The sequence below is a fragment of the Lacerta agilis genome, chromosome 5 (assembly GCF_009819535.1).
Source record: "Lacerta agilis isolate rLacAgi1 chromosome 5, rLacAgi1.pri, whole genome shotgun sequence".
In the NCBI taxonomy this organism is placed as follows: Eukaryota; Metazoa; Chordata; class Lepidosauria; order Squamata; family Lacertidae; genus Lacerta; species Lacerta agilis.
The window spans coordinates 45,323,003-45,440,099 of record NC_046316.1 but is presented as its reverse complement, the minus strand read 5'-3'; the positions used below and the strand labels follow the sequence as shown (position 1 = coordinate 45,440,099).

General features: G+C 40.5%; 2 protein-coding genes across 3 annotated transcripts; one reads left to right on the top strand and one right to left on the bottom strand.

The window, feature by feature from the left end:
* Positions 1–11,792: 11,792 nt before the first annotated feature.
* On the top strand, positions 11,793–35,253 carry SLC18A2 (solute carrier family 18 member A2). 2 transcript variants are annotated; one of them, XM_033149552.1, is made up of 16 exons: positions 11,793–11,911; positions 14,556–14,706; positions 18,705–19,062; positions 22,695–22,753; positions 23,377–23,460; positions 24,015–24,107; positions 25,417–25,506; positions 25,617–25,660; positions 25,741–25,801; positions 27,206–27,301; positions 29,109–29,187; positions 29,421–29,472; positions 31,220–31,283; positions 32,900–33,019; positions 34,026–34,159; positions 34,741–35,253. In XM_033149552.1, the coding sequence occupies exons 2-16, from the start codon at positions 14,586–14,588 to the stop codon at positions 34,849–34,851; spliced, it is 1,566 nt and encodes a 521-aa protein (XP_033005443.1). In that variant the 5' UTR covers positions 11,793–11,911; positions 14,556–14,585; the 3' UTR covers positions 34,852–35,253. The 2 variants fall into 2 exon arrangements, with proteins under 2 accessions (XP_033005443.1, XP_033005442.1); XM_033149551.1 differs by lacking the exon at positions 11,793–11,911 and adding an exon at positions 11,975–12,060.
* A 4,860-nt stretch (positions 35,254–40,113) lies between these two features.
* Positions 40,114–79,385, bottom strand: PDZD8 (PDZ domain containing 8). The gene is made up of 5 exons (XM_033149548.1): positions 78,398–79,385; positions 61,333–61,455; positions 59,727–59,829; positions 46,043–46,205; positions 40,114–42,916 (listed from the first exon to the last, which is right to left on the bottom strand). The coding sequence occupies exons 1-5, from the start codon at positions 79,261–79,263 to the stop codon at positions 40,632–40,634; spliced, it is 3,540 nt and encodes a 1,179-aa protein (XP_033005439.1). The 5' UTR covers positions 79,264–79,385; the 3' UTR covers positions 40,114–40,631.
* Between the last annotated feature and the right edge of the window lie 37,712 nt (positions 79,386–117,097).

Here is a 117,097-nt window from a genome sequence, read left to right as displayed (position 1 = left end):
GCATTTGTAACATTCTGAAAGTCAGATTACATGGTCATAAAAAGCTACCTGGTGGACATGCTATAAACATCTGGGTGAGAATTAAGCTATACAATGTCCTAAATTCCATCTAAATTCCAGGAAATTTGGAAGCCTCCATCTGAGGTTTATATCTGTGGTTCCCCCCAAAAATAAAATAATGGCTTGACTGGTTATAGCTGTGCCACCCTATGCATGTTTACTTGGAAATAAATCCCAGTGGGTTCAATGGGTTTTACTTCTCCGTAAATGTGCATACAATTGCACCCTGAATCCTATTGATGTGATTGCACAGTTTTTAGCTTCTACGAAGCTTTGGCTCAGTCTTGTTTAGAAGCCATATCTTCTGACCCAGAAGCCCAGGCTCCTGATCCCAGATGTGTGGGAAGTACGGTATTTCTCTCTGTGATGAAAGCAACACATTCTGCACTAGTTCAGAGGCACTTTCTTCTTTGTTGCATTTTGCAGGCTGAAGACAAGTTCTCTAGCTAAGCCCTGATCCAAATTACATCCCAGTTCTTTTCTTCTTTCTATTCCTCTCTTGGTTCACATTGGATGGCAAGTAGCCAGAAGCAAAATAGCCTTTGCAGAGAGAGAGAGAGAGAGAGAGAGATAAGAGTTTGAAAGCGGAAGCTACAGTTGATTCAGCACTAGCATTGTGGTCCAGTTTGCTAAAGATCTTGATTTATCTATCAAGCCTAAACATGCCATCCGCTTCCCTCAACTCATCTTTATTTTCAATCTCTGCTGCAGGAAGAGGCTTTAAAGGCAGATCTATGAAACTGTTCTAATGGTGTTTCAAATAAATGGTGTTTTGGATGTTTTCCATCTGAGTGGAGTGGTAGTGGTGGTGGTGGTGGTTATTACCTGCCCTTCACCCTAAAGTCCCAGGTGGGTTACAACTATTTAAAATACAACATTAAAAGCAGTCTTAAAATAAAATATTTTAAGAATACAATAACAAAGAACAAGGTGGGTCCTGCAAATATACAGGTCAGGTACATTCCACAGCAATGGACATATACCAGGAAATGTAATGAACATTTGTAATTAACACAAGGACAGTGACCCAATGAAAGGGTGTTTAGTTCACAGATCTGTCATTTTAATAAATGAACTGTGTAATCAGTTACAATTAAATGAATTTGTATATTACCAAATACTGATTATTTGTACCTTTTGGAGATACTAAAGGGAGCATAAGCGGATATACAATTTGTTGAACAAAAACTGCCATTCATTGTTAGTAGAAAGGCCGCTGTTATATGTTCTTTACTCCTTTTTACAGCAGAAACAAAATTGCCTCACCATCCCACAAAAAAAGAAGTTGAAAGTGCTTAAACTCACAGCTCCAGCAATTAAAACATTCCCGGGTTGAAAATTGCCCCGACCCAATAATTTATTCAATGTAGGTAATGGAGACTGCCATTCCTATGAACACTTAACAAAAAGTAAATGCTGTGGGACACTTCTGAATTTTGGATCTTGCTGCATTCCACTGCTAAAACATATTAATTGTTGCAGCCCTAATTACTGTATGACTTTCAGCTTCAGAACCCACTGGTATATTTTCACTTTATATTTCTGGCAATAAAAAGCCACCATGTCTTTATATCCTCCAAGATAGGATAGTTCACTGACTGTTCCTTCTCTTTGCAGTAAATGTATAAGGAACAGGAGTATTAAACCCCTGTCCTAAACAGATACTGCTAGACTACGTATCCTAAAGAGCAGCTGTTTGCCTTTGAAAAAGCTGCCTATCCACTCCCAGGCAACTTGCTTAGGATTTTCTAATAGCAATGTGTACACCATCTGAAAATGTCTGGAAGGGGGAAATTACTTGTACGTGCTGGGGACAATGTTCCATTAGCAGCAATTTATTATCCTTAAGAGCCTCACAGGAGCATTTATTAACACAACAGAACACAGACATTCACAATCTGTTGTAGTATCACATTGCATTTGCACATTCATGAATCAACACTATATTGCTCGTTTTATTCCTAGACCAATTTTTCTATTTCTTAAAATCTGTCCTAAATCCATAGGTCCAATTGAGGGAAGGGAGGGCAGTGCGATTAATCCTGCAACAAAATAAATTGCCATAATAGAGAAAATACACAAAGCAGGCACATGACATTACCCTTGGTGTTAGTGCTTATAAAATGCATGCATTTTCCAGCGATATTTTAATTACATTCGACTAAGCTAAGGAACAGCTCTCAATTCTATGTAAAAAGCTTTGAGAACTTGTTTAAAAAGGAATATAGCTATTCTGTATGACATGAGTTCAATAGAGTCTCCACTGCAGGTTTCAGGCAGGACTTGCTGCGAGATTATTTGCACCTCCAAACACCAACCACTGTCCTTTGGATAAAACAAAATAAAATAAAAAATTCCTTCCAGTAGCACCTTAGAGACCAACTAAGTTTGTTCTTGGTATGAGCTTTCGTGAAGAATTTTGCATGCACATGAAAGCTCATACCAAGAACAAACTTAGTTAGTCTCTAAGGTGCTACTGGAAGGAATTTTTTATTTTACGGTATTTTGTTTTGACTATGGCAGACCAACACGGCTACCGTACCTACCTGTAACTGTCCTTTGGATGAAAGAGTATCTGTGTGGGAACGCAAGCAATGTGTACATCCAAACATATTGGCTTGGAGCCTAAGAAAAGTTAACATAAGGTGTCAGGAAGGGCTGCTGAAGTACAGAAGGAATGGGAAATGTTCTTTCTGCAACTCCATCTGCAAGGGGGGGGGGTAGCAAACAGGAAAGTTTCATTCCGTAAGCTTTCTTAAGTTAACCCTGTCCCCCCCCCTAACATGGCCCTCAGACACTTTCCCTTTGTACTGTCTCCTGTCCCTCCTAATTTTTTATTTTAAAATTTATGGGCTTTGCTTTTTCTTTATTTGAAGGGGCTGCCTTTGCATGGGGCTGGTGTGCCTCCTTTTTTGTCTGGGCTTTATTTGTTTTGGGTGGTTATGTTTTCCCTCTTTTTGGTGGGTTCTGAGCATCACCAGTTGTTATTTTTTGAGATAGGTATTTTGTGGTTCCCTTAACAGTTCCTTAGATTTCCAATTCCAAACAAGTCTCCAAGCCTCTGAAGACTGCTGGGTTAACTTACCTTAGGATTCAGGTCATTGTCATTATACCAGTTTAACTGATATAACTGTCCTGGCTTATCTATGGTATCCTGGGAATTTTAGTCTGATGAAGGCATTGACAATTTCCTCTTAGAGATCCTCTCTCCACCCTCTTAAAGGATTCATTGGAGAGATAATAATGGTTAAACCACTTGCCATCAAGCCAGGTGTCTGTGGGAAGAGCTGTGTGAAAGAACCAGCCCTGACCTACACATTGATACCTGCTCAACTTCTGGGTCAGGTCTGGGATGCTTTGGGGGAAGGGTTGTTCTTGAGTCTTGAACATCTACATGTGGAAGCCCACATTATCTGACACTCTGCACTTTAGTCGATGTCTTGATGAAGCATGTTTGCAACCCTCTGTGGACCTACTGAAGCCAGCTAGAGAACTTTTACATTAAAAAACAGTATATAAACTTCAAAGGAATAAACAAACCAGTCACTATGAGAGCCCAGATAGATCTTAAATGGGAGATCTGATATTATATCTTTTCACATAGTTTTCTTTTCCTAAAAGCAAACCTTGGGCTGGATTTGCATCAGAACCACGGCACAGAAGAGGTGGTTTGAACCCTTCCCACCACCCACCAGAGCCTCCCTATCCAACTCCTTATGTAAGAAAAGAACATGTAGGGAGATCCAATAGCAGATCTCCCATGTTATGTCAGGTTTGGTCCTTAAGTCTATAAATTTGAATGAATTTGGAAAACTCATCAGTTTTAAAAGCGGAAATTTGGTATCTGATTCAAGAGAGCCCCAGTTTCCCCCATGGATCTCATTTGAGATACTCATGTATATACAAAACACAAAACGTTAAGGTGTGAGACATAATTATAATCCAGCAAATTAATTCACATTTAGCATCGTAGCTGCCACGATGGTGGTGTTTTGGCATTCCTATATATATATTTGCTTTAACCTTGTTGCCCCTTGGCTTATTTATCACTGATCCTAAATCTCTGTGTGTATGTGTTTGGACACACACACACACGTGTCTGTACATGCACTGATCTCTCAGTCTACTTTGTGCATCCAGTTAAGTAGTCTCTTCCCCATGAAAGCTCATGCCACAGCAAATCAATTCATCTCTAAGTTGCCACTGCACTTCCTGCCTCTTTCGATGCTCATGGAAAGTTTGCTTTGTACCTTTCTTTCTACCTCTGTGCTCCTGACGAAAACTGTTTATGGGCTGAAGGCAAGATGTGACATTTTCTTTTCAAAGTTCAGGGCCCAGAGGAGCACAGATGACTGTTTCCCTTTCTTAGCTTGCCCAATGCACAGTTAAGCTACATGTGCTTGTCAAATGAACACAGAGGGGTGCACCCTGATGTAGCCAATATTTAACTCTGAGGAAGCATATTGCTATTTTATTTTTATTTTTATTTTTTTTAAATGTAGACCATTGCACACGGGTCATCATGCAAACATAATCACATTTGAAACATAGATCTATAGTTACATCCATTTGTACTTCCACCATGCCTAGAAGGTGGTATTTACTGCTCGGTGCTTAGAAAACTAAATGCCAAAAGGTTTCAAGAGCAGTGTAAACAGTCAATATAAACACAATTTGCATGTAATGACTGGATTCCTCTAACCTCAAGGGATGGGAAGATTATTTGTCAGATGCCTTTTTGTGAGAGACAAATTTCCAGAAACAAATAATTAGGTTTGTAACACTGCGGTCAGTGTGACTTCTTATTGATTATGAAGCTAAAGCAAAGTTGCCCTCAAGGCTGTGTCAAGTGTTAACGGAATACTAGGTTTGAAAAGACAGATAAAACAATGTGAGATTTAGCCTGGTTGTTAGCCAGGCTTTTATTTTGCTTGACAGAGCCTCTCTTCTTGTTAGAGTAACGAGACATGGCAATAGAGGCCTTCCTTTCAGGGCACAGAATGGGAAGCAGTGTGTGTCTGTGAGTGTATAATGATATAGGCAGCTGCTCCTGAAACCATTGGCCATTAATATTTCCCCATTGAATGGATTGCCTGACAAAGTTTAAATGTTGTGTTTTATAATTCCATTGAGGTTGTATTGTTAGTGCTTGATACGATTCCTCAGAAGAAAACTTTTTTATGGTGTCAAAAGGATGCAATGAAAATAACAAGAATGGGGTTATACTTGGCCGAAGCAGAATTTAACAGGCTAAAAGACTGACACAGGAATCCAGACAAGGAGTAGAGAACAGGGGAAATGATTTGGAAAAGCACTGCACAGGTCAAGAGTCCATGGAATTAAGACAGTATTTTAGGAATTAAATATAACATAAGAGAAATCAGTTCTCTGAGTGCTGGTCCTTAGCTAGCCACAATGGCAATCACAAGAGGGGAAGTTTTGATAGGGTTGGAGCATCTCCATGGTTTGTAGACCTTTGAAATTATAGTATCTTATATTTGGCACTTTATTTTATTATATTATTGGACTGGTTAAAGGTGTGTTAATCTTGACATGAACTTGTATGATTGCTCTGTATAGTGTGGTGTTATATTCTTTTAAAAAATATTCTTATTACAAACCTGAAATAAAAACATTTCCCCCCACCAAGGGGAAAACTATATCTATCTAAAAACAGCCCAGGGGGCATGTGATACTGACTTTTTCTAAGGGAAAACAGATAGGTGCAAGGAAGAGATAATGGAACTTAAACATTCCATGCCACAAACATTCTGTTGCAGATCCCACTAATTCAATATAATACTGTATCTTTAGCAAAACAGTTGGGATGAGGAGTGGGATAACAGGAGACTGAAGTGGTAGAATTGTGGGTGGTAGTATGTCAGGCTGCAGGTGGACCATGTATTTTAAACCCTTCCCTGTGTAAAAAGCTTGCTGGATGCAGTGAACAGTGGCACCTAAGCTATTTTGCTCTATAGAAGGAGAAACTAGTTTTCTAGGTTTTGAAAGGTGGGAGCATTAAAAATGCAAACCTCCCCCAAACCTAATGGTGACATCTTTATGCCATTTTTATGGAACCATGGAATGAATTGCACATCCACAATAAAGTGTGTGGTATTTGAGAACATTTGTAGAGTTATTAAGGGAAAACAAGTTTATCCCTACTGTGTTTTTAATTTTTCAAAGGATTTATCAGACACATAAAACCAAAACATTTCACAAATCAACAAACATTTTCATAATAATTGCTTTGCATTAGCCTTTCCTCAAAAAAGCCTTACAGTCATAGTTCCAGTAGATTAAAACTAAGTTCTAATGTAGATAGAAGCAAATCTGCATTTGTAAATTAATATTAAATGTTCACAAAATGTTCACCCAAATAAGGTGAGGCTTAAATCAACTACTTTGAAAAGGAGTAATTCAGTGCTTGAATTGTTATGATTAACTTTGACTTAATTTCGGGGGATGCTAGAAAGTGTGATATGTTAAGGATGAATGGAACACGCAGGAATAACTCTGTTGGATCCAAGCAAAATAATCTGATGATTATTCTAAGTTTACTTGTGTCCATCATAACCTGTTCTGCAAGGGCCCAAGACATTATTCAAGGGAAATTTAGCAGTTAGGGTCACATGTAGTCACAGTTGGTACAGTCACAGTGCTTCCAAGTTTGAGTAACCAGATCAGCACCTGAGAGAGCTCCCAGTGAGCCAAACCTGGCAGACTTTTCTTCCCTCATTGGATAACATGGGGAGTTGTTGTCCTCCTTGGATTTTAATGGTATTTTCAGGCTATAACATCATTACTCCTCAATTCTAATTGTTCATAAATCCTACAACAAGGAGTTGGTGATATATGAGGGCTTATGATCGCAGGCAAATCCTGTGCTGCTGTAAGATAGTTTCCCCAAAGGCTACTTTCTGCTCGTGCAAAGACTCCCTAAAGGCCACTTGCCTGGTTTTGTATTCTTAAGCTTTTGTGAAGCTGAGAAGAGGGGTTGTGTGGTTGGTAGCTCATCCTCTGACACTGTGGTTATGTATTTTGGCTGGGACAGTGCAAAAGAGGGTCCCACTTTGAGACAACACCCCAAACCTTCTGTTCGTCTGCAATGTCCTCCATGCATTATAAGAACCCAGAGCCAGGGGTCATGACACACATAAATTACTATAATTTCTCAAAATTCCATTCAGGTTAGACCCTAAATTTTGTTGCACATTCTCAGGGCTGCAGAGTATCATATATACTCTTAAAATTGCTTCACTTTATAATATGTTCCTTTGACTCTGAATGGAGCAGAGGTCACTTGGGAGTAAACATTCAATATTTTAAGTGTATCTTAAGTGCAAAAATGTGGTGTCGTTGGGATGGACAAGATTATAGTAAAAGACTTGAGGCAAATGACTGAAAATATTGCAATAAATATGGCATGCTGGCAGCTCTTATATTGAAAATCCTAAATTACCAAAAACTTCCAGAATGAACATACAGAGTTTCCTTAAAAAACAGTATGGATTTAAGTAAGGCTACATGAATTTCCAGAACAGCATACTGATGCAGCAATAGCATTTGACTATAATTTTACTATTGATAGATTTTGGCTATAGTCATGTTATTTGAAATTTTGTTTACCAATATAATATATATATATTGCATAAAGAGAATAACAAAATGTTACTATATTATTCCACACATACTGACCTCTGGATAATGAAATGATAACTTTGGAATGATTTCTATAGGTCCCTTACAAGAAAAAAGAGAGAGATGTGAGTAGCATTCAGGAGCTGATTAGCACACCTTTGTTTTTCTGTGAGCAGACATCTGCTTTCTTCCATTTAAAGATTCTAGTCATGACTTTGACTAGTAGGAGCATCACTGTGACTCAAAGCCTAATGATGTTGGAGATCTTGGCTGAACTGTGGCCATCAGAGGAGGCTGTTAACAGAAGTACTTTAAAATACTTCATCTATATTTCTTTTGTTTTAGCATCAAATGTTAAATGAACCACATCAAATAAGGACAAAATAGCACTTCTGCCCACTTAATGGGCTAACTGCACTGCAAAGTGCCCAGGGCAGCATACAGTTACACTTCAAATACATCTTCACTCACTGATAAGATCCAGACCAGACTATAATGAAATTAACAGTGTATATCACTGGCCCTAGCACACATACACACTTCCTAAAGCATCAGATTAAAACAAGGGCAGTATCCAACTAAGTTCTACTTAGAGTAGACCAGGCACGTCCAACAGGTAGATCATGATCACTGGACACCTTTGGTAGATCACTGGCTCCCCCAAAGAAGCTCAACAACTTTGGCTCCTCTAAAAAAAAAAGCCCAATTTTTTTGCCCTGCACCCCCCAAAGCAGGGCTTTCCTTCTCCCTAAAAAAAGCTCAACAACAACTTTGTCCTGAATGCCTTAAAAGGGGGCTTTCCTCCTCCCAAAAAAAGCTCAGCAACTTTGACCTGAACCCCCCAAAAGGGGGTAGATCACTGCCAGTTTTTAACTTTGTAAGTAGACCACAGTCTCTTGGGAGTTGGCCACCCCTGGCAGTAGACCATTGAAATTAATGTACCTACATTCGTCAAACCCGTAGATTTCAGTGAACCTTTTCAGAAAATTATTGTCTCTTAAAGTGGTTCATGTCATGTGGGCGGGGGAGGAGGGGAAAGAGCTATTTCCCCTCAGGCTTACAAACGAAATGAATGCACACTGTGGAAGGAGAGTGGAGGGGAAAGGTAGAGGAGAGAGATCAATGTGAAAAGATCAGAATTTCAGCAGAAAGTTAAAGTATATGCCCTGACTGGAAATGAAGTTGTATGACTGCCCCCAAAACCTTTGCAGGCACAAATAATATTGAAAGGGGGATTGTGCATGACTGTCCTGATAGTATGCCTTGTGAGCACAGATAACCATGAATGCACAATAAAAAGGACACATGGAAGGGCCCTTAATTCACATGGATACTTGTGAATAAACAGTTTGTCCAAATGTCCATACATGTTCTGCTGTGGCAATAGAAACCTGTCCAAATTGACCTTTGGATGCTACCACAATGCAAGTATTAATAATATATCTGTGCACAAATAAGTACTCTCAGAAACAATTTCAACCATTTGTACCTAAGGTACTGACAAGATCCCTTTTAATATATATTGGCTTTTTGTATCTGGCGGTGAGAATGTCAGCTCCTTGGAGGCAAGGAGGGCTTGAGAGACTAAGAAAGCCGACGATTTAAACTTAAGCAATACTAAATAGCCATTGTCAACATGGACTGCAGTGAGATGGGGCAGAGGAAAGAATAACAGTCTACAGATCAGAAGGCTTTCATGTCATGATGTTCGCAGTACAGTATATTCTGTCACAAGCAAATTTATTCCTCTCCATTCTATCTACAAAACATGTGGAAATACAACTGAAGGCTAATTCTGCTTTGATGTTCTATGAAAGCCCAATTCCTTTTTCTTCTGATGCAATATTTCTATTGATGTTTCATTAAAATGCATTAAAAATGTGATTCCCTATCACCAAAGCATTATCTACACAACTATTCATTTTTTTGATGGACTAGGACTTCAAACACAAATGTAGTTACACATACCTGTATGTTTAGAGCTAAACCTTCAACTTCAAATGCATGTCTGTTCCCCTCACTCTGGTCAGTTTTTGTACATAAGGAGGTTTCAGAAGGCATTGACATATCATGAGGAAAATTATTTTCTATCCCAATAAAATATATTAATACATACTTTGATATGACTTCTTATGTATTTTAAAAATGCCTTCTTTATGCCTAATGCTTTACAGACTTAAGCCTCATGAGTCTGACCCAAACATGCCACGATAGTTAAGCAATGCCTTTCAGTTTCTTTCATTCTCTCAAGAGCCAATGTGGGATTTGGGTTAGAGTGGTGGGCAAGGATCTGGACCTTGGGGCATTCATCACATCTCAGCCTAATCTACTTCACAGGATTGTTGTGAGAATAAAACAAGAAGATAAAACAATCATGCATGTTACCTTGAGCTTCTGGGAAGAATAAATTAAAAAGAAGTGACCAAAATGGTTAGACAGGAACATATAGAACACTAAAATAAGGACACTACATTTGTGTCCACTACATTCTGATGACTAGAAAAGTCTGCTCAAGCACTCTTTTCTTGAATCTCATTGTGTGAAGTCTGCCTTCTAATGGACATCTCTCCATCACAGAGCAAACCAAGGCGGTGTTGGGACAAAAATGTTTTCACAATGGAAAATCTGACTTCATGAATTTAAAGCATTTTCAGATTCTGGATGAGAGGTTTTTAGTAGCAGCCAATAACGTAACTCTGCTTACAAAATGAAAGTTGTATATTTACTAGTATGGTCATAGAAGCACATTGGGTGGGATCCAGGCTAAGTTAGGTGAAGTTCCTACTGAAATCAGTATGACCCCATGGCTAACTTGCCTGGATTCCAATGGAACCTAAATTCAGCCAACTTACTGACATCAATGGGACTTACTCTCAGAAAAGTGGGTCTAGGCCTTAGTCTGGTTCCACCCCAGTAATCATAATCCGTGCTATTTTTCTGTAAAAAGAGGTGCCAGAACTCACCATGAACACTTCCCTTGTTCCCTTATCATCATGGCAATGGTGCCCACCTGAGAGGTGCTGAAACTGAGTTCTGGCAAGTTCCAGCTGAATAAAAGCACTGATCATAATTATTATCATAGGTATACCAATTAGAATTCAATTATTTATTTGGAGGGGGAAGCATAACCATGAGATTCTCCTTTCCCCACTGCCACCTGAAAACTGTTCCTAAATATATTTTGTTGGGAGTAAAATCAGTATTTTTTTCATTATTATTTTACTTCCAAGGAATTATATAATTATATGTAGGATTCGGCTGCCACCAGTACCCTGCAAGAGTCCTTGGGTAAGTGTATGTATATATATATATATATATATATATATATGCTGCAGAAATAAACTGGCTAGCATATGGGTAGGCAAACTAAGGCTAGGGGACCAGATCCGGCCCAATCGCCCTCTAAATCCGGCCTGTGGGTGGTCCAGGAATCAGTTCTATGATTTAATGACTCCATATATATTCATTATAATTCTGGTCGATCCCTTATAAAGGTATAATAATATTTATTTATTTATTTATACATACATACATACATACATACATACCCTGCCCATCTGGCTGGGTTTCCCCAGCCACAATGGATGCCAACAGGGGAAACATAGGAGTTTAATTTGTTGTTGCTGTTGCTGTTGTTTAAAAACTTATGCTATTTTAAAAGTCCCTATGGTTTAACAAAGCTGCCAATGTACCCATGCAGTTACCAAATATTTACACATTTGTCTATAACAAAGGAAGGTGATTCTGCTATTAGCAGCAGCGTGGAGGAGGCGAAGAGTGTCAGTATCCTGTTCAAAATGAGTCCCAGCTGGAGACGCCAGAGAAACCCAGCTGGCTGAGTGAGTTCTTTACACATCGCGCCCCTAGTATTTATCCCTCGCCGAGCAGCTGCAACAGGGAGCAAAGTGCAGGGCAGCAAGCGATGGTTTTGCTGTTTTTTTCCCGGACCTCCAAGCCAGGCGGTTGCCAAAGTCTGGCAGAGCCGCCTGAGCAGAGCATCCTCCGGAGCTCCTTGCAAGCGGGGCGCATTTGCCTCGCGCTTGGTCCGAGGAAGCGGCGAGGTGACGCGGGGAGTAAAAGAAGGTGCTGGGTGGAGGTGGGGCTGGGAGAGACGCTTGGGTCGAGTTGGGTGCCTGCTTGGAACAAGCAGCGCCCCAGACGAGTCTGTTGGGAGCGATAAGGATCTGGCGTGACGTCAGAGAGGAGTCTGGTAAGTGGAGCTGCCCAGAGGCGCTAGGAGCTCTTTCGAGTTCTGCCAGAGACAACGAGGCAGCGTTTCGCTGAGGCGGAGGGCATCAGCAGGCAAGCAGCGACGAGCTCTGGGGACCGCGGCTGGGGAAGCCTCGCCCGCCCAGGAGGGTAAGCGAAGCCCCTGGTGCGCGGGGAGGGAATTTATTTAGGCGGGAAAAGGGAGCAGGCAAGAGAAAGGGCGGGAAAAAAGTGCGGGCGAGTGGCGCGCCCAGAGGGAGAGGCGTGGGGAGGGTCTGGGAGTGGGGCGCGCTCACGTGGAGAAGTGATGGGGGCGGGCAGGAAAAAGGGGTCACGAATGTGAGGCATACTTGGTTCGGGGGTGGGAGGGAAATGTCTAGATTTAGGCCTTGCAAAGAAGTGGTGGGGGGAAGGTGTGTCCGTTGCTGGACTGGAAGAACACCCATCTCCCTCGACATTTATTTATTCATTGCGCTTATATCCCACCTTTTTCTCTGAGGAGCTCAAGGTGGTGCACGTGGTTCTCTTCCTCCCCCAATCCCCACAACAACCCTGTGAGGCAATGACTGACCCAGGATCACTCTGTAACCATTACGCCACACATGCTGGATGGGGTGGCTGATGGGTTTTAGAGCCCAATAGCATCTGTAGGGCTGCAGCTTCCCCACCCCTACTGTGTAGGATACTGAGCTGGAGCAGGGAAAGTATCAGGTTGGTCAGTGAAGGTGACAAAATACTCAGAATAAGTATTGAATAAAGGGCAATAGAAATGGTCCAGAAGCATTAATCCCAGTAACCTTGGTTGCTGTGGCTTTCTCAAAAATTGATGCTGGCAACTGTGGGTTATTAGTTTTGTAAATTGTCTGCTGTTTCTTGAAGTCCCTAAAGTAAGGGGTGAATAATGTGTTTTCCGCACTAAGGTCAGACCTGAAATTGGGCGAGAGTGCTTCTGAGCACGCACAAAGAACATTTGGCTCACTGCTGGACTTTCAACACATCTAGATTTAGGAAGCTGCTTGTAAGTTAGAGAGAATGGCTTCCAAGCTGGTTTAATTGTGGGCAGTTTTATTTCAGCACTTTGTAGGAGAGGACAGTGGAGGAAACCAGGGAGCACAAAGGTAGTACTCTGAAAGTGCACACTGAGTTCACTTTGTGTGTCTTGTGTAACACAAGCTGTTTTTTGGACAGTGCCAAAGATACATTCAGATTCCATTCCGATGAATGGAGATTTCAGTCATCTACTGTGCACCCACTATATGGCTGGTCCAAAACTAAGGCTTTAGCCTTTATTAGTTAGCAGGACACACAGTCAATCCATGTAATGGACCTCTACCCAAATGCAATTGCAGAAAAAGAGCAACCAGTCTCTGGTGCAAAAACTGCTTTGTCAGAAGGGAGTGTAAATGTTGGTCAGCGAGAGTGTATAGTGGGGTTTCCATGCGTTTGGTAGTTTGCACAATAATACCCCTTTGTGTTAATAGCATTCTTACTTTGTGTCCTTTGTGTGATGGACACTGCTCCAACCTGTTGAATCAGACATGGTTGTTGAAATACAATTTCCTCTGTTTGTAGATTAGAAACAGGAGAGACTTGTTGAGGGATTGATCAAGGTGGTGCAGGAATCTCGCTTTGAGGCAAATTTGCCCCTTCCCCATTGTGCTGAGTATCTTGTCCTCACAGCCCAAGTTGTGGCAGTAATGTAGGGATCCCTGGTCTGGAGTTTTGGCTATACTTTTGAGAAGTCAGATGTTAGTAATCCATTATTCCTGTCTGATACCCTGTATGTTTATGCAAACTGGCCAAACTAGATTAAGCAGTGAAGAATTAGAATGTGAGCATTTCTAATATGGGAATTGGAACAAAGCATAATTCCGGGAGATGTGTTCAGTCCTCTTTAAATGTAGATTTTCTTTTAAAAATGTATACTGTATATTTGTAGCATTTGGAGTTCAAGATGTTTATGATTTGAAAACTAAGCGGAAGATACATAATCATTGGATACTGTTGACCATTCATAGTGCTTTGAGAATATTCTAAATGAAGCTCAAGTGCTTGATGTTCTTTGCCTTGGGAAATACGTGTAGAGGGATTAATTAATACAGAAGTGGAAATGAAACCAGCTGGCTAGTTATATCTTCCATTTATACCAGTTCAGTTAATGCTCATACTGTATTTGAATGCATCTTTATTGCCCTTATTTTAGTATGTTTGGGTACTGGTGGACTTCATTGCTAGTTCTATTTCCACCCTCCCCCACAACCCCTTTAAATCCTACATAATTGGCAGAGTTTATTTTTTGGTAGTCAGTTTTATGAAAAGGGCAAGTGTCTTTTGTATAGTAAATTAGAATGGTAATGCTGAAACCAATGATGAGAGCTTGTCTGGAATTATCATTTGATTTCATAGTGATCACAGGAAAACATTGATTTACTTGGCTATTATAAGTAGGTCCCAAATGCAGAAGCGGCCTTATTGACCCCTCCCTATTATGCCCAGGAATGGAAGAGAAGCGAACATCTCTTACATTTCTGGTGGCAGATTGGAAATCACGTTCTTCCTTAAAACATGATTTTTAAGGAAAACAAAAGGGGATGATGCATTTTAATTTTGGATTTGTATTAAAGTATTATTTTTTATGTTTGTAGTATAAGCCATTACTCAAGGGAAACTAAACCATGGCTTGGAGTGAATTTGGTGTCCTCAGCTGGCTCAGAGAGAGTCGGCAATCCCGGAAACTAATCTTGTTGATTGTCTTCATTGCTCTGCTCTTGGACAACATGTTGCTTACTGTAGTTGGTACGTAGTTGTTTTTTATTCTTTCCTCTTTTTTTTAAACAACTGTTCAAGAAGGCTAAAATGCTACAGTTGCTGTGAAAGTGCAATTGATTTCTTCATAAACAAAGCTAGCCATTTGTTAGGACATATTCCTTAACCATTTAACATTTTCAGTTACTATTATAATAGTGTTGCTTCTGTGGATATCTTCAGGAACCGTCAAATAATGCTTTGAATAAAAAAAAATTAGCAATGTAAAAAAAAGCAATGTAATTTTTTAAAAAAATTCTACAGTACTTTCCTTTGTGGTTTCACAAACCAAAATGACAGTGAAGATAGGACTTGAGATGCATGTTTCCTTTTGATAGGTTCTTTTTCATCTTTGGGCTTATGAGAACAGTTAGCTTTGCAAAGCTACAGCATTTAATCATCATAGATTATGAAAATGGCCACAGATGGAATTAACTTGCACCACTGCTTGTATTTAATAAGAATTGGCCAGAGAAGTAAACACAACACCCATATTAATGCAGGACATTATTTGACTTCAGCAAAGTATGATCCATATCAAAATACTGTTATGTTGGTATTCAACCTAGTTTTACTCAGAGCAGACTTACTAACATTACTAAACCCATAGTGAAATCTTCTTAAACTGTCCTGCTCTTGTTTTTGCTGGTCAACTTGTAGGGCCAAGTTTGAAGCAAGTGGTTACTATCTTGGAATAACACAAGTTTCCTGCTTTGACTCAGCTGTGGAGAGCTCATTGCTCTGGGTTGTTTGTGTATGCTAATATAGCCATTACCAAGACGTTATCTTCTGTAATTAGGTGGCAAAAGGCGGGGAGGAATGCATCCACAGTATGGTAAAGTGAGGAACCAGAGAAAGCAACATAAGAACATGCTGCTTGCTGCAGTACATTGCTACCAAGATAAACCATTGTTTATCTTGCTGTCTGAATGTAGGCAATGAAAAGGCATGAACAATTTCTTTCCATGGCATTGAATAACAAATGCTCTTATGCTCAGTAGTGGACAGCATGGTGGGTGAGTTGCTTCTGCTTGCTAGGAAGGACTAGGTTCCAGGATGCTCCTTGGCAGGATGAAGGCTCTGTTTAAATTTAGACCCACATGTTTTAATTGTTGTTGCAACTAGTTAATAAAATGCTTAATCAGAAATTATGTGATGTAGAAACTTTGAAGATTGCTTTATACTTGTCCTTTAAGTTGGCCTCCTTTCTCGGTGGTTTAAATCCACCATGCTCTATACGCGATTTCTTCAGCATTTCAAAATATTGTGGAAGTCCATTTTACAAATTCCTTATTGCTGTGCAGTCTAAGTTTACCAAAATAAACTGAAATCCATAAATTATAGAGCTGATGCTCTTCTGTCTTGTTGTATCTCCCCCACTATAACACACACAAACACACATGAAACCTTGAGTGTCAACCTGGATTTAATTCTACTACCAAGTCATGTGTGTGATTGATGTTAAGGAGATTTGCTTTAAAAAAATAATAATCTCACATCTGTAGGGTTTTTTTCTTCTTCTAACCATAAACCTAGCTTTGCCTTCATTATTCAGACTGCCACTTCAACATAGTGAAATAATTTGGAATGGGACTGGCTTAAAAAATGGACTTTCCAAATGTTGCTAACCTTTGAAGTTGATTATCATATCTTCCTTTTCCTGTCTCAGTTGTCTAGATTTCCTAGCTGTTCCAGTTTATACTCCTGCCTTACCGGTGCTTGGCATCTTCACCCTCTCCCTGCTTAACTGTTTGGGTAGTTATTTGAATAACGCCCATTTATGGCCTTTTATGCTCTAACAGGAGCAATACAGCGTGTCTGAGTGACACTCTGAAGTGTTTATTTTCCTGTATGTTTGATGTTATATTCTTGCCCAAGTTACTATTTTGTTCTGAAAGTGAAAAACACCCTTTTGCAAATTTCTTGCTGTATCACTTGGCCTTTCACATCTCTACAGAAAGGTTTCCTAAATAAATGTAATTGTTGCCACAGTAAATCGATTCAGACATCTGCAAGTCATGATGCACGTAAATGACTGTTGATTTTGTCACTCATATTTCCTGATAAAACATGCTGCCTCACCTGCTTCTACTATTTTTAGCTCCCGTTTCCTTCCTTTCAATACAGTTAGGAGGTAATTAGGATTTTAAATCACATGCAAAAGTTTAATCTTACCTTTTAGAGTTTAGCTTTATCCTTCCAGCATTATATAAAAGGAACAAGGTATTAGTGGTGGAGAAGCCTATGTTACATGGGATTCTCTAGCTTTTTTATTGTCAGGAGCATGGGATCATGTAGGAGGCAGGGCCATGGTAAGTTGCTTCTCTGCCTCTTTGGTTACACTTTAAGTCTCCATGAAATGAATAAAAAAGAGCTATGCAATCAGTGGGATTTAATTGCAAGTGCTGCATTTTAGTCTGTCTATATCCTTTATTCTTTAATGTTCAAGCTTTGTGTAAAACAGTTTGAAGAAAAGACAAACTTAATAAAATAAAGAACAATGAAAATGAACTCTGGGGAAAGGCCTGCAGAAAAGGAATATAGTGTTCCTGATAAAATATACTGAATGAAACTTGTACTACAAGTACACAGTGCTCTCTAAGATGTTTACTACAACTGGCTGGGGCTGATGGGAATTGTAAATAAAACAATTCTTAGCGTATTAGAACAATTCTTGTGATGTGTTGAAGACAATAGCAATTAGGTGACTTGCAGTATAAACACCTCTTGTTTATATTTTATTCGCCACTCTTGTAATACAGTATTAGTGCTTCTTTTGCCTCAGCAAATGAAATATATATGAGATACAGAAGGACAATCATTTGCACCATGTTATGAAAGGGAGGTGTGTGCATTGCATGCATCACTTTCATTCTTGGCTTTAAATGACTGGAAGTTTATATTGTAATTCAGATCAAAATACCACCAGAGTCTATGGGGTATGCAAGTTAAAACTGTTGATTTGTGTTCAAACTAAAAATCAGTTTAGGCATGGCTTCCACTCACAATTTTCCAGCTGTTTATGCATTCCCAAGCCCTATCCATTTAGAAATGGGTTTGAGCACAATCCCACTTCTCTTTTCATCAAGACTTATCCCAATGTTATTTTGTAATAATGTATCCTCGTGATGCTTATTTATATGCCACTGTTTCAAATTACAGTATACTCAATGCAGTTAATCACAACAGTAAATAAAGAATAAATGTGTTCCACAAAAAAACAGATATATTGAATACATATTTCAAAGTATTTTATACCCACATTATCAAACCAACAAAGAAATTAATCATAATTATTATTAGCTACATATTTGCACTAAGGTGTCTCAGAGCAATTTACACACAAAAAAATGAAATACAAAATTTTCCTATTCATATGAACAACATTCAAATCAGTTTCATCAACTGTATGGGTCTTTCCCTTCTCCCTTGACCTGTCCTCTCATACATTTAGTGCCTAATATCTGGATTATTAGTTGCTGGTGCTCAAGTCTATCCAGAAGACCTCCCCCCACAATATTTGATAAATTGGCACTCTCTATTTGCCAGACAGAGGAAAATTGTTTATAGTTTAGTTTCCTTGCATTTTAGAGAAATGAACTTTGCATTGAAAATAGATGCCATGCAGAACTTTGTTGAGCCTTGTTGCAAGTTCTCCTGACCATATAGAAAAGAGTAGGGAAGAGTGGCTGAATTTCCACCATTTTAGAAGGTAGCAGCACCTATGTTTCCCTCACAGAGGGAGGTAAGATAGGAGGATGTTTTTCAGTTTGCATGAGAACTTCCTGCACATTTATTGTAAGGAGCACAACTTATGATTCAGTGATAACTTATGTACTCTTTCATGATTTCTGGCAATAAGTACTGTATAACCTGAAAGCTTACATAATCTTCTTGTAGTTTGATCCAGCAAACATACATTTATGTATGTTTTGATAGTGGTATTTGTGTATTTCCCTATATAATATTTGTTCTGTTTGCTTTTTCAGTGCCAATCATTCCCAGTTACTTGTACAGCATTACGCACCAAAAAAATGCAACAGAAATCCAAACCATTAGGCCGGAGACATCTACATTAAGCCTGAATAGTTTTCAAAGTATCTTCTCCTATTATGACAACTCCACAATGATTACTGGAAATCATTCTGAAGGGACAAGACCAGGAGATTTTTATCACGCTCGGACAGAACAAATGGTGGTAAATATGACTAAGGCATCGCCATCCTCTGACTGCCCCAAGGAAGACAAAGACCTGCTAAATGAAAATGTCCAAGTTGGTTTGTTGTTTGCTTCCAAAGCAACTGTGCAGCTGCTTACTAACCCTTTTATAGGGCCAATGACAAATAGGTATGCTCTATCTCTTTCGCACTAAAGTGGCATTTAATACTGATCTGCCAGTTTATATATCTGCATTTCAGAGAGAGGTTTGCCTTTCCCCTTTAATTATTTGCATTGTGTGTATGTTTTCATGGACTGCTCGCATTAATGGATTGCTTTTACCAAAATATATATCTGAATACTAAATCTGCTCTAAGCCTGCAATATTTTTTAAATAACAGGGGCTTCTATTAGTTACGTTAAATAATTTTAACATCTCCTTCCTCCTGTACTCCTTGAATAGCACTTGTTTATGAAGGCTTTTGTGGAAAGAGTGAACTTGTGGAAAGAGTAAATACCAGCATGTGTGAAGTAGAAATACATAACAGTGGTTGTTATACTTGTAAAATTTTTGAAGATTGATTTTGTCGTCAGAACTTTTCAGCATTAATTCATACAACTACAAAATATGAAATTATAAGATTGAAGAGCTTCTGAATGCAGTTTTGAAGGTTTTGGATTTTAAAATATCAGATAAATATAAATATATAAATAATGATGTTTGTAACCCTTCCATCTGACTGGGTTGCCCCGGCCACTATGGGCGGCTTCCAGCATACTCCAAAACTCAATAAAACAGTATCTCATACAAACAGGCCACCATCTTGCTTGGTTAATTAAAAACTAGTTGGAAGTCTGGGAGTGAGGGACCAAGACCCCCAATTTCAGCAGGCGCCAATGTCCTCAACCTAAGGGAATTCATATCACAGGACAGGTCATAGACTGGTCAACTCAGGAGCAGAAATTGGTTGCAGGCTGTGCAGCCATCTATTCTGCTAAGGCCAATCGTGTTACCACAGTAAGTGATTTTATGGATTCAGAGGCAATAGGCATGCTTGAGTGAGGAAAGCAGGTTTTATTAAAGCACAAAAAGCATATAACTGGAGAATGCACACTTAATGGATCAGTTTAAACAGACTAAAGACATCTGAATAAGTGTGGATGCACACAAAAGCTCATACCAAGAACAAACTTAGTTTTTTTCTTTTGTGTAAACTAAAGGCATATTACTGATAGCTAAGCACAGCTAAAAATCTATAATGAAATATATCATGCCCCTTCTGCTGGGGAAATCCTTGCATTCAAAGAACATTCCCCTTAGCATTATGTTGGATTCCACCCAGTGTCACAATCCTGTGTTTCCAAACATCAAAGTCAAAAGCACAAAAAATAGGGGTAGAAACAAAAGCTAACAACAATATTGTGATCCACTCCCACAGAGTGCTTAGCAACTGTTCCACCTACTGATTATGGTGGCATTTGCTGGTGATACATCCACATTAGCCATGCATGAGAGACACCAATAAAGAGCAGTGATTGGAATTCCAGGATTCCTACTATCATACACGATGCACAATCATGTTATGAGGAAAAGGCCACAACACTTCTGTCAGAGCTTAAGTTGGCCCATTAATTAGGAGATCTGCATGTAATACATTTATGGAACCATCATCCTCCTTTCCCAAGGAGGATTCAAGTCCTGATGCAATACCAATGATCCCACACAGACAGTATGAAGAACATTGCATACATCACATTTGTATTGGTATCCATGTGAAGTTGTCCTGAAAGAGAGAACTGTAAAGATATGGGATGAAAAGAACTATCAATCTGCCCTACTCCACTTTTCTTTTTGTTTTTTACACACACTACATTTAAAGCGCATTCAAAGTACATTCTTTTCCTCAAAGAATTCTGGGCACTGATGTTTGTTAAAGTTGGTGGAAATGTAACTCTTAGGGGTCAGTTGCAATGCCCAGAATTCTTTGACTGAAAATGTACCGGTACTTTGAATGTGTTTCCCTGCTATAGTGTGTACACAACTTTAGTCTGGCAGCCAGATCCACAGAACATGTGGCGTTTGCTCATCATATGTATGCATGTTCTTCCATGTTGTGAAACTGTCCAGACTGCTGATGATTGCAAATGGAAAAGGGCACATGGCTCTTGCACCATTTAATAGTTGTTTAGAAGATATAATTTCAACAGGTGTTGCTTGAATGGCAAGCTGTGCCTGCCTCTACTCAACTTCCCTCTTCTGCACAACGATTAAAGGTGAAGAAGTCCTGTCCTCTCTTTCACCTGGCCACCCTATGTGCAGATAGAACTCTTGGAACATTGAATCAGTGTTTAATTTTTATAATACTGTTCTACTTCTTAAATGTATCTTTGTAGAAAAGATTTTGAAACATTAAGCTGTTTAGAAGTGCTTTTTAAGTAAATATGCAAGTGAAAGATTGTTAGTGTTTCTGCAAATGGAAAATGTGTGATAGGTGTACAGTAAATGAGAGTTTCGGAACAATGTGATATCTGAGCTGCAAAGCTGGCTTTCACTTATAGACCACTTGGAGGATTGTATCGTGTAACAACTGTGCAGCTAACTGTGCACAAATAATAGCACTGTGCTATTACCATGTGCTAATACCATGTGGTATTATAAAGTAGAATTAGACACTTGTAGCAAGTATATTATTTTTCCACATTATTTCATTGCAACAAAAGAAATCTATAAATGGCTTAATGTTTAAACCATTCTTTTTAATGAACATTCTCATCACCAGCCAGTTCTGTGATACTGGATCCATCTTTTCACACAGTCTTGGCAAATTATACATACATTGCTAGTCACTGCCTGCTTTCTATCAGCCTAACAATGCACATTTTCCCGGAGATCAGTACTTTCTTTTAGCTGGAGACATACCTTTTTAAACATGTTGGATTCTGAGCTGCTCCACTTTTGCCCCTCCTGAACGACAAACTAAGCATTTTATCAGAGCATTATGAAGAGAAATGTGCTGATCCAAAGCCTCCAATCTACCAGAATAATTGGTGGCTTAGGGTGGAAGTAGCCATTACCCAAAGGAGATGCTGCCAAGAAATTAACCAAGCCATTGTGGTGCACTGGTTAATGTGTTGGACTAGGACTTGGGAGATCACTGTTCATATCCCAGCTCAGCCATAAAGCTTACTGGGTGACCTTGGTCCTGTCATAGGGTTGTTGTGAGGATAAAAGGTACATCTTAGAGGAAAGGTGGGATATAAATTTAATATAATAGATAAAATGAGATCTAAACATAATTTTCTGCCTCTTGCTCCACAATATATATTTGACAGTTGCGGTTAGCATGCTGTGGCAGAGATACTTACCTGATCTAGAAGGTAACTTGCTGCTGCTTGCTAGGCAAGGTTGGCACAGTGCAAATGCATCAACAAAGTCAATCTGGTGCTCCTGCTGGTGCATTTGTACTGCAACGCCCTTCTCATTGCCTCATCCCATCCCGCCCCTTCTAGTAAGCAATGGTGACTTGCCTGCTGGGAGATCAGGTAAGTGCCTCTACCCCTTGACACCATCTGCTAGAAATGTGTGCTGTCCTGCCCTGTTGACAACTAGTGGCATTTAGGACCTAGTGAATGGTCCAATAGCACCTGGTGCTTTAGTATTTGTTACAGCTAAATAGTAAGGCCCAGCGGAGAGACCACAGAGGTCCATGTAACTGAATTTTCTAAAGCAGCTTTCTAGTGAAAGAAGTCTTTTAAAGTATTTTAAGATGCAGGAAAGCATAAACAGCAAGCCAAAATATTGTGTTGGTTTTGTTTTCCAGAATAGGCTATCAGATTCCCATGTTTGCTGGCTTCTGCATCATGTTTGTCTCAACAATTAGTAAGTGCTTTTCCTCCCCTATGTCACAAAAAATTATTATATTATATTGGAGATGGAGGGGTGGACCGATAGGAAGTACACAAATGGGGACACTAATTTAAAGCATGCATGAGTGTATTGAGGAACTTCCCTCCTTATATTGTTCTATAACAGTATAGTATGGACATGATCATTCCTTGCTTCAATTTGGGGGGTGTTGCTTGGTGCCTAAAATATTTGCTTTTCTTGTCCAGTCCACAATGTTGGATCAGTAGCACTATTTACAACCTACACAGTATGTGGGAAGAGAAGGTTGCCATTTCCACTTTGCCCGCCTTCCTTTGCTAGTTTACAAGCAGCCACAGAATAATTAAAGAGGAAACTCTATGCTCTTCTGCTCATCCATCTGAATGTTTCCTTGAGCTGTATCCATGTCCTCCATGGAGGCTTGACGTTAGCTTGGCTCTTCCGCTGTGCTATTTTCAGCAAAACACTTCTGCTGGCAAGTGTGAACTGTATCTGGTTTGGGACACTTCCTGTGGTATTTTTCATGGTAAATGCATTGTGAAATGTCTTTACAAGATCCTGGATAAATCTAGTCCAGTTTAATACAGTTGTGTTGGCGTGTTCTGTCTTTTCCACAGTGTTCGCCTTTTCAGAAAGCTATAAGTTACTTTTTATAGCAAGATCTCTTCAAGGAGTTGGATCTTCTTGTTCTTCTGTAGCTGGTAGGTATTCATATGCACTTCATGATATAGATTGGTGGTTGCTAGATCTGTCATTTTGAGCAACCAACATATTCTGGACTCTGTTGTTTTAGCTAAGCATTTCTTTAGTTAAAATATTTTTTTCTTTTCATTTACTTCCTCTATTTAATCAGATAAATTTTCTCCATCTAGCTTTTTGCTGTTTACAGATAAGCTGAAATGGTCTAATGACCCCATTAGTGTTGCTTTTTAAAAGAATTATTGCATCATTTTCTTTTGCTTTAAAAGTTTTAAAATTCAGTTTTATAGGTCAGATGATATTAATATATTCTATGTGAGGTGGGATACATTTTACTGCAAGTGTTTTTGGCTCTTGGGATTCCTTTTCCTTCTCATTTGGGTGTTCTGTTTTCAACAAGCTTGCTAAGTTTAGCTTTTTTGTGAACAAATGAAGCATGTTCTTGTGCTTCATATGCATCTTGCTATTCATATCACTGTGTGATTTCCTGCCTGATTTTCACACTGAGAACAATAATCAGTACTGACTTGTCCTTTTTTGTTTACTGCTTATGCAGGTATGGGTATGCTGGCCAGTGTGTATACTGATGATGAAGAAAGAGGCAATGCAATGGGGATTGCCTTGGGAGGCATGGCTATGGGGGTATTAGGTTAGTATGAGGAAATTCATTGAAAAAGAATGTGTGGTTTCCATAATAATAATAATAATATGTCTATCTCTTTCATACAGTGATGCCTTTATGTACTTAGGTAAAGGTAAAGGGACCCCTAACCATTAGGTCCACTCTGGGGTTGCGGTACTCATCTCGCTTCATTGGCTGAGGGAGCCGGCGTACAACTTCAGGGTCATGTGGCCAGCATGACTAAGCCGCTTCTGGTGAACCAGAGCAGCGCACGGAAACGCCGTTTGACACAGGTGGCACTGAGGGTTAAACCACAGAGCCTAGGGCTTGCCAATCAGAAGGTTGGCGGTTCGAACCCCACGGCAGGGTGAGCTCCCATTGCTCGGTCCCTGCTCCTGCCCACCTAGCAGTTTGAAAGCACGTCAAAGTGCAAGTAGATAAATAGGTACCACTCCGGCGGGAAGGTAAACGGCGGTTGTTTTTTTAAATGTACCTACACTGCAATAAATGCATGCTTTAAAATGTTCTAATCAACAGCAGCTAATGGGTGGTGGTGGTGGTGGAGGAGGTGGCAGTCCCCATCCCAGCAGATGTAGTGCTGCTGCCATCAGGACACCACTGCCTTTGCCTTCTTGTGAGTGACTGCTGTTTCTAATAAATTAGTATGAGTTTCCGTATTGGTACAGATTGGAGAAGATATACCTGTGGCTCTGTGTAATTTTAATTATTTCTGCTGTATATCATTTAATTGAGTTATTTGCCTCAGGATTGTTCCTTTCTCCTAAGTGTCAAATATTTCAGTTATTAATATACAGGTATCTCTTTGCCCTCCCTGTTTCATAAACTCATTTTAGTGACATAGCTAAAATATGCTAGAACAAGATCTGCTTGTTCAGTGCCACTTCCCCTCTCTCCTCTCCTGTGCCCCTAAATCTGCTCCGGAGGAGGGTTGAGTGAACTCCCAAAACAGGTTTGGTGGTGGGATACAGTTGTACCTTGGTTGTCGCACGCCCTGGAAGTCTGACGTTTTGGCTCCTGAACGATCGAAATCCGGAAGTGACTGTTCCAGTTTTCGAATGTTCTTTTGGGAAGCCGACCGCCCCATGGGCCTTCCATGGCTTCTGATTGGCTGCAGGAGCTTCCTGCAGCCAATCAGAAGCCGTGCTTTGGAAGTTGAATGTTTTAGAAGTAGAATGGACTTCTGGAATGGATTCCATTTGACTTCCAAGGTACGACTGTAGTCCTGTTGTATGAGTGGGCCTCATTCATTGTGTGCCCCACTTAGAACTATGTTGAATACCACCCTAAGAAATGTATAAATGACTTTTTTTCATAGTGGGACCGCCTTTTGGAAGTGTGATGTATGAATTTGTTGGGAAGACAGCACCTTTCCTGGTGTTAGCAGCATTGGCTCTTTTAGATGGTGGTAAGTAAAATTCCCATATCTATGTCATGACTAATAGCTTTGAATTGTGACATTGTTACTATATATATATTTTGAAAAATACCCCTACATTATGATTTCTTTTCCTGCAGCAATACAATTGCTAATTCTGCAACCATCCAGGATACAACCAGAAGTAAGTAGTTCAATAAATCTTTTTTTTTTAATGCTTGTATTACACTTTCTCTAAAACTGAGGTTATTTATCTGTTGATAGAGTCAGAAAGGAGCATCGCTGCTGACACTCTTGAGGGATCCATACATCATAATTGCTGCAGGTATTTGCAGTTATTGCCCACTTGCATTTATTTGTTGTGGTCATATCTGATCTGTATTTGGTAGCCTGTGGGAAGGATCACTTAGTCTGACGAAGGAAGGATCACTTGAGCTGCACGCTCTAGCATGCAGCTTCTGTACATTGTAGTTAAAACTATAATGTGAGCAAACATCCAGTGTTGTTTTCAGGTATTCAGTTGTGATAGAACGACAAATCTACTACCTTGTGCTCATATGAGTTTTTCAGATGGAGATTATAGTGGAAAGATTACATTACACATAACATTTTATCTTTGTAAGAACAGTGCTGAACTATTGCTTCTTGCCCTCAGGATCACAGCACTAGTGAGACCACAATATTGTTTTAGGGATTCTTCATACAGAGTCTAATGCAACTTGGCATATATGAACAAAGAATGACAGCAGTGGTCATTTTTTCTTTCTTTCTGAACTGTGTTACAAGAGGAGAGCCTTTTCTTAGGAGAAATAATTTATCCATGATTTAAAACAAATTAGACTTGAATTTTAAAGATAACAAGCTCCTTTAGCTGTAAATGGCTGCATCATGAGTCTGTTGTATTTTTTTATTGTGATCGAAAGGGTATAAACATGTTTTTAAGGTACATTCAGCACTGAATGTGCTGTTTGACAAAGTGGAGTGGCAGTTTGTAGATTCAGGGCTTCTTTACATAAGACAAACATCTTAGATTTCCAGGTAGGAAAAATTGCATGAACATAGTGTGTGCATGATGATTCCACACTGCCTGCTTTGTCACATGTACATATTGTAATCCAGAATGATGGTGCATTAGTATGATATATTGATATGGCAAAATAAACCCATGTGCATTGTTGCACACGGCATAGTACGTCAAGAATATATACAAAGTTGAAATTCAGATATGTATTGACAAATACTGTTTAGCCCATTTCCCTTACATGGAATATCACATTTTCTTTTGAATATATTAAATGCACTCAGTATATTGGGACATTGTCCAGTTAAATATTTTCAGATTAATTATTTTGTTACAACTGGAGTGTGTGAACCGGGTGCAATAGAATTATTAGCAAATCTCCTATTGATAACTGCGTTGCTCCTACTAGAGTTCACTTTCACAGTATCATCACATGCTGAAATATTTTGTCTTTCTACTTTGAAATGCAATGAAAATAGGGAAACCTTTTGGAGTTTTTTTTTTGGGGGGGGATAACTGGACTATATATGAAATTATGGATTAAATGACTTTCCTCCCACACTAGTAATTTAGAAGTAATCAGTGTTGTATTATTTGACAAGCAAGTCTTCAAAAGACGTTTTCTTTCTGTAAGTGTTGCTCTTTCAAGCTGTTGATTAGAATTTAAGTGAAACAATTCCAGCAATTTGTTTTCCATCTCTTTTCAAGGATCAATATGTTTTTCAAATATGGCAATTGCTATGCTGGAACCAGCTTTGCCCATCTGGATGATGGAGACAATGTGTTCGAGAAAATGGCAACTTGGTAAAGTGTTTTCTTTCATTTATTATATTTCTGATCCTGAGAATGTTTGTGATTGCCATCTCAGATCATATGACAAATGGTAACATTTTTTAAAAAAACTAAATAAATCTGTTTCTAGACAATTGAGTGAATACTGTAGATTGCTGGTATGCCATTATATAGTTTATATTGCACATAATCAAGGGACACTTTGGTACCTATTTATTGAGCATATATCCTGATTTCAGTGAGAGGTTATATGATGCTGTCATTGAGCATTCATTTTGGTTTGTTTGTTATGCATTGTTGCATCAAGCAATTGTTATCCTACACAAAATGTTCCATACCCTTTTATATCTGTGTGTCTTTCTCCCTTCCTTTCCCCAAGTAACTCCTGTACATTCCACCTGTTTTTCAGCACACCCCACCTCTGGTTGTGTCAGCTTTCTGTGTGCACTGAGCATGTTCATTCTTCATTGGGCTGGTTTATTTTCCCTCCCTACTTTAGTGTTAGTTCCAAAGTGGTTTTTTTTTGTTTGTTTTTTTACTTCTGTAAATCTTGGGAGTACCCCAAGGCTCTAGATATCCTGTTCTTGTGCATGAGTGGTATGGTTTTGGCTACAGAAAGGTGAACCTCTGAAGTCTTTCGAGTTTGGTGTTGGTATGTATGGTATTTTACATTTATCATAACTCAGGTTCAGTATAGGAAAAGAGAATATACGTGATCAAAGCTATTACATACTGTATATACTTGAGTATAAGCCTAGTTTTTCAGCACATTTTTTGTGCTGAAAAAGCTGCCCTCGGTTTATACTTGAGTGATGCGGGCGGTGGGGGGCAGCGAGAAAGAAGCCATTTCTCTCTGCTCGTGCCGCCACCCGCTCTCCCCAGTTAACCATTCCTTAAGAAGCGTACAAGAATGGCGGTTCTTTACTCTCCCCAGGCAGCTTGTTCCATTCCTGAACTGCTTGCATAAATGCAAACTTGGCAAAGGAGGAAGAGGAAGGAGCAGCCCAAAGGGCTGCTTTCGGGCTGCTCGTTCCTCCTCCTCCTCCACAGCGGCAAAGGTGAACCGGCTTATACTTGAGTCAATAAGCTTTCCCAGGTTTTTGTAGGAAAATTAGGTGCCTCGGTTTATATTTGGGTCGGCTTATACTCGGGTATATGCGGTATGTATCCTGTCTTTTCTCCAAAAGCTAAGGGCAATGTGTTGGGAGCTTTACCCATTTCATCCTTATAAATAAACTACTGTTTTCTGGGGGTGATGAAGGAGAGGGGCTGAGCCTCACTGCCATTACATGATGACATGGGACCTCACTGCTGTCCCACCTCCAGGCTGTCAGCTGTTTGCCTGCCTTCTGCCCCCCCCCCCTTCACTCTGACTGGCATGAGCAGCAGGGCTGCAGATGCAATTTGTTCCCCCTTTTTGAATAAATTCTGCCCCTGTCCAGGTTTGGATTGCAGCCTTGGATTGCAATACTCTTAATATTAATCCATCTACTTTTAACACAGTTTATTATTGTGTTTAATTTGGAAGATACCTTTCTTTTGTTTTATACACATACACACACTACTTCACTTATGCACAGATAGTGGTGTCCGATAGCAAGTATTATTTTTTAAAGTATAATAATGGTTTAAATTTGATGGATAATCTTGCTAGATCAAACAAAAGGCTTGAAACAAACCGGATATTAATTTTTTTTGGTTCAGGCTGAAGACCTTCGTTAGATATGTTCTAATCAAAACTGCTGTGTCTGAACTTATTGCTTTCCCCAATGCTTCACTGAAACCAGTGTTGATAAGATAACCCGTTCATATTTTTCAGGTGTTGCTTTTATTCCTGCCAGTGTCTCTTATCTGATTGGAACTAATATTTTTGGGGTCCTTGCACACAAAATGGGACGGTATGCTGAATTTAAACATTACCTAATTCCTTAACACAGTTGTACAGTATTTTCTATTCCTTCAATGTTCCTTATGAGAAACAAACTGCAGCTTTCATGATAAATAAATTAACCTGCTGCTTTGTTTCAAAGTTATTATTTTAGTAGTAATTGTAGTAGAAATGCTGAAGTAAAACACATGTTTAGTGCTTACTTTTCTTGGTGTCTAAAAGATAATGTTTCTTCTTTCATAGGTGGCTTTGTGCTCTAATCGGGATGGTAATAGTGGGAATAAGCATTTTGTGTGTGAGTAAAAGTTGATACTTTGAGGAGCAAATTCTGTTCATTCTATAATTTATATATTTTACTGATGGTTCTATCCTTTTGGTGTGTGTATTTGTAGATGTAAATTGGGGAAGGGTATTTGGGATTCAGTGATGACACAAACTTTCTTCAATCTTAATTTGAATGTAATCCGCTGAAGGGTACTATAGCATTCACACATTCTTGGTTTCATGCATGAGAATATGGAGAAGAGAGCTGTGGGAAGATTCTGTTATATTTGTTTTTTTTATCTGGGCTGTCTTTGTTGTTGCATACAGTCTCCTCATTTACAGCAGCATCACTATGGCTGATTAGCTTCTTTTAACTTGAACCTAAACTGTTATGGGTTATTAGATGTTTCATGTTTGATGCTAGTAGGGAGCAATCATATGCTGCTTGGGAGGGCAGCTGAAGGGCCCTAATAAACTGTGGACCTCTGTGGGTGGGTGGGTGGAATGAATGGTGTGGCATTTTGTCAGAGGCCTCCCTGGTGTGGCAGGAAAAAGCTGCCAGTGGTGGGGCCAGGAACAGGACACGTTTGGGGAGTGCCAGGTGAGGGTGTGAATTTTCAGGATCCAATTCCCTCTTGTTTCCCCAAAATCCCACTTTTAAAAGTCTCGACTAAACTAGTCCAAAGCTGGAGCAGGCATAGTTAATTCCCTTCCATTGCCCATAATATGAAGAGTGCAGGGAAAGGATACCCTGGCCACTGTACCCTTCTCCATGCACCCTGCCCTGTGATTGCTGTATGTCAGAACCTACTGACTACAGAGCATAATAATAATATTTTATTATTTATGCCCTGTCCTTCTGGCTGGGGTTCCCCAGCCACTCTGGGCGGCTTACAGAATCTATAAAACATAATAAAGCATCTAACATAAAAAAAAACCTTCCTGAATACAGGGCTGCCTTCAGATGTCTTCTAAAAGTTATATAGTTCTTTTATCTCCTTGACACCTGAAGGGAAGGTGTTCCACAGGGAGGGTGCCACTGCCTAGAAGGCCCTCTGCCTGGTTCCCTGTAACTTCACTTCTCGCAGTGAGTGAACCAGCAGAAGACCCTCGGAGGAGGACCTCAGTGTCTGGGCTGAGCGATAGGGGTGGAGATGCTCCTGAACCGAGGCCATTTAGGGCTTTAAAGGTTAGCACCAACACTTTGAATTGTGCTTGGAAACGCAGTGGGAGCCAATGAAGATCCTTTAGGACCGGTGTTATATGGTACTGGTGGCCACTCCCAGTCACCAGTCTAGCTGCCGCATTCTGGATTAGTTGTAGTTTCTGAGTCGCCTTCAAAGGTAGCCCCACATAGAGCACATTGCAGTAGTCCAAGTGGGAGATAACCAGAGCATGCACCCCTCTGGCAAGAGAGTCTGTGGGTAGGTAGGGTCTCAGCTGGTATACGAGGTGGAGCTGGTAGACAGCTGCCCTGGATATAAGATCGTGATTAGGGATCCCCTCAATATTTGAAGACTTAGTGAGCTACTGGTATGTGAAGAGTTCTCATGAGGGAAAGCAAGAGAGATTGTAAATATAATTGTTTAGTGAAAGCAGTACAATAAACATTAACTAAAATTGTATTTTTGTACAACTTGAACCCATTTTCCCCCAGACACAGCAAGCTAATAGATCAGATGAAAGAAACACTCACCAGTAATTAAATGAAGGTCATATGATACAATCTAGTAAGCAGCTTGATGTTTGATTTTGAATGTTTGTTTTTCTTTTTTCAGGTGCCACTTGCTAGAAATATATATGGACTCATAGCACCAAATTTTGGGGTTGGTTTTGCCATTGGTAAGGAAAACACAAAATACTTGTTTCTGTTTCTTGATGTATTCTATTTTTTTGTGAGTCGCTCAGAGCATGTATGTTATTGAGTGGCATATACAAATGCTAAGTAAGTGAATCTGTAGCTGGGAATTTGATTTAGTGGTTTAAAGTATGGCTTCAAAGTTATATACAGGATCACATTAGAATGTTATCCTAATAGGCATGGGCGGGCATAGCCAATGGGGGCAGGGGGAGCAGCTGCCCCCCTAGATCAAGTAAAACAATAGAAATAACTAACCAATCACATCGGTTCTGCCCCCCAACAAAGACCTGCCCCCCCAAAAAAAATCCTGGCTCCACCCATGCTAATAGGGTTAAAAAGAATCTGCACTTTAATATATTTGTTAATAGATAGGACTCAGTTTAGATTTCTCTGGATGGGGTGAATGTCCACCTGTGTGCATAACTGGGGAGGTGTAGTCCTGCCAGGTGTGCATTCATGTTATCGCATTTCAAGTAAGGGTTGGTGCATATGGGAAAAGGGAAGGAAGGGAAAAGTGCTCTGTTAACTTATGGGGATTGCCTCCCATGCTTTGCTGTGTTCTAGATTTTAATGATTATGTTGCAGCATGTCACCCTAAACAGTAAGGCCCATAGGCAAACTTTCATGTGTGGCTTTGCTTACCAAACTCCATATGGATGTATGTGCTTAAAAAAATCAATGGAAGCTCTCTAGACTGTAGATGTGTTGATCCTTTCTGAATTGGGCCTGCTTGTGTGCATTTCCTAAGAGATGGTTGCTTTTGGGGGGATGGTGGCTCTGAATCCAGAACCCTTCCCAGCTTCCACTGCTAATGGGTGATGATCAGCACTGCCAAAGCTGACTTTAACTGCCACTCACACTTACCAGTGGGTGCGGCCCACAGCTACAGGTGAATAATTATGGCTTGGGCTTTAGCTTTGGGGGGGGGGGGGTGTCAGAGAACTTAAAATTCTTTGTAATTTATATGACATAAATTTTCAGATTTTTTTTAAATGTAAATTCCCTACTGTTCCTTTCCTTTCAAAGAGCAATTTATGTATTGCTTGAAATGCAAAAGGTGAACAGATTCAGGTTCAGATTCATTAATTCAACCAGGTATATTAGCAATCTCATCTTATTTCAAGCAAGTGTGTTTAGACTGTGCTGAGAGCAGTAAAGTCATGTAAGTGTCTTTATTATACAGTGCAGGAGTTGACAATTGATGAAATAATTAGATATTTAGAAATTTAGCTTCTTTTGAAGGTCTTAAAAGTTCTCTGAATATCATTTTTTCCAGTTCTGGAGAAAAGGGCCAGAGGGCTGTTCAAGATTATAATTGTATTAGGTCTTGTGAAGAGGGTGGTTTTGCATTTGCTGGAGAAGATCTTGTGTTTAGGACAACAAGACCATCTTAAAATGAAAAAAACCTCATACATTCAAAGATGGCATAAGGAAAATTGAACACAATAAAAATGGCCATAAAAATGAGGAATTATCTCACTATTATCTGTTTTTTCATATATTCATGTTTTAAAATAAGTTTTCTAAACTGTGGAAAGAGGAAAAATGAAAGGTCTTTCTCAAAATAGCATTTGTTTTCTCCCTATCTTATAACCAGGGATGGTGGATTCTTCAATGATGCCTATTATGGGTTACCTTGTTGATCTGCGCCATGTTTCAGTCTATGGAAGTGTCTATGCAATTGCAGATGTTGCATTTTGTATGGGATTTGCTTTAGGTAAGAGTTGAATTTGCTTCTTGAAATGCATCTAACAGTACCAAAAGGATATTACAAAGGCCTTGGAGCAAATGCTGGCAATGCCAGCTGTCTGGTAGGCTGCAGCAATAGTGGGGTTTGCTGCATAGAATATGCAGGTGATGAGGCTGTAGAAGAAGGTAAGAAATATCCCTTTCCCATTGGCACTATTAGCTGTATCACACAGAGGCTGTAGTCATGCTGTTCAGTCTCCACTTATTGGGGTAAATATCTACCCAAGTCTCTGTTAAGACAAGGCAATTGCATTGCCCCATCAGCTAGACTCTCTTCTGAACTGATCAATAAGAGTGTTCTGTTTACATACAGAGCTAACAGCTTCTTAACAGGATGACAAAGTTTTCACAACCTGGTCAGCAAGGAACAGCAAGAAACTAGCTAGGCTGAAGTCAAAACCCCTGACATTCCATTCATCTACATTCTTTCATTTTCTCTCCCACCTTCACACTTAGTTTCTTTTTACTCTCCAAGAGAGATGTGGCCTTAAGATCTTAGCTGGCCCAGGCCTATTGGGCCCAGGCCCTTGCAGACTTCAGACCCATACATTCTGCTTCCACAGATTACAGCTAAAGAGAGGACTCATGAACTGGTATTAATTAGTGGCTGGGGGGGGGGGCGGAGAATAGAGGGAAGGCAGAATGCCTCTCTTTCCCTTCCATTTCTGTAATTAGGGGAACTGTTGCCAAGCCTCTTGCTTGGTAATGAAACAAAAGCACTGAACTAGTGGGTAGTTTTAAAATCCATGTTGAATTTGTACTATCTTCACTGACTTTAAAAGGCATTTTAAAAATCAATAATTTTCCAACACACATGTTTTCAGGCATATATTTGTTAATTCTGCTAACACAGTATTTTATGTTAGGTCTTATTTTTTTTTCTTGCTAGCAAATTCTTTTAGGCTAGTTCTTGTTTTTCTTATGTATATACCCTAAGACTTTTTCTTTTTTTTAAAAAAATGTGTTTCCCAAAGGTCCATCTGCTGGTGGTGCCATTGCAAAGGCAATTGGATTCCCATGGCTCATGACCATTATAGGAATCATCGACATCCTCTTTGCTCCTCTGTGTTTGTTTTTGCGCAGTCCTCCTGCCAAGGAAGAAAAAATTGTAAGCACAAACTTTTTCTTGCTTTGCTGTATTTGAATTCTGTTATATTTTAGTACATAAGCAAATAGAGAAATGAACTATTTTGTAATGTTCTATTTCATTAGCTGAAATCAGTATTTTGTATTGAGTGGGGTAACTTGGTTTGCACAAGACAAAAAAATTACAAGGCTGGCTTATCTTTGGAAACCAGCAGTAAAAAGTTACCATATTTTGGGTGAAGTTTGAATTAACAGTGCATGTTAGACACCTGGTTTTCTTTGATGTGTGAGACTTTGCCACATTGACACTGGAATTCAAGTAACTGTGAAGAGTTCACATTGGAAGGGTATTTGAGACTAACACCTTCTCTGAACCCTCATGCTGACTAACAAATTGTGTCAAAAACCTGAGGTAACTTCAAGAACAGTGGAATGTCTTGAGAACCTTCAGGCATCTGATTTCAGTGTGAGAGCCCTCAGGGTTGCTGCAGTGCATGCACAGAAGCTAGGAGATACTTGGTCCCAATTCTAAGCCATCTGTTGTTGCTGAAAGCAATAAAATGCTTAACAGATATACTAATGCACAGCTCTGTTCTTTTGCAGGCAATACTTATGGACCATAACTGTCACTATAAAACAAAAATGTATACGCAGAACAACATCCAGTCACATCCAATAGGCGATAATGAAGAAGAATCAGAAAGTGATGAGTAATTTCTGAAAGCCATATCAAGTAGTTTAATGTATACAAGTGTTTCCTGTGGAACATCTCATCAAGACGTTTTAGTTGTACTGTACTTTTAATGGTAAAATAGTAAACAAGAAAAAGCCAAAGGTAGATTAATTTGTTGCCCTTGATTATGAAGCAGATTACCCACTGCCTTATAAAAGAAGGGAAGCTTTTTTTGAAGTTTGCTACAGTGTCAAGAATTTGTGCATTTCACATTATGCACTATATTTTTGATTAAATGGGTAGTGTAAATTAAATCCAGATCTATGCCTTTAAAATGTCCATTCATTAACACTTTGCTTATTCCACCATTTTCTCTATTTGACTGATCAGCAGCAAAGAGTGCCTGAAACCAACAATGATAAATTATCTGATTGTACACTATACAGTATAAAGAAATGAAAATGTTGCATTTGTCAAATAGCTTTTCTTGAAACCATGAAATTGAATACATAATTCCCCATATTATCTGCATTTCCCCATTATTCCTAGAGGGGGGAAAATCATTGAACAATAAAATATGGAAATTGTGAAGGATACATTTAATTGAACTCTTCGTTGGTTCATCTCTAACTACTATTTACAAATAGTAGGCACTACACCAAAAATGGCTATATATTATGCTTGCCAACACATTTGTGCAACTTAGGTGTGTGTGGGGGGGAACTATCTGTATAGAAATATTGATTCACAGTACATTATGATTTAAATTTCAGACATGTGTTACTAGGTCCACACCATAAATTAAATCCAAATTGTGTCAGACACTTACAGATACAGAATAGTAGCAGATGGACAATCCCTCCCATATAACACAAGAGAAGACAGTTTAGACAAATATATGACATTAGAAGCAAGACTGGTCAATGTTTGAACAGTTTCACCTAGAGTCGATTTGAAACTTCTCAACAATTCTGATGAAATTGTTTTTCTTTCTTTCTTTCACTCTCTTAAAGCTTTATTTTGATTTTTAATTGACAGAGTTGCAAGACACAAATGTTTCCTGGGGGACCTGTGTGTCTGCCCAAATAATATAAATCTAAGAGCTATCGATTAGTCAAAATTTCACTCTTGGCTGGCCCTTGGGCATGAGGAGACTACAGAACAGCCTCAGAAAGTATTCCTGCTCTGGGCAGAGTAACTTGCAGCAAGGGGGTTTGGAGAGAAGAGAACTGTGTAGATTGCTGTAAAACCCCTGCCTCTTCTAATTGATAGGCAGCTCAGCAGAGCCCTACAACAGTGTTGTCCTTCATTTGGACCTGAGCTCATGAAATGATGTGTGGTGCCCTTAGTTGTGAAAATAGAATTCCAACAAATGATTGATCATGTCTCAATATCAAATATTTAGTGTCCTGTACTTGTCATGCTGTTTGTAAAACATGATCTCTGTGCCTTCTTTCATTTATCAACAGATGGTTTGTGTCTTAAAGCAGACACTTTGTTTACATATTTTTGTAAGTGTATATATTGGTCAAAATTAGAGATGCTGTAGATTAATTATTGTTGTTAATTATGCAGAAAAGTAACAACTTGGAATGTTATCATTTCTTGGAAAACCCCCAAAATAAACGGTGGTCAATTTGATGTTGTTTTTCTACAAGTGATGTACAGATTAGTAGAAAGACTCCAACATTGTCTTCTAGGAAGAAAATAGGCTTATGATTTCATTATTCTGTTGCACTCTTGATGTAACAGCTCTTGATATGATCATACGAGAGCTTAGGGAAAGCTGGTTCAAATCACACTTGTTCCTGCATGCTGTTTCCATATCCTTAACTCATCTGAACAGCACCATTCCTATAGCACAGGGTGGTATAGTGACTGATAACAAGAGAGTACTCTGTTCTGTGTATTTTGCAAAGGGTGCTTCTATAGCTGTAGTTGCAACTTCTGCTGCAAAGTCACATAAGAGTACAGGATTTGGTCATATACAAATTCAGACTGCTAGACTTAACTTCCAGATAAATGTTTGTACTTTAAACAGATTTTCACTTGCGAAAACAGAACGCCTGTCTCTGTTCACCCTGTGGAACAGATCGGGGCACAGGGAGAGATGAAGAAGCCCTATTTATGGCAGGAGCAGAATACTGCTCAGTTTTGGATACAAGCCTAAGTGTTTTATTTTGATGGATGTACAGAGGCAACATTTTTGAAAATAGGCATTTGTTTTATAGTCCAGGGGTGGACAACTCCCAAGAGACTGTGATCTACTCAGAGTTTAAAACGAGCAGTGATCTACCCCATTTTTTGGAGTTCAGGTCGTCGGGGGGGGGGGGAGAGCCAGTGATTGGACATGCCTGTTTTATACAATATCAAAATGCTTCTGAATGGTTCAAATTTTAAATCCAATATCCTGTGATAACTATTCAAACATGTTTTTAAGTTTTTTTTCTAATGGAGACAGTACTAATGAGAATAATACATGCAGTATTAGTAGAACCTTGAATAATAATATTTATACCCACCCATCAGACTGGTTTGCCCCAGCCACTGTGGAAATGAGATCTATGTCATAATGGTTGCATTTGTTTCAAAACTTATCTGAAAATGCTGTAGTCCGCATATTGGTTTTTCTGTCAAACTAAACTTCAGAAACACAATTGAAATAATGTGTCCCTTCAAGTGGCGTCAGTATAACTTGGGTCAGAGGAGATGGTTAACTTTATTATTTTAAGATGAAAATTAAAACTAAACCTGAAGTACCCTGGTACATTATGACTGAAGCTTTAATTTCACGGTAAAATGAATTTCAAAATGTTTTTTATATACCCACAAGCATTAGACAATATGCCATAGCTGTTTCACAAAAAGAGCATCATTGTGGAAATTCTTTTCTGAACATATTGCACTGCAATTTTGTACCTGTAAGGCCACATCCATATGATTTGTCTGTTTTTTGCATGTGAAAAAGACATTGGTCCTTTCACTTTGATACATGTTTCTGGAAGGAGGAGAAAGGCTCTGTAGTGTGCAGCTACAAATGTGCTCTTGGACTCAGGTTAAACCCACACAAGATGAAATATGGGCCTTAAAGCAATTTTCCAAGGTTGCATTGCCAGTTTCAGGATATGTGACACTGAAACACCCCCCCCCCCCAACACACAAATCAAAATACTGTGAGGTTTAGGACTGCAATGCCAAAGTGCATTTAAGGAATTTATACTAATTTGATGTAGATTTTTATCTATGCAGCTTTGCAGGGGAATGGATCCTGACAGGCAGCCTACAATACTTTCAATCCCCTGAACTTGTTGAGGCCCCCCAAAAGGCAGGAGAAATTTAGCATGCTACCTAGAATGTATTACTGAATCCTCTGTGTGGATGTGAAAGATGTTCATTAGCTAACAAGACAATGGAAAGGAACAGTGAAAGCAGTCTATACCACTGGCCCATCAAGCTCAGTATTGTCTACAGTGAGTAGAAGTGACTCTCAAGGGCTTTAGGCAGGTGCCTTTCCACCTCTATCTGGAGACGTCAGGGAGTAAAGATGGGGCCATCTGCAGACAAAGCATGTTCTCTATCACTGATTTGTTTCCCAGGGCATCACTGAAAGGACTCACTTGAAGATAAAAACTTTGGGTGTCAATCCTCTACAACATGGATCAGATAATATTTGCAAAAAAGTACTGAAAATATCCTATAAATATAACAGCTTGCAACAGAGAAACTGAGAACTTATTTTAAAAAATTTATTAAAGCTTGTTTTCATGATAAAATCACGTCTGACAATCATCTCGGGCAGACTTTCTATAAATATGTGCAAGTGTCAAGTAGTTACATACCACTACATCAAGATATTCTTGCTTTCAGTGGCATTTTTTATTTTCAGCTATGTACAGTAAAGCACAGAAGCAAAGAATATAATAGGAATGTATTAATACAGCTTGCCTCTCAAGATCAGTGTTTGTTATAATTATGTATTCCCTTGCTACCATACAATTATTTTGCCACCATTCTCACGCAACATTTAGAATATTGCACTACATTTAATTTATTATACAATCATCATAGAGTATTGATACCAAACTTTTCATGCCCATTTCATTAACTGATAAACTGTAAGGTATTATTTTGAAAAAACCTAATGCCTATATTATTTTTGCAGCTGTTTTTTTCAAATGAGCAAGTGATTCAAGGCAGTACCTGGAAGCAAGCTAAAAACTAATGGAGAATTATTCCAGACCACCTCTGTTGGTAAGCAACCCAGAAAATAAATTGAGAGATAAAATTCGTTAAACACAATGTTGAACTCTTTTGGAGGGATTTATTTTTTGAAAGTATCTAGTATAAGTTATGAAGCAGATTTTTTTTAAACAGCAGAACTTTACCCTTTTTTACTAGTATGGATTGTATTCTAATTTAATATTCGGCTCAGTTATGTTTTTTAAAAAAGCAAAAGGTTATTCTTAAGGCCAAAAAGATGTAAAGAGGTTGTTATCACACCCATACAAACTGAAAAGCAGATTCAACATAGTAGGATGTCTGATTGCCTGTCTGTCAAAATAAGAGGATTTAGGTGTGCTAGCTTTGCCAATTTCTACAGGTGTTTGTATATATAGCACATGTCCTAATATAATGATATGCATATGGAAAACAAAGCCTTATGACACATAAATGTCAACCCCCCCCCCAAAAAAATATTTCTTATCAGAGCAGCTGGGGCTTTTAATTTAAAAAATGTCCCCAATTTCTGTTGGGCCCAGAAACCAGTAAAGAAACTCACATGCTATATTAAAAAGCTGGGTATCTAACTAGCATTTTTCTGTTCACAATGGCATTACAACCAGGGTAAGTAAATTGTTTTAGCATTTCATTTACCCTTTAAACATTAACACACAAAAATCATACATTTTGTGGAAAAATCAATGCTTAGGTAAACAGAAAAAGCTACAACTCAACATAAAAATAGGCCTTTATGCATTATAATATTACAGTGATATGTTCTATAAGGCTTCCACCTATTTTTACATTAACATATCTTTTGCTGGTACATTTCCAAGAAATTGCTATACAATATTGGTACAGCTTATGATCAGGCGAAATTGAATGTTCATGGTCTTTAAGGAAGGAGAGAGAGGGAGATGAGCACCTATTGATAATTATTTGAGCTTTGAACTAGACATGCTTTAGAGTTCTCTCCCAGCTTACAATTCTGCTAAACCCATAAAGGAAAAAGGTATTCAAGTGTCAATTTAAACTTCAAAAATCTGTGACTGAAAAAAAATTATGGAAAGTAAGCATCATGATATGTAGTAACACCTTTACTAAACTGAAAATAAAGCCTGTGTTGGCTATGATGCATGATTGGCAAAAAACAAAACACCCCTGCTCTGAAATAAATCAAAGAGCCAAATAATGAGACACAATCAAAATCTTCAGAACCTGGTCCCCATGGCTGTAAATTTCAGCATGCAGTTAAAAATAAAAACATTAAACTTAATAACGGAAAGGAACAAAAAAATAAAACAACTGTGTTAGCATGAAACTTTAGAAAAAGTTCAAATAAATTAATCTTTCAGTATAAACTTCCAAAATGTTCTTTAAACACAAATTGGACCAGCTATGTCAACAAAAAACAAGAAAGGGGAACAGTACTTGTAAAGAAAACTCTAACCATACTCTTACAGAGATTAAAAAAACCTGTGGAAAAGCAGCTTGTATACATTTTACCAGTGTTTAATTACATTTTAATGTATCTGGTGTGGTTTTGATTAAGTGCAAAGTATTTTCCCAGTTTATCATTCTCAAGGCCAAATGTGCAACATCAATCTACTAAGTCATCAGATCTTTCAAGCTCTCCTTCTTTTAGTAGTTGTTCGAGTACTGGCTCCATTACTAGAGCACTATCAGCTTCATTATCCATTTCTTCGTCTTCATATTTATCCTCTTTTCTGGATTCCAGGTCTAAAGCTTCTATATCTTCAATGCCTGCTCTGTAGTGAATCATAAGGAGTGTTAGGGCTTGCAGTCGTTCACCCGATTTAGCCAATGCAGTAGACAATAGCATTTTTTTCCTTGTATCTGTTGTTTCTTTCTTTTCTCTTATTAAAGAATTGTTATTCTCCAGTTCCTGGTCTATTTCAAACTGTAGTTTTTCCAACATAACCTCTAATTTCAGGATTCTTTCTTCTGTAGGCAAACTTCTATAAAGGTCTCGACCAATTTCTTTAACAGCAATGTAGACGCTATCATCTAATCCGCCTTCCTTTCTTGCTAACTTTATCCCTGTACCTGTTTGCTTGGAAGGGCTACTTGGACCACCAGTTTCTGTGTCGCTACCTTCATTATCGGAACCATGTGGAGTGTGCTTTGGCGAAGGTTCTACTACTATATCAGCCCCTGGCTCATTAACACGAACTTTAGGAACTTGACGAAGATTTAACAACCGGGAGCTAGTGTTGATGATATGTCTCGTTAAACCTGTTGTTCTGGTTGCAGTTTTCAATTCTGTATCGGCACGAGATGCTGGTACGCTTAGAGAATCAGGGCTATCAAATTTAAAAGTGCGAAGGTCTCGTTCAAGCCGTCTTGTGGCTCCTAAACAAAATGGGCTTTCCGTTAGACATTTTTCTTGACATTTTTTGTGGCAAACGTATGCACAAACCACACACTGTGATGCTGCTTTGGTCCAAACTTTTTTTTTGCAGTAATCACACCAAGTTGGATTCTGAAACTGGGTGTCCTGAAAATTATGCTTGTTTTCAGTGTAGATAATCTGTCCCAAATAAGGATCGTCTTTGGGAAGAATGGGAGCAGACTCATCCTCTGAAATATTTTCTTTTTCTTTTTCCAGGAGAAAACTGGAGTCTTCTGGTTCACCCTCCTTTAAATATTTAAAATGTATAGTAATATCACCGTAACAAAAATTTTCATTGAAACCTTTGTGAGAAATCAAATTACGCAATGCAGTTCTAGTTACTGAAGCTTTAGGTGCAGGAGGATTTAATCTAAATTGTCTAATGAATTCCATGGAGGATGTAGCTATACAATCTAAAGCTATTTCTTCAAGTTTTATGCTTTCATATCCTAAACAGAGAAGCCCACCTAATTTGAAAGGATCCCTACACCAAACGGCAACATTTAGGTACTTGTGCTCTTTTTCTACTTCAAATATGTAGGAAGCAGTCTTTGTCCTTGTCCATTTACCTAATCGTTTGCGATAAGGAATTTCTGGTGTTTCCCATGAATTATGGTTTTCTGTAGTTGACCTAGAACTTTGTGAAGATTCTGAAGGTTCTTTTACTGTTTCTAATTTGTTTGTAACTGCTTTGTTTGTAACTGCTTTGGAACTCTGTAATGATTCTGAAGTCTCCTTTATTGATTCTAGTTTGTTTGCAGCTGGTTTGTTTGGAACTGCTTTGACATTCGGTGTGGAATCGGAAGGCTCCTTAACTGCTTCTGGTTTATTTACAACTAATTTGGATCCTGTTGGTTCTTCTTCTATGTCAGTATTTTTTGTTAGCTTTTCTGAATTTTTATCTCCATTACTTGCAGGAAGTGGCTGCTTCTCTGGTTTCTCAGCAGATAAGTCACCAGTTTCTAGTGTATTTTGAACTTCATTAGGAAGTGGTGTGATTTTAAACTGTGGCCTGGGTGGGACAGGAGGTTTACTTGTCTGTTTGTTTGTTTGGTGGGTTGCATCTATATTTTCAGCATTTTTTAGTACCACTTGTTTGGCTGCCTCTCTGAAAAGTGCCTTTCCACTTGCCTGAGGACTTCCAAAATGTGCCTTGCGGCTTGGTAGTGGTGATACAGTTCCAGGTGGTTTCGCTGTAGATGACACTGTGGTATGCTTGGGACTGGTTGAAGAATCATCTCCGGGTTCATATGACTTTAATTCATTTGCCAAATCCTCAAATTGTAAATCCAGTTCTTTGTTTTCTAGATCTGCTGATGTCTCCTCATCTGAGTTTACAAATGGTGCAAGACTATCTTGCGGTACTGAATTCTGTTGGTTATAGCCAACAGGCCTCTCATAATGTACGATGACTTTGTCACCAGCCTGTCTGATGAGCTTTAGCACTTGTATTGTTGATGTAATTTTCACTCCTGTAAAAAAATCAAAAATCAAAATCAAAGAATCAACAATAATAATATAATATAAATTATATATAATACATAGTATATAATATTATATTATAATGTACATTAATATAATATAATATAATATAATATAATATAATATAATATAATATAGTATAGTATAATGTAATATAATAATAATATATAGCTGACTTTATAAAACATTCACGCCCTGTTTCAGTGAGAACCATGGTCATGTTGTTGTTGTTGTTCAGTCGTGTCCGACTCTTCGTGACCCCATGGACCAGAGCACGCCAGGCACCCCTATCCTCCACTGCCTCCCGCAGTTTGGCCAAACTCATGCCAGTCACTTCGAGAACAATGGTCATACCAAACGCCAGATTCTGCTGACTGGGAACTGTGTGCACAGAAAGGGCCCTACTCATGGAGATCTTGGCAGCAGTTTGACCGGAATATCTTGTTTCCATGAGAATGAACAAGACAATCAGATCTGACAGCATACATGTGAAATGGAACCCTGGCCCCTCCTAGTGGTCGGGTGGTAGGCACCTGAATTCAGCTCCTTATTGATCCTAAAGGGGATTGGCACCATCAAACATGGCAGTGTGAAACACTTGGTTCAGTAGCTAACCACGTAAACCATTTCTGATTCAAGGAAGAAGGCACACAAGATATTAACATAAACCGGAGCCATGGAGAGTATTTTCATTATTGTCACTCCAACTGATGATGAAGAAATAAATATAAACTTACAAAGATAGAAGTTGCTAATATACCAGAATACCACATACAGAAAAATGTTTGGGAATCTGTTTTGTGAACTCTGAATTACTGGATATTGTTGCTCCAGAACCCAAAATACTTCCTCAATTTCAGAATGGTTGGTGACTAATCATGTGATATGGGCCAAATTATTTATATATTTTTCAGGTCTCTAGATAATAATTTAACAATAATTATTGTTGCATCAGCCCATAGTGCCTGCAAAAACCATGATCCATGTTTAGGTACAGCTGGAATCTATGCACAGGCAACAGCCAGGGAAGTGAAACTGCAAAGCAACAGTTGCTGGGAAAAACCTCCTTGTAGTTCTGCCAGGTAAGAAGCATTGTGATACCATCTAGAAGATTTTAACAAAATGTGGTTTCAGATGAACCCCATTCACATTTAAAATATCCAAGAGGGTGATATGCTATACCTCTAATGTACCTTCCAACTTTCTAGAATGGTCCGGGGGGGGGGGGCTGCAGTGATAAGGAGGGCTCAGTAAAAGCTGCCTTCCCCGCCCCCCTGCCACATGAGTGAAGTCTAGGTTCAAGGTCACCCTTTGCCAAATGCAAATTTCAATCTGCATTTTCCACACAAACTCTAGCAGCTGCATCACACTGGCACACTACATACCAGGAACAGTGTCAGTACCTTTTGGTTTTGATCTTCAGGCACTAGGGAAGGTAAATTTATCTTTCCAACACAGCAATTCCACAGGTCCATCAAGGAGGGGTGGGGACTGAAATTAGTGGACCCTCAGATTCCAAAGTTCTATTGGGAGTGAAGTGGCAGGGCAGAAGGAAGGAAGGGAGCAGCGTTCCACCTCCCCATCCTCCCCTCTGGTTCCTCCATCTTTTTAATGATCCCTTCCCTACTGTTTTTGAATGGTGGGGGGCAGGCGAGAAATGTCATGTCCAGGACTGGCATAGTTTGTTCTATACTTCAGTTGTGAGCTGGAGAATGGGAGGGCTTCCTCTGGCACATTTCCCCTGCCCCCCTTATGTCTCCACTGACCAGGGGTACCAACTTGAATAAAATATTGGGAGGACTCAGGTAAGCCCCACCCCACATAATCACATGATGCAGTGCACGCACACCATTTGAATGGCAATGTCCATCAACGGGGGAGGGGAAAGCCCCCTCGGCCCCTCTAGGAGCTGGCTCCTATACTACTGACATCTGCAAGGCAAGGGTGCTGTAGTTCCATAATGGTTAGGAGACAGCTCACAAGATCAATCTCCCTCACCAAGAGTGGACCTCTTTTTCTCTACCCTGGAAAGAGATTCTCAATATATCCTAAATATCCTCTAGGATCCCATCTCGGGGATCATAGGATTGAAGTGTAAATAAACTTTTAAAAAAATTGTATTCATGAAAAAGAAAAACACAATTGCACGTAAACAAAGAAATGTCTAATGAGTGGAGGAAACATGTCTGTCTTTGAGTAGGAACAATTTAAATGTGTTTATATTGATTTTCAGGTGCTTTCAGTGCAATTATGGAAGTCAGGTGTTAAGGAAGTTTTAAATGTACAGTAATGCATTACAGCAAGTACTTTCAGAGCAAGCACAACCTAACTGTTAACAGCAAGAGGCACAAAAACATAGTTTTGGTTTAGAACAAACTGTAGGTGTAACCTAGAACCACAGAACTGAAAAAGGGTTTACTGTGTCTGTTTCAGTGAAGCTTCTGACACCAATTGACTAACTTGGTGTGTAGTGTAAAACTGACAGCTTAGGGTTGACAGGGATTGGAACCTCATACACAGGCAGGCTTGGAACTGGGAAGAGGTTTTACGATGTCAAAACAAAACAAAACAAACTAAGAGAAAGAAAGAAAGCCCAGAAGAAGGAGGAGTTTGGATTTGATATCCCACTTTATCACTACCCTAAGGAGTCTCAAAGCGGCTAACAATCTCCTTTTCCCTTCCTCCCCCACAACAAACACTCTGTGAGGTGAGTGAGGCTGAGAGAAGAGTGACTAGCCCAAGGTCACCCAGCAGCTGCATGTGGAGGAGGCAGGGACACAAACCCGGTTCACCAGATTACGAGTCCACTGCTCTTAACCACTACACCACACTGGCTCTAGGAGGGTGAAGCAACAGGACAAAGTATGGATTGAAATGAGCCCAAAGAAAAGGTAGAGAGAGAATAGGGCTTGAGGAAAAGGACAGTCACAACTGGAAAAGAAAGCAGGAAGAGGTTCTAAATAAACCTCGTCACTTAAGTACGGGACAGGAGTGAACAACAACAATATGCTTTGTGTGGAAGAAGGGACTAGTACATTATTAGGGAAGCTGGTCCAGAGAGGGTAGCTAAAGATGGATCTGACGTACAGTTTTATCCAAGTTGTTTTACTACTTACCTCCAATAGCTATAAGCCTATCCCCTCTCTGAAGATCAGCTGCTGCTGCAGCTGAGTTCGGTGTGATAGTTTCAATGACAACATGCCCTGTTTCACCTTCCTTAACTTGTATTTGGCGCAGAGTGAGTCCAACACTTGGTGAATTTCCTTTTATTAGTTCTGCCTGGGAAGAAAGAAATTGTAAAATGAAATGACATTTAATCTGGTATCTAATAAAGATTTAATGCACAAGGTTGCCATGTTTTCTCTAGACAAATCTGTCTTACAAAATGTGGTATGTTTTAAGTTGCACCCTATTATCTGAATAGTGTACAGAATGTCATTTTCTATCCATGTTTGCAAAAAGGAATGTTTTTTATCAAATAAAGTTGAATAGAAACATGTTACGTGAACTATAGCATACTCCAACTCAGCAGAACACTATGTGGTCCATGACTATAATCAAACCAATTAACAGAAAAAGAAAACCAAATTAAGATCAGCTCTACAGATATCATATGCTGTATTCAAAACCTTGTGGCAAACAATTTGCTTCTTCCAGTATAAGTAGTGGTCGGGGTCTCAAGCAGAAGTTAATCTGAAATGGTGCAAGTCAACATATTTTGCATTCAAAAATGTCATTTTACTAAAGATGAAGTGATTTGAAATCATGGAGCATTTATTGCTGTAGGGGATAAACTAGGCTCAAACTATTTCCCATTTCCTTTTTTCAAAAAACCTCATATGAGCATCTGGGAAATACATCTATCTCCCTTCTCAGAGGAACAGTAAGTTTTTTCCAAGTACAGTTTGAAGCAAACAAAAAGCCTGCAAAACCAGGGACAGAAAAACTTATACATTTATGGTGGACCTGGACAGGTGGGAACACCCAAGTTGACTCATTTAAGAGAAATCACTTAGAAGTGTACCTGCACATTTTGCTTCATAACTACTTTTCTAGGGCTACTTTTTTAAAATAAAAGCTCAGTGTCTGGGGATGCCAATGAAGGCATTTGTGGGTATGATGGCACCTGGCAGCCCCCAACAGACATCTAAAACTGATTATTAACAATATGAAACACATACCAATAAAATTGCAACAGCAGCTGCAAAATGAGGCACTCTCAACAGAAGTTATAGAAGTCATAGAGATGGAAGGGACCCAGAGAAATAATCTAGTTCAACCCCCTGCAATGGAGGAATCCTGCCCACAGCTGTCCTTGGGTGGGCTTGAACCACTAACCTCCTGGTTAAAAGCCAGATGCACTGACGCATTCTGCCACCTGACACCACCCCCCTCCCCAAAGGCTTGGGCAAAAAGGTACATCTTGTTTCCTGCTGATGAAACAAAAAACATGCTGGAGTGTGACACACCTCAGAGGGGAGTTCATTCAACAGGTGTGGAGCGCCTACAAGGAAAAGCCATTCATGGGCCCCTACACCATGGACCTCATTAAGTGCAGTTATTACCCAAATTCCTCTAAGCAAGGGTTACAACTCCTTACTGTGGTCGTGTGGCTGCAATGGTGGCTTTTGCAGAGATCTTGGGGGAGTTCTATGAGATCTTGCTGGAAGCTGCCATTGCACGACCCTAGTAAGCAGAGCTTTGGCAGGGGTGGCAGGGTGGGGTACACCTTGGGCAACACAAGGGGACAGGCTGTCCCTGGCATATGCTTTGCATGCAGAGGGGTCAATCCTTGCCATTTAGTAAAGGAAAGCAATTAGTGGAGCTAGAAAAGTTAACTGCCTGAGAAGTTGGAGAGCCACTGACAGTTTGAGTAATACAGGGCTAGATGGACCAATGTCTGACAACTTCATATGTACAAATGCTCATATTTTCCCAACTTAGAAAACATTCTCTATTGTAAGAATATATGATTTATATAAAGGGGGGCTTTTCTGGGCATACTTGTAATAGCTTATGTTTACCTTCGAATTGCAAAGCAGTAATTTTTCAGAACACTCAGAAATAACCAGCTTCTGTGACATGAAAGACGCAATCTCTTTAGCGATTAGCATGAATTGCCCAGGTATTCCAAGCAATGACAATTATGGAAGCAGAGGATACAAACAACTACAACAGGGTAACCAGCATTTAGGAGGACAATGTCTGCACCATGTAAAAAGGAAGCCATTGGTTTTACATGCAATTCTGTTCCTCTTCTAAAGAAAGCAATTTAGAAAAAGATGCTAGTGTAACTCATGTTGAATGGTTATTACTCATTGACTTTTAGTTCTTGCTAAATACAGTTGTGATGTTCTCTGAGTCCTGAAAAAATGGAAAACAATTGATTTTTCATATTTCAGTTCTGACAGCCACTGGTAGAAAATATTCCTCTAATATAGCACTTGAGCATGGATCACTTATTGCAAAATGTTGTACAATCTCACATTAACTAACTCTTAAAGTCAATTTGCATAAATTACAAGAAGAGCTGAGGGGCGGGGAGGAAGAGAAAGAATCGAAGGTTTGGGGGCCAGAAATGAGTCCCAATCTCTCCACGCCATCAGCACTGCCTTTAGAAATCTCAGTTGACTTGGCAGAATAGCTGTGATTAAAATGTCTATTCTTCCAAATTTTTCATATTTTTTTCAGGTTTTGCCCATCCTTATTACCTCTGCTTTACTTTAAAAAAATGGCAACGAAAGCTAATTCTATTTGTTTCATCGGGGGGGGGGAGAAATATAGAATAAATTATAAAACATTATTTAGGCACAGATCTAAGGGAGGTCTCAGAATGATCAATCTAGGACTCTATTATGCAGCATTTCAAATTAAATCTCTGATTCCCTTGATTAGGGGACAATATGACATTCCACTGGTGCAGACCAAGGCCCCTGCCTCTTCACCATCAGTAAGGGCATTTCATTTCCAAAAACTGTCCCAGGCTGAGTGGAGCAAGATTCAAAACTATTTCGCTTTTCAGTGCATAGTCTAGCACAAGGTGCAAGCTAGCCTTTCTGTAAGCAGAATAACATAAAAAGAACATCTTAGGATTGCACCCCTTGTCTATGGTTTCCTAAGTACCAGTAGTCTCTTCTGCTTTTCCATTTCTTTTTCATGAGCTATAAAATGTTTCTACCTCTTTGTGTTTATTTTCCCCAAGGACTATTGTTCAACATTACACTGTGCTGTATTTTTCACTTTTCAACAGCAGCTGACTAAACCAAATTCCAATGCATATCAGGGAAGCAGAATGACCCCCAACAGTGCCATGTGGTGTGTGTCAGGAGTGCTTTCATCTGCTTCCCTGTAACTGCTTTTGTTTGAAAAATAGTCTAGGATTTTTTCACCCCAATATTGTAATTCTTAAGCAGAAACTAAGATAATAACATAGGTAATTGGGGGAGGGGGAATGTTTTACTATCCCAAGTGAAATTCTAATATGCATCTGGGTAGCACAATGTTCCAAAACAAAAGCAACATGTCTTCTATCAGAAGGGCACTTATCTGCTTCCTTGGGTTGATTTTTGTTTAAAAAACTGCATGGTACATTTGTTACTCCAATATACTAACAGTGGCTGAGACAGAAAAAGCACCTCAGTGGCAGAAAGCAATAGATTTCACAGGTTTTTGTTGTTGTTGACAGAAAGAAAACTTAAAGGCTGAAATTTAGGAACACCCTGGGTAGGTGACAACTGTGTAGATGATGATATATCAAAAGGACTACTTAGGTGTAAAGAAAAATATCGGTGGGATAAATTTAATTGAAGGGAAGAAGGTTTTTAAATAAACTAATTGTTTGATTGGTAATTTTATACTATAATTATCATTTTATTTAAATTGTATTGTGAACTGCTTTGAGCACAATGTATTTGTGAAACATAAGATATGACTATTATTTCTCTGCATGCAGTAATCTTTATATATGCAGCTGAAAACTGTCTGTGCTTTTAATACATTTTTAAAAAATGATCTTTTCTGTGAGCCTTTCAAATAGTAGAATGTTCAGGAAATTCTGCAAGGACTGAAGTCCTAGAGACAGAAAGAGTGCTACATTTTGCCCTTTTTGTTCCTATTTGCAAACAAAGGATCTATGTTACCTTATCGTTTTAAGATCACTCAGTTCTGTCAATTACCATAATACATCAATAAGGCAGTTTTATTTCCTACTGAGGAAATTTGTTAGCTTTCAAATGTCAGCAGAAAATCATGAAGAGTAAACCTCTGTTTTCGACACTGAACTCTGGTGGCTCATATCCTTTGACCTATATACTTTAATATCCTCTAAACACGAGTGTGGTAAAATAATTAAAAGTGAAAAGATTCTACGGTATGATGGCATTTAAATGATTTGATCGCTTGGAAAAGCAAAGATGGAATTATGTTTCTATGTCATTAAATCAACCAATATTGTTTTGAGTTTTATTGTACAAAAATAGGTTTAATTTAGGGTTTTGTTTAAATGCCACTTTCCCTTCAAAGATGATGAAATGCTTTAGCACAGAAGTGAAAATAAGGAAACAGCAATGTAAAAAAAACAAACATTTTTTGGACAGTCATCTGCCCTAACACCTACCATGGAATTAACGAAGTTTATTGGGAAATAGTGAAGGCAATTATAAAAATGGATTAAGGTAGAGGACTAAAAGTGAGTGCTGCTTGGTAGGTGGAAGTCTTTATTTCTTTTCTTTTGTCTTGATATACGACTTACAGACAGCAAAAAAGCAAAAGCAAGGAAACAGTGTAAGTAATAATGCAAAGAAATATAGCAATATTGAGTAATGTGGATAATGTATTTACAGAATTAATTCTTAGATCCTTGCACCACAAGCTAATTTATATAGCTATTTTTTTCTTTATGTTTTCTATTTGTTCTTTTTTTCTTGTTTGGAATATGAAATGCTGGAATTTTTTTCTTTTTGTATTTTTTCTTTTTTTGTATTTTTGTGTAACTCTGCAATTTTTAAGATGAAAAAAGTTTATTATTATTTTTAAAAAAACTAAAAAACCCCACACCTACCACTTGACAGGGGCAAAGAACAGACCCCACACTGGCCTGATTTGCACAATAACAGTAAGCAATGGTTTAATAAAGCACAAGCTGTCCCACAGAAGTTCAAACAAACTATGGCTTGTTTCTCCAAAGTTTGATATGTTTCTCTTTTGCCTTGTGCCTTTCTGGTTTGGTAAGCACCTGATATGGGGTGGCTGAACAAACCATGGCTAAGGAGGTGTGGCAGGTTTGCGGTTAACACAAAGTCATAGTTAAACTAAGGTTCATAAGTCAACAATAAGCTTCTGATCATGTTTTTGACATTAAAAAAATCTAACTAGTGTACAGGGTTCACACATAATAAATAATTTCTTAGCATTTGTGAACCAGAGCACATCAGTGTACTTCAAAAACCCTTTGATAGGAAGAAATATGACTGGAAATGTCACTCTCAATGTTATTAGTTTGTAACACAATTGGCCAGGTTCAATTACCGTATTTTTCGCTCCATAAGGCGCACTGGACCATAGGGCGCACCTCGTTTTTAGAGGAGGAAACAAGAAAAAAAATATTTTTCTGGTTTTCCTCCTCTAAAAGCCCTGTTTTTTTGAGGATCAGCTAAAGGTTTTGCAGCTTTTTTTGCAAAGGGAAAAAAGCAAAGAGGAAAAGCCCCATTTTTATGGGGTTCAGACACATTTCTGCAGCTTCTAAAGGAAAGGGAGCCTTTTCTACAGTTTCCAGACAGATAATCTAATCAGCCAGTCACATGTCGCTGGGGAAACAAACAACCTCCCTCTGCAGCACATTCAACAATGCAGGGTGGGGCTGAAAGGGAGCTGGGGGACTCTTATCTCTGTCCCGATCTTGCTGATCAGCTGCTGAGTGGGGTCCTTTCAACACCCCCTTTTCTCTTTGTAAAATAAAAAGCACGATCCTCTTTTGGCCCCTGGGCAATTCAGCTCCAGGGACCACCATTCACTCCATAAGACGCACATATATTTCCCCCTTTTAGGAGGAAAAGGTGTGTCTTATGGAGCGAAAAATACGGTAAATAGCTGTGCTAGCAGAAGCCAACACAAGAAGTCCAGCTGGTACAACAAGGCTTTCCCTTGACTCCTCCCCCTGTGTGCTCCATCAGCTATAGTGGGTCAGGAGAGTCCCCAGAACAGCATGTAGAGGGAGGACAGGAGAGATCATTCTATCATGTAAGTCATGCTAAGGTGATAGCTATGCCAGCACAATAATTCTTGTGCTGGCATAGCTAACTCTCCTTAGCACTACTTTGAATTCCACCCAGGGTATTTTTCTTTAATGCTTTTGGTAGGTTATCTCTTGTGCCTTTCCCCTCTTCCTCCCCATAATTTATATTTGGGCTTAAGGCTTTATTTAAATTTTGAACATTCTCTCCTAAAAGATCATACACTCCCTTTGACAGGTATATGGAAGGTGGCTCTGCTCATTTTAGTTTGTTCATATAGTCATAAAACATGCTTTATGTGTCCAAAGAGACACAACAACAAGTACAACAAGTACAACAATTACTAGTATTGCTAGTGCTGTGACATCACCACTTGGCTTCAGAAGGAATGGATTCTAAGCATGGCTGCAGTAGCTATGAACCAGAACACCAAGAATGACAATTGGCCCTTGAACCATTTCAACTTTGCCTCTCTTTTAGATATGTGCTTGCAGGGCCAAGGACAGATGACTATTTTGCAACCTTTCCATGGACTACCTGAATGGGGTGTGCAGACCATATTTTGAGAAACTCTGGTTTGAACACAAGCCAGGACTCCCAAGTAAATCACACACATACATTGACACAATGTTAACTAGATTACGCTGGAACCTTGTAACCAGGCAGCAACATTTCTGTACAATATATCACATATGCTTTAGAAAGTCATTCAAAACTAAGCACATTACCTGGAAACCACCATGTTTAGTTGGGTCAAGAAAACAAACATTGTTATCACTCTTACAAACAGGCCATATTGTTTACACAAATAATTAGCTTTCATGCTGAGTCCACCTTTATAGCTGAAATCACTTGTCACTGTAAATCAATTTCAAATGAGAAACATGGCTGTCTGCAAGTAATACTGAAAACTCTGCCTTGTGTCCAATATTTATATAAGCAACAAAACAGATTACCATGTGAATACAAAATGGATTGTCAGCACAGTGCATCTGTGAAAAATAAACACTCCTCTTTGTTTCTTTTAGGATTTGCAGCGGCTTAAAGAAAATAAACCAAGTTAAGTTTATACCCTAGGATAACATATTCCTTTACAAAATATGTGTTACAGTGCACTGAACCATCATTAACACATAAGCCATCCAAATAATATTGTATTCCAATAACAATTAATTTAATTAATTAATTTTAATTAATAAACCTGCTGGTTCAAGAACAGAGTTAAGAAAGGGGAAATTGTAACATAAAATAGGACTGGGAACACCTTGACTTTTCCTCATCCAAAGTAGCCAGGTTCAGCTAAAAAAAACCACACCTTGGTGCATTCACAGTATGTACAACATTGTGTGCTTTATTTATTGGAAGGATTTTGGAGCGAAAGGACAGATATCATATGACTGCAGACATCATTATAATAATATGCACATCAAGGCAATGCTTGCAACTATTGCCAGGAAAGGGCAGATAGAGGAAAGCTATTTCAGCATAATATAACAACTTTAAATCAAGGCAGTTACTAAGTAAGCCAAATGGTTAATGCTCAACACGAGAAAGCAGACAGCTTTCCATTTTACATGAAATATGGATTACAGAAAGTTATGCAAGTCTCAAAATTAACTCCCACTGTATTTTCAAATGCTAAGTTTTACAAGACTTGGTATTTTCATAAAAAGTGACATTTTCAAAAATGGAAGGTTTTTTATTTGTTTTTGCCTTAATCTCAGTTCTTTCCTTTGACAGGATTAAAGACTGAAATGGCAGACTTCAGTAAGCTCACTAAAATACTATTACTGAGAGACATTTGACTGAGTCTATTTACACTATTATTTCACAACTACTTCAAGTTTACCAAGTAGTTGAAAAAATGGCATTTTATTAGAGTATGATGCCACATCTACTGCAATTTCTTGCAATGGGGAAAAAACACTAGAGGAGGACCCAAAAGAGTTACATATTTGGATATGTTTATTACATTGGGTGTCATGAAAGTCCAGCTCATGCCAACAACAGAGTTCCTTGTAGTCATCTAACGGTGAAGTAGCAGCATAATGTACCCCCGTTGTCTTCTGTAGCCATTAATGCTAATAACCCTCTAGGAATGCCATCAATTTTGGTACCCTCCACTGTTGGCCATTTACTGGATGACATCAATTAAACTATATGATTAAGTTGGCTTGTTTTATAATAGCTACTTAAATTCAGAATGCCTCATCTGCCAAGCAATAGGTAGAGATATATTAACTCTGTTTTTTTGAACCCAGTTGGCACATAATGCTAAACTATGTTTCAACATTATGAGAGAAAGAAGTATGAGGAGCTTATGCAATCCTTCCTCCTTTTCTAAAGTGACCAACTGAAGATCAGAAGCATCTACTTCTCTTTAAGATTAGCTACAGTTTGGCTTTGTTGAAACCCTAAAACATGACTAATATTAACTATGTTTAGCACAAACAAGTCAGCTGCATAACCCAGGGTTTAAAGATGGCTTGTTTCTACTAAGCATAGTTAAGGCCAGTGCTTTTTTTCAGGGGGGACTCAAGGGTATGCAGTACTGGCACCTCTCTTTTTTGGTTAAAAAGTGTGGCACTTACTCTAACAACTTCATGGTGAGTACTGGCACCTATTTTTAAAGAAAAAAAGCAGTGGTTAATGCTAAGCATGACCAATTGCATTTAGTCTAAAATGGAAACAAAACCATCTCTTCAGAGCAGTGCGAGAAAGGAGAGCAGATAGCAGGCAAACCCAAGGTTTACTATGGTTCATTCTGTTAATGCTAAAACATGGTTTGGTATTCAATGAAAATGCAGTCTTTGTTATTCAGGAGACTCAACAATTTGTTTGTTTGGAAAAAAGACTAACACTAGTTTAATTTTCCAGGTTTCAATTTTAACAAATAGTTTAATGTCACTTAATGGAGAACATCTAAAGTCTAAAGCAGTGTTTTTCAACCACTGTTCCGTGGCACACTAGTGTGCCGCGAGATGTTGCCTGGTGTGCCGTGGGAAAAATTGAAAAATTACTTTATATATAGTCAATATAGGCACAGAGTTAAATTTTTTAACATTTTTTAACATTTTCTAATGGTGGTGTGCCTCGTGATTTTTTTCATGAAACAAGTGTGCCTTTGCCCACAAAAGGTTGAAAAACACTGGTCTAAAGGAAAGTCCTGCCTTACTTCATATCCAACTACTGATTAAAATCAATCTAGTAATGGAAAATGGAAATTTTCCAACCACAACAACTACTGTATATTCCACAGCCAACAACATATGAAAAGGGTTCTAGCTTGGTAATAGGTTATATGCATTGCATGGGAAAGGTCCAAGGCTCAGCTCCTATCGTCTCCAGGTAGGGTTAGGCAAGACTCTGGTCTGAAACCCTGTAGCTGCTGCCCATCAGTGTAAATACCAAGCTAGATAACATGGTGTAAGGCAGCTTCATAGGTTCACCTACCAATATTAATCTCAACTTTGAACTGGATAAATAAATCCAGACACCCCATACTTAGCGACCTCTCATGTGCAATATTTTATCTGAAGTATTTAACTTTTGCAGAGTTACATAATAGTATTGATTCTACATGCAGTTTCACTATTGCCATGCCCACACTATCTTAACAGCATCCCTGTGTGACCACAACTATTTCCCATTAATACGTTTGTACATTTGGTTTCTCCATGTAATGGTTTATTTGCAATGTTAGCATATTAGGGGCAATGTGGAAAACTGCACCCCATGCACCATATAAATTTGCTTGAAACAGATCCATTTTCCATTGTAAGTGACATTTGAAGTAATGTACTAGACAGGTTTAATAACCTAGAATCTTTGTTCAAAATCAATTATACACCAATATGTAAAGGGACGTGATTTGATTAAAGTCTCACTATTTTTAGTTATTGTGCATCAAGCTGTCTAATTTATTCTCATTGCTTACATAACAAAAATATGAAAGCAAGACTTAAGGGGGGTATTTTGCAACTGGAAATAATTATAGAGGACAATTTATAGTAAGAAAAAACTTTTTTGTCAACTGCTCATGAACAAATTTAGCTCTTTCTGTAAACTTGCAAAACAAGAAATTGTTTGAAAATATCCAGACTTACGACATTTTAGGTTCCTACACTGTGATTTAGTTTCTAGGTCACAAAGGACCATTATTCACATGCTAATCCATTACAATTCATTTATTTCAGTGGGATCAATTTCTACATAAGTATTTATAGGTGTACATTTCAAAAAGTAGTAGTGGTATGGGGAAATCAGAATGTTCCTCATTACAATGGAGGTTGTAAAGATTGAACCAAGGATCTTTGATTTACAAAGCATGTGCTCTGCCATGGAGCTGTGCCGCCCATCCTCGCCATTCAAATATTACTTTTGCATGGAAGGGCTGTGGCTTAGTCTGATCCTGTGGATACTCTATGTAAGATATCCTACCTCTCTCTACAGTGTTGTCACTGGCTTTTCCACCACAGAAAAGGCTCCTTCTCGTGTTGCCACCCTTGCAGCACACAAAGAAGGAGCCTCAGATGATGATCACTGGGTCTGGGTCAGTTCATATGGGGAGAGGTGGTCTTTCAGGTATTGTAATCCTGAGCCATTTAAGGCTTTATAGGTGAAAACCAGCACTTTCACCGGGACACAAAACTATTTCTTAGCCAGTGCTGTCGAGCCAGGATCAGTGTAATATGCTCAAACTATCTTGCCCCAGTGAGCAACCTGGCCACCAAACTGTGCACCACCTGAAGTTTCCAAACCATCTTCAGAGGCAGCCCCACCTATGATGCATTCCAGTAATGTAAACTAGAGGTTATCAGAGCACAGACAACAGAAATTAGGCTATATCTGCCCAGATAGGAGCGCAGCTGGGCCACCAGGTGAAGCTGTCAGAAGGCACTCAATGTCACCTGAGCCTCAACTGACAGCAAAGGATCCAGGAGTACCCCCAAACTGCATACCAACTCCTTCAAAGGGAGTGTAACCCTGTCAAGAGCAGGCAATTTTCCATCCATCCAGTCTAGGGAACTGCCCACTAACAATGCCTCTGTCATATCTGGATTGAACTTCAGATTCTTGGCTCTCATCCAGTCCCTTACCAAGGCAAGACAACAGTTTAGTATATCCACTGCCACATCCACAAATGTAAAGGAAAAGTAGAGCTGTGTGTCATCGGCATATTGCTGAAAACATACTTTCCATACACCTTCTGGAAACGACCATCCAAGTAGGAACAGAGCCACTGCAAAGCAGAGTCACCCCTAACTCAGAGAACCGCTCTAGAAGGATACCATGCCCAAATGGTATCAAAAGCCACTGAGAGGTCAAAGAGAAGTAACAAGGACACATTTCCTCTGTCTCTCTCTCGACTGATGTCATCATACATAAAACATTTCCTTAAACAGTACTCATTAACTTGAAGTCTCTCTTCCTTGCAAACTTAATCTTGTCCCCTGCCAACTCATGTTCCAGACTATAGTTCTGCTCGTGAAGGAGAATCTGAGTATTTCCACTAGCAGCTTGAGTCAGTTTTAAACAGGGTGGATAAAAAGCAATGATTTTTTTAAAAAAGAAAAAAATCAGATTTTTTTATTTAATTCATATTTTTTATTTATTTAAATTGGATTTTTAAAATAAAATGCTTTTGGAGGAAAAATCTTTCTAAAGATAGTTGTCTATTTAAGTTACATTATAGTCCAAAGGCTATTCATCGGGAAATAAGGATTTGTTTCAAGTTTTTCATGTGTGCTAAAACTCAAGTCTAAGGTTGTTTTTTTAAAAAAACTGTTTAACCACAAACAAATGTGAACAAACATGGATACATATGCTATAATGTTATTGTTTTAGTTAAATAAATTGTTTAAATTGTTATTAAGGAAATGATTATTTTTCTCCTTCCAATAAAGTGCAGCAGAAAAGTTGTCCAAATATAAACAATAATTTCATAATTATCTGTCTATGTATTTCTCATAGGTATAACAAAATCAGTAATTTTGAGGTAACTGTAAAAAGTACTCTGAACATTTATTATTCCAAAAATGAAACCTTCCTCTGGTTGTAAATATTAAGAGGATGCCACCAGGGTTGAACCTTTCTGTAAAAAATGATTTAAATCAAGCCTTGCTAACTAGTAATTTAAATTGATTTTATTTATATCAAATCCACCCTGGTTTTAAACATTTTTTCAATTTGAGTAATTGGTTTCTGGTATCACCATGATGCCAAGAATAAGCATCTTGTAGATTAAAACACAACACACACACACACATCATCATCATCAGTTTTTAACTTCTTTTAAAACACAGTTCTCTCTTTCCTGCTGGTCTAATTCCTACTCTGCTGTCTAGTTATATGTGTAGTAATACTGCCATCTGGTGTTGAAATGTATGTAACTACCATGTAGGCTAAGGGTAGAAACACGTATTTGCAAAGTACGCAATTGGGTTGTGGGAAGATGGTATTTATTTGCAAAAAAAAAATCCTGAACAAACCTCCAGATGTATTTAGATTGCTTCCCCTTACTGGCTCTCTGTGCAAAAAGTAGCTGATACACAGAATAGTGAGACCAATGTGACTCCCGCACTTTCACTAAGTGTTGCTTATTTCCCTAGGACCTCTGCCCACTACATTGGTACCTTGGGTTACAGACGCTTCAGGTTACAGACTCCACTAACCCAGAAATAGTACCTCAGGTTAAGAACTTTGTATCAGGATGAGAACAGAAATTGCACGGCGGCAGCGGGAGGCCACATTAGCTGAAGTGGTACCTCAGGTTAACAACAGTTTCAGGTTAAGAACGGATCTCCAGAACGAATTACCATAAATTCTTAACCCAAAGTACCACTGTACTAAAGATTGGGATTCAAGTACAGTTGGACGTCGAACAGCTTACGTTCCCGAATGTTTTGGCTCTCGAATGTCGCAAACCCAGAAGTGACTGTTCCGGTTTGTGAACTACTTTTGGAAGCTGAATGTCCGACAGGGCTACCGCTGCTTCCGATTGGCTGCAGGAGCTTTCTGCAGCCAATCAGAAGCCGCGCTTTTGTTTTCAAATGTTTTGGAAGTTGAATGGACTTCCAGAACAGATTCCATGTGACTTCCAAGGTACGACTGTAATTTGAAGCCCAGGGGCCCAGGGAGGAAAAGAACAGCTGTATGTGTACAGGAAGAGCACAAGGGCCAATCCTTATGTCCATTAGCTGGCCCAAGAATTGACAGGGGAGGTTTCCATTGGGATCTACACAAATCTCTCTCACAGAATGTGGAGAGTGTGAGAGAGAAATGGATCCTGCCCTTAATATTTCGATACATTGTATTCATAGTATTATTTCAGTGCTATTTATTTAAACAAAAATTTTGATGTAATTGGGTAAAAGGTTACATAGATACTTCATGAGCATATTCTTAAAGGTGGAGAGGTTTTCCTATTGGTTTTATTTCATGAACTTCTTAGAGACAAGAAGTGAGTACTTTGTATTCAATTGTGCTTGCTTGTCAAGTTATTAAGTGAAATGAGGGGAAATATGAGCCATCACATAAAATAATATAAAATAGCATATATATAATTTACCGTCTTGATAAAAGATCTTTCTTTTTCTTCCCAAACTTTTTCACTTAATTCAAATGTGCAATGAATAGATACTTCTCTCTCATAGGATCCAAAAATAAGTAATCTGCAACACAAGAATATTAGTAGCATTAACACAAGCATATATTTTAAGCCATTGTTCATTATTTATAATTGGTTTAACATTTGCCCATATTAAGGAACCCCTTAAAATATTAAATAACCTGAATGTATAGCTAAGCCCACATGATTCTACTTTACAAAAGTAGCACAAGTAACATCAGAAGTTTTATAAAGCACTTGCACCCTCTAGTGGGAAAGGAGGACACATGCATTTGTTTCTCAATTTCTCAAACACATAATATGCACACTGAAGTAGGCAGAAAGTTGAATCTTGCGCTATTACTACTTATGTAACAGTGATAAAGACTGAAGAAAATTGATCATATTTTAATTGATCAATTTTGTATTAACAGCCTAGTACTCAAGACATGCATGCTTCCATATTCTGGCATGTACACCTAACACCATCACAGAAGAGGTATGATAGGAAGAAAAAATAATGATCATATTTAAAAGTCGCCCAGGATCTACCAGATCCCAAGTAAGTCTAACTACCATATCACAACAGCATCAGGCACAGTCTGCAGCCTACAGCTGGCAAAAGGATCAGGCCCAATAGGCCTTCTCCCTCCCATTGCCATGAGATGCTGGACTGTAGCTCTGCAAGGATTCATCAGCAAGGAGGATGGATTTGTCTTGCCCACTAAAATATTAAAATACCATATATTGTTGTCTGCTATTTTGATATTATACTTTATATTACTCTGTCAAGAAAATTATTTGTATTTCATCTGTTTGACAGTTCCTATCATCAATTCTGTTTTTAGAATCTTTCAACAATTAAAACCTTGCAGATATCAGAGGCAGGAGCTATTAGTATTATAAACTCGATGTTTTAAGTGCAACTGTCAACAAGCACTGTGAATATTTGTTCTGTTATAGAACCCACTAAACAAAGCTGTACTCATAACAAAGAGCTAATCATCCACTGCCTCCAAATCAACCAGCTTTAGATTTCAGTAGACCAGATCAGTAATTGCAATTGTTAAGAGTTTTAAGGGTTGACAATACATTTTAAATTTGAATTGCTCTCTAAAGATCTGCTTGACAGAGTTACTCATTTTTTGCTGCAAGAAGTGCTCAGGCAGTACTTCTATACAAACTTACATGGCAGTAAACCACACTGAACACAGCAAGCACATGATTGCACCATTAATACTTAAACATGAAGCAGTGTTACAGTTACAGTCTATTCCTACTCCATTTAGAACACCAACAAAATTAAAAAAGGTATTCTTCATTTGCAATACATTTTTGAGGATGCAAAACCAGAAAGAAGAAAATGTGCTAATAGCTCCTAAGTCTTTGTAATTAGCAGAGAAGAGCAAACTAATGTAAAGGAACACATATTTAGGAAATAATTTTAAATAGAGTTGGTTAACAAAATCTTTTTATTTTTAAGAGCTACAGTCCCATTCTACAATCCAAGTACTTGAATGGAAGACATTCAGTGAAACCAGACATGCAGAGAGTATCAAGCACATACCTTGAACATTCTATTAAGGAAACTTTCAGTCGTCCTTCAGTTAGTGAAAAATCTTGTATACTGAGATTCAGATCTCTAAATTCTTCAGGTGGCACAACTTGAAATGGAAAAAACGGCTTGAACCTAGTCAAAATATATGTATAAATAGGTTAAAAACTTTCCCCTATAGGTGAAAAAGGCATACAAAATTTACACACTGCAATGAAGAGATGAAAGGTCTGATTGTAAGAACAAAGCAACTGCGTAAATAACACTATACAATATGTCGAATTGAAAATTAACATGATTTAGTCAGATTTGCAGCATTGTTTAAGAAATATAAGAAACAGTTATCAAATGGAAACTTGATTTAAAAGTCTTTTTTCTTGCCAATTTAAATCACTGATTAAAATTAATCTACTCAGTCCCTACCCTCTTCCCAAACTTTCCCCCCATAGATCACTTGAAAATTGCTGAGTGTCTTGTTGGACCATTTGATTTTCTTCTGTCTGTTGTAGCAATTGTAATGTGCTGTGCTAGGTGCTGTATCATTTTAAATTATATTTTTATTACTTTTTATTTCTTATTGTTGTTGTTCAGTCGTTCAGTCGTGTCCGACTCTTCGTGACCCCATGGACCAGAGCACGCCAGGCACGCCTATCCTTCACTGCCTCTCGCAGTTTGCCTCTCGCAGTTTGGCCAAACTTTATTTCTTATATTGTATTTTATTGTATTACAATTTGAATAGAGGTTAAAAGAACTCAAATATTAAGTGTTCTTCACAGATACACTGTGGACCACTGTTTGCCAATCCCTGCAATAAGGTATTTGCCTGACATACAGATCAGAACTGAATGGCCAAGTCCCTATCGCCAGATGTTGAGGCTGGCTTTTGTTGCAACAGCAAAAGCCACTTTTTACCCTACTGAAACTAAAATCAGCCAACCAACCAGCCTATTCATGTTATAAATTAATGATTTGAAAATATCTGCTTCTTCCATCAATACAGTTTGGGATCCCTATAATCTCCTGTTGGGCCTGGAAGTTTCAGAGGCTCAGACAAAGTTTCCAAGTTAACCACAGAAGTTCAATTTTTTCTGAGTCACAAGTTGCATATGGCTTGCCTCCTCAAGACACCTTATCCTTTATACTCTACTAGTGGTTTCAGCCCGTTAAAATAACGGGCGCTAGAACATATGTCCACCACCCCCCGACCTCCCGCTAAAGCAGGCTTTGGCAGGGGGGCGGGGGGCGGGGCGGGCAAGCAGCGGCTTCTCCGCGAAAGCGGAGAAACCGCTTCTTGCCTCTCCACCACCCCCCGACCTCCCGCTAAAGCAGGCTTTGGCAGGGGGCGGGGCGGGCAAGCAGCGGCTTCTCCGCTAAAGCCGAGAAACCGCTTCTTGCCTCTCCACCACCCCCCGACCTCCCGCTAAAGCCCGGCTGATGGTGGAGCCGAGCGCGGGAAGGTGCAGCGGCGAGAGCGACAGCGTGGCCTCCCTTCTCGGCCTCCCCTGGCCTCTGGAGCACCGACGTTCCACTTCAACGGCCCTGCTTCAACTGCCCCCGGCCGATGTCTCTCCATCCAATCCCTGTGTCCCTGGGGCACATGCGCAGTAGCGCAAACCCAGAGACACAGGGACTGGACGCAGAGACACTTGCGTTTTATATATATAGATGGTTTGAAGTTGTCTTGTTTCAGTAATCTATCTTTAAGACCAGGGATCAGCAAACTTTTTCAGCAGGGGGCCGGTCCACTGTCCCTCAGACCTTGTCGGGGGCCGGAGTATATTTTGAAAAAAAGGAAGGAACGAATTCATATGCCCCTCAAATAACCCAGAGATGGATTTTAAATAAAAGGACACATTCTACTCATGTAAAAACACGTTGATTCCCGAGCTGTCCGCGGGCCGCATTTAGAAGGTGATTGGGCTGCATCTGGCCCCCGGGCCTTAGTTTGGGGACCCCTGTTTAAGACTAACCAGAGTTTAGTTAGGTTCAGACCCACTCTAGTCAGGGTTCAGCACTAAATTTGCCCTGGTTGATGACTTATCATGAGAGAGACAGGGAGTGTGCAATCTTGTAGATCCTCATTTGTCTCTCAAAAGCTTTTTGATGCCACTAACCATAGTGTCCTCTTGGAGGCTGAGGATTGGAGGCACTGATATGGTGGGTGTTTTTCCAGCAGGGCTGTCTCCAGACAATAAACATTGGGCAACTTCTTCTAGGTGCCTTGACAGTTAAGCAGAAGAGTCCTGTAGGGTTTTATTTTGTCCCCGCTGCTGTTTAATGAAACCATGGTGAGAGCTATTGAGGAAGTATGGGGCATGGCATCACCAATATACTGATGACATGTGACTCTATTTTTCCATAAGCCGGTCAGGTGGTATAGGTGCTGGTGTGTGTGGCTTCAATGGCTAAGAGTGTCTATCAGCATTTATGGCTAGTTTGTCAGCTATGGTCATTCCTAGACCAAGGTAGCCAAGTAGCCCATGCCCTAGTAACCTTCTAATTAGATTACTCTAACATGTTCTACAAGAGACTGCCCTTGAATACAGTGGACGCTCGGGTTGCGAACGTGATCTGTGTGGGAGGTACGTTCACAACCCGCAGCATCCGTAACCCACAGCGCCGCGTCTGTGCACGTGTGTGACACAATTCGGCACTTCTGCGCATAGCACGATTTAGTGCTTTTGTGCATGCATGAACACTGAAACCCAGAAGTAACCCGTTCCGGTACTTCCAGGTTTGGCGTGTCCGTAACCTGAAAACGCGCAACCCACAGCGATCGCAACCCGAGGTATGACTGTACTTGAAAGCTGCAGCTAGTGTAAAATAGAGCTGCAAGGATTCTAAGTGGTGGTGCACTTGTTGCCAAATGTTATTGGGATCAATTCAGGGTGTTTATGTTAGCTTATAAGCAGGCTTGTGCAGAAGTGGAAGCAGCCGGGTACACTTGCCCTGGGCCTCAGAGGGCTAAGCCAGCTGGGGGCCCACTAGGGACTGGCTGCTTTTTTGAGTTTATGAATTTGTTCTAACAAAATTCATGCCCTGCGCCTCAGATAAGTCTGCTTTTAAGTCTTAAAGAACTTGGAACCCAAATACTTGAATGAGTGCTTCTGCCTATATCAGCCTGCCTGGGCCAATGGATCGCATTGACAGCTTAGCTCAGCAATGACTCTAGAGAAGGCTTTCTCTGTAGTGCAAACATTTATTGAACTGCCCCCTCTGAAAGGTGCATAATGTACCTTGACTACTGTAATTCTGGTGCCATCCAGACAGCGTTTTGCCCAGGCATTCAGAGAATACTGAACAAAACAGAATCTCTGGGTGAGAGCAGCCACAAGAAAAGCAATCAGTTTACTGCAGCTATACATCTCATTTTAATAGTGTAGTTGTATTAATTATTTGGAAGATTGATTTAGAATTTGTTTTATTACTTTTTTAATGTGCAATTGTAAACTGCCCTAGGATTCTGTCACATAACGGGCAGTATGAAATTGGTTTTTTTAAATATAACAACAACAACAACAACAACAACCACCACCACCACCTGTGGTTAGTTAAAAATGAAAGTGAAAGCTTCTAATCTCTTTAGAACTGAACAGGCAGTTGAGCGAGGAGTACACAAGCTGAGTTTCACCTGGGCTTGTTCATGTAATGATAAATGCAGTTTTTAACCATAGCTTATTGTTACAACCAGATGCAGCCTGACTTCTTTCCCTCTAAGCGGAGTTCACATTAATTTGCTCACCTTTGCATACATAAAATGTTAATGGATGCTGATACTAGCATGCTAGTATCTTAATGGATACAATACTAGCAGGCTAGTATTGGAATAACTGCTGAAGAATAGTTTTCTCAACAGGAACAGCATAAAGAAATGAAATAACTCCTAACACATTCTAATCAGAACTATCTGTCAATGTTGTGTCACTGAAATTATGAGCTTATGTGTGTCCTTTCACTGACCTCTATGACAAGGGGAATATCAAATGACAGGATTGTATAACAAACCCTTATGATTTCCAGAGGGGCAGCTGTGTTAGACTTAAAGACTAACAAAGTTTACAATGGTATCATTTTATTATGCCATTCAGAACAATTTCCCCCTTCTCATGTGGAATAGTGTTTTCCAAAAAGCAAACTTGTACTAGAAATAATCAGTACAAGTTTTTTTTTTTTTTAGAAGCTAATGTTTATACACCATTACCGAGACGATAAGTTTATAACACAGACTCCTACTATGGCCTGGTGCACTTGAACTAACATATTTTATACTCGAAACAACCCTGTGATGGAAGTTAGACCTCAATGCAATAACTGGTCCAAGGTCACAGAATGAGCTTCATGGCAGAGTGGAATATGAAAAGAATCTCTCCAGCACTAGTCCAACACTAACCACTAAACTACCGTATATACGTGTGTATAAGCCGACTTTTCCAGCACATTTTTTATGCTGAAAAAGCCCCCCTCGGCTTATACTCAAGTGAGGGTCCCCGGCAGAGGCTGTTGTCGGCGGTGAAGGAGAAACAAGCAGCCCGAAAGCAGCCCTTTTGCGCTGCTCCTTCCTCCTCCTCCGCCTTTGCCGCTACCAGCCTCTGCCTCTCGGCAGCACCCTAGGTAGGCTTATACTCGATTCAATAATTTTTCCCAGTTTTGTGGTAAAATTAGGTGCCTCGGCTTATATTCGGGTCAGCTTATACTCGAGTATATGCGGTACACTGCCTGACCTGCTTTGTAAGTCCCTCTAGCAAATACATAAGACAGATGTTTCACAATCATCTTCATATTTATTTATACATGAAAGTTATATTCAGAAAGTTCTGAGTTAAATAGAGCTTCTTATTTAAATGTACTTATGATTGCTTTCATTTTTAATTTCTAAGGTATGACCAGTTAAAACTTCAGTAATGCGTGCCAACATCATAATATAAGCAAGCATAGCTTTCTAAACATATCTGTTATTTTTAGCTGCCACCAGGAAAGATGCTTGCCATCATCAGACTATAAAAATAAAATGATTTCCCTTATCCTTTTGAGACAGATATTCAGCATTAAACTTTCCACTATTCTGTCTCATATTTTTAACACACAACACCTTTGAAAACCTCTTAAGTTGTTGAGTTCTTAAAATATGTCATTGAAAACAGAAATTTAGTGCTGCCAATTTAACCTTAAAAGGTAAAGGGATAGGGTTGCGGTGCTTATCTCGCGTTACTGGCCGAGGGAGCCGGCGTACAGCTTCCGGGTCATGTGGCCGGCATGACTAAGCTGCTTCTGGTGAACCAGAGCAGTGCACGGAAACACTGTTTACCTTCCCGCCGGAGCGGTCCCTATTTATCTACTTGCACTTTGATGTGCTTCCGAACTGCTAGGTTGGCAGGAGCAGGGACCGAGCAATGGGAGCTCACCCTGTTGTGGGATTCAAACCACTGACCAGAATGTCAGCAAGCACCAAGCTCTGTGGTTTAACCCACAGCGCCACCCGCGTCCCTATAATTTAACCTTAACTAAAGGCTAAAAATTGAATGCATGTGTCCCAATGAATTTATTGGTGTTACCACACCTATCAGCCAATCACCCATTCCCACCACCCTTCTGAGTAATACCCCTCCCCACTCTCTCACTATATATAAGGGTCTGGGGACTTCTGTTTCAGTGTATCTGAAGAAGTGTGCATGCACATGAAAGCTCATACCAAGACCAAACTTAGTTGGTCTCTAAGGTGCTACTGGAAGGAATTTTTTATTTTTTATTTTGTTTTAACAGTTATTGCAGTTACTAACTGTTGGCTAGCTGCTTATATATCCTACCATAGTGAGGAAACATTGCAGAAGCAGTATGTAAAAGCACATGAAACTTAAAATAGACTTGTTACTTCTTCTTTCACACAATCTTTAAGAAACATATAGTAAAATGATCTGTGTCCTTGACAGATACCCCTGACCATTATCAAGTTACAAACATGTTTCTGCTGAACAGAAGTTTGGAGGTTTGCTGAATGTATCTTCTAAACATCTGACTACTTTCAAGTTATGAAAATACTATCTTCCCATTACTGTAATAAGAACAAATGTAGGAAGAAATTTGAAGCAGCCCTAAAAGGTACATACACAAATGCATGTGAACAGGGCTTTATGTGGAGAGGAAAGAAGCAGCCACAGGGAGCTGCTGTTCTGAGCGGAAAAGTGGAGGAAGTTTAAAACAGAATTATTACAAAATCTTCACACACACCCCTCCAGCACCTTTCCCTCCTTGAAAGGTTCCATATAAAAGTTTACAAGAGTACTTAGGCATTGGTACTCGCACTTCCATGGTGGAAAATAAGTTTGGAGGAAGATATGATTTGGAGTAGATGGCTGGCAGGGAAAGGGGTTAAGTACATACACAAACACACCCGTCAGATTTCAGAGGGTTCTTTTCATTTTTAAGAAATGGCCAGGAATTTAGAACACACATCTGCATGTGATGTGCAGTTGCCCCTCACAGACAATAAGGAATATTTTCCCAGTTTTAAAAGATGTGTAGTAAAATCAAGTACTCCAATACTGCTCTTGCCATCTCAATTTAAAATGCTGCAGTGACTAGAAGCAATAACTAGCAGAATTATCACTTCAATGCAGTTCTTAAAGGCACAGGAGTCCTCTCAAGACATAGCTCTGGCACCCCATGTCCTCTTGGCTCCCTCACCCCCATCCCCAATGTTTTTCCTTTGGCCTCTTGGCTCCTATACTTGCCTTTCCCTCAGGTTCATATATTTCACCCTGCTTTTCTTCATTTGCCCAGCCTCTGGGCACTCTACTTCATACATTCCCTATCCTCCCAGGCCTTCTCCCAGTCAGCTTAGCTCACCCTATATAGCTTTTCTTTCAATAAAGTCTATGAGGTTCTATACCCAGACAGACAAGTATTCCTTTTTATAAATTAAACAGTGAACCTTTTGTTGTAAAGTTCTTGGTTCTCTGAGGAGTTAGAATGTTCTGTGCCATCACACGAGCTCATCTGATGTCCAAGGCATCATCGCAAGAATCACGTTATAACAGACACCAATTATGTTCAGTTTAATTTCTATGATAAAGAACTGGTCTCAAAGTAAAAAACGTAATCTATATTTGTAGCTTATGCTTTCTGCAATATACACTGGCAATTTTAGAGTGCAGGAAGATAGAGGATTAACATAATGGTTCCCAGAAAGAATATTCTCCAGTTACCTAGAGTTTACTTGAAAATATTAATAATTGTTCCACACAATAATTATTACCTTTTACTGCTGTATCTGTGATGCGGAAATGTTACAGAAGCTCTAATAAAGATGGATAGCTATTCAACAAAGGCAAGGGAGAAACAATATGCAAGAGTATACTTTAGAGACAGACAAATCTGAGGAAATATGTTGATAAATGCTCAGAATGAGGATTCACATTATTCATTCTTTCCTAAACACCATAGGTGCCACATAAAATGGTTGTCATATTCCAAAAGATAAAGAATTACAATGGGAAACTGTTAGCATCCTCCAAACCTAATCTAAGAGCCAAATTGCAAAAAAGTATATTTCAATTTAAAATTAACATACCTGCAGGTTAAAATCATATTTCTCAAGTAAAACAAAAAAGTAAAGAATTCCACTCCTTTTATGTAACAGACTAATGTCCTTATTATATACAGAGCTCCCTTACTGATTTAGCTATGCTAAGCAGATTAGGTATCTAATGGATGAACTCGCAAGACCTTGAGTTAGGAAACACAGCAGCTGGCAGATTTTTCATATTACTTATGTGGAAATAACTTCTCACAGAAGCAGGTGTGTGAAAAGCAGAACTCAATGCTTTGGTTGCAAAGTGCTTTTTGAAATGCATGTAGCAAATGTTGTTGTTGTTGTTGTTGTTAATCACCCTTCAATAAAAGTTCCCCAGGCAATGAATAATATACAATAAACAATAGAAATGCCCACCAACAAGAAACAATACAACTATAATTCACATAACTATAATAAAAAAATAACCACCAGCAAGATAGATTATCATTATGCAGTACTGATATGACCATCTCATAAACCTCTGAAGGTCAGGTGGGACAGATGCTTCAATTCCATCTGATGTCTTTTCATCACCTGAAGATGTATCTCCAATTGGAGAAAAACCCATAATCAGGGAACCATACTGAGATGTTAACTGTGAAGGGTCTACAAAGGTAGGCCTAAGAAAGGAGACAGAAGAAACACTGCCTATATGGTGGCCCTGGACCAAACAGCCATAGTGACAAAGGCTGCAAAATTACCCATACTGATTCAAAACAAATAGCAAGCCTCTACTGTAAGCTTATAATAGTAAAGGTAAGGTAAAGGTAAAGGACCTCTGGACTTTATAACATATAAAAAGGTAAAGGTACCCCTGACCATTAGGTCCAGTCACAGACGACTCTGGGGTTGCGGTGCTCATCTTGCTCTATAGGCTGAGGGAGCCGCCGTTTGTCCGCAGAGGGCTTCCAGATCATGTGGCCAGCATGACTAAGCCGCTTCTGGTGAACCAGAACAGTGCATGGAAACGCCGTTTACCTTCTCGCCGGAGTGGTCCCTATTTATCTACTTGCACTGTGATGTGCTTTCGAACTGCTAGGTGGGCAGGAACTGGGACCGAACAACGGGAGCTCACCCCATTGCGGGGATTCGAACCGCTGACCTTCTGATCGTCAAGCCCTAGGCTCTGTGGTTTAGACCACAGTGCCACCCGCATAGAGATGTGAAGGCCTGGGAAAAAAACCCCGAAAAATTCAGGAAAAAACCCATTTTATTCCGTTTTTTCCTGAAGCCTTTTTTGTTTTTTCTGAAAAATTGGAAAAATTGAAAAAATAAAAAATAGATTATAGAATGTTTTATTTTAACATGATGAATAAAATATTTTAAGATAAGGGGTTCAAATATTTTATAAATCATTTCTAAAAAAAATATGTATGGTATCAGATTATTCTACTTTCTGTGAGGACAAGCAAGTCCTGGGTTACAAACTGAACTCTCCAATACAAGAAAAAGATACATTTCTTCCTTTAGGAGGTGCTGTTGTCACCAGAAAAGAAAAAGGTTTCGGTTTTGTTTTTGCTTGCGTGTGGTATGCATTGGTTCTGTTCCTCTTCACTAGACCTCAAAGAACGGGAAGAAAATATAGAGCAACAAAAAGGGCCTGAAAGTATATACTTAATTACAGCTCAGAAAATGATTCTGATTAAATTTCATGCCCATTCATTGAAACTTAGTTCCACTTCCTTCTTCAGTTCTTTTTATGAGAATGTTTTTTTAAAATAATGTGGAGAGGAAATATGAATAATTGTTACTTCTGGATTTTTAAAAATTGTTTTGTGGAGTTATTTTTGTTCCACATAAACTAGTAAACAGTTCAGGAGATTGTTGCTCCATTTGTTACAAATACAAATAAATATTATTTTAAAAGTAAATTCTGTTTGTAATAATTGTTTGGATACACTATATTTTTAATATGCTAGTTGTGATAATTTTATGCCCATTAAAATTGTCCATAGTTATATTTTATGTTTCTAAAGTAACAGAATGACTTTCAATATTCCGTTTCCCCCTGAAAAAACCCGGGTTTTTTTCCAAGCTTCAAAATTTCCAGAAATTTTACATCTCTACACCCGCGTCCCCTTTATAACACATAGATCAGGGGTAGGCAACCTAAGGCCCATGGGCCGGATGTGGTCCAATCGCCTTCTCAATGCAGCCTGAAGATGGTCCGGAAATCAGCGTGTTTTTACATGAGTAGAATGTTTCCTTTATCTCTGGGTTATTTGTGGGGCCTGCCTGGTGTTTTTACATGAGAAGAATGTGTGCTTTTATTTACAATGCATCTCTGGGTTATTTGTGGGGCTTGCCTGGTGTTTTTACATGAGTAGAATGTGTGCTTTTATTTAAAATGCATCTCTGGGTTATTTGTGGGGCATAGGAATTTGTTCATTTCCCCCCCAAAAAAATATAGTCCGGCCCACCACATGATCTGAGTGATGGTGGACCGGCCCACAGCTGAAAAAGGTTGCTGACCCCTGACATAGATGGATGTATATTGTAAGATCTGAGTGCTGGAAAACCAAATGCAATTAGGAAGGCTGTTTTCAAGGATTACTCTTCCACAGGAGGTCCCACAGGCCCAAGGGAGTGTTTCTCAATATAGGCATTTTTGCTAACTATATATACTTCATTTCCACAAGTCTTATTCCATGGGACTGGAGCACCTTTGCTAAAATTAATATTTAGATTAATTTTTAAAAGGTAACCTAAAGGGAAGGGCATGATGAAAATTTTTAAAATTATGATTTGTGTAGACAAAATAAAACAAGGTAAGTTTGTCTCCTACCTTCTTAAAACTTGGATGAACCTGGGATCAAAGAAGTTAAATGGTGCAGATTCAGGAAATAAAAAAGGATTTCTTTTCAGTGTGTAAGAAATTAAATGAAGTCACTGCTACAAGACACAGTAATGGCCACTGTTAAGCTATTTTGTAAAGGGTATTAAACAAATACAGTGGTGCCCCGCTAGACAAAAATAATTCGTTCTACGAGTGTCTTCGTAGAGCGAATTTTTCGTCTAGCGAAGCGGCAATGCGAGGCAGCCCCATTGACTTTTTTGTCTTGCGGGGCAGCCTTCCGCTAGCGAATGCCGTTCGTCTAGCGAGTTTTTCGTCTAGCGAGGCATTCGTCTAGCGGGGCACCACTGTACATGGAAGGTGTCTATCAATGACAGGCCTCCATGTTCAGATGCAGTAGGCCACAAAGTATCAGCAGTTGTGGAGCCACAAAGGCATTGCTCTATTCCCTTAATACCTACCTGTGACGCATACAGATGGGAAAAGTGGATGCTGGACTAGATTAACTATTATTCTCCCCTAAAAAGTCTCTACTTAAACTCTTAACTTTTCCTTCCATAGCTAGCAATTATACCCATTCACTGATTTATTTGTGGAACCCTCTTGTAGTACTGCACAAAGCTGGGGAGATTGTCTTTACCTGCAAACATCTAATCAGTAACAGCCTCAAAATCTGTGTTGGCAGCATTTGTATATCTACCACTTGATTGGACATTATTCAACATGCAAATTCAAAAAACAGATGTTACCTTAAATGCAACAGTTGTTTTGGCCCAGAGAACAAAGTGTCCCAATTAAAAGAATGTTCTAATTCTTTTTTAATTGCTGATATTTGCTAGAACAAAATGCAAAACAAAGAACACAAGCAATAGACTATTTACTGTTTTATGCCCATATTGCCACTTAATACCTATATTGTTTGTTTGTTTGTTTGTTTTGTTTATATACCGCCCTTCAGACAGAGTTGGTTTACAGAATAAAAACACAAAAAATACATAACTTAATAACAAACAATATATCTGCAGCTTGAGGTCAAAGTTGCCTTCCCCAGTATGGTGTCATTCAGACATTATGAGCTCCAGCTCCCATCATTCCTAACCATTTGCCATGCTTGCAAGGATTTGAAGTCCAAAACAACTGGAGAGCAGCACATTGGGAAAAGCTTCATTACCTGAACCTTATTTGTCCTATGCATGGGTGATTAGAAATGTTAAAGTACCTTGTTTTTGTACTCTACATTACTTTATCCTTTCCAGGACTTCCAATTCTTGACATACTTTAATAGCTTTTTAAAAACAGTAACATTTCACATGCTCTTTGTGCAAAACAGCAATTTTTCTTCATCTCTGAAAGATCCCTTCATCATTTTCATTTAAGTACCTCTTCGAAAAGGAGTAATTACCACACCACTTCTTTTCAAATCTTATTAATTAGTAAATAGGCTGCCTATTATTATTGTTCTGTCCTTCAGTCATACACTGGTAGAAAGTACTATTCCCAAATATCTGGAAATGACTTGACACCAAGGTGACACCTTGCCAAAAAAGAGAAGAATAATTTGGACAAATGTCAAAGCCTTGGGGTTGATCCAGCTGGGTCAACACATTACAACTCAGGCATATTTCTTACTGAGAAGACTTAACAGCCTGTATTACTTCAGCCTGCAAGAAATACCATAAAAAATGTCTAGCACATTTATGTTTTAATCTAACCTTTATCCTGATATGCTAGTTTTCTAGTTACCAAAAGCAAGGCTGCAATATGTAATCATCCAATTAATCAAATATCCATTTTGATTGGCTGAAAAGGTGCCCATGATCAATAAGTATCAGGAGCCAGGACCCAAACCAATGGATTCAAGTTACAAAAAAGGAGACTAAATACTGTATCAAGAAGAACTTTCTGAGAATAAGCGCTGTTTTGACAGTGGAACATACTCCCATGAGAGGTGGTGGTCTCTCCTTTCTTGGAGGTTTTAAAGCAGATGTTGGATTGTCATCTGTCAAATATTATCTAGTTGAGATTCCTGACTTGCAGGGTGCTGGACTAGATGGCCCACAGGATCCCTTCCAACTATACAATTCAACTTAGAATCATAGCATTGTAGATTTGGACAGATTCTATGATTCTATAATTACACAAACAGTACTTAAAACCTGCAAATGCCACCTTAGAAAAGGATTCCCTCCTCTTTAAATATCTAGTTTGATTATCACTTTAATTCTATCCAAGTTCAATATTATTATAATTAAATCATGTTTAACTAAATCTAGGCCACAGCATCAGAATACACACACACAAAAAATCAGGAAAACTTTTAAACAAGGGACAAGTTCTATTAACAGAACCAATTGAAGGATATAAGAAAAACAAAAGAAGCCAATTTTAGCTTCACTTGATTTTAGAGATGGAAAATATCAAATCAGAGCCAATATTGTTACGAAGCAGCTATTAATATTCTAACTCCTTTTTTTGGTCTAGAGAGAAGCTGTTTTCAAAAACAGATATGCACTAGATACGTTTTTAAAATACAAGATGTACCATGTGAGAAAAGGCCTTTAGTATTTACTTATAACCACAGTTACATTTTAAAAACCAGTCTAAATTTTGGATTATAGTTCAAATTAGAGACTTGCTAGCTGAAACAGTACATCATTCCAGTAGGGTTTATTAATACTTCAGAAAGCATCTGGAAGATTGCCTCACCAACATCAGATTATAATAGATCTGGAATCTGCATACTACAAACAGGGAGAACAACAATAGCTATCTGTGAAAAATAACAGGTAACTTTTAACCTTTGGTACTAGCAAAACTTATTAGACCCAGTGGCCATATTTCAGTTAATGAAAACACCAACATATGTAATAATCACAGATCAATTTTGTCACCTGGAACAAGATACCAGTAAGCTCCTATGAGGAACCAAGATTTGTACTTTCCAAAGTCACTAGGAAAATAGAAAGTTGTATCATAAAGGAAAGAGAGTTGTCTCTCCCTTTTACATTTCAGTCTTTTTGGCATTTAATTCAACTGTGAGAATGGAAGTGGAAAGTCTTTTTATGATATTTCAGTGCTTTGGGTTCTTCAGCCAAAATTTCCAGCTTAATTTAAAAAAAAAATGAAGCAAGAAGGAACAGCAACCCTAGCCACTAATGTCCACTTATCTAGAAGCAAGTTCCACACACAATGGAAGAGACTTCTAGGTAAATATGAAAAGGATTACAAATTTGAAAAATAAAATAAAATAAAAAGCTGTCTATTTTCTGTCTATATAAGGTATTATCTGATGAATAAAGGATGAACTTTTATACTGTGGTATATTCCAGGCTTGTTACGGAATAGCCATGCCTGTAAAGTTTAGCTGTTAAACTGTGCAACAGATTCCCATTAGGGGTGGTGGACTCTCCTTCCTTGGAGGTGTTTAAGCAGAAGTTGGATAGCCATCTGTCATGTATGATCTAGTTGAGATTTCTGTAATCCAGGGAGCTGGATAATGAAGGGGTCCCTTCCAACTCTACAATTCTATGATTTTATGATTCTGTGGTATCAGTGATTTAGTGGTATCAGTTAGGGCCTACTAAATTTTCTCTGCAGCAATAACCATTGGTTAAGATCCACTGTACTGCAAGGTGTTCACTCACACAATGGGGCTTCTCTCCTCCCTCTGCACCCTCACTCAAAATCTTCCTGAATCTTCCAATATTCAGCTTCATTAAATATCCACAAATTCTGGCATTATAAAGGAATTTTCTCCCTGTATCGACTTTCTATGTGCTATGCATAATTTTATATGCTTATTTCATGTCGCCTCTTACTCATCTAAACTGAAATTCCCCAAAAGCAAAACTGACACCATTTGTTCAACTGCAGAATACTTTGTAGTGTGCAAACAACACAATTACTCCTATGATTAGTTGAACACTGCAAGGCACTCCCACCACTGAATGAGGGAGCCTGCTTCCTCTCCAGGGGCTCAGGCTGATGGAAACAGAATCTTCTAGTGCTCAGGAACACATGCTATGTGAAAAACTAGCCAACCTCTCCCAGCACCTTGCATGGTAGCTACTATTGCATTTAGAATAAATCCAAGTACTTTATTATTATACATTATAAAGTTCTAAACTTAGTATTTGGGATTGAGATATGTAGGATATCTCAAAACTGGTGTTTTTAAAATGTATGGGCACACATCCACAATCTAACATTAAGCTGAAATACAGTGCTACCTCGGGTTAAGAACTTAATTTGTTCCAGAGGTCCGTTCTTAACCTGAAACTGTTCTTAACCTGAAGCACCACTTTAGCTAATGGGAACTCCCGCTGCCGCTGCGCCGCCAGAGCACAATTTCTGTTTTTATCCTGAAGCAAAGTTCTTAACCTGAAGCATTATTTCTGGGTTAGCGGAGTATGTAACCTGAAGCATATGTAACCCAAGGCACCATTGTACCCTGTACAACTAATGATAAAGATGGTAAACAGAAAGGCAGGAAGAAGACAAGTAACCACTCCTTTCAGGACAAACTCAACACAGAAAAATAATTTCCACCTGCATTAGTGGTTAAAAGACAAAACCAGAAGCTGTGAAAGGCAGCTGATCTGGACTAAATATCAACAGAGTACATAATCTTTTGAATATGATGTGGGTGTTTTAAAGTGTTAAAAGAAAAGGGTGTAGCCCAGGGGTGTCAGTGAACAGACAACTTTTCTCTTTCTTCTGCTACTTTGTACGAAGTCATTTTGCCAACACAGATTATCTACAAAATAAGAGAGCATTAAAACCATGCCTCTTAAAAATTCTAGCAAGTTTATGTAGTTTACCAAAACAAAAAGCACCCCCGGCATGTTCCAATTCGTAAACAGGGTTCCATAAATACACTCACCTGTTTGCCAGTTGCAAGCATCCCTGCACCAAACACCCAGCACAAAAATATTCCCACCCCAGGTTGTCCATAAATAGAAGAATATCAAGAGGAAACACAGAGAGCCCTCCATTACCAGAGTTCTCTGCAGGTCAAAGAGTACCAAAGAGTGAGTGATATGTTATTTACATCTTCTGCAAGAGAGAGAATATTAGTTCTTTTCCCTAACTAGAGGGGAAAGAAAGACATGAAGTTTCTTTCTTTCCAGAAACGCTTTTGCAAATCAGAGTAGAAAGGGATTTCATAGGCCCCCTAGTCCAACCCCCAGCTAGATCCAAGAAATCCAGAGCAAAAGCATCCCCAACAGATAACCAGTCTCTACTTGAAGACCTCCAGCAAAAGAAAGCCCAACCATGTACCCCAGATAACTGATTATTGGTTTCATGTTCTTACCACTAAAAAGTTTTTCCTAACATGCAACCCAAGTTTAACTTAACATGCAACACTCTGGTAACTTAAGCCCATTATATATGTTCTTGTTCTGGGATAGCAGAGAACTATGTAACAGCCCTTCAGTATTTATGCTTGACAAATCTATGCTGGCTTCTACTAACCACTGTGTTTGTCAAGATTTATGCTTACAAATTTGTCCCTATCTAATCTGTTCAAGTATCTTTCCTGGTAGGTAGCAAAAGCAGTCTCATCTTCCTCTTTTCTGAGAAATGGACCAACATTTGCCTATCTCCAGTCCTTACTCATTCTCAAGGATATCTAACAGATGATACAGATTCTGAGAATACATCAGCAGCTTCTTCTAGTACCCAAGAATGCAATACATCTGGCCCTGAAAACCAGAACTCTTTTAAGGCAGCTAGGCATTTTCTGACCAATTCCTCTTCTATCTTAAATTGCAATCCTGACCCTTAACTACTGTTGCAAGGTCACATACAGTTCCCTTTTTAGGAGAAAACAAGAAGCAAAAGGGTATTGAGTAGTTCCTCCTTCTCTTTATTACATGCTAACATTTCATTATCCTTACAATCAAGCAGGCCTACTGTTACCTTCCTCTTCCTTAAACCATGCAATCCTTTTCATTACATAGTATGCCAGCCTCAGTTTTCCTAAAACTGTCCTAACAAGTCTGGGTATGCATCTGTATTTGCCCTCTGTGATGACCCCTCCTTCATTTTTTCTAAGTCTTGGGCTTTTTTTGAGCTCATCACCAAACTTTTTGGTCAGCAGCGCCGGCTCTTTACATTTTACCTCATATTTTTCTCCCATTAGAATTGTGATTTGCCTTTAGTAACTTCTTCACTTCATGAACTCCCACTAGTCGGGCTCCTTTCTTTATTAGTATATCTAGCAATGGAATCCTACCTAGCATTTCTCTGAGCTGATTAAATCCAGCTTTCCTGAAATCAAAGGTACATGTTTGGCTTTATTCACCATAAGCTTTCCACATGATCAAGATTTCCAACTGACTGGAATAAAGCAGCAATGAGTTGCTGCCTGCACTTTCTTCAAAAAACAACAGAATAAGGGGCACCATGAGGTGTGGAATGGGGGAGTGGGGTCAGTAGTACAACTAAATAATGGTTGTGATAAGACAAACCAAAAATCTGTGGACCTATGCATATGAATACAAACCATTCCCAAATTCATCTTTTCTCTGCACCTCCAGAAGGCTTTTTTGCGAATGTTATCATCATTGTTGTTATTACCATGTTTCAAACACCACACTACACAGGGTTTATTAAGAATAAGTCAATAGAAAGTTTTACTTCCAACAATTCCCCATACTATCATGTGAGTAAAGTACAGCTTTGCTCCAGATAAACCCAAAGCACCTTACCTGATTTTATAATGAGGTAAAGTATGTTTGCGCCTAATGACTTTCTTGAACTGGCTGACAATGATGGAAGTAAGTTGTGGCAAGGGCCTTCCTTCAAACTGTGACTTGACTTCAAGACCAATTACAGGCTCATCAACAAAGGCGAAAGACCAGTGAGTGAAGGGCAAGCGCGTGAAGACCAGCCTCACCCGACCCACCACCCTAGAGATCTTGGCAAAGAGATATGCCGACTTGCCAAAGACAAGGTCGGCATCAATGGCCAAGTGGAAGCCACCATTGTACTCAACATCCACCTCAAAGTCTAGTTCCTCAGGGCATCCTTCCTCGCTACAAGTCACTGGCCTCAGGATCTTGATGTTCTTGAAAACGGGCACGACATTCCCAAAGGCAACATCCCTCAAGCTGAGCCCCTCCAGCACCTTGCCTGTCACCTTTGTCTGGAGCAGCTCCTCAAACTCCACCTTGATCTTCCTGGTGACCCAGTGCCTGACAAAGCCAGTGTCCTTGAGCTCCCTGAAGAGAAAGAGACAGATGGCATTGAGCCAGTAGAGGGTCTCCTCGGTGAACTCCACCACCGAGCTAGAGGAGGAGTCCGAGGTGGCGCCCTGGTCGTTTTTGGAAGGGGACTGGCTGGGGAGCAGAATGCGGGAGCCAGTGCCCTCTTGCACCCCGCCAACGAAGCCGGCGAAGTAGTCCTTGAGGCTGGTGTCGGGCACTGCCCGGGTGGTGTAGATGCCGGGGCTGGGCGCCGAGGTCGGCCCCTCGGGGGTTTCGGGCTTCCTCCGGTAGAAGAGCAGGATCTGGCACAGCAGTGTCAGGCAGGAGCCCAGCAGAGCCGACAACAGCATTCCATACATCGACAGCATCGCCTCAGCGCCTCTCGCCGCCCCTCAAGCAGCCGCGCCGGCTCCCTCCGAGCCGCCTACCCCGCGGCCCTCGCCGCCTCACGCCGCCGCCGGCACCACGGCCAGCCCCGCTACCTCCATCTTGCGGGCAGCGGCTTGAGGAGAAACAGGCGCCGTCCAAAAACAAAAGCAACCCGGGGAGCTCGCGGTCGACGCCGCCCCCTCAACGCTCGCTCCCCTCAGCCAGCCCCAGACGACAAACCGCCGCCGTATCCACAACTCCTTCCCTCTGTGGCCCGCTCCGCCTCACACAGCAGCAGCGGCCGCGGCATCCGGGTCTTCTCTCGTCTTCTCCGGTCCACCGCCCCCTTCCTGAGGAAAGGAGACCAACTGCCACTTCTCTCCCTTTGGCTGCCCCGTCCCCTCTTCTGTCTGGATTGTAAGGGCTGGGGAGGTCCGGGGGTGGGTGGGTTACGTCATAGACTACGCCGTCCCATGCGCTGACCTCATAATACTGCGGAGTGAGGAGGGGGGGAAAAGTAAGGCTGAAAAAAGGAGATAGGAAGTGCGCATGCGTGTTTGTTTCTAGCCCCTCCTCCTCCCTTCTGTTGCTTTTGCTTCTAGCTACTCCCTCCGCCCGTCCGGCATGCTCTGTGTTCAAGGCTGGTTGAGAGGTTAGTGTTTGTAAGGCAAAAGGGTTGACAGTGTGATGGTCCTTAAAGGTACCGCAAGAAGGAAACTTGGTCGAAGCCTGTTTCGAGGGCAGGCTCGGGCTGAGTCCCATTTGCATCAGGAGGATTGCGGGAGCGGTGTTTTCTTTATCAGCATAGGATGCAAGCGGTGTTCGAAAAATAACAACAGGGATTCCGAATTCGGACACTTCACACAGGCGCGCGCGCGCGCGCACCCGCACCCCTTCATTGCTAGCCTGCATTTTATTTTCTCTCTTCCCACCTGGCCCACCGACAAAGCAATTGCAACCAGCGCATTAGTTTATTGAACGTATAAGCCGCTTCCCACAACAGAACGTCCGAAGCGATAGAGTAAAACATACACAAGCACATCCAAAATATAATTAGAGCAGAACCATCAAATCTTGGATGCTACCCCAATGCCGTGGAAAACAAACATGTCTTTTTTTCTTTTCTTTTTTTTCTTTTTTTGCACTTCACCGGCATGCTTCTTCCACCCGCGTCGTTTCCCGATCTCCGTGAAAATTACTCCCTTTCTCCTGCTTTTGTTTCAGATTAGGCAACTACTGCCAAGAAAATGAATGAAAATATTCTAGCCAAGATACATTGGCACGCAGCTTATACTTCACTGAACATATCAATTTCAAGCAAGAAGGTAGCCGGACCTTGAAGGATTGCAGTGACTTAAATATGCCGATTGCCGAATCAACACGAAGGATGGTTTTTGTAATGAAACACAAATCGAAAGGAACCTGTAAACCTTTTTTCCGAATGCAAAAATAAGGGGAAGAGCGAAGAGGGAGAAGAGCAGGTGCAGAGAGGGGGTGGGTATTGGGTGTGAAATTAGACTCTTTTGAAAATGACAAAATACCAAATCAAAGTCCAGGGGATGGGGGTTGCCTTTATTTACATTTTTAAAACAAGGCCTTTAACCTTAAGAAACACACAGAACTTGTATATTGCTTCATATATGCTGTTTACGGACCAATTCACACCTATCAGCTGATCACCCATTCCCACCACCTTTCTGAGTAATACCCCTCCCCACTCCCTCACTATATTTAAGGATCTGGTGACTTCTGTTTTAGTGTATCTGAAGAAGTGTGCATGCACACGAAAGCTCATACCAAGAACAAACACAGTTGGTCTCTAAGGTGCTACTGAAAAGAATTTTCTATTTTGTTTCAATTACACAATGCAACCCAATTAGGCACAGATTTCATGATGCTAAAGGGAAACAATAATAAACACAGGTTTTCTATTAATGTTATCGAGATTCAAAAGTGCAGTGGAATAAAAATTATTCAGAGTCACTGTTGTCCCTCTTTTCCTCTAAAATAATGGTTATTGGATGGTATGAAAAAACTACATGTCTCTGAGTGATGCTTTAAGATTGCAGTCCAAACAGCACCTGCTTGAAAAAGCTGAGCAACAGCAAGATTCCAGGGGTCTTGGCACTTACCCAGAGTTTGTCTTCCTTTGGAATGAGACATACCTGAGATTAGTGTCTTTGAGAATAAAGGTTTGTTTTATACATATTTACAACCTGAGTTTTGATGGAGGAAGTGCAGAACATTTCACTCCAATAGTGGCTCTCATTGCTCCTCTCATAGCTTCAGCAAGCTTGTGTCTAAAGCAGCAGCCAGTCATGTCCCCATCCATGTCTCGATGCAGCCTGTTCCAGCCAGCACACATGCTGTTTTGGCCTTCTCCTTCCCCCAAACCCTTGCTCAGTTAAAAAGACAGGTGGTGATATCACACCTCATGTTACCTGATAAGTGACATAGAGATAGGTCAATTAATCAAGAGTCTAAAATTGATCACACTGGACAAAGAATTGATAATATTGCATCCTTTGTGACCTTACTGCACAAGGCACTTCTACATTGTTGAAATAAAATAATAGATACCTATAAGTTAAAATTGAGGGTTGTTGTTTTTTTAACTTTTAAAAACCCTTAGACATGTCCTCTGAATTGTTTTGGGGATGGATCCAGGGCAGGTAGAGGTGGGTGTCCACCCCGCCCCCCATGAACATACTGCAGTACGTTGTGGGGGTGGTTTTTTTAAATATGGCAGTGTTTGGTTGGGTGCCATCCAACACCACACACGCTCAGTGGACTGCAGCTGTTTTGAGCAAGTCTGTTGTTCCACAAAATTTGAATGAATGAATGAATGAATAAAATGCCTGCACAGGCAAAAGGATGCATGCCCAAAATTAAACCAGGCTTTCCACAACTCAGGGAGGGTGGGCTGCTGGTGGGCAGGCAGGCAAGGAGACACACATACATACATATATTGTATTTTAACCCACCGTTTTGTACAGGTCTAGTAGTTGAATATTCAGAGTGGGTGGGAACACACATTTCAAATACATCCCATTGAACAGTGCCCACTTGTGTGGATGGAAAACAATGAGATGATGAGTTTAATTGAAAGGGCTTGTGTGTGGACATACATATGCAAAATCACACATGAAAAAGTTTGATGTACGTGACCCACACACTCATTAGCATTTGGGCATGTGTGCAGCCCTAGTCCTAGGACCTTCTGGGAAGCACCGAAGCACATGAAGGCAACTACCCTCTCCTATATCTTACCCCTCAGTACTTGGCATTCAGAGGCATATCAACACTGAAATTATAAAGAATTTCCTTTGTTTTGAATGATTGCTCTCAGTTCACAACACCATTTCAACCTAACATAAGGTGTGTTCTTTATCTCCAACACAAGAGCTCTTGTTTTTGAAACTGGATCTGGCAACCCTGCTTTATGGAAGGAAGGCTGAAATTGCTGACAGGTGCAGCTATCTAGCCCTTCAGTGTCACATAACATATTGGCATGCAATTGACATGTGGCACATGGACAAAAAAAGAGAAGACATTAAGGGATGTGAATAGATCCAACATGGCCAGATAATGCAGGACACATTTCTGCAAAGAGGAGGAGACTGGGCAGATGGCTTTTTGTCCTCTTATTCATATTCTGTGTGTGTGTGTGTGTGTGTGTGTGTGTGTGTGTGTGTGTGTTTTAAAGGGAGCTAAGGCAATTGTCACAGGTAGGTAGCAACTTTAATTCCAATTTGTTATTTTTGTACACCAAGTATTTCTGATTCCCAATACATAGATTCATCTTGCAACATAAACACTGGCAGATTTCCAACTATGTGTCTTTTAGCAAGCTCCTTTTTTCCATTGTGTCTTTCGTGTGGAGAAGATGGATAGGGAGCAGTAGAACCTTGCACTCTCCAATGAAGCAGGAAAGTTGGAAGATTGAGGAAAAAATAAAGTACTTTTATACTTTAAAAGGTAAAGGGACCCCTGACTGTTAGGTCCAGTCGCGGACGACTCTGGGGTTGCGGCTCTCATCTCGCTTTATTGGCCAAGGGAGTCGGCGTACAGCTTCCGGGTCATGTGGCCAGCATGACTAAGCCGCTTGTGGCAAACCAGAGCAGCGCACGGAAACGCCGTTTACCTTCCTGCTGGAGCGGTGCCTATTTCTCTATTTGCACTTTGACGTGCTTTCGAACTGCTAGGTGGACAGGAGCTGGGACCGAACAACGGGTGCTCACTCCGTTGCAGGGATTTGAAGCGCTGACCCTTTGACCGGCAATCCCTAGGCTCAATGGTTTAGACCACAGCGCCACCCGTGTTTACATAATGCATAAATAAACTGGGGAATATGCCCTCACAGGAGATTGTGATGGCCACCAACTTGGATGGCTTTAAAGAGGCTTGGACAAACATAAGGAGAAAGGGGCTATCAACTGCTACTAGCCATGATGGCTGTGTTTTTACTCCCACTATTGAAGGCAGTATGTCTCTGAATACCAGTTTCTGGGAACCACAAGTGAGGAGAGTGTTGTTGTTCTTGGTCCTCCATGCAGGCTTCTCCTGGGCCACTGTGAGAACAGGATGCTGGAAACCGATGAATCTTTGGTCTGTTCACCAGGGCTCTTATGGTTTTTTCCTTTGCTGATCACATTACATGTATAGTTAGGGACTGTTACATTTACATTATATGAGATCAGCAGAAAAACAGGAATGTGATGCCCAGTCAAGCAAAGTGTGTGAAGCTAAGCTAAATCAACAGCTATGTTTACTGTGGCAGTTTGATTACTTCCCAGAAGCAACATGCAACTCTTTGATTTCAGAGTTGTCACACTTCTGGGATTAATATTCAGGGCCATTAACATGAGTTATCTTGTCCACAGCTCAGCAATAGCACAGGTATTATATGCATCGCATAAGGAGCCCACATATTTCTCTGTATTAATAATATATAAATACGAGTTAATGAAGGGAGGGAGGGAGAGCAAGAGAGACAGTTGTGTTAATTGACTTTCCGAGATGCTAATCTATGGCTCATTAGCTTTAAACATAGGTCTTGCAGCATGGTGCCATGTAGAAATAATGTACTTTAGCTGGAAACACAGCACAGTAAATGCAGCATGGTGTTCATCCATTATTCAGCTTATAAACACACACACCCCTCTATTTGTTCTCCGGAGAGTTTTAGGAAGCAGGATGATTAAAGGCACAGGAAGAGAGGTCTGCAGATAAACATGCATAATAAAAGCCTGGAGAGGAATAAAGAGCTGGTGCTTAAGTATGCAGGAAGAACTGTTGCCTAAGCTACATGCTGTGGTGTTAGTAAAATAAAAAAAATAAAAAATAAAAAGCATCTCAATCACAAAGCAGAGGTGGGGAACCTACAGCCCTCCAGATGTTGTTAGACTACAATGCCCATCATCCTTGGACAGGGCCAGTCCAGAATATGACAGAGTGAGACAGTTAACTTAGGTTGGAGGAGGGGTGGAGAGACATTGGTGCTCCCCAGATCCCCTGCTCACTTCATTATTAACTTGACCCTGATGTTGGGAAAGATGGAGGGCACAAGAAGGGGATGGCAGAGGATGAGATGGTTGGACAGTGTTCTCGAAGCTACCAACATGAGTCTGACCAAACTGCAGGAGGCAGAGGAAGACAGGAGTGCCTGGCGTGCTCTGGTCCATGGGGTCATGAAGAGTCAAACATGACTAAATGACTAAACAACATCTATCTATCTATCTATCTATCTATCTATCTATCTATCTATCTATCTATCATCTATCTATATCAAACCCTGAGTTTAAAGCAGCTTTTCTAGCTGCCATGACAAACTGTGGGAGCAACTCTGGTATCCTCCTGGCCACTTTGGCCCTCCACTTTGGCCAGAAGGTCTTATTCTTTAGGATCCCCTTGGCCTTTTCTCAGAGAGGCAATGAGGAGGTAAAGTAAGCAGCGGAGAAACCACCACTATTGCTGGTGATTGGGGGTGGGACATGGTGTGGAGAAACTGGAGAGGCACAAATGTCTTTCTAATGGCTGAAATCTTAAAGATGCAAATAATCAATGTAGGGCAGAAACTCAAACCAATAAATTTTTATGGAAACCAAATATAATGACATAGCAGCCAGCCACCTTATGAGTCAAACAACATCTACATCTCATTGCCAAAAATACACTAAATTCTATTTTGAAGCACAGGCACAAAACCATACCTTAGCCAAAACACACATATTTTCTCATCCTTCTACTTAATGCCTCCCTCTAGCCCAGGGCTGAGAAATGATGTTGGACTACATCATCCCTAACCATTGGCCATGCTGGCTGGGGCTGATGAGATTTGGAATCCAACAAATATTTAGAGGGACACAGATCCCCTGCCACTCCAGTAGCCCTCCATGCACTGGAGACTTAACTTCTGCAGCAAGGTTTTTCTATACATGTAGGCTCCCAAACGGGTTAGAACCCTAATATGCCAGGGTTCTAGATCATGCAAGAAGCTTTCAGGACTAGAACTGGCTCCTGCCTGCTGCAGAGGTTCAGCCCCCAACAAGTGAGAGAGCTCTGGGAGTGGTGATAATGATAATGAAGGAGCGGTGAGGGCAGCCAGAGAGTATTCCCATGCTTCCCCTCATGCAATGGTAGTCACATGGGGTGAAGAACTTTGGAAGGCTTAAACTAGTGATTGACAATAGTTCATGCCACCTTATGCTAAATTTATGCAAATCTGTTCTCTGGGAGTGATGAATTTCCTCTTTCCTTTTGTTGGCAATGCATACATGCCCACCCTTGCTGCTTTTTATGAAACATTTAGACTTCTGTACATATCTAGTGCTTTTTTTCTAGGGATACTCAAGGGTACGCAGTACCAGCACCCACCAAAGAAAACCATTTGTTAAAAGTGTGACACTTACCATAACAACATCATAGTGAATACCGGCACCCGTTTTCTAGAATAAAAGCCCTGCATGCTTCCCAATCTCTGAGCAGTGAGAGGTTTGAGGGTGCGAGTACATATCTCTTGTTTCGTTTCCTTGAAATTAAGGTCACTAGAGACTGAGTTGTATTTGAGATATATGGTTTTATTTGCACATGAGCATGAAATGGAAGGGCTCAGAACATTAACACTCTTGCTCCCTCATTGTGCTGAAGTGGCCGGGCAAAGCCCTATCTTCAGACTCAGCACAAGTAAGTCCTCTGTGTCTCCCAGTTCCAGATACACAAGAGACAAGATGAGACTGGCCCTTGGACTTTTAGTCACCCACTGAGAATGACATTGCCTCCACCGAGGGGAGGAAGACCTGCCCCCTTCTCCTGCAAGTATATCACACTAGTAATTCCTATAGGAACACACCTGTACTTAGCCTACTATTTACTCATGCAAATATATACCTAGCAGAACTTGTTAGAACCATCAACTTAGCAAAATGACTGCTTTTGCAGCCTCTTTCCCTCCAGAATCCCATCTTACAGATATAAAACCACAGGCTTGGAGGAAACCTAAGGTGACATCTAGACCAAGCCTGCATCCTGTAACATAATACGCTAGAGTATAAAATATACATTGTTTATGAAAAATGGACACATGTTTCAAACTTGGATATTCCCTTTAAATATACGTAAGCAGGGCCCTAATTCTTTCCCACAGCACCTTGATTTATCTTAAAGGGGAAAGCTGCAATGGAAAAAGAAGTACATATCAATGACTTGGCAGCAGAATTCCCCATCTGGCATCCTTACCCTGTAAGTCCCCTTACACAAGTCTCATCTGATTTGTGCATAAGGAACGGCAAGAGAATGTTGTGCAACTGGCTTCACATCTTTCCCCAGCCTTCTGTGCAAAGTTAGCACAGAGGGACTTTCATATGCCAGCAGCTGTGGCAATCGAAGTGGACAGCAAGTGAAACAACATCCTGAGCTCCAAAGCAGAGAGGCTTGTTAAGACAGAAGTCTGTTGCCCTTGCTTTCCCTGAGAGCAGGTTGTTTCTCTTCCCCTTTCTTGCCCCACTTTGCTTGGCCTAAAAGCAGGCTCGTGGCTTGGAGATATTAATGCATAGGGAAATCCTTTTGGGTGAACAGTGTTATCAGCCAGGCTAATCCATTTTGGCCAGTGCACCTACATCCCTTTTAAGCTTCGTCCTTGTCTCACCCCACACTGTCAATGGCTGTTTGGATGAGGAGCATTTCTAAGTCTGCCCAGGAGACTGCTGTTAGCAGCCATGCAATGCCTCATAGTAATAGTGTATGGCTATTACCAAATAAAGGAGAGCCAAAAAAAGCTACTGTATCATCCCGATCTTCTCTTCAACAAGCCTGCAATCCCACATAGAACCTGGGAGGTTATCAAAAGGCTTGGTATCCTCCCTCCTGCCTTTGCTGAAATCAAGGTAGTTGTCTGTGTTTAATTTTATACTAGAGATTTGTAGGCCTTAACACCACCTCCTCACCAGCTGTTCAGTGCATCTGTTGTTGTAATGTGATCTCTATTCCACTCTCTGACTAAGGCTGCAATCCTATACATACATAACTAGGAGTAAGCACCACTGAAAACAATGAGACTTACTTGGGAGTAAAATTGCACGGGATCACACTATTAAATCTATGGAAGGGTGTTGAAAATATTATAATTGTGAACTGCTTAATGTCCCATGAGCAGGGTAAACATTATGGGTGGCATTCAACTCCGTTTTACTCACAGCAGATCCACTAAATTAATGAGCATAATTAAATTAATTTCTACAGATCTACTCTGAGCAAAACTGAGTTGAATACCAGCTTAGACTTCATCCTTTTTCAAGGACCATGATTTCTTTCTTATAAGCAACATTTGGCATATGACACTTTTCAAGTTTCAGTGAGTATTACATAGATGAGTCCTGTAAGGCAGTGAGGTATTATTAATGCTGTATTGCAGCTTGGGCATTGAGGCTAATGATCTGGTGTGTACATGATGGTAAACTGGAGTACGCCTTGGCATGAGCACATGAATGCACTAGCTCCCAGAAAGCAACTCTTATTTGTTTGCTCCTCCCTGAGATTTTTAGGTCAGCATAGCAGAAGAACTTGGTTGCACAGCAACATGGAATATTGGTTTCCCACATGCTCCTGTGGGTATATGATAAAGGTAATATTCCTCCATTGCTTTGCTGTCTCTACAACAGCTGGACAGAAACATGTTATCAGTCATGAGCAGTGCTCCCCCCCCGAAAAATAGGTACCGGTACCATAGCAGTCAAGTTTCGGATTTGAAAATAAGGGATCAGCAGTCTCACCTATCCCGGGGACAGTCACATGGCAGTGGTGGGCGGATCCAGAAGCAAAAGTGGGCGGCACTGATGTGAACGCGCGCAGTAGGCTTACTGTATTTTAGAAACGCTGCCCGTGGGCTACGACGCCTCGGCTGCTCAGCGAGCTCCGGATAAAAAGTTACAAAGTGTGCGCCGCTCCATCGTATTGTAACGTTTCAAAGCACCAGCCGCCCGTTTTCAAAGGCAGCCAGGCTCTCCCCCCCAGCTAACCCTATTGTCTAGCTGAGAGGCTCGGCGGCAGCTGATAGGGGCTGATGCAGGGGGCCAAATACGCCCCCCTGTAAGCGCGGGAAATGGCTCCCGCTTGCTTTGAGGCTGCAAGGAGGCGAGGTCTTCCCAGTCCCTGGCCAGCAGGGGGAGGGAAAGGAGCTGCTTCCTTTGAAAAAACGGGAAATTAAAGGGATATAAAAAATAAGGGATGGCAGCAGGAAACTGCTTGAAATAAGGGAGATTCCCAGGGAAAATGGGATACTTGGCAGCACTGGCCAGTACTCACCATAAAGTTGTTACAGTTAGTGCCACACTTTTTAACAACAAAAAAGAGGTGCCGGTACTGCATACGTGATCATTGCCTAATATCCACCTAGTGAGATCAGGACTGAGATCTCTTCCTTTCTAGGCACCTCTTAGGAGAAAAGAAGGGGACTACTTGCAGCCTGTACCATTGCTAACTCACAACCCTGTTAAGAGAGAGCAGCACACCTTACAGGTAGCAAAGCCAAGGTGAACAAAGAATTAGGTTGCCTACCCCTGATCTATGTGTTATAAAGGGGACGCAGGTGGCACTGTGGTCTAAACCACTGAGTCTAGGGCTTGCTGATCAGAAGGTCAGCAGTTCGAATCCTTGAAACCAGGTGAGCTCCCGTTGTTCGGTCCCAGTTCCTGCCCACCTAGCAGTTCGAAAGCACATCAAAGTGCAAGTAGATAAATAGGTACCGCTCTGGTGGGAAGGTAAACGGCGTTTCCGTGCGCTGCTCTGGTTTGCCAGAAGCGGCTTAGTCATGCTGGCCACATGATCTGGAAAAACTGTCTGCGGACAAACATCGGCTCCCTCGGCCAGTAAAATGAGATGAGCGCCGCAACCCCAGAGTTGTTCACGACTGGACCAAACGGTCAGGGGTCCCTTTACCTTTACCTATGAGTCTTCTATATTGTATGTGACTCTTTTGCTTGCTTCTACCTTCTGTAAACACTTGGTAGCTTGTAGTTTTCTAATTCTTTTTACTATAATGTTATTTCAAAGTTTGAATTAGTTTAAAAACTGTTAAAACTAATTACTATACTCCTTTTAAGAACCTTGTTTCCTCGTCAGCATTTTACTAAATAGCAAATAGAGCCTAACGTTGTAGGGCTGTACCTGACTTAGTCATATTCCAAATATGGCCACTGAAATCAAGTTAGTCTTGACTCTCGACTAAATTAAGTTCACTGATTTCATTGGGCTGTGTCTGAGGTGAGCCAGATGTAGTCCACACTTTTTGCTCTAGGAAAAATCAAGGGCAGGTTGCTGGCAGTCAAAAGAGAAATGCTCGATGCTTTGAAGAAATTGAACGAGACACAGAACATGTGAAGCTTGCTTTTTCCAATGCCTGAGTGCGCAGGGTACTGCTTAGTGTGGAACCACTGGAGAGCTGCCACATAATTATTATATCTCAAAGCATGGTTTCCTCATCCTGCACCAACTGTCCTCAAGCATAAATAAAGATCAGTTTGTACTCTGTGGCTTTATTATCATTGGTTATAAAGCCTGAGGTTAAAAGGCCGTATTGCACTAAGTTTCAGGGTGTTTCACAATTTTGTTCTTGGCCAACCATAAAATCCAGTTAAAAGTGCACAAGCTGCAGCATTTCCTGGAAATGTCTGATCTGGTGATACATAACCTTAGTTACATGCTATATGTGTAGCTGTCTTTGGAAAGTCTTCAGAAACTTCAGCAGGACCTGTTGCCAGATTACTAAACTAGATGAACCAGTAGCCTGACTCTGTGTACGGCAGCTTCCCATATTGCAAATTAGCAGGTTTGTTTTTTTTAAGAACACTAACTTTCTCCAATATTAAAAAGGTTTTTTTTTGAGGGGGCAAATTTCAAGATGCAGAATGAGCATGTGGTGGAATTAATACTCACATACACTACAGAATCACTGACCACTTTCATATGTGTGTCTCTCAGACAGATCCAGTAACGATAATTTCCTTTTTGGTTAATTTTTTAAGTGTCGCATTTTGTTGTCGCACCAGAAATATGAATGAGACTGAGCTGCTGGCCAGTCACCTGCTGGTTGCTTTACTTATATGGGGTTGCGGGAAGATTGAGAAGAACCGCAAAAGGAAAAAGTTGGGCAATGAATTTGTCTAGACGGAGGCCACGAATATGCTTCGGCTAAATGCAGTAAGACAGCTTGCGAATTTGTAAGATTGAATTTTGTGTCCGAAGAATGACAGTCCTGAGCTGCTTGCCCTGAGCTGCGTGTCCTTGACGGGGAGTCTTCCAGATCTGGAAGTGGAGGAGGGGAAACCTCTTTGCTAGTGTCCCAAATGGACTTCACTTCAATCTCTCCTGCCAGAGAGCGAAGGGGAAAGCATTGTCTTCATTTGCTGCTGTCATGTCATTCTGCGGTGGGGGGATGGTGCTGCCCAGAGGGATTTCTCAGGCAACTCTGCTAATATTCTTTCCCAGTTTACAGGTGTAAGGTTACTGTACTCAGTAGACCATGCATCTGACTCACTGCAGCAATTCTTTCTCTATGTTTCTGGGCTGATAGCCAAGGCTTGATGTCGGTGGAACAAAAAATAAAAATAAAGAAATATTACCCAGATTTAGCCTCAAGAAAGACTAAAAGCTGTGCCTAGAATATATTTTGAATTTTCTAAACAGCACCATCAAATACCTTTCTTAAATGTTATTCTCATTTTTATTTTGGCATACTAGTTATACAGTTAAGAAAAAGAAGAGGAGGAGCATCAGGACAGAACAGAAGATGGTATCAGAGTGCATGGGGGACGTACAATGGCCTTTGCTATACAATCCTCTTTTCACAAAATGAATGCACATTTGTGGTGTCCGGTCTACACATCTGCCCGCAAGGTAGTACTTTTGTTTTGATAGGATCATACTTCTTCAGCAAATATTCAAAGTGCAATTTCTCTAACCTGAGAAGATGATTATTGTGATAGTTGGCTGGAATGTATGTGACATAACAACATCCGCCCCTCCATATTATTTTATGATTTTTACATAGTAATTGGGAGGAGGTGTTAATCCTTTTGGGTCAATCCACTCTCCCACTCTAAAATCTGTATCGGGATATATGTAAGTGCAATAAGTCAACCAGCCCTAAAACCCAGACCTAAGAGTCCTCAGCTATCAGAGCTATCATGTAGTTGGCCTATAGCTGACCTCAACTGTCATTTCGTATGCATTTTTAGAACAGCTTTTGGAAGCTTTCTTACAAATGGAAAGCTTTCCCTTTGCAGACTTGAGAAGTTTTACACACGCAAACGCACACACTCTTTTAAAAAGCTCTTTGATGAATTAATGGCTAAACAGAGAATCATACAGAGCTTTGAAAACATTCTTTTTTTAAAAAAAAGTGAACAGGTCATGTTAGGTATGGGGAAAGGCAAAGGCCAGCAGTGGAATGAACTTTTCTGGTATTTTCAGCAGTCATTCAAATTGCAGAACTGGGATTCTGCAACAATAGCTCATGCCACAGCTTCTGAATCCATTGTGAGTTCTCAGAATATGGGAACAGCTCTCCAGGGTTTCAGGCAGAAAACCTTCCCAGTCCTATCTGGAGATGTTGAGAACTGAACTGAGCTACAACCCTTCCCTCTCTTTCTGTATTGCATGTGTCTTCAGACCTTCACTGTGGTAGGTATCTGAATTCTTCCCCTACTCTTAAAATAAACACCTTACTAATATTGATGTACAGTGAGTTTAAAAAATGTTTAAAACAACAATCCCCTCAAAAAACCTGAGGCCTTTTTGTTAGGAATAGTTCAGTCTGAAGTTCCTAGCTGTTATGAGAAATATATATTTATGTACGCAACCACAGCAGTTCGAATTTTGCTAGCCCAAGGATGGAAAGTGAGCAAGATCTCTAGTAAGGAAGATTGGCAACTTAAGATGATAGAATTTGTGGAAGCAGTGGGTTTAATTTATGGAATAAGAGAGCAAGAAGAATCTTTATTCAAAGAGGAGTAGAATTTTTTTCTGAATATTTAGAAAATAACTGTGTAAGGTTGAAAATGCTGGTAGCATTTAGATAAATTCAACAGTATGGTAAATATTTGAAGGATGTAAAATGGAGAAATGATTAGATTGGTTATAGTAAAATATGCAGGAATGATAGATAAGCAAAATGAACCATGAAAGGGGAAGGAGGCAAGTCAATTGTTACACGTGGTGTTGTGTAAAATGTTTATTTTGAGATGTATAAACTGAAAAATTAATTATAATTGTTATTTTTAAAAATAAAATATATATTGAACAAAGTTATTAAACTAGTTTTCCCAGTACTCTGGATACAAATGTATATGCCAGCAGAGCTTAAAATAAGCTGCTTGAAGTGGATTAGGAAAAAAAAGAGAACAATTTCTCAGTTCTCGGGATTGGCTAGAGAGGCAGGCATCAGGGAACAGAGGCTGCATTTGGAGACTGACTGATACCACTTTCAAAGTAGCAGCGCCTGCTTGTGGTTCACCTTTTCAATATATTTATCTGTAAGCAACTGTATATCATAGTTTCCGGTGTTCCCAAAGAAACCAAACCTTCTTTAAAATGTCCCACCGATTGAGGGAGCGTGGAGTGCAAAATAACATGTAAAATAGTGTCAGGTTTTTATACTTTGCTAATTTACAAGTATTAATACAAGTCTATCTATTACTTGATTTCCCCTGTTATGCAATGCTTTGGTTTTCTGGAGTTTGGTTTATAAGGTTATCAATCCAAAAACAGTTAAAATCTGATTTTGTCACAGCATGGCTCTTGGGTTTTAAAATGATCAAGCCCCCCAAAAGCTATTTTCTTCAGCTTGCAATTCATTATGAATTCTGAACAACCAGTGGTGTTGCCAATTTTTTTGGGGGGGGGGGATCATGCAAGGTGTCCTTGGTACCGCTGCATGATATTCCCTCCCCTGCTGTTGCTGTGAATTATCTTGCTGTTGAAATTTCTCATCCTCTGCCATAACCTTTGAGTCAGACTCCCTGTTCGGCCAAGGACACTTGTTCTTTTGGATTCAGAGGCAATAAGCATGCTTTTGCTTCTGGTCATGCCCGTCACTGATATGTGGCCTCCAAACATTGCCCATTAGGGAATGCGACCCTCAGGCTGAAAAACATTCCCCACCCCTAATATAATGCTCACATTATTTTCCCAGTTCTGGTCAGCACCATTTACAAAATGGGGGGCAGATAGCTAGTTGTCCAGGTTGCTGCTGCCGCCGCCGAGATCTCAGTAAATCTCATCTGGAGCCATGCAGCTGGATTTTAAAGTGCATCCCCATCCCCATTTGCACTGAAAGATCTAAGCAACAGTTCTGCTATCTAGGAGATCAACTGCAGGAGCAGTCCAGGTGGCTGCCCTCAGCTTCCTTTGGCTCTTCCCTGAGAGCACGGGTTGTGGGTTCTGTATCTGCGTTCAAAGACCCACCCTTGGGGATGTCATTCTTTTTTAATGGAATCATCTGGCAGCGCACGTCTGGGCAGGAGACAGCTGCACGACAAATACAAAGTGCCTTATCCCATCCTAGACTGATTATGAGCAAAACAGTGACATAAAGATGAACACTATTAAAGGAAATGCATTTCCCTCCAGGAGGAGGTGGGGAAACCCACCCTCCACTCTTAAAATAAATGTCTTATTGATGTTGATGATTTGCTCTGTCTTCAGGTTTCTAGTAAGCCTGGAAAAATGCTCTAAGGCATTGCAAAGTGCCTCCATATTTAACCACATGATAATGCAGCGGCAGCACAAAGTTTCCTGTACGTATGGTGTCAATAACATTAATAACCACAAGCTAAGAATTCCAACAGAAGTATATACTGCAATTGACTTTCCCCCCTCTTAGTGGTACACTGAAGTCATCAGGATACTTTTACATGGCCAAAACTGACTGTGTCGGAATTGACAAATTTGACATAAATATAATATGCCGTACAGATTCTATAAGTATGCAGCAAACATTATATGATGAGTGTAGAATGGTGCTGGGAAGGTGCTGAAGGTTGATATGCAGGAATTTGGACCAATTGCTTTCACTGTCTTTTATCCAGTTGCCGTTGTGACGGAGAAACCCTTTCCCAGATACATTTTTAGGCACCAACTACCTGTTTGCCAGAGGATAGTAATTGCACATGATGCAAAGCTTCCATAGAGCAAACTGAACTATGAAAATTATTGCAAATGAGGCTGTTGCTCTGGGGCAGTTAGTCTGGCTGTTCCATTGCTAATGATGCTGCACAGAGCAACACATAGTAATGGAACTACATCAGCATCCTGCATGTAGTGAGCTGGTCCCACCCCCATCCTTATGTTGCATAGTCGCTAGCAACTTGCAATCCCATAGTTAGCACAGGCAAATGCCTCCGAGATGCTGTGTAGGTGAAATACCCCTAGATTCATATTCATCTTGCCTATATGGTATGTTGCAAATGGCATGATGTCTTAGTGCAATGACTGTATTCTCTCAGTGCATTGGGTTTTAGGGCTGCACTTACAGTCAACCTTGTAGCAGAAAGCTGAGTCATTGAATACAATATAAGAACATAAGAGCCCTGCCCTCCTGGATCAGGCCAAAGGCTAATTCAGTCCAGTATCCTCTTTTCCACAGTGGCCAACCAGATGCTTAATGGAAGCCCGCAAGCAGGACATGAGCACAATAACCCTCTTCTACGTTTGTTCTACAGGTATTTTTGCCTCTGATTCTTCTATAGTCATCATTATTAATAGCTATCAATAGCTTTATGCTCCAAGGATTTGTCTAACCTCTTTTCAAGCTACCACATCTTGTGGGAGCAACTCTGTCATTTCTGAAGAGTCTTGTGGGCACCTTAAAGAGTAACAGAATTTATGGTGGCATCAACCTTCATGGACTCAAGCCCATTTTGTCCAATGCGAGGGCCTCATCACAAATGACATTTGTCCCCTAAACTGATCATATGTCCACATGGGGGGGGGGGAATGTATAAAACTGAAGACAGCATCATAAGTGAAGAACACATGAGTGCTTTTACTGTGATTAAACACATTGGGAAACTATTGTGTAAAGATGTAACTGCACTCAAATAAATAGACACATTTCTTTATTATTATTATTATTATTATTATTATTATTATTATTATTATTATTATTATTTTGCAGATGACAGTGTGTACATGATTCCACACGTTTATTCTCCTTGTGCTGTCTCCTTGTAGGAGAAATATCATGTATAAAATGAAGCCGTCCAGAGCCCTCAATTTAGTCAGGTAAGAATTTGTGTACTAACTCTGCAAAACTAAATGGTCAGCGTGTTCTGCTGAGCCTGTGATAATCCCTTCTTCCATTCTTGGAATTCTAAGCATGCAGAAGCTGGAAAAAAACACTGGCCTAGGGTAAATAATGCCTCAGCAAAAAAATAAAATCCCAGGGTCAACTGTCCACCTTGTGCAAACTGACATTTAGTTAGAATAGGGACAGAATGGAATCACTCTGCTACTTCAAACAACCCTCCATTTTAAGGTGTGCCCAGGTTTATTTTACCATAGGCATATTACAATTTATAGCGAACAATTATAAATGCTAGTATTTTTTGTTGTGGTAAGTTACAACCAAGTCCTATGCACATCTACTCGAAAGTAGGGTCCTGTTGAGTTCAGTGCGACCTACTCCTAGGTAAATGTATGTAGGATTGCAGCCTAAGAGAATAAACAATTGCAACCTTTTTTTGTAGCAAATCCTACTTGTTTCAGAAAGATGTTCATCTCTTATCTAGGAAGTGGGGTGTGTGTGTGTGGGGGATTTTTACCTGAAGAAAAGGAAGTAGCCTTACCCTCAACCCACTCCTCCTTTCACAATTTTAAGCTCCCGTGGCTAATTTTCCTTTAAGACAAAAAACAAAAAAACAAGACCTGTTGAAATGAAAAGTCACAGAACTGCAGTGTAGTTTGGCCCCTAACCAAAATGTTAATTCACACTTTCTTTAGAAATTGAAAAGGCTCAGTTGTCCTAATACTATTCCAGTTAAAGGCAGCAGGAGACAGTGAAGACTTGCTGATTAGATCAATTAGGTATCAGCACTACTAATCATTTCCCTTATTTGCCTATGGGCTAGCAGTGAGTGACATCTGAGCTAGACACAATTAATTAACGTGGCTCTGCAGCACAGAAGGTTTTGCAGATTTATTCAGCATGCCGGCTGTCTTTAAAAACTGGCATAGACTTCTTTGGTTGTCTCTCCTTTACCCTTTCTAGATGCACTCTACAGGCAGGCTGCTTGGTAACACTGCAGAACATAAAAGACTCACCCTCAAAGCGTGTCCACTGAGGGTAAATTCCCAACATTTAAATCAAACAGACACCGCGCCCCCCCCCAAAAAAACACTCAGGGAAACTATTTATTATTATAGAGATAGTTTCTTGAGAAGCTGGCAGTAGATATGCTTGTTAGAATCAGATTATCTGGATCCATTTCAATCTGGACTCAGGCCCAGTTTTGGCACTGACAAAGTCTTGTCTACCCTGGTTTATTGATTTTCTCAGGAGTAAGATAGAGGGAGTACAAACCTGTTGATTTGCCTTGATCATGTGAGGGTTTTGATACTATCAGCCATGGTATCTTCCTGGATCAGTTCTGCGGGTTCGGCGTCAGAGGCAGAATGATATGGTGGCTCTGTGTCTATCCACAGGACCATTTCCAGATAGCGGCATTGAGGAACTTCTGCCTAGCTGCATGGCTTGAAAGGTGTGGAGCTCTGCAAATCTCCCATGCTCCTGAACATCTGATGGTGCTGGAAGAGGTCATCCAGGGTACAGGGTGTTATGCCATCAATATACAGATGACATTTTTCAGCTCTGTTTCTCCTTGTCATCAGAATTAGGTGAGAACCATTATCCAGAGGCAGTAATGGGCTGGATGTAGGTCAATCAATTGAGGTTGAATCTGGACAAGGTGGAGGTGCTGTGGGCTGGGAGCACAGAGCCCAGTGGCGGCACCAGGAGAGTGGGAAAAAATCCTAGGGGGCACAGAAAGAGCAAAGTATGTTTCTAGGTGGGCAGACTGTGTCCTACATGATAAGATCTCTGAAAGAAAAATAACAGTATATTTCACACTAGAACTGCCATCTTAGAAACCGCCCCCCCTGAAAAAGTTATATATTCGTTAATGTAGGTAATAATTTTTTATATAGCAAGTGTTAACCAGATACAAATTACAGCAAGGAAAGGGCTTCAAAGCAGGTTAGAGTCACTTCACAAACATGTGGGAATACCTGTATTCACAGGTGAATGTGAATAATGTTGTTGTTCAGTTGTGTCCGACTCTTCGTGACTCCATGGACCAGAGCACGCCAGGCACGCCTATCTTTCACTGCCTCCCACAGTTTGGCCAAACTCATGCCAGTCACTTTGAGAACACTGTCCAACCATCTCGTCCTCGGTCGCCCCCTTCTCCTTGTGCCCTCCATCTTCCCCAACATCAGGGTCTTTTCCAGGGAGTCTTCTCTTCTCATGAGGTGGCCAAAGTACTGGAGCCTCAACTTCAGGATCTGTCCTTCCAGTGAGCACTCAGGCCTGATTTCCTTAAGAATGGATAGGTTTGATCTTCTGGCAGTCCATGGGACTCTCAAGAGTCTCCTCCAGCACCATAATTCAAAAGCATCAATTCTTCGGCGATCAGTCTTCTTTATGGTCCAGCTCTCACTTCCATACATTACTACTGGGAAAACCATAGCTTTAACTATACGGTCCTTTGTCGGCAAGGTGATGTCTCTGCTTTTTAAGATGCTGTCTAGGTTTGTCATTGCTTTCCTCCCAAGAAGAATGTGAATAATACCTGCTAATAATCTAAAATCCAAATTGCCCCATTGAAGTTAATGGAAGTTGCATCTTCATAATAGCCAGGATACAGGGATCCTGTTCATGCATGCACAAGGGCCTCTGTATAGCCAGGAGGGTTTCTCCTATTTCGTCTCTGTCCCCCCCCCTTGCTGCCCTACACACACACAATAGGTGCTTCTTTTGCTGTAAGAAAGGATGTTGGTAAAGCAGGCTCAGATTTCTGGGAGCATTGTTGAATGATGCTGTGTGTGTGTGTGTGTGTGTGTGTGTGTGTGTGGCTGTCAGAAACAGAGGCCTTAAAAGGTCTACTAGGTCAGGCATGGGGAACATTTGGCCCCCTGGATGTTGTTGAACTACAACTCCCATCAACCCAGGCAAGCATGGCTGATGATCAGGGATAATGGGAGTTGTAGTTCAGCAGCATTTGGTAGGCCACATCTGTGCTAGGCTGCATGATTCTTTGGATGTCAGTCAATTTATATGGAATTTTTCTGTAATGATTTCAAGGGGGAGACTGTAGCTCAGTAGCAGAGCTTCTTTTTCAAGATGGGGAACTTGTGCTGTCCAGATGTTGCTGGACTCCATCTCCCACCATCCCTGCCCATTGACCACACTGGCTGGGAATGATGGGAGTTGGAGTCCAACAACATCAGAAGGGCATCTTCTACTGGAAGGACCAGGTTGCAAGTAATATGAAAGATCCTTGCCAGGGTAGACACGGCTTCCTATGATATCTCCCTGAATATAAGAACGTTGAAATATTTTTAACCCCTCGGTTGACAGTTAGATTCCTTTAATGATAAACTCCTTGGCCTTCTAGGAATAAGGGTGTAAGAAGATGAACGATACTACTTTTATTATTGTGAGTTTCTCAGTGGATATTTTACCTTCTAGACCAGCCTTTTCTTCTTTCTTTATTTCAGCTAAGTGCAATGTTTTGCCATGTACAGAACTTCACTTTCAAGGATTCTGCTCATGTTGAGAGTTTGTCGGGGCGAAAGCGACTCTCTTGCATGTATGTTTTTTAATTGCAGTTTTTAGAAGGTGCAGGCAAACTTGTGCTGTTTCCCTTAAAATAACGACACTTCCTGGCAGATCAGATAAATTGCTGCATGCTTTTTATCTTGACGGGGCTAATGTCAGTAGCTACGTTCTAAATGCAATCATTCAGCAATGCCCCCAGAAATCTGAACCAGGCAGCTTTAACCACATCCTTTATTACAGCAAAACAAGCAGGCTATGGGTGCAGGGCAGAGGGCTGGAGAGGAAATATAAGGAGCTTCAGACCTTTTCTATGTTTCCCATTTTCTGTGTTTCCCAGTATAACTAATCAATCAATCAATCTTGATCGGTTAGATCAGGACGTTGAGTTAATGGTACAAACCATTAGCTACTGCACTAGCTCCGTAGAAGGAAAATGAAGACTAGGCAGATCCAGGATTGGAGAAGTAAGCAAAAGAGGAGGATTGGCTTCATCAAAAATCATGTGGCCCAGCCAAAGCACCAGAGACTGGGAGCAAACAGAGGCTGATCCTTTAGAGCAACCTCAATTTGTTGTCCCTATGCCCCTGCCTTCTTGCTCAACAAGTTCAGGGGGTGACTGGCTGTCAGCTTTCTCATCCTTAGTCTCAACTTTGCCCTTGAAGAACTCTGCAGGGAGGGGGAGGGCGGCAAAACTAGAATTAGTGGACTTCGCTTGTCATTGTCTCTGGCTCCACCTACTGTTGGCCTCCCTGCCTTCCACCCTACCGGTATCAAAGGGCACCAGCTACAACTTTTGGAAACCTTGCAATAGGCAGGGATCTAGGAGAAAGCTGTGCCAATTAGCCTTGGATGGAGCCTGAAGTGTTAATTTGAAGAGCGGACTCATATTTTAATTATCTTTTTTGTTTTGTTTTTATGAAGTTTTCTATTTTATTGTCTATATTTTTGTACACCACCATCTGATATTGTATAAACTGGTAGTAAATATTTTAATGAATGAATATAAATGTATGGCAGAGTCCAGGTACTGTACCTTCTTTGTACACTCACAGCCCAATTCCAGAAATCTAATTATGATCATTGTAAAGTTTGGGGAAATTTGTATTTGTGCTCAGAATGTAAGTGTTCCAGTTCTTGCATGATAATATATGGTATTGACTAGAAATGAACACCAGTCCTTTTAAAGGAAGGTACCCTTCTTTGGTAGGCTCATAACTTTTTAAAATTTGCTTTTTCGAGGATCTAGGAAACACAGAAGACCTCCCCTCAATCCACCCCCCCCCCAGATATGCATGAAAAAAACAGTATTGGCCAGAGTTCCCACCGGTCATAAGGGTGGTGGTTGTTTTTGTACAGATGGCAGGCATACAAGATACAGGAAAATCTCTTGTCCTTGAATGTGCATACAATCTACCCAAAATCAGGTGCTGTTTTTCAGAAGCATGGTGCTGTGCACTGGAAATAAGAAGCCAGGCAGGTTGTCAGGCGGCAGAAAATCCAACCCCTACGGCAGATTGCCAGGAACGGATAAGACAAGGAAAAGTTCTTAGCAATTGCTTTTCATTCAATAGTCAGAGAGAGGGGCTTGGAAATGCAGCCTCTTGGAATAATGGTGTTGCCCTGAGTGAGTCTCCACCCCTCCTTCATGCACCATCGCTACAGGCCCTGAAAAGTGCCCTTTGCCTTTGAGCTCTTTGCTCTCCTACTTTCAAGGCTTGCCAGGTTCTGGGAGAGAGGGGATCTGGAATGCTTTCTAAGGACACTGTGTCCATCAGCTGTCACCTTCCTGGTGCTTCCTCTTTCTTCTCTCCCATTATTCCCCAGCTTTCCCCCTCGTCTTCCTCTGAGCTGTGACCTCCTTCAAACCCCTGTTGTAATTCTGAACTATCTTCTTCTCCTCTGGAAGGGTCAGACTGGGGAGCCGGTCTCCACCATTCCTCCTCTGCCCAGTCCCTGACACAGGTGGGGGCTGGCTGAGGTTGGCGGGGCAGTTCTCTATTTGCCCTAATAGACCAGCCTCCACTGAACTGTCCGGCATGGCATAGCAGGGTGGATACAAAACCCATGTACTTGGGTGTGGTTTGTGTAAGCAACGGTCTATCCAGGTGAGGCTCACTGCATGTTATATGCAACTGTAAGAATATCTTATTTCAAGAAAGAAGCTGGATTTGGAGCCCAGTAACTGGGGGGGGGGGGAGGAGGAGGAGAAGGAGGAGGAGGTGGTTAACTCTCTCCTTGCCTCCACTTGGAATTAGCTTCAGGTTGTTTTCCCATGTAAGGTTCAAAATATGTGTTTGCGAGAGCAGCCTTTGAACAGATGGTGCTTCCTTGCCCGTAAGCAAAGTGTTGCAATCTGTACAAAGTTAGGCTTATTTTGTCAACAGTTCTTGCTGAGAACGAGACAGAACAGTGGTGAGGGGGGGAAAGTATACAAATTCATATTTCCTAGCTGTGGTGTGAGACAGAGGTGAAAGAGATGGGATACTTTTTTATTCAGAGCAGCTGTATATATATATTTTTAATCTGAGGAATTTGATCCCTATAGAATTCTAACTCTCATGGCCATTTAGTTAAATTACTTCAGAGTAGCCTAATTTCATGCTAGTGGCATGGCTCCTGAGTAAGTTAGTTTCCCTGCAGGCCTGCCAAATTATACCACAGCTACATGCTATTAGAGTGGAGCAAAAAGAGATCTCCAGGCTGTTTTCCTATCTCTTCATTTAGCTAGAGTCAGCTGAGGTGAGTGCTGCAGATCAAGTACAATCACATTCCACGATTCTTATCGGAGTTCTAAACAACTGAACACTCTGACCTTGAGGGAAGAAAATCTCTATGCACATTAGCTTCATTAGGGAGTTGCCGTTACTTAAACCCTGTGCTAACACATCTTGCTGAAGTCCTCCGTGTCTCTGTGTACGAGGAAGGACAAAATAGAAAAAAATGGAGGAGGGGGCACAAGGGTTATTTATTCCCATGCCTCCTCATCCTTGAGGATTCTCTCTGTAATATTGCAAAGGGGCAGTTTCTGGGTGCTTCCAGGTGGGGCTTAATTTGAAAACAGGCCATAGATAGCACAAAATGTGTCATTAGGTTGTTTTTAGTGATTAGATTCCTCCCAGAAAAAGTAAATCTGGATTAAATGGGAGGGTTGTGGATTGGCATTTTGATGCCAATAACACACACAGCTTTTCATGCATGATGATGGCCAATCCTGCAATAAACAGCCATCTGTAATCGCCATTACTATGGATTGTTTATTTTGTTTATTGTATTTATATCCCACCTTTTTCTCCAGGGAACTGAAAGCGGCGTACAGGGCTCTTCCTCTCCTCATTTAATTAACCCAACAACCCTGTGAGGTAGGTTAGGTCAAAGGGCAGTGACTGGTCCAAGGTCACCTAGTCAGCTATAGGGCCAAGGGGGGGGATTTGAACCCTGGTCTCCCAGGTCCTTGTCCGATACGCTAACCACTGCACCAAACTGGCTCTCAGCTCTCTAGTTTTTTAAAGGTTCCCAGTACAAGTGGCCAAAGCTGCACTTGTGTGGTGCCTTAATGAGTACTATTGATTTATTTCCATGTGCCCAATTTCAACAGAAGTTTTCTGTGAAGTAGTTTGTGTTGCGTATCTGTTTTCACAGCTGAAAAAAACAGGTGCCGTTGTGTACTTATTAACAACCCTCTTCTCAACACTAAAGGGGATCAGTGCTTAAGCATACACTACCCACTTCTGCAACTCATGCCCATTGCTGAAAGCTTTTCTCCACATCCTGCCTTCTGTATTAATTTAGCCTGGCCTGACTTCATAAACAGTTTGTTTATTGTCTTAGGCTTTGGTTCTACACACTCTTACTTGCGAGCAAGTTCCATGGGACTCAATAGGGCTTTCTTCTCGGTAGACATGCCTAGGTTTGCATTGCAACAATCCCCTGCGCATGTACCCAGAAATGAGTCCCACTGAACACAATGGAGTTTCCTCCCAGGTAAACATGCATAGAATTGGCCGGAGTGTTTGTTCTGAATGTTTCATAGAATAAATGCTTTATTATGCCATGCAAGTGTGTAGCTTTGGTACATAAGGTGCTACAGTCCCCATTTAACTAGTCATGGCTGCAGTTCACACTTACTTTAGATAAGAGTAAGAGCAAAAATAGATTTGATGCTAAATGTGTGAATGCAGTTTTCGATGCCAATAATATCATGTCAATGCAAACACACACAAACGCACAGATGCACCCTGGCATGCATGATGCTGATCAATACCACAATAAACACTCATCCCAGTTTTTATTTTTTTAAATAATAGCAACTGGAGTGGGAAATCAGAGGCACTGAACTTAGGGAGCATGGATTTCCTACTCCTGCAATTCTGATGAACCAACTGCTTGACCATTTCCCACAGGCATCTGGTTGGCCACTTTGAGAATAGGACGCTGGACTAGGCAGGGCATTGGCCTGATCCAGCAGGCTTTTATGTTCACCACCCCTCCCAAAGCTGCTATCATCCCTAGGAGGCATCAATGGAAGTTTTCTTCCTGGGCTTAACAGCAGCTGTGGGGAGGAGGTGGTGATTTTCGCTGGGAGTGAGAATGGACCACTTTCTCATAGACCTGATGCCCCACCTGAGCTGTTATTTGAGGGTGGGGGTGGGGGTGGGGAGAAGACAAAAATGCATCGACACATTTAATGTCCCCTCTAGTTAGGCGCATAGTTTCAAGGTGCTTCTAGATGGCAATTTATTGGTGCTGCTCATACACATGTTTGTCATGGCATCCACATGACAGCGCCAGCATCTCCAATGGCAGTCTGTACTTTCTGTCTTCTTGCATTCAATCTTGGTTTTTGTTTCATGCAGAAACTCCACTACATAAACATAACCTGTGATGCACCCACAACTCCTTTGTTTGGTGGGAGGCTGGTCACATGTGTGGGGTGACCTTTCTTTCCCCCACACCCCTGCTTCCGTTTGCTCCTCATCTGAGCACAAGCTAGCCAATTTCTTTCTGGAGGTGCAAGCAGTGCAAGTGTGTCTGTTTGCACTGAAAGCTGCGTGCTGAAGGCAGATTCAAAATATAAATGACCTCATATGGAGAGGATTACCTTGGAGACTGCAATCACAGAACAGACATAATTTATCATCCTTGTGGAAGTCTTGCACAAGCCATCTTGCCTAAGACTAGGGATGGGGGAGATGCTTGATTCAGGTCTCGTTTGAATCTGAATCCATCACATTTGAACTTTCCAAAACAATATGCAAACCAAAACACAGCTATCCTTTGAAATTTGCACCTATCAAAATTTTGCTAAAGCAAACGATGTTTTCAAAACTGCATATATTGGGGGGAAGTGTTCCGTGTTTTATCTACAGTTTTATTATGTGCACCACATGGACAGCTCTTTAATTAGGTGGTTTATAAGTCTAAACAAACAAACAAACGAATGAATGAATGAACGAGTAAATAATATACTATTAATTCTGTTTACGTGGTTCTTGTATTGTTTTTACTTTGATTGCAAAACATGTTAGGACTTTATTTTAGTAGGAAACCTAAGCTAGCGTCTATTTAAAACATTAAAAAAACAAAACCTATAGCTTCCTTTTGCACAATTAGTTCTAGGTGATTACATTTCTTTTCTATTGTTTATTATTGTAATAACGACAGTTCAATACAATTATTTCATGGTTTCAATTCAAACTCGTTATACAAATGGTACAAAAATATACAATAAAGATGCGTCTATAGAAAAGGTTTTTTTTAATAAAGCTGATCCTTAGAGGAAATAACAATTTTATACTTGTTACCACAAGGTGGCAGTATTGGTCCACTTCGTGCACGTTATAAATCTATGAAAGAGGAAAAATAAAACGCCAAAAAGTTTTCTTACTAATGTTATGTTGCTTATAAGGTATCTGTTTTGGTTTCCCCAGTAGTAATGGTTTTCCCAGTAGTAATGTATGGAAGTGAGAGCTGGACCATAAAGAAGGCTGATCGCCGAAGAATTGATGCTTTTGAATTATGGTGCTGGAGGAGACTCTTGAAAGTCCCATGGACTGCAAGAAGATCAAACCTATCCATTCTCAAAGAAATCAGCCCTGAGTGCTCACTAGAAGGACAGATCCTGAAGTTGAGGCTCCAGTACTTTGGCCACCTCATGAGAAGAGAAGACTCCCTAGAAAAGACCCTGATGTTGGGAAAGATGGAGGGCACAAGGAGAAGGGGACGACAGAGGATGAGATGGTTGGACAGTGTTCTCGAAGCTACTAACATGAGTTTGGCCAAACTGCGGGAGGCAGTGAAGGATAGGCGTGCCTGGCGTGCTCTGGTCCATGGGGTCACGAAGAGTCGGACACGACTGAACGACTGAACAACAACAAAGGTATCTGTAGCGTTTGTCCCAAGCCCTGCCCCCACCATCTGTCTCTTACTATATCTATTGAAACTTGTTAACAAATATTTATGCCATGTATCTGTCTGCTTCGCATTTGGAATTATGTCACACAAGATTATATGTAAGAACAAGCCTAACCTGTATCTTCAATAAAATGATATTGTTCACTGATTAAAATGGAAAATTGAGAAAATGATGAACTGGCACCTTGAATTTGTGATTTATTTTTTTTAAGGCAAAGGGGGGAACTCTTGTTGCATGTTGGACCTCTGTCAGTTCTCTGTAGGAATGTGGGTGGGGGGCAGGGCGGGCAGAGAATTTTGGTTCAGTTTGCATCTTAATGGAAACATAGTGTTATGAGTTTGCAGACGGTAGGCTGTATGCCAAGACCCTTCTAATTCCTGAATCCATCAAGTTTTAAGATGTAAGCAAGGATTCAAATTCCTAGAATAGCCAGACTAGCTTCCTGGTGAGGTAATGGCCCTCTAAGTATGGGCCATTAAGGTAACAAAGGAAGTGGCTCTGTGCCAGATGTAAAATGGGTGCTCCTCCCCCTTAACGGGCTGGTAGTTAGAGAGACAAAGCCCAGAGCTGAGAGTTGACAGTTGAGTTATATGAGTTAGAAGCTGGAAGCAAGGCAGCAGGCTGGGATCAGTGTGTGCCAGGTGGCACAACCCAGGCTCTCAATGGCTGCTTTGCCTTACAATGTCAAATTGATTGCATTCTTTTGAGTGACATGTGTTATTGCTGAGAACAGTTTACGCGCTTCAAGGCCACAATCCTGGACAGATTGCTGGAGGAGAGTGTTCTTAATGGCTATTGATGGCTATTGGCCATGATGGTTATTCTCTGCCTCAACCGTTGAAGGCGGCAATGCTTCTGAATTGTTGTTGTTGTTCAATCGTTCAGTCGTGTCCGACTCTTCGTGACCCCATGGACCAGAGCACGCCAGGCACGCCTATCCTTCACTGCCTCCCGCAGATTGGCCAAACTCATGTTAGTAGCTTCGAGAACACTGTCCAACCATCTCATCCTCTGTCGTCCCCTTCTCCTTGCTTCTGCATACCAGCTGCTAAAAACCAAGGAGGAGAGAGGGCTCCTGAGCTCATATCCTGCTTGTGAATTTCCCACAGGCACCTACTTGGCCACTGCGAGAACAGGATGCTGGACTAGATGGGCCATTGGCCTGATCCAGCACACTCTTCTCATGTTTGTATGTAGGCCCCATTGCAAGTTCTGCGTTTAACTGTTGCTCTTTCTCACACCATTCCCCTGAACTGGCTGCTAGGAGATATTTGACGTTCACTTAGATGTTATTCAGAACTCTTTGGTTGAGCATAAAGCCTGGGTTTTAGAAACATCAAACGAGAACTGTAATGGGGTTTATGCTTGCTGTACGTTCTTCATCAGCACTGTGCTCTAATGTATCTTTGCATCTCAGCACCCAGCAGATGAAAGAAAGCTGAAGAAACTTAGTCCTCCTCCCAGTAATGTTAACATGTCATCTATAAACAAACTCCCTCCAGCTCAAGGCTCCCTTACTGTGGCAACTTTTCATTACAGATCTCTCAATAACCCCGCCGACAAAATTATTCTGACTTTAAAGGCTGAGCAGGTTATCCCTTTTTCATGCAGGGGGACCACAAACCATCTGACAGTTTAGCATTTGGGAAGACTTCAGCCCATAGAGATTCAATTAATTTTTCATATGCCCAGAAACAGATTCAAGATGTTCTCTCTCAACTTGGACCAAAAGATCCCGGCCCCTATCTAAGTTCTAGATCAGCAAGCAGCTGACTTCAAATGTGCCAAAGCCGTAATTGCCATCATGTGTGCTCGCTCACGCAGGCGAATTGGAATCCAGCAAAAACAAGTCCTGGCACCGATTCGGCGCGCAAACTTCACGTCCATGTCGTCCTGCCGCTGGAAAGCATCTTCGAACAAGCCCACACCCCAATTACCATGCACCTTATAAAATAAACAAGGTTGGACCATGTCAATTTAAGTGTAGCCTGCCAATGTATGACAATCTTCAAACTGCAAGCATACGTAAAACTTAGGTAAGCTTTGCCCATGGCAGCCTTTTAGTTTTACAGGCATTTTTGGCTGTGATCCACAGGGCTGTGCATGTGGGGACTTTGACACCCACAGAAGGGCCACTTCTTACCAAACTACCCCTAAAACTCAGGAGTCATTTCATTGGAAGCAGTCTCCAGCGCAGGACTGAGAGAAGCCTTGTGTGCACAGGTAGAAAATTCCTAGGCCAAAGGCTCACGAGGCTTTTTGAAACCTACCATCATGTTAAAATCAAACGACACCCCCTTAATTGTTATATCCCACAACAAAGTGCTGCAGTGGGGAATGCTGCTGCTCAGTATTCCATTTCCTGGTTTTCCAGGCTCCGCTCCTTTCCCAAGAGTCAGCATTTCACGATCACTGAAAACACTTGGTCCTTACTGGGCTATTTTGGAAGTTCTCCCCTCCCCAGCACTTTAGGGCTTTCCCTCCTGACTAGTTTTGTATGTCTACACATCTTGTGGTTCCCCAAGCCTGATACCCCCTCTTGCATGTGGATGGCAGTGCATTGGCTGCATAAGCAATGGCACTCACCTCTGGACATTGGAAACAGAGAAAGTGCTGGGCTACAAATGACGGTTGTTACACTACTCCAATACTTTGGCCACCTCATGAGAAGAGAAGACTCCCTAGAAAAGACCCTGATGTTGGGAAAGATGGAGGGCACAAGGAGAAGGGGATGACAGAGGACGAGATGGTTGGACAGTGTTCTCGAAGCTACCAACATGAGTATGACCAAACTGCAGGAGGCAGTGGAAGACAGGAATGCCTGGCGTGCTCTGGTCCATGGGGTCACGAAGAGCCGGACACGACTAAATGACTAAACAACAACAACAACACTACATACGTGCCCCAAGCCTTCTTTTAATATTGGAGGTAGTTTAAAAAAATATATATTTACAGATCAACAGTTTTCTTTGACTTGCTCTTATTCCAGGGAACAAATACACCTTCGTTTCTCAATTCCATCAGGGCAGGGGTGTGTTCTAAAAAATTTCTATGCAGCCACTGCTAAACGTTTTATGAAAAATGCACCCACATGGGTAGTTAACAGTATCCTACTATGCTTGTTTACTGTTGGGAGTAGTTTCTCTGTTGTGTGCACAGCCAGAGTATTTTTGTTTTATGCCAGTCTTGGATCAGTTGACTACTTTTTCTTTTTCTTGTTTTTTACTCCTGAGAGATGTTAGCTTATAAAAGCAAATTACACATACATACTTGTTGAATTCTTTGTTCCCCAGATGGAAGAAATTATATCTGGATGTGCTTAAGTTTATAAAATCCTGTTCTTTTCTTTTTGCAATTTCTTTTTGTATTTAAGAGATAAGAGATATGAACCACATTACGGTTATTAGCCTTGCCTCCTACCAAATGAGGATCTTTTTCATATATTTTGGTTTTGTCTTTCTATTAAGTTGTATGTATCAAATTCTGTAAAGTGCATAAATAAATAGAAAAAAGCATAAGGCAAAAAAGAAAAAAAATGTAATTAAGCCGATTTGCAAGGGGGAAAAGTTTTTTTTCCTGGAACAAAGACTTTAGGATTACCGGTAATTGAAAAAATATTGAAGCTCCCTGGGTGACCTTGGGCGAGTCACTTTCTTTCACCTTAGTCCTACCCCAGTCCCTACCCTACAGGGTTGTTGTGATAGTAAAATGAGGGGAGAATCATATATGCTGCCTTGAGGTCCCTGGAAGAAAGGTGGGATGGACTTGTAATAAATACATAACAGGTTTTTTGGGGGGGTTTGTTTTTTTAAAACACAGCTCAGCCAAAAGTGGTCCTCTTGAGATTATTATTAAAAATGTTTTGTCACAGATCATGATTTGGAATGGATTACTTATTTAGTAACAACTTGTTAATTTATTAACAAGAGAACAGGATTGCTTCATACTGGAACTCTAATAAATAATAATCATAATAATACCTTTATTTGTATCCTGCCCTCCCTAGCTATGACCAGGCTCGGGGTGGCTAACATCAAATATAAACATTGATATAAAATCAAACAATAATTAAATCACCTCTTAGAAACAAGTCAGGATAAAATTAAAATCTGAATTAGATGGCTTTCTGCAGGATTTGGGTTGGGAACAGTAAATGCTCATCAGGCCCAACTGTGTATGCTGATCTTACTCTCCAGTAAAGAGGAGACTGAGTGGAGATATGATGGCCATCTTCAAATATCTCAAGGGCTGTCACATGGACAATGGAGCAAGCTTGTTTTCTGCGGCTCTGGAGGGTAGGGTCTGAACCAATGGCTTCCAGTTACAAGAAAGGAGATTCCGACTAAACACCAGGAAGAAGTTTCTGAAAGTAAGGAGCTGTTCGGCGATGGAACAGTATCCCTCGGGAAGTTGTGGACTCTCCTTCCTTGGAGGTTTTTAAGCAGAGGTTGGATGGCTGTCTGTTGTGGATGCTTCAGGTGAGATTCCTGCATTGCAAGGGGTTGGACTAGATGACCCTTGTGCCCCATCCAACTCTATGATTCTATGAAAACGTCTACCATTAATAGATAGTTATAAACAATTTAGAACATGGCATATTTAACCTAATGTATGTATTAGAGAAGAACATAGAAAGAAGGATTGTTTTCTCTTTTGAAAACATTATCTACAATTGTACTCTTTTGTTTTGACTTCTGTTTAGTGGTCATAATATGAAAATCTGTAGTTCTCTATCTAGAGAGAAAGGGGGGGCGTCAATGTTCTCAGCCGGCCCAAACCTGCCTGTCTTCTTACTTACAGCCAATGATGTGCAGCTCTGCCTGTCATTGGCTCCTTGCCTTCCTCCCTACCTGTTCACTGATTGCCATTAGAACTGGTTCCCCCCCTCAAAAAACAAAACAGCAGCAACAACAACAACAACAACAACAACAAACCCCACACCTGCAATCAGGAGCAAAGTAAAAGAGAGAAGGAGTATTTAAACACACCATGGATCCCAATAAAACCTACTATTTGGCGCTTGGGGGAAAGGTACTCCCCAACTGGCTACAGAAGGCTAGACTTCTGGAAGGAAAGTTGCTATTCCACTTCCATCTAGAATACTAGAGTGCTGTGAAATTGTCTACATCTGGAAGTACCTTCAGTTAGTACCGTAGGTGCATGGGGCAGAACCTTCTCCATTAAGGCACCCGAGCAAATGGATTTTCTAGTCCATAAGATCGGGTGAGCCCCATCACTAATGGTATGGTGATACAGTAGCTTAAAAAAAAAGACTGTTTTTTGTCCACCACGCCTAAAGAGCCCCCCCCCCCCCCCCCCCGCATACCACTTAGACTTCTTACATGCCTCTTACATAACAAAAAGCAGCTACAGGGGGCCCAATCGATGACAGCAGCATTAGCTGCCATGCTGTTCTGCTGCCAAAAACTGCCTCTCCGGAGCTGCTATTTGGTGGCCAAAAGTACTCTGTGCAGTAATTGGCCGCTGTTGTGCTGCTATATCTAGCTTTGAAATAGCAGTCTGTGTGATATGCACATTGATTCATTACTTTGCCTTTTCAATTGTCAGTTTTTATTCTGACAATTCTATTGGTTAATCAATTAAGAATTCTTTTTTTTTTTTTAATTACACCTACCTTTTAAAAACTAGTTCATCTGCTCATTACATCCAAATACATTTGCAGGATCGCAGACCTTCATACTGAAAGATGGGAAAACTTATAGGTTAAGCAATGAAAGCTAGCTTCTTACTAGATGCACAACGGGCCATCTGTAATATTTTCTTTTTCATTCACTCCTTTGGTCCCCTGCTGATTAACTTTTTTTTTTTTGTCTTCTGCAAATTAAACCCATGCAGTCTTGCTGCCCTACTGGAGAGTAGTTTGACCATAGACTGGATGGAAATGTGGTCTGCTACTTAACGAGCAAAAATATGAAAATAAGCAAAATCTGCCAGCTCAGAAGAAGCCGCTCTAAATTTTACTTAATGTCTCTGCACTGTAAAAGTTAATGCAAACCAGTCTCGCTGATAAAATCTGGAACTATAATATTAAAGAGAAGGAATTTGGGGGGTTCTTGTGGTGGGAATAAAGAGTGGCATTTAAATTCTGGGGATTTCCCTCTTTGCTTATGAGCTTTTTGTGTTAGCAGCTACTGCAGAAGGAGGAGGAAAAATCCACATTTCAATGGAGCAGAAAACTGAAGACAAAACAGCATATTGAATTTGGATCAGAAAGGGAAAAGGCACAGAGCAAAACCAGAAGGCAAGTGGGACCCACCGAGAGAAAGGCCAAAGCAGCAGGCTTTAGGTTAAACAAAAAATCCTTCGTGCTATTTGCAGCTGAATACAGAACGGGGGAGGAAGGCAAAAAGAAAAGTTCAAAGCCAGATATAGTAGCAGAGAAGGAAAATAAAATTCAAGAGAGGAAGAGGAAGGGGGGGGGGAAATAGAAGCAAGCCTATTAGGTGTTTGGCTACATTAGCAGCTAAGGGTGATTAATGATGTTGTGTGTTATATCCACTTCCTGGGAACAGCTCCATTAAACTCAATGGAACTTACCGCTGAGCAGACATGTATAGGAGTGTGCTTAAACATGTCTAAGGTTGTGCTGGATTTGACCCATAAGATTTTCAAACAAGCCTCTTTAAATAATCAGTTCCCTCCTTCTACAATTGCATATCCCCCCCCACCCCCCGTGGATTGACTAAATGCCAACAGAGAAATACAAGCACATATCCAGTAGAAAGAGGCAAGAGAGAAAAGGGTTAGAGTTCTAGGGAACAGCTTTTGCTCACACCAAATCAGTTTAGCTTCAGCGATGTGTGTTCGTGTCTTTCTTTGTTAATTTGCCCAATGATGTTGAAGGAAATGCATCCATCTTGCCCTAAATTAAAACCATAGTAAACTCTTTCCTATCCCAACCGCCTGCTGATTCGCCGAGGGTGAGATCATTGGAGATGGTTTAATCTCAAGAGGAAAATCCTCTTAGCTATTTTCCTAAAGACTTGCTGAGTGGGCTAAGTGTAGGCATTCATGCTGGAAGGGTTGGAGGGGAACAGCCATGAGATTTTCCCAAGTAATAATTTGCCAGAGAACCACATTTTAAAACACACACAAAAAACCCTTTTATATATGTATAATAGAGGAGATGCCTTTTAGGCAGATCCCAGACATCCTAATAATTTCAATTAGTGTTACTCATATAACCATCCTGTAGCCAACAGGCCTCCATGCTACCGAATGCCAATTCTAACTTTAAATTTGCTTTGACATGGCAACTTCCATATGTTGGGTGCATGGATCAGGAATACCACACAAGACTGAATTAAAACTTGCTGTAAATGTTCTACAGGTCCAAATAAGCAGGGGGAAGAGACACTTAGTCTGGTTTCCATTTTCATGTGAATCTAATTACCAACTTCCTTACACAATATGTAAACCAAAGTACAGCTGTCCTTTGAAATTTGTCCTTCTCCAGCCAAATCAATGTGCACAAAAGTGCAGATATTAGGGGAAAGTGTGCATTGAAACGCATGTATTAGTGAAAATGACATACATCTACTGTACATGGAGGTGTAATTTGGTTTGCTTTGCATTTTAATGAGAACATACCTAATTCACCCTTCCCCAAACAATACTTCAACCAAAATGCAGCAGTCCTTTGGAAAACACACTTCTTTGAAATTCTGTGATGTAGATCGCCAACCAAAAACTGTACTGAAATGCATTTACCAATATTTGTTCAATCATCGTACAAAAAATGGATTATATTAGGGGTGCTGCTTGCAAAAAATATGTATTTTTTAAGGTAAAGTTGCATGCAAAAATGTTTCTTTTAGGAAAACTGCACACTAAGATGCTGGTGAATTTTCATGATGATTTTTTAAATTATTTTTGCAAATTGATGCAGAAATATGGCAAACTGAACGTAAAACTGGAGAGATTAGAAACTGAGAAAAACTGATATTTGTCCAAACTAAGCAGGCAGTGGAATCCCTTCTGTGGTTAAATTATCTGGTGCTCCCTACGCCCGATGTGAATAGGGTTTGCATCTTGGCCCTTTCTCTAGTTTTCTTCATAATTCCTCCTAATCCAAACATCCCACTACTCCAAAGCAAAGCAGGGGAAGTGTGACCATGCTCCCAGCTTCTGAAATATTTATCTGACTAGCATGTTGACGAGCATATTATTTATGGGGCAGAAGGTTTTTGCAAGAAGCAGAGCAGGTTGGAATGAAGAAGGTGATTTATAGTTTGGCAAACATGTAACTCACTTTTGTTTTATGCAAATAAGATGTTGGCACTTATGCATCTGAGACAATGCTGCTATGTCCTTTTTTCCTGGTTCTAGTGGCAGTCTCTGGAAAACTAATACAACGTACAAGTACTTGGCGTTCACCCTTTGCCAACAGAAAACACTGCTGATATAAAGAGAAGCTGTTAATGATGAATAAGCGAAACACTCCAATGCGATACTTCAAATGAAGTTTCAGGAGGGAGGGAAGGAGCCGGCTGGCAGTGTTGCCATCAGGGTTGGACTTTGGGGCAGAGTTAAAGGGCCCAACTCAGAAGAATGACCAGAGATGGATGTGAAGGCAGGGGTAAACAAGAAGGCAACACATAGTTGTTTGGGTCACGTATGCTTAGACTTAGTTACAGGTCAAGTTTCTGTAGAGCAGGGGTAGCCGACATAGCACCTCTCATTTCCCCTGGCTATTCAAGTGCTTCTTCAAATATTGTTGTCATCACATCACAGAATGTTGGGGACCATAAGAGCATTAGTGCTTTTTTTTTCTTTAAAAAATGTTTAGGGGTACTCTCATTTTGACTCAAGAAAATCACCATTTTATAGTTCAAATCGGGGGAATAAATACAGTAAATGGAGAAAAGTACAAAGGACATGCATTACTCATATTGAAATACTGCCCCTCAATGAGGTCAAACTTTCATCAGTAAAAAACCACACATCCACATTCCACACTGCTTCACATGTTAAACGCTCGCTTCCGTCTGAGACTCAGGAAACACTGGGACAGGAAATGAAGCCACCAGTGGGACTGATGATTCACTGTGCTAGATTTTTTTTTTTAAAGTTTCTTCTCTCATTAGATTCACAAAATGTTTAGGGGTATGCGTTATCCCTTCTTCCTCCCAGAAAAAGCACTGTATTTATTACATTTGTATTTCACCTTTCTTCCAGGAAGCTCAAGGTGGAACGCATAGTTCTCTCCCTCTCTATATTTTCCTCACAACAACCTTGTGAGGAAGGTTAGGCTGAATGTTGGTGGTTGGCTCAAGATCACCCAAGAAGCTTCATGGCCAAATGGGTACTTGAACCAGTCTCACACTCTGAACCCTACATCACCCTGGCTCTACAACAGCCCTGTTTCCTAGACCTGAGCCTCCCTCGCTCACCTCCTTTCCTCATGCATTTCACAGGGTGTGCTGTGGCTCTGAGTAGAATCCTGCTCTTTCTCTCACCCAAGAATGCAAGACGCCTAATTACGCAGCCTCTGTTCCCTGTAATTCATGTTTCCCCAAGAGCCCATTTCTCATTTTGTGTTATATTCCCCCTTCTGTCTCTCACACTCTTTTATGATGATGTTGTGTAAGGTCTCATTAGATTATCTGCCTAATTTGAATTGGAAGGTTCCTGAGAGTAGCAGCCTTGTGTTTGGCCTAATGCATAATACTCCTCATGCTGTTAGAGGTGTCTCCGGGGACTGTATTAAATAGGAGTGGTATATCATTAAGAGAAAGCATCTGGTGGCTTATGACACCTGAGGTCTGCTCTGTCCTGGCATCAACAAAGTACAGTAGAGTATCATTAGCCAGTTTTGCCTCTTTAATATGTGGCCATTTCCACCCTAACTGTTCATAGCTTCATCCACTTACAGTAGTGGCCTTCAAAAGGAGGAAATGGATGATACGCACCATGTTCCACTTTGTATGCATCTGCACAAATATACTGCTTATTGATCACGGCACTTGTGCTGATCGCTCCCACTTTCCAGGGATTATGCTGACAGGCTTTAAAACAGGGGTCGGGAACCTTTGGCTCAGAGGCCACATGAGGTCCTTCAGGGCTCTCCCCAGGCCACACCCCTCCTAAACCACACCCCTCTCTTAAGCCACACCCCTCACCAGCCCTGCTTTATATCCTCATTGAGTGTTTTTGCCTGGGTTGTTTCCATGAACTCTGGGTAATGCCTCTGGCTTGCCTGGATGGAGGATGGAGAGGGATGAGAGTGTGTGTAGAAAGTAGCCTACTGTACAAAGCTGCATATTGCATTCCTTGCTTTGTCCTGCCTCTCACCAGCCTGTGGTCCCTGGAAGTTTGCCCAGACCAGAATGTGGCTGGAAAAGGTTCCCTACCACCCCTGCTTTAAGGCAAACACCAAATGAAAAAACCTATAGCTCCACTAATGCTACCAAGACAAAGGCCACAATTTCTCTGGTGAGCATATCTTGTCCAATTAAAGCAATAGTCCTATATATATGCTTACCTGTGAATCAGTCGGATTGAACTCAACAGGACTTACTTCTGAGTAGACGTGGAGAGGGTTGTGCTGCTACTGTCTAAAACTCTACATGTTCTGCATTCCTGGTGCAAACTTTTCTGCAATGTCTGGAGTTTTATGACATGAAGTTTATGTATAAGCCAATAACCAAGCATCACTTCCAGAGGCAACGGATTAAAAATATAGCGGGTTGGTTGTCCTGCCACTCCAGGAATAAACTCTGTTGACTATTTCAGTGAAAAGCCAGAATGGCTGGTTCTCGTTTTGTTGAGATGTAGGTAGCAATAGAAACACAAGTGCTTTCCTGCCATCTAAAAGAAGATGAAAGTCAGGAGTTTTGTAGTGGCATAAGAGTGATTTAAATGTACAGTGTGGAAGTCGCCAAAGGCATCTGCACAATGGGGCAGAGAAGCCCAGCTTGAACTATTCTGAGACATATTTTAATTGTGAATGTGCTCGTTTCTTTTAGAGTTTCTGTGGTGGTCAGATTCTGGTCCAAGACATACACTGCCTGACTGCTTAGCTCCTCTGAAAGTCAAGATTTAAAAGGGACCCCAACACAAGGAAAAGAAG

Coding starts and splice junctions, on each gene's coding strand:
- SLC18A2 (XM_033149552.1), top strand. CDS start 14,586: ATGGCTTGGAGTGAATTTGGTGTCCTCAGCTGGCTCAGAGAGAGTCGG. Junction 22,754..23,376: donor CATGTTTGTCTCAACAATTA/GTAAGTGCTTTT, acceptor TCTTTTCCACAG/TGTTCGCCTTTTCAGAAAGC. Junction 27,302..29,108: donor TTCGAGAAAATGGCAACTTG/GTAAAGTGTTTT, acceptor CATATTTTTCAG/GTGTTGCTTTTATTCCTGCC.
- PDZD8 (XM_033149548.1), bottom strand. CDS start 79,263: ATGCTGTCGATGTATGGAATGCTGTTGTCGGCTCTGCTGGGCTCCTGC. Junction 59,830..61,332: donor TCCTTAATAGAATGTTCAAG/GTATGTGCTTGA, acceptor CTTGTGTTGCAG/ATTACTTATTTTTGGATCCT. Junction 42,917..46,042: donor TAGGCTTATAGCTATTGGAG/GTAAGTAGTAAA, acceptor ATTTTTTTACAG/GAGTGAAAATTACATCAACA.